General features: G+C 38.3%; 2 protein-coding genes across 2 annotated transcripts; one reads left to right on the top strand and one right to left on the bottom strand.

The window, feature by feature from the left end:
* Positions 1-25,431: 25,431 nt before the first annotated feature.
* On the top strand, positions 25,432-30,717 carry NKX2-4 (NK2 homeobox 4). Its single transcript, XM_077871984.1, has 2 exons — positions 25,432-25,926; positions 26,270-30,717. The coding sequence occupies exons 1-2, from the start codon at positions 25,476-25,478 to the stop codon at positions 26,896-26,898; spliced, it is 1,080 nt and encodes a 359-aa protein (XP_077728110.1). The 5' UTR covers positions 25,432-25,475; the 3' UTR covers positions 26,899-30,717.
* A 2,276-nt stretch (positions 30,718-32,993) lies between these two features.
* Positions 32,994-119,020, bottom strand: XRN2 (5'-3' exoribonuclease 2). Its single transcript, XM_077871976.1, has 30 exons — positions 118,830-119,020; positions 96,256-96,383; positions 96,062-96,173; positions 93,891-94,002; positions 91,690-91,748; positions 91,524-91,613; positions 90,582-90,654; positions 90,389-90,439; positions 89,740-89,897; positions 88,456-88,530; positions 88,235-88,368; positions 88,078-88,135; positions 87,887-87,994; positions 83,719-83,763; positions 81,942-82,073; positions 78,430-78,548; positions 76,185-76,320; positions 74,842-74,949; positions 74,663-74,752; positions 73,930-74,002; positions 68,257-68,340; positions 66,207-66,304; positions 65,540-65,619; positions 64,271-64,327; positions 55,523-55,591; positions 55,298-55,429; positions 54,332-54,459; positions 41,173-41,236; positions 35,918-36,056; positions 32,994-33,538 (listed from the first exon to the last, which is right to left on the bottom strand). Exons 1-30 carry the CDS (start codon positions 118,902-118,904, stop codon positions 33,473-33,475), a joined length of 2,853 nt encoding a protein of 950 aa, XP_077728102.1. The 5' UTR covers positions 118,905-119,020; the 3' UTR covers positions 32,994-33,472.
* Positions 119,021-121,896: the final 2,876 nt, after the last annotated feature.

The raw sequence follows: 121,896 nt of genomic DNA on the forward strand, positions 1-121,896 counted from the left end.
CCAAAGGCAGGCGCCAAACCGCTGCGCCACCCAGGGATCCCTAGTGTACAGTCTTGACAAATGTATACAGTCATACAGAGGAGGTCTATTATCCCCTCCCCCAAAATGCCCTATTTTACCTCTTTGTAGTAAAACCATTCTTCCAATATTACTACTGATCTGTTCTCTGTCACTGTAATGGAATTATACAGGAGGTAGCCTTTTGAGGCTAGCTTCTTTCACTTAGTACAGTGAATTTGAAATTCATTGTGTCACATGTGGCATGACTATGCTAGCCTTTTTCCATTGAATCACCTTTGTACTTTCATTGAAAATTAATTGACAATATACATGTGAATTTATATCTGGACTCTATTCTGTTCCATTGATCTATATGTTTGTTTTTTCACTTATGTCACACTGTCATGATTACTTGTAGCTTTACAATGTCTTGAAAACGGGTAGTGTTAATTCTTTCAACTGTGTTATTTTTTTTTTTTTTCAAAATCATCTTGGCAATTCTAGGTCTTTTACCTTTCCTTATAAAATTTTAGAATCAAGGGCAGCCCGGGTGGCTCAGTGGTTTACAGCTGCAGCCTTCAGCCCAGGGCCTGATCCTGAAGACCCGAGATCAAGTCCCATGTCAGGCTCCCTGCATGGAGCCTGCTTCTCCCTCTGCCTGTGTCTCTGCCTCTCTCTCTGTCTCTCTCTGTCTCTCATGGATAAATAAATAACATCTTTAAAAAAAAATTTAGAATCAGCTTCTCAATTTCTATAAAAATTTCTGCTGGAATTTTGATTGAAATTGTGTTGAATCAATTTGAGGAGAAGTGACATCCTATTAGTAGGAGTTTTCCAATGAATATGATATAGCTCTCCATCTATTTCGGTATTTTATTTCTTTCATCAATTTTTTGTAGTTTTAGGCATACAGATCCTGAACACATTTTGTTAGATTTATATTTAAATATTTCTTTTCTGGTACTATTATAAATGGTACTTTTAAAATTTTCAATTTCTAATTATTCATTGCTAATATATAGAAATATATTTAATATTTGTATATTGGCCTTGTATCTTATGATCTTCCTAAACTCACTTATTAGTTCTTGCAGATTTTTTTTTTTAAAGATTTTATTTATTCATGAGAGATGCAGAGAGAGAGGCAGAGACACAGGCAGAGGGAGAAGCAGGGCTCCATGCAGGGAGCCCGATGTGGGACTCGATCCCGGGTCTCCAAGATCAGGCCCTGGGCCGAAGGCAGGCGCCAAACTGCTGAGCCACCCAGGGATCCCAGTTTTTGTAGATTTTCTTAAATTGAAATGTAATTAACATATGCAATTATATTAGCTTTAAGTATACAACATAATGATATGTATAAATTGCAAAGTGGTTACCATAATAAATTTAGTTAATATTCAACACCACACATAGTTAGTTTTTTCCCTTGTGATAAGAACTTATAAGATCTACTCTCAGCATCTTTCAAGTATGCAATATAGTGTAAGTTAACTATAGTCATTATGTCATATATTACCTACCCAGGACTTATTTACCCTATAACTGGAAGTTTGTACCTTTAGTCCATCTTCACCCATTTCACTCACTCCCACACCCTGCTTCTGGCAACCACCAATTTGTTCTCTATGAGTTCAGGTCTTTTTTTAGATTCTACATATAAGTGAAATCATATAGTATTTCTCTTTGTCTGACTTATTTAACTTTGCATAATGCCCTCAAGGTCCATCCATATTGTCGTAACTGGCAAGATTTCCTTCTATTTATTCATTTAACAAAATATGTTAAGCTCTTTATACCTAAGCTATAAAACACCAAGATACCTAAACAAATGGAGAGACATATCATGTTTATGGATTGGAAACCAACATCAGATATAAGTCAATTCTTCCAAATTGATCCATTCTAAACATCCTAAAAACTTTTTAAATAAAAACTGACAAAGTGATTCTAATGTAATTATATACAGTGAGGGATGATAACTAGACTTATTGTGATGATCATTTCACAATGTATACAAATATCGAATCATTATATGGTACACCTGAAACTAATATAATGTCATATGTCAATTTTACCTTTATAAGGACCCCAATCCCAATATGTAGCATAATACCTTTACATTGGCTTTTCTCTAAACTCTGCTCAGCCTTTTATTTTAATCTGAAGGATATTTTTGAATTTTTTTTTTTTTTACCTTTAAATTCTATTTCTTCCTGAACAACTGTTTCTGTGTTTTGGAAACTATCAGGTATTGTGTTCACACTGAAATTGAAAGATGACTTTTGTGTGTGTGGAAATAAACCATAGAGAGAATTATGGTATTAATTTCTTGCGCGAAAAGACATACTTGACTCCAATGTAGGCTTTCCCCATGCTATGCAACACCTTGTTTTACATGTCTCTTGAGAAGCTACAAAATGAATGTTCCCATTAGGCTAGGGCCCTCTTTCTTTGCCCTTCCACTCCAGCATTTCTTTCTGAAGGTAAAATCAGTTTAACTTAGAAGCGAAAAGAAATCACAGAAGGTTTGTGAGTCTGAAGTTTGTGTGTAGAAGAGAGAAGAGGCAGTTGCATTCTCCTTCGTGGTAGCAGGGTGGTGGTGTTACAGGTCAAAGAGGCTCAGGAAGCACCAGTTGATGCAATCTATCATTGATTACCAATTAGTGAAACAGCATAGAAATCCCTGAAATATGTGGTTTCCAGTGATCTTTTCTTAGGGTTTTAGTCATTCATTTGTATATGCTCTCAACCGTTAGTGAATGATTCTAAAACTTATATGGAAATGTATACAGCCTAGAATAGCCAAGACAATTGAAAAAGAGCAAAGTAGGACTTACTCAGATATCAAGCCTTATTATAAAGTCAAAGCAAATAACACAGTGTGGTTTAGTGCTTGGAAAGACAAACAGACTAAAGGCAGAGAATACAATCCAGAAAAAGACCCAAACCTAGATTTGTGACAAAGGAGGCATAAACTAGAACTTTAAATAGTAATGTTGGGGGAGCATCATGTTGTATTAAAGTTTAACCTTTTCTTGGAAGCCATGTCTGAAAACAACATGATTATGCCTATATAGCATTAATTCATTATCATATTAGTAGTATGCTTATTTTTATAGGGAACAATACATAATTATCTTTCAATAATTAATGTATAGGTATGTTTAATGCAATTTTAATAGAAGATTATAATAATTACCTTGGTCATGTTGTGTAGGTTATATATCAAGATTGTACAGTACTTGCTGAAATTTTTCTAGGTTCAGAGCTTAGTGATTGAATTCCATTTGACTTAAGAAACAAATCTAATCCATGTTAATGCTGATAGTACAATCCTTTTGCATTTCACTAATGAGTTTCTAATTTCAAGAACAGGAAGCCAACATTATTCTTTTGATTGGAAAATTATTGCCCCTATTTTAGGTAAATTTTGTTCAACATTTTCCAAGAAAGCTGGACCAAAGACTATTACTTTCCTATTTTTAATTTTTGAGATTTCTATTTTTAGCAGTTTTTATATTTGTCAAATATGTCTGGTAAAGAAATCCCTCAACACCATGAATTTGATTTCAGTGTAAAATCCCTGTTGATCTCTCAGAAATCTCTGGCTTGCAATTTCAACAAGTAGAATAATGGGGGATCCCTGGGTGGCGCAGCGGTTTGGCACCTGCCTTTGGCCCAGGGCGCGATCCTGGAGACCCGGGATCGAATCCCACATCGGGCTCCCGGTGCATGGAGCCTGCTTCTCCCTCTGCCTGAGTCTCTGCCCCTCTCTCTCTCTCTCTCTCTCTCTCTCTGTGACTATCATAAATAAATAAAAATTAAAAAAAAAAAACCAAGTAGAATAATGGGTTAAAAGGGACTCACACAGTGAAAGTGCTTGAGTAATACCTTGAAAAAGAAAGTAAATTTTTGTACATACAATAAAAACCTATAGGAAGCATAGATCAAAGGATTAAAAACAGTAATATAAAAAAGGGACGGAATATTAACCCTTTAAAAACAAATAGCTACAAATGGGATTTATGACTCAAGAGCATAGTGTATGATGAGCTTTTATGGAATGCAAAAATTAACTACATAGCATAGCAATAAGTGGTGAAAAAATAAGTAAAGTTTGATTCTTCAGTTTTCCAAACCAATCATTCAAGCCTTGAAAATCAGTATTGAACATAAAACTATATTCATCTCAGAACTAAATAGATTCACAAAGACATATATAACTAATCTAAGTCAAAGAACACACTGAAATCAAATAGTCACACTTTCAACAAAAGCAAGAATATCTAAGAAGTAAATGTTCCACTATGCCTGTTTGTACTATTGGAAGCAGTGACGAAGAAAGATAGAAAATCTGAAAAGCAAGCAGTCAAGGGCAGTAATTGCTGCCTAAAGAGAGAGAATAAAATTACTGACAATGATGGAATGATTTCAGGAGGAAATGAGAAAATCATATATCAACGAAGAGAATTTTTACAAAGAAAAATAGCCACAGTGTTCAGATAGTCAACATTCTAGAAATAAATGCATTGCCAACATTTGATTCATAGGGCATTAGTAACTAAATCACCAAATAATGGAAAAACTTAGGACCGAGGCATTATTGTTAGAGGAATATAAGGTCATGTATATCCGTGTGGCTGAGGAAATCATTTAAAATCTGTTTCAGCATAAATGTCTGGGCTATCAAGAAGCCTCAAGTTAGGTGTGGTGAACACCCACATCACGATTATCTGGAGTTCCTGACACAAATATTTTTATTTTTTAAAATGTGTTTGGTTGGTTAGTTGGTAGTTTCTGGCTAATAGCTACTACATAAATACCTTTGGATATAAACCAGCATTTTGGGTGGGAGTGTAAATTCTTCAATATGCTGGTGCTCCCACCTTTCAGGATATGTAAATGATACTGTTCAGTGATTGGTGGTTATAATAAGGAATCTGACTGCTATCAGTCTGTAAGCCACACCCTGTAAGCTGCCCCTCTGCCACAGATCTGGGATGGCTGATAAGAAAGCCTGGGTATTCCCTGCCTTGACCCCAGAAGATTCAAACCAAGCAAGTTCCTGCCCACACACAGGAACGCTTTCCTCAGCTCCATCTCCAACAACAACAGCCATGCCAGTTTCCTTTCCTTACGCTCTCAAGTCATTTTGGATCTCCTCAGATGCCTGCCCTGAACTGCTGTCCCCAAAAACCTGTATTATATTAGATAGTTAACCTTTTCATGCCCTCTCGGTGTGTGTGTGTGATGTCACCAGTCTCAACGTCTGAAATTAATTTTGAGAGGGTGTCCATTTTGTTTCTCAGAGTGGCTATAACAGTAATTAATAACATATTGCTTCCCCAGGTTTCTTTCCCCATATACAGAAAAATCTAAGCCAATTGGTTAGTGGTATAAAAATTATAAAACTGGTACATATTTGGTCAAGGCTGGAAACAAAAGATTTGTTCAACTTAATAAAAGAGAATCATACATTCTACCTTTCATTTACTTATGAACATTTGGGGCAATTGTTTAATCAACTGTGCAGATATACCCAATGTCATGGAACATGCAGCTCTTGGCTGCACTCAACTTCTATGGTGCTCATAAGATTCTATTTCACCAGACCTGTGAAGAAGTGACTTCATATTACCCTTCTTCATTCAGGGTGGGAAGTCGTCCTATAATAATTCTTCCCTTAACAAAACAAATTCTCCATGCTAAGAAGATTTTAAAAAATCATTAGGAGCAATAAATACATGTAAACATTTTTATAATTGTTGAGTAGGAAAAGAATGAAAAACCAGAAGTCAAAGGAAAATACACATTCGACTGCATAAAAATTTTAAACTTCATTCAGTAAAAGACCCTAGAATCAAAATTAAAAGACAAACTGAGGGAAATATGTGCAATACATACACAAGACAAAGTCCATATATTTACTATATAAAGAAATCTTACAAATCAATACAGAAAAGATGAACACTACAGTAGAAAAAAATATGAACAGAGAATTCACAGAAAAAAAGCCCAAATGACTATTAAGTACCTGACATGATCCCCAACCCCACTGAAAATCAGAGAGATGCAAATTAAAATATTAAATTACTCTGTTTCCCATAGTACTGGTATAATGTGAGACAGATGAAAATAATAATAAAGCTCAAAGCTGGTAAGAATGTAGGGAAAAGGCAAAACTTATGTATTGCTGGTGGCAATATAAATGGTGCTGCTTTCCTAAAGGGTAGTATATAGTCTCTATATTCAGTTTCTCTTCTAAGTATACATCCTAAACAAATCAGTGTTCAGGTGCTCAACCCTGTACATACATGGATGTTCAGGGGATCACTAATTTGCAGTATCTGATAATTGGAGCAACATGAGTATTTGTCAGTAAAGATTTGGTGAAGTAAACCATGCTATAACTACACAATAGCATTTCATGATCATGGAAAATGCCATCAACATAGGAGTAAATAAAGACTACTGTCTGTGCAGTATTACCCCATATATGTCTTAAAAATGCATAAAGAAATGTAGAAGACAAGTGACTCTGGGAGTTGGGGAGTCATGCCCTGGCTTTAAATGGTTGACACTGGGAGTCACAGCCTGGAAAAGAGCAGGGGAAGGCATGACTAAAGACCCTGGGATCATTTGCACAGATGCCTCCCTAGAGACTGAAATTTGGGAAGCAAAACAGAGTAATGAAACCTACAGGTAAAATCAGCTTCTCCTCTGGCCCCGGCTGGTTGCTGCTCCAAGTGTTGGGTCCTTAAGGGTGTGGGGAGATGTCTTCCAATTACAGCAGTCCCTTCAAATAAGGCACCATGAACACAATGAGTTTTGGTGGCTGAATCAGGAGGCTTAGAATGCTTTTCCATTGAGCACCACTGACCTAGTTATTCCTAGCTGTAATGCCCTCAAAGGGAGAGGAAAGGGTCTGGAGTGGGGTGGGGGTTTGTGTGGGGGGGTGCTACAAAGTGCTGAGGAACTCTGCGAACTCACAAGACTGACTTGTGCCTTGGCCTAGAGAGAGGGGATGGTAAAAACAACTCACTTTATCGGGATGGGAAGGAGGGAAATGGCATCAAGTAAAGGGCAATGGCTTGCCTTCTGGGAGATGTCAAAGTATGTTGGGGCAGAATCCCTTCAGAGGCACACTCTGTGAGGTGTTAACTGAAAAAGAGTGAGCCAAACTTTGTTAAGCAGGAAACATCGCAGTATAGTGGAGACAACCTAGTGTGACCCTTAGTGTGCTGCAAAGAATGTCTTTATCTGTAAGCCCAGCTGCTGCTTTTTGGAATCTTGTGCTTGGCCATGTGCATGATACGAAGTGAGAGATAGCTATGGTCTGGGAGTGACCATGCTCATCCACTGTTATGGAAGAGGAGAACATTTCCAAGGCTATAGAAAGCCGACCCAATCAATGGTAGAGAATAAGAGTCACTGGGGAAGAGGATAGGACACATCAGGTTTCTCTGGCCAATGTAAGCAACAACTATTACAAAAACTCCTCTCATTCCTCTGTGTTCCACAGCCATGACTATTCCCAGGAATGAGTGACTGATTAAGAACCCCAGATCTGGAGGCGTAGGGAGCAAAGAGTTTAGCAGTTGATACTCCATCCCTTGCTCCCTGGACCCCACCACCTCCAACAACAGAGACAAAACCCATCTACAGCTAAATATGGGCTTGATGGGATCCCTGGGTGGTGCAGCGGTTTGGCGCCTGCCTTTGGCTCAGGGTGCTATCCTGGAGACCCAGGATCGAATCCCACGTCGGGCTCCCGGTGCATGGAGCCTGCTTCTCCCTCTGCCTATGTCTCTGCCTCTCTCTCTCTCTCTCTCTCTGTGTGACTATCATAGATAAAATAAAATAAAATAAAATATTTTAAAAAATAAATAAATATGGGCTTGAAGAGACAGTGCTTGAGAAACAAAATATGTGATGCAATATAGCTCTTGTTATAGAAACCAGAGAAGTCTTGCTTTGAATGTAGGCAAAGGAGAAGTTGGAATCGCACCAATTTTGATACACACTTTGCAACTCAAACTCAGGCCAGACAAGATGAAGTTAGACAAAAACAAAGAGACTTGTTTACTAAGAGTTCAGAGAAAGAAATATCTCTACTTTCTTTTTTTTTATATTTTATTTATTTATTCATTATTTATTCATGACAGATGCACAGAGAGAGAGAGGCAGAGACACAGGCAGAGGGAGAAGCAGGCCCCATGCAGGGAGCCTGATGTGGGACTCGATCCCGAGACTACAGGATCACACCCTGGGCTGAAGGCAGACGCTACTACTTTCTTAGTAATGTTTTACTCTTGAATACTTTTAATATTGAAACAGATTTTCTCAAAACCGGAAAGTAATTATGGGACCAGAGACAACCAGGATGACAAAATAGTTTCACTGTGATATCTGAGATAGTTTCACATGATAGATTTAAACATGTTAACTTTTTCATTTCATTATACTGGCAACATAATTAGTTTTAGGATAGAAGTATCAAAGGTGTTGATCCAAATGTAATCTCAGTATTTTAGCTTGAACATATAAATGTGGGGATCCCTGGGTGGCTCAGCGGTTTGGCGCCTGCCTTTGGCCCAGGGCGCGATCCTGGAGTCCCGGGATCAGGTCCCACGTCGGGCTCCCGGCATGGAGCCCGCTTCTCCCTCCTCCTGTGTCTCTGCCTCTCTCTCAATCTGTGTCTATCATGAATAAATAAATAAATAAATAAATCTTAAAAATATATATATATATAAATGTCAATGAGTTAAAATAAAACATTTTTAAAAGTCAAAAAAAATTATATATATATATATATATGTGTATATATATGTATATATATATATACACATATATATGTAAATCTTTGTTTCAGGGGGCCCTGGGTGACTCAGTGGTTGAGTGTTTGCCTTTGGGTCAGGTCACGATCCCGGGGTCCCGGGATCAAGTCCCACATCAGGTTCCCTGCAGGGAGCCTGCTTCTCCCTCTGCCTATGTCTCTGCCTCTGTCTCTGTGTCTCTCATGAGTAAATCAGTAAAATCTTTAAAAAAAAATTTTTTTTTTTGCATGTCACAGCTCAAGTAGTGAGATTAGTGATGGCCATGTGAGGTCTTATCTACACTAATACATTTAAAACTCCATGAGATTTATAGACATATAGATTAATGAAATAAAAGTGAGAGCTCAGATATTTTACATTTACAGATATATGGTGAATTGATTTTAAACAAAAACAAAAAGGCAATTCAACAAATGGGTCTTTGAATAATTGGATATCCACTTTAAAAAAAAAAAAGGAAAAAAGAAAGGAGAGGAAGGAGGAAGAGAGAGAAGAAATGATAGAAGGAAGAAAAACTAAATAACTACATCAGTACTTTCTCACATCCTAACAAAAATGGACTGAAAATGGATCACAGACCTAAAAGTAAAATCTAAAACTTTAAAAGAGCACAACTGAATTTTTTTTGGTTAATGGAAATATTCTATATTTTGATAATGGTGGTGGTTACATAACTGTACGTAACTGTATGCCTTACATAACTCAAAGCTCACAGACCTAAACACTGAAAAAGAGTAATTTTAACATTTGTAAATAACAACCTAATTTAAAATTTTTAAAATTATGAGTGTTAGAAAAGAATCACTTTACATAGAATCTATCAACTCTGCTACTAACATCAAATAGGACTTGGGCAAAAACCTACATTTTTGGGCTCAGCTCTTTAATAAGTATATTGAAGTCAATATAAGCGGTTCCTGGAAAATAAAATGAGAAAATATTTCATTAATATATCTTGGGTGGATTAGTGAGGGGGGAAAAAACCAATGAATTGTATAGAGTTCAGAAACCATGAATTGTATACAATTCAGAAACATTATTATTTCAAAATGATTTTTCTTAGCCCTTGAAAACAACTTTTTAAAGACCTAACTTATTTTTTAACCTTCGGAAACATGAATGTTTCTTCAAAATAAAGCACTAAGAGGTAAAACAATTGACCAAGGTCCTCCACTCTTTTTCATTAACAATAAAGCTTTTAGTACAAAAGCAATACAAAATAGCCATGCCACATACAAGCTTTGTATTTGCAACAAGCATGCTACATACAGCAGTTTCCCAGCAATGGAGAAACATTTTTAAGACATTTTGAGCCTATCTTTTCCCTGGATATAAGTTCCTGTATAAGGGGAAAGTCACTTCACAGGAGCTTGTGCAAAGGGATTTTCTTTCTCCACTACTTCATAGGCATCCTCGTGAGCAATGTCATGACAGCTCAGCACTACATATACATGCAAGTTTGCCCACTGGGGTCTCCTTTAGAGGCATGGCTACCGACAAGGTTGGTACCTAATACACAGCATCCTGCTGCAGATGGGTTCCATGCCTAGCCCTTAGTTGCAAGCCTTACACTGACTATATACATCAGTTTCCTGAAAGGCCATCACCGTTTACAAGTGTGTAAATGGATTTAAACTCTGTTTAGACAAAATTTTGAAAAAGAAGTTCACTTTTTCTCCTTTGGGAGGCTTAAAAGATACACTGAGAATCAAAGATCTCCACATTAGAAGCTATAAAGAGCCACCTCTCACCCAAGATAGTTTTTCCTTTACTGCAAATATCTGAGGATTGTCACTGAGCTTCTGCTTCCACATACTCACCCAAGAAAGTAGGAAAGACTGGCATTCCCAAATCAATTCACAATTAGAAATGGATTTTCAAATCATAAACCTGTATGCCCAACATCACTGAATAATTTTGCTGAAAGTTCCTTGTATTTAATTAAGATGTGCCTACATGTATAAAACTTCCACTAACAGATCTTTTAATGACATTGAGAACAAATCTAATCTCTCTTTCATATTGTAACTGTCTAAATATTTGCAGATGGCTTTTTTTCATTTAAAAATTTTTATGTAAGCTGGCAATTTGCAGAACAAAAAGTAAGTTGTTAAATATACACAATTCTATCGTCTAATATAATTTATTTAGTTACTACCAAGTGTTTAGCACATTTCCCCTCTAGCATGCAAAAAATTTGGAAGTCATCACTCTCCTCCTTACAACAAGCAAAAAGCTGAACAAACTGAAAACTAATGGTTTTTCTCACACTCATTAGAAAACTGAGGATGCAAGGCCATCTGCCACCTTAAAATCTGGTAAGATGGAAATCCTAGAGCATCACAGCTATCTGCTTACTTGGAGCAGAAATGCTAGAGTCAAACTGGTGGGGACTCTTCAATGGTAAATTTGATTAACTTCTGGAGGCCAAGGGTAAACTAGCATAACAAGAGTCTCTTGGGAGCTTAGCCTTAGGGGGTACACTTCTTGTGGCAGGGGCGAGGTGCAGCTTCTCACCCACTCTTATGGTAAAAAGCCAAGAAAGATTACCTCAAGACTGTGGCAGAGGGAGGGAAAAAGTGACATTGTTAAATATACACAGGGAATTCGCCTACAAATGCCCTTTCTCCAGGAAGAAGGACTTTACCAAAGATTTATCTAATCTGAGTGAAGAGCACTTCTCCAACTCCTGCCTTCTCTAGCTTTCCTGCCTCACCAAAGATTGTGGGGAGCTAAGAGACACTTCTGAAGTTCACACTCAGGGATACAGGCCCATTAAAAGACTGAGATTTAATAATAAGATTATAGGGATGTCTGGGTGGCTCAGTGATTGAGCATCTGCCTTTGGCTCAGGGCATAATCCTGGAGTCCAGGGGGTCAAGTCCCCACTTTGGGCTCCGTGCATGGAGCCTGCTTCTCCCTCTGCCTATGTCTTTGCCTCTCTCTCTGTATCTCTTGTGAATAAATAAATAAAATCTTTAAATAATAATAATAAGAAGAAGATTATAGAACTCTTCCTTTCCCCTACACTTTACTACCACACCATCAGGGCTCCATTATAATAACAGACAATTACAGCTGAAAGAGCTTTAAGATTCTACTTAAGAAAGAATCATTAGTTAAGCCATATAATAGAAGAGCCAAAAGCAAGGACACTAGAGAAATTTGAAGCCTCCAGCACCTACAGTTATAGAAAACATTAAACACAGCCTAAATCCTAGCCACATTAACATTACAATCTTACACTAAAAGCCTATTTAACAATTACTATTACACATTTGACTTTCAACAACAACAAAATTAAAAGCCATGTTAAAAGGCAAGAAAAAGCAAGAGACAAAGCAAGCATCAGAACCACACTTAGGTATGGCACAGATTTTTTTATCTGACAAGGATTTAAAAATAATTGTAATTAATATGTTATGAGATCTAATGGGAAAAAACAGACAATAAGCAAGAATACAGGAGTAAGATAAGCATAGAGATGGAAACTCTAAGAAAGAATCAAAAGGCCAAACTAGAAATCAAAACCACTCAGTGAGCTTGAAAACATGTCAACAGAAACTTCCCAAACTGAAATGCAAAAAGAAAAAAAAGAATGAAAATGACAAGAGTATCTAAGAACTGTGGGACAATTTCAAAATATATAATATACATACAACTGGAATACAAGCAGAAAAAATAGAGAACAGAGCAGGAGAAATATTTGAAATAATAATGGCCAAGAATGCTCCAAAATTAATGACAGACAGCAAACTAAAGATCCAGGAAGGGGAAAGAACACCAAGTAAGAAAAATACTAAAACATCTATACCTAGGCTTATAATACTCAAACAGTATTTCTACTTTAGTCCTAACATTGGCCTAGCCTGTCCACTTTGTTTTTTTTTAAGATTTTATTTATTTATTCGTGAGAGACACAGAGAGAGAGAGAGGCAGAGACACAGGCAGAGGGAGAAGCAGGCTCCATGCACCGGGAGCCCGACGTGGGACTCGATCCCGGGTCTCCAGGATCACGCCCTGGACCAAAGGCAGGCGCCAAACCACTGCGCCACCCAGGGATCCCAAGCCTGTCCACTTTGGCCACAATTCTGTGATAGGCAACTACCATTAGGACTATTGGGTTCAAGATAAGTGTGTGTTTGAGAGGAAGAGGATAGAGAACAGCTCCCAACTGGAGGGAGGAGCATTATATGCAAAACAGCCACCAGAACTTTCTTAAATCCAAATGATTTCATCTAGTAACTTTTCTTTGACTTCTGTGCTACAACTGATGCTACTGATCATCTTCACTTTCTGGAAAACTTCCTTAGTTTCTGTTATTGCTTCCCCTTTGTCTTCATGCTCATTCTGCTTCATGCCTCTCAGAATTTAAAAAAAAAAAAATTGTATTCAAAACTCAGTCCTTGATATGCTGATCAGCAGATCTCAGATTTTGGTTGGTGGATCTCAAGCTGGTTGCTTCCACCTCATTTCCTTATTTTCACTTTTTCTGAATATCCAACAGGGGGAGATGAGTGCAATTGGCTGTACCACTTCTCTTCCAGTTTATCAGACATTTTATCACCAGCTCAAACGGTAATTGACTTCAGCTCAGGGCATGATCCCAGAGTCCCGGGACTGAGTCCCACATTGGGCTCCCTGCATGGAGCCTGCTTCTCCTCCCTCTGCCTATGTCTCCCCCTCTCTCTATATATCTCTCTCCTGAATAAGTAAAAATAAAACCTCTATTAAAAAAAAAAACAAACAGGAAACCTCCCAAGAAACAAAAGTCCAGGGTGAGATGGCTTTCCAGGGGAATCCTACCAAAAATTTAAAGAAGAAATAATATCTATTCTACTACAGCTGTTTCAAAGGATAGAAATGGAATACTTCCAAACTACTTCTATGAGGCCAACATTACCTTGATCCAAAACCAGACATGGACCTCATCAAAAAGGGGAATTATAGACCAATATCCTGGATGTACATGGATGCAAAAATTCTCACCAAGATACTAGCCAATAGGATCCAACAATACATTAAGAGGATTTTTCACCACGACCAAGTGGGATTTATTCCTGGGATGCAAGGATGGTTCAACATTTGTAAAACAATCAACATGATAGAGCACATTAATAAAAGAAAAGACAAGAACCGTATGATCTTCTCAATAGATGCAAAGAAAGCATTTGACAAAATACAGCATCCATTCCTTTTTTTTTTTTTTACAGCATCCATTCCTGATTAAAACTCTTCAAAGTGCATAGATAGAGGGAACATATCTCAATACCATAAAATCCATCTATGAAAAGCCCACAGTGGATATCATTCTCAATGGGGAAAAACTGAGAACTTTTCCTTTAAGGTCAGGAACACAAAAAGGTTGCCCACTCTCACCACTTTTGTTCAACATAGTACTAGAAGTCCTAGCTTCAGCAATCAGACAACAAAAAGAAATAAAAGGCATTCAAATTGGCAAAGATAAAAGTCAAACTCTCCCTCTTTGCAGATGACATGATCTTGTACATAGAAAACCCAAAAGACTTCACCTCAAGATTGCTAGAACTCATACAGCAATTCAGAAATCTGGCAGGATACAAAATCAATGCCCAGAAATCAGTGGCATTTCTATACACTAACAATGAGACTGAAGAAAAAGAAATTAAGGAATCAATCCCACTTACAATTGCACCCAAAACCATAAGATAACTAGGAATAAACCTAACCAAAGAGGCAAAGGATCTATACCCTAAAAACTACAGAACACTTCTGAAAGAAATTGAGGAAGACACAATGAAAAATATTCCATGCTCATGGATTGGAAGAATTAATATTGTGAAAATGTCTATGCTACCTAGGGAAATTTACATGTCAATGCAATCCCTATAAAATGCCATGGACTTTCTTTACAGAGTTGGAACAAATCATCCTAAGATGTTTATGGAACCAGAAAAGACCTCAAATAGCCAGAGGAATGTTGAAAAAGAAAACTATAGCTGGGGGCATCATAATGCCTGACTTCAAGCTGCATTACAAAGTTGTGATCATCAAGACTGTATGGTACTGGCACAAAAACAGACATACAGGGATGCCTGGGTGGCTCAGCAGTTGAGCGTCTGCCTTTGGCTCAGGGTGTGATCCCTGGATCAAGTCCCACATGGGGCTTCCTGCATGAAGCCTGCTTCTCCCTTTACCTGTGTCTCTGCCTCACTCTGTGTGTGTCTCTCATGAATAAATAAACTAGATCTTAAAACACACATACACAGGGATCCCTGGGTGGCGCAGCGGTTTAGCGCCTGTCTTTGGCCCAGGGCGCGATCCTGGAGACCCGGGATCGAATCCCACATCAGGCTCCCGGTGCATGGAGCCTGCTTCTCCCTCTGCCTGTGTCTCTGCCTCTCTCTCTCTCTCTCTCTGTGACTATCATAAATAAATAAAAATTAAAAAAAAATTAAAAAAAAAACACACATACACACACACACACACACACACACACAGATCATTGGAGAAGAATAGAGAATTCAGAAATGTACCCTCAATTCTATGGTCAGTTCATCTTTGACAAAGCTGGCAAGAACATCCACTGGAAAAAAGACAGCCTCTTCAATAAATGATGTTGGGAAAATTGCACAGCCATGTGCAGAAGAATGAAACTGGACCATTTTCTTATCCCAGACACAAAGATAAACTCAAAATGTTTTGAAAGATCTAAATGTGAGACAAAAATCCAACAAAATCCTAAAGGAGAACACAGGCAACACCCTTTTTGAACTTGGCCACAGCCACTTCTTTCAAGACATATCTATGAAGGCAAGGGAAACAAAAGCAAAAACGAACTATTGGGACTTAATCAAGATAAAAAAGCTTCTGCACAGTAAAACAAACAGTCCACAAAACTAAAAGACAACCTACAGAATGGGAGAAAACATTTGCAAATGACCTATCAGATAAAGGGCTAGTATCCAATATCTATAAAGAACTTATCAAACTCAACATCCAAGAAACAAACAATCCAGTCATGAAATGGGCAGAAGATATAAACAGACATTTCTCCAAAGAAAATCTACACATGGCCTAAAAACAAGCAAATGAAAAAAATGTTCCGCATCACTTGCCATCAGGGTAATACAAATCAAAATCACAATGAGACACCACCTAACACCAGTGAGAATGGCTAAAATTAACAAGACAGGAAACAATAGTTGTTGGTGAGGATGTGGAGAAAGGGGCACCCTCTTGCACTGTTGGTGGGAATGTGAACTGGTGCAGCCAGTCTGGAAAATAGTGTGGAGGTTTCTCAAGAAGTTAAAAATAGAACTACCCTATGACCCAGCAACTGCACTGGGTCATACACACACACACACACACACACACACACACACTCACCCACACAGTGGAATATTACTCAGCCATCAGAAAGGATGAATATCTACTATTTACATCCACATGGATGGAACTGCAGGGTATTATCCTGAGTGAAGTAAGGCACTCATATGTAGAATATAAGAAATAGTGAAAGGGTCTATAAGGGAAAGGAGGGAAACTGAGTGGGGAAAAATTAGAGAGGGAGACAAACCATGAGAGACTCGTAATTCTGGGAAACAAAGGGTTGCAGAAGGGGAGGAGGCTTGGGGGATAGGGTTGACTGGGTCATGGGCATTAAGGAGGGCACACATTGAGATGAGCACTGGGTGTTATATGTTGGCAAATTGAATTTAAATATTAAAAAATAGTTGTGAATAATACAATATGGGTGTAAATGGAAATCAGTGGCATGAATTCCTACCTGGGGCTGTGTATTTTTAACTTACTAAGTTGACAGGTCTAAAACTACTAATGGGGAATAAGAGAAATGGCGTCACGTGTGATGACTCTTTAAGATTTCTAGATTTATTCCACCACTTGAATATCTTTAAAATCTGTCCTTCTCCATTTCCATGGCTACTGCTTTATTATTTTTAAGATTTTATTTATTGGGGACATCTGGGTGGCTCACTGGTTGGGCATCTGCCTTTGGCTTGAGTCATGATCCCAGGGTCCTGGGATCGAGTCTCGCATTGGGCTCCCTGACAGGAGCCTGCTTCTCCTTCTGCCTGTGTCTCTACCTCTCTGTCTCTCATAAATAAAATCTTAAAAAAAAAGATTTGAGGTGGAGAGAGAGCGCGTGCACACATATAGGGGGAGGGTACAGAAGGAGAGGGAGAAGCAGGCTCCCCGCTGAGCAGGGAGCCAGACTCTCAGGGCTCAATCCCAGGACTGTGGGATCATGACCTGAGCCAAAGGCAGACACTTAACCAACTGAGTCACCCAGGCACCCTATGACTGCTGTTTTGGTTTAAGCCTTTATATGTTTTTAGTATAGCCTCCTACTTGGATGCTCTACTACCAGCATTAGTATTCCTGAATTCATTCTACTAATGCTAGTATGGCTTTCCAAAACATAAATCCAGTCTTGTTGTTCTCTATGGATAAAGTCCAATCTAGTCGGCATGGTATAATGCTCTTCATGGGCTGGCTCCTGCTGAACTTTCCAGTCTATCTCCCATTAATTCCCAATTTGTATTTTTTAAAATTTTATTTATTTATTCATGAGAGACACAGGCAGAGGGAGAAGCAGGCTCTCTGCAAGGAGCCCGATGTGGGACTCAATCCTGGGATTCCAGGATCACATCCTGAGCCGAAGGCAGACGCTTTAACCGGTGAGCCATCCAGGTGTCCCACCCAATTTGTATCTTATACTCCAGTCACATGCAGCCGCTTGCCATTCCCTGAATACTCCATGCTTCCTTGGGCTTGGCACATGGTAGGCATTCACTAAATGTTCATTGACTTAAAACACCTTTTTGAAGATGCTCTTCTGTCTAAAATACCATTTCCACCTTCTATTATTCCTTGACCTATAAAGTTCATTCCACATATTACTTTGGCCAGGTCATCTTCCTTGATCTTCCACAAGCCATCCTCTCCTCAGACTGAGTTAGGAGTTCCTCCTTTGGGGATCCCTGGGTGGTGCAGCGGTTTGGCGCCTGCCTTTGGCGCAATCCTGGAGACCCGGGATCGAGTCCCGCGTCGGGCTCCCTGCATGGAGCCTGCTTCTCCCTCTGCCTGTGTCTCTGCCTCTCTCTCTCTCACTGTGTACCTATCATAAATAAATTAAAAAAATTTTTTTTAAAAAGGAGTTCCTCCTTTGAACTTCCACAGCTCTTTATGCAGGACTATAATGTACTTTTAAAAATAAAAAATTAACGTTGGCTCACTTAATCCCTCTCTTTCCTTCCCCCTCCCTGTCCCTACCAGAGGGCTTCACTGAGGACAGAGCCTATTCTGTGTATCTATAGCTTGGCATGTGGTGGGCAATTCACAAATGCTTACTGGATAAAGGATTGAGTAGATAAGACACATATTCATGTGTTTGTGGGAAAAGGCTAAAAGCCATTCCATCTCTAGACAAAGATTCAATAGTTGTAAATTTAGCACCCAAACAATTCTGGAATAAATTCACATGAAAAACACTGTTCTAGTTATAGAGATGTCCTTCAGTAGCATACCATATATTGTACTGTAAAGCCTCCATCTAGTTTTTTAAAGACATAACCTTCAAGGCATTTCAACACTTGGGCTGTAGAATGTTATGAGACAAAAGATTAAGTGAAGGTGAGGTGCCAGAGGATAGTGAGAAAGACTAAATCCTCAAAGGAATAAATCTTTCTCTTCACAAGTCCAGATTCATTACTTTATAGAAAAAGGCTAGGCTTACAATTTGGCATGAAAGGACTGAATTAGGTACAATTCATATAAATCACAGTAACTTAGCCTCAGTATAAGAACCTTCTAATACCAAACTGCTGAACACTGTTGTAGTTTTTAGGAAGTCTTCTTTGAAAAGTATGGAATTCCTTTCTGGAATATCAGAAAGCTACAAAGCCAGTTTCCACTTAAAAAAAAAAAAAAAAAAAAGGAAGAAAAAGCCCTGATTCCTCAGGAAAGGAAGCATTACCTAAACACCTCACTTAGAAATTCCTCATGGGGAGCACTGAATATAAAATACTTAATAGTTCTATAGCAGATGGAGTTATTCCCTAAGGTTGGCTTGCTATAGTGGCCACTGGCTGTTTCAACTGACCACTGGGAAGCTTAGAGCCAAATGTGAGGTTCAGCATAGAATTTAGTAGGCTTCATAGCCTGTATATTGTCTTTTCACTTATATCTTAACTTCCTACTCACAGGATCTTTATTTTTGAGGTTCAGATTCTCAGCAAACGTTAAAAGTACACAAATACATTTATAAATTGCCTCATATCTTTTATGAATCAATGTAGAGGAAGAATAAATATATAATGAAGCTTTTCTCTTGCATCACATTTCTCTTGAGTCTATTTTAAAATATCTATGTAAAAGAGATACAGCTTCTTGCTTGAACACACAGAAATATGCCAATCTATATGTAGAAGCTAAGAACTATTCATGATTAGACTCTTAGGTTTGATTTTTGTATATATATTTATTCACTTATTGCCAAGAAGTTAAAGCCAACCCCATATGGAATATTGAATATACAGAACATTCTCCAGTTCTCCTCTTCAAACAGGTATAGAATAGATACCCCAATCTGTTCATTTAAGATCCATGACGAGCACCTGGGTGGCTCACTTAAGCATCTGCCTTTGTCTCAGGCCATGATCTTGGGGTCCTGGGATTGAGCCCCATGTCAGGCTCTCTGCTCAGTGGGGATTCTACTTCTCTCTCCCTCTGCCCCTCCACCCCACTTGTGCTGTCTCTAATAAATAAAATCTTTTCCTAAAAAAGATCTATGACCAAATAATCTTTTTTTTAATAAATTTATTTTTTATTGGTGTTCAATTTGCCAACATATAGAATAACACCCAGTGCTCATCCTGTCAAGTGCCCCCCTCAGTGCCCATCACCCAGTCACCCCCCACCCCCCGCCGCCCTCCCCTTCCACCACCCCTCGTTCGTTTCCCAGATATTTCCCACTCATTTTTTCTTTCTTTATTCCCTTTCACTACCAAATAATATTTTTTGCCACATAAATATTATTTTTCATGAGCAGAGCATTTACATAACACTTGTACCTATTAAATCAGAGTTTTATGTGAAAATGATCTGAGGGTACTGGAAACCCCAGATTTGTTTTCCATCCTCCAGTATCTTTAGAAAGCAATTCCTAAACTACCATTTCTACCACTATCCTTTTAATCTCAGCAAATTATTCATAAGAGCTGCATCTAGGTAGTCTGCCATTAATTATGTTCATAGTGGTAGTTCAATCATATATACACTATCACTGATTATTCTAAAGAAATACTACATTTAAGAGAATTCTAGAAGAAATCATAACACATACCAGACAATTTATAGAAAAATAAAACTTCATGTGTGAAAGTTTTCATTCAGATCTTTCAGAATATAACAGTAAGGATGAAAAGCACAAATTAAAACAATTATAAAGTATTTCATTATCTAATTCCTAGAACAACGTATGTACAACATGCAGACTTAACACACTCTTCACAATTCAAATTTATTTATTCCATTAAAAAGTGAACTTCAGGGATGCCGGGGTGGCTCAGCAGTTGAGCAAATGCCTTTGACTCAGGGCCTGATCCCAGGGGTCTAGGATTGAGTTCTACATTGGGCTCCTGCAGAGAACCTGGTTCTCCCTCTGCCTGTGTCTCTGCCTCTCTCTCTGTCTCTCATGAATAAAATCTTTAAAAAATATATATATATATATTTCAAAATTGCCATGGTTTCCCCTATCATGTACTTTCTTGTTCTAAAAAAAATTTCCTACAACACACAAAAATTTAAATTTCTAGCTCAAGCTCATAATCCTAGGGTGAGAGAATTATGACATATTAATTTTCATATATTTACATTCCTAGTGTAGCTTGTTATTCTCTATCATGACTGTAAAAACTAGTTGTACAGCTTGACCTTAAAAAGTGAGGCTTCTAGCTTTTTTTTCAGGAATCAATTGGACCTCAATTCAACAACAATAACATCTTTAATATCTACCATTCATTTTCACATGGTATTAATAATTTCCAATTTAAAATATATTCATTGGTCCTAAAACTATTTTCAGTCTAAAGTATCTGAGTCTGAAAAGGGAGTAATTCAAGATTTTTTAATAGGAATTAAATTGCAAAAACCTTGCATTTTGAGAAGAAAACATGAAAGGATGACTGCAGGGACGAGGTGAGGGATATCAAGTTCTCTAACCTCTCCCTCTTGTTCTCCCAAGGAGAGAGATTACCATTCCTCCTTAGCCTGAGACCCTAGTACATTTCAGTGTACTGTGGAGAGACGGACTGAAGATTCAGAGAGGGGCGTATGGCAGGGAGGCATGCAGGTACTGCAAAAATCCTACCTCTGCTGTACGTCATTGGAAGAGGGAGAGAGAAATAAGAGTCACATTAATCCAACTGTAAAATTATCATAAAAGATTCAAAATAACGGAAATGAATATTTAAAAGGCCTTTATGACTAAAACGAAATAAGAATCAAATTTCAGAAATTGATGAAAACAGCAAAAACATTAAGATTTTATTTTATTCATGAGAGACACAGAGAGAGAGGTAGAAACATAGGTAGAGGGAGAAGCAGACCCTATGCAGGGATCCTGATGTGGGACTTGATTCCAGGACTCCAGGATCATGCCCTGAGCTGGAGGCAGATGCTCAACCGCTAAGCCACCAAGGAGTCCCCATTTTAAGTTTTATTTTTAAGTAATCTCTATACCCAACATGAGAATTGAACTTACAACCCTGAAATCAAGAGTCCCACACCCCAGCACACCAGGCATCCCAGCAATTTTTTTTAAAATAAAAACTTTTGTGTTTTATCTCTATAGCAGTTTTGTTTCTTCTTTAAAACCTCAAGTTTTGCTTCAAAGCACTATCCTAACATGTTTCTTTATTCCTTCCCTACTGTATTTTAAAGTTACTTCCATAATATAGGAATTTTATCATTATTTTGCAACTATTTTAAACTAATCACAAATGTCTCATTTCTAAAAGTCACTTATCTTCTTGAATATCAAGCAGAAAGTTATATTTTCCAACACTGTCTTTATTAGAAAATCTGGGATACATTAGAATCTATTTGCTAGGTAGAAAAGCAACAACCTAGAAAAACATTTCTCTTTAAGTACTGGCTAGATATGTTAGGTTTCTAAACATCTTTTAGGCTCCTTTCTCTGAGCTTCTGACAACAGCAAATCCCAAATCTGGAAAAAGCTTCTACTTCAGATTTTTTTTTTTTTGCCAAATATCTTTGGACATAAAGTTAACTAACACATTAGAGATTTTCAATAAATATCACACTTTTCACATTTTTGTCAAGAAACCAAGAGATCCTACTGAAACTTTTTTCTAGGAAAATTTTCTTTCTCTGCCAGAACCATTTATTAACTTTCCAGTGTTAAACGTAATCTGTAAAATTACAAAAACCTAACCATGAAAAAGGCAAGGTACCAAACCACATAGAACACATTACCCATAGTGTGTAAAATGGTCGTATGCTTCAAACTGTACAGACTATCCCAAGAAAAATGGGTAGTGTAGTGTCTCTGAAAAGGGAAACTGAGAGGCTGGAGGAGAGGAGTAGGAAGGCCATCTCTTTTCACTGTATTCCCTTTAGAGGTATTTGCTTCCCCCCCTCCCCACCCCGTGCCAGCATTATTTTTAAGGAAAGAAAACCCAACAAAAAAATTCCTTAAAAATACATTTCCTGTGAAGTCCAATTTAGTCAATAGTATTTAAGAATCTACAGAGTATAAATTTCCATACATAATTTAAGCAGACAGTAATCTGATGAAGTGAATTTGATGAAAAGCTTTAATGGAATTTCAAGTGGACTGTTTTAATTTGTGTCTGTATATAAATGTACATATACATCCTCTAGACATCTATTTTCAGAATCATCTGCACATATCCAAATAGTGTTTCCAGCATGAAAATATGTAATTTCTAGAATGAGAAACATAATTGACAAAGGGAAATATTAAAGATTGTGGATTTTTTTCACAACTACTGACCTCCAGTGAAAAGAGTAATATTCAGGGTATCAAGCTCCCCAGCAGCCAGAAAGTGACTCTCTGCAGAGAGCCTCCAGATATAATAAAGTGCTTTTTTATTTAAAAACGGGAAGCTTCCATATGTAAATGAACCTGTAGCAGGATTCAATACAGCTGAAAACCAAAATAAGCAGCAACTTGGAATACAAACACTTGATGTTAACTGCTATCCTGCAGTTCTATAAAACTAATTACATGAGATGAAATGTATAGCCTGAAAATAGACAAAATAGTAACTGTCTGGAAAAAAGTGTAATTATAAACATTTTTTCAATTTGGGTAATCAATATGAACATTATGACAGTGGGCTTCATTTCTGAGACATGTTTGAACTTGAAAAATAAAACATAACGGTTCATACCGACTTTTTTATCCATAGATGCCATAACACAAGTATTTTTACTTACCTTGTTGTCTCTGATAAAAGTTTGAAATGTTTTTCTACCATTTTTTATTTAAGTGAATACAAGTAAACAATGCAATTCCAATTAAACCAAAATTTAAAATCTGAACCGCAGGTTTCAGGATCCCAGCAATCACTTAAGTACACACATAAATGCTTCTTTGTGTGCCATCAATTTTTAAAAATTAGGCAATTCCAGTTGCAGGTGAGGATGAAGACCTAACTCAAGTGTTTCAAGTTCAGGAAAGACCTGTAAAAATAGCATGATGTTAAAATTGTAGCAATACTGATCTTGCTAAGTCAATCAATTGACAACAGCTAGCGATTCGTGCAACTTTGCCTTTCGTTCTTTTAATATTTTAAAATACTACTCTACACACTTGCCTGGTTGACAGTTCTCAATGATGACCATACTGGTCCCTTACGACCCCCTCACTCCCAGAGAGGGCAGATTCTTTGTAAAACTCACTGAGATGAATACGACAATGATTAAAACAATAAGAGAGCAAAACTCTGGAAGACATTCCAACCAAAGGACTGGAACCAAACAGGAAAAGGAATGCGTAACATTGTTCTTGCCTTCAAGATATGTACTGTTAGGTTAACCTGGAATGATTTTCACAAATCCTTTTCTTCTTTTTAAACAATAAAATCTGGCTTAACAAAGCATTCTCCTTGTTTTTTTTTTTTTTCCTCCTACCCCACTAGCACATAGAAAAACTTAAATATTGTACCTTCGTTTCCCCATTTGCATTTTTTTGTAACTGCAAGATTGTTTTCAAAATTTAGTCACTATGTTTTGCACACTTTTTTTGTCTTATTCTTTGTCGTGTTCAGCATTTGATCAAGAGTTCACAGTGTCAAAATTCTTTGCTCTGCAGGCAAATTTGCAAATTGAAGAATGATAAAGTTTTTAAAAATCAGTTTACCTATGGTTTTGTATTTTGCAAGAGAAATCATCTTTTTTTTTACCTGATTCCTGCATCCATTTCATATTCCTTGAACAGATTACGTATTTCCTGACAACAACAAAAATGTCCATTTCAAACAGAAATATTTACGTTTTCAGTGTGTTTTCTTTCTTTTCTTTTTGATCATGGTAGTGATAAGAGAATAAAGCCAAAGTTGAATATTTACTTGAGAGAGAGACTGGGGGGAGAGGGGGAGGTAGGGAGAGAAGCCGGGAAGAAGGGAGGGAGGCAAAAAGCAGCAGCAAAGGAAAAGAAATCTAGGAAGAACTCTACAGGTGCAAGATGAACGTGAAATACTCTAACGACTAAAAACGTACCCTCTTTCCCTTATCCAACCTCCATGCCCACAGATAAAAATACAATACTTACAAGTTAGTACCTGTGTGTTTGTGGGTGTCTGTCTCTGTGTGCGTGTTTTCTCTCTTCTTTGGATTTGGATACTTTGAGCTAATGTGAAAATGCCCGTTTGGTTGCCCACAAAATGACGCGTGAGGGTCTAAAGACGCATAAATTAGAAATCCTACAATGGCAGAGGACGGTCACTGTACCTCTGTACCTCTTCTCTTTATGCGCTCTTCTGCTGGGACCCAAGAGCCTTTTTTTTTTTTAAACACTTTAGATGATGGAGCGCACGCGGGGCTGGTCGCTGCTGAGGACCAGGAGAGAGAGCCCCGTACTCCCCCCTCCAGCTCAGCACCGCGTCCCGCTCCCCGAGCGTGCGGGACTCTGCGGCGAAGTCCCTTTAGGGAAACTGGGGGAAGCAGCACAGAGTCCTGGCGGTCAAGCCCCGACGCCGACCTCCGAGTTTCTGTTCCTGGTGCTTGAGGGTTGGGGGAACAGCCGCGGATGGAGGCGGGAAGGACGGAGAAAGCAAAGGGAGGCGATCTTCTCAAAAAGCGCCCGACTGCCCGCGTTACCTTTCCTGCCTCCATTGCGGGGGTGGGGGGTAGAGAAAAAGATGTCAATGACCATTGTTTGCTCGTTTGGGATGTTGCTCCGCCCCCCGAGTCTGTCGTAAACCTGGCGGCGGACTAAAATAAACCCCAGATCCCGCGGCTGGGGCTCGCCGCGCCGCACTCCTCGGCACAGGCACAGGCACAGGCACAGGCACAGGCGCCGCCGCCGCCGCCGCCGCGTCCCGCCCGCGTCCGCCCGGGCCCCCCTACCTGGCCGCCCGCCGAGCCATGTCGTTGAGCCCCAAGCACACGACACCCTTCTCCGTGTCCGACATCCTGAGCCCCATCGAGGAGACCTACAAGAAGTTCGGCGGCGCCATGGACGGCGCGCCGCCCGGCCTGGGGGCGCCCCTGGGGGCCGCGGCCGCCGCCGCCGCCGCCTACCGCGCGCCCCCGCTCGGCCCCTCCTCGCAGGCGGCGGCGGTGGCCGGCATGCAGCCGCCCCACGCCATGGCGGGCCACAACGCGGCGGCGGCGGCGGCGGCGGCGGCGGCGGCGGCCGCGTCCTACCACATGCCGCCGGGCGTCTCGCAGTTTCCTCACGGCGCCATGGGCGGCTACTGCAACGGCGGCCTGGGCGGCGTGGGCGAGCTGCCCGCCTACACGGACGGCATGCGGGGCGGCGCCGCCGCGACTCCCGGCTGGTACGGCGCCAACCCGGACCCGCGCTACTCGTCAAGTGAGCTGGGCGGGCAGCGCGGGACCGAGGGCAGGCAGACGGCGCGGGCAGGGCCCGTCACCGCCCGGGGCGCGCGGGGGGCCCTGGGACCCGGCAGGGGGCGCGCAGGGGGGGGCCGGGCCCCCGGGAGCGCGCGCGGGGCCGGGACGGGGCCGGGGCCGGGGCCGGGGGCGCGCAGGGGGGCCTGGGGCCCGGCCGGGGGCGCGCGCGGGGGGTGCTGGGACCCGGCCGGGGCCCCGCGGGCGTCGCGGCGGCCGCGGTGTGAAGAGCGCGGGGCGGCGGCGGGAGCAAGCTCGCGGCAGGCCTGGCGTTCACCGGCTCCCCCCCTTGGGCCCCTCCCCAGTCTCCAGGTTCATGGGGCCGTCGGCGGGCGTGAACGTGGCCGGCATGGGGTCGCTGCCGGGAATCGCGGACGCCGCCAAGACGCTGGCGCCGTTGCACGCGGCGGCGGCGGCGGCGGCGGCGCCGCGAAGGAAGCGGCGCGTGCTCTTCTCGCAGGCGCAGGTGTACGAGCTGGAGCGGCGCTTCAAGCAGCAGAAGTACCTGTCGGCGCCCGAGCGCGAGCACCTGGCCAGCATGATCCATCTGACGCCCACGCAGGTCAAGATCTGGTTCCAGAACCACCGCTACAAGATGAAGCGGCAGGCCAAGGACAAGGCGGCGCAGCAGCTGCAGCAGGACGGCGGCCTGGGCCCGCCGCCGCCGCCGCCGCCGCCCTCCCCGCGCCGCGTGGCGGTGCCCGTGTTGGTCAAGGACGGCAAGCCGTGCCAGAACGGGGCCAGCACGCCCACGCCCGGCCAGGCCGGCCCGCAGCCGCCCGCCCCGACGCCCGCGCCGGAGCTCGAGGAGCTCTCGCCCAGCCCGCCCGCGCTGCACGCCCCGGGGGCCGGCCTGGCGTCCCTGGACGCTGCGGCGGGGGACTTCGGCGGCGGCGTGCTGGGCGCCAACCTGCTCTACGGCAGGACGTGGTGACTGCCGGCGCCCCGGCGCGGGGTCCTGCCCGCGGGCGGCGGCCGTGCGGAGCCTCGAGGGCGGACGGGGACACGCGCCGGGCCGCGGCCCTACGGAGGACGCGATCAAACCCTGACGAACGGGTCTCGGAGAGTCGGAGAGGGGCAGTCTTTGAACCGCTTTGCCGAGGGTGGGAACAGCGGCAGCCCCGGAGTTGAATAACGCGGCGCCAGGAGGCTGTGAGGTGGGGATTTCCTCCTTCCAAAAGTTTCTTAATTATTCGAAAGCGGGCCGAGTCCACGTCCACCGCGTTCCTTTCCTAACGGAAGCTCTCGCAGTTTTAAAAGCTGGAAACTGGGGGTGTTCATAGCTCCAAAAATCAACCCAGCTTTAACAATGAATCCTTTTTTGGAGTGGAACCTGAGAGATTAATTTTCAGAGGCCTCCCCCTTAAGTGCAATTTCATTAATGATTGATTGAAAGTAAATTGTAGCTCAAGGTGGCTCATGCACGTAGCAACATTATTGCAGAGGAATTATTGCCGTTTAGGTAATAGAGAAATGGAATAAAAATAATCAAAATACTGCTTGTATGGATTGATACAGCTTTTTAAATTGAATGCCGATTTTAAAATATTTTGATCGTTATTTGGGAAATAAGTGTTTCTATATTACCCTGAAAGAGGATATTTCCCATTGTAAGGTGCAGCTCATAAGAAGGAAGGGTTGTAAACTACTTTTATGTGGAATCTGGTCTCCCAAAATCAGCTGATAAAAGCACACTGTCCTTCCGTAGACCTGTTATTTGCTCTAAGTTATTTGCTTGTCTGAATTTGAGTACATTGATAAAATACTAGAGCAAGGAAGCAAATTTGCCAGAATTGACATCAATCTGTATTTCAAAGCATGTCAAGGCAGAGAATAAGATGATTTATTGAATTGTAATCAGAATGTAAAGAGTAAGAATTATTTATGATTTTCCCATATTTACAACTTAACGGGGCCGCACACCGATTTTGTTGGTGTTTTATTGTATGAATAATGTATTTACTCTTTAATATGCCAATTTATATTTCCTATGTTTCAAATGGATATTTAAATATAACTTAAAAGAATCTTTTAAGTACTTTTTTGGTAAAAGTCAAGTGGTCATTTTTCACTAAGTTGTATAGGTTTTATGTTGGTTGGTTGGTTGGTTGGTTTTACACCAGTTGGCATGACAGGACAACCACAGGTCAGTTTACTCATGATTTAAATAACTGATAGTGGAGTAAAAAAATGCCAAAAGCAAGCTGAAGAACCTTAGTTTATGAAATGAATGAAAATTTAAAACCTAACATGGATAAAGCGTGATTTATAATCACAAATAGTTACCAGAGACCCTAACCCCTTACACATTTGAAGTTTTAGAATTAGTTTGAGGCGGAAACATTTCATTTCACTTCATTGTTCGGTGTTTTTCTGAACGTACAAAGCGAATCCTTCAGAAGGTGTTTTAGACATTAACCTTGCACTTTCTGTAAACTGTATTTTACATAGTAATAATAATAACGACAAAACTCCAGTCTCTTTCACCAAGGGGAGAAATCACTGAACAAGCAAGAGGATCAGCCTTTATCAAGGGTCTGTGAATGCATTTTTGGAAAATGAGAACTAATTTTTTAAAAACCTTTTACGTAAAAGGAAACAATTTGAGCAGAAAAAAAATAGTTTGAAAATGATGCAGTACACCTACAGAAAACTCCCAATTTGGGTTTTTGCATATTGATAGACTTGTAAAATACTTGCCAAGCTAGCATAACTATTATTGAGTGCTACATTTCAAAATGCTTGTTTATATTGATTTGATTTCCCTCATAGCAGTATCAGGATTCTGAAATTTTACTTCTAGAAAATGTGTTCCAAAAGTCCACATGGTTTACAACTTATATATTTTATAACCCGGTACCTAATAATAGCTAATGGACTAAGGTCTCCAAGAAACATATTTAAAGAAAATAAGTCTTCACGGACAGTTTTTCCCTTGATAATTTATTTCTGGAGCAAAGAGTCTATTAGACTAAGTGAACTTGGTATCAAAAAGATCATAAAAAACAGCTTTATGCAATATCTTCTGAAAGCATATTTGCTTGTGGGCATATCTTTTTCCTTCCAGCATTCCTTTAAGTAGTAAAGGAACCCCTGCTAGAAGTGTTCGCTGCAGACAACTTAACATTCTACACCCAGAAATGCACGGAGTTTACGTGTGCACATCCCAAAGTTAGGATAAAGTTTGTTTCTTGAAACATTGAAATAGGAAATGATTTTACTGTTGAATTCCACATTCTGATTAATGCAAAGTAAGGGCTTTTTTTTTTTTTTTTTCTTCTCTTGCAATTAGTGCTTTGCAGATCTTTTATAAAAACACAAATGGCCAGACTAGGTGAAACTCATTAACTGAAGAGGAGGACAAGTGTCTTCACAACCAAGAGGGAGGGCTGAGGCAGAGTCTGAGTGGAACAAAGCCCTCTCAAAGTTTAGCAGAGACCACAGCAAAATGGAGTTCCAGAAATGCTAACTGCAGATGTGGTATTTTCCCAAATGTTTTGGGGTTGTATGACAAAGTTATCTCTTCCAGTTGAGGCACAGAAACAACCCAGGATCAAAGTTGCAGAGAGGAACAGCAGAGATTGCAGGTACTTCTCTGTAGTCTGTGTTGGGATATAAATTGAAGTGTGTGGCAGTGTGCAATGTTGAGGACACAGGAATGGTGTTATGTATATGGAACCATGGAGGGTGTAACCTGGTTTTCTATTTAAGACTGCTTAGAATTAAAACCTAATGGTCCAAACAAGTTGTCAATCAGACTTTTATCAATACAGATGTTGTGTCCAAACTCCATTCTGCTATTGATTGTTTCCTTTCAATTTAAAGCAAATCAGAGACTCAATCCTGTTCACTAAATGCCTGCACCTTCAAAAGAGTGGCTTTGTTAGCTGCATTGAATACTGATGATTTAGAAAGACTTTTGGAATAAATCTGTGAACCATAATCACATAAAGACACATTGACTACGTTTCTAGATATGAATTTGTGCATAAAATAATGCATTATGTTGTGGCAATACAAATTTTCAGATATTCAAAGCATGAATGATATTGCCCAACTAGTCAACATAATACTGACATGTGGATAAACCCCTGTATTTTAACCATTTCAGTCCATTTTTTTTTTAATGATGCTATTTGCCATGCCGAAACCCAATGAGATAGGGAACTAGGACACAATTTACTTAAAAAGAGAAAAAAAGAAAAACCACAACTATTAAATAACCTCTTACTGCTGGTACTGAGAATTGGTGAGCATCTGGAGAAGATTCAGAGGAAATGGCAGACAGGCACTGCATCCACATCTCATCAGGAATTCGCTCTCCCTAGTAAGTATTGAGATAACTCTGATTTCAAGATCACTTTTATTATTTTTAAGTTGGGAGGTGTAGTGGAAGCTTCTGGGAGAGGTTTTTTGGTTCCATTGTTTTTTGTTTTAGTTGTTTACCTGCAATTGAATGAAATGTGTACCCGAAATGGAATGAAATGCCTTTCATTTTATTTTTTTAATTTCTTGTAACCTTTATTTCAGGCATTGTTTAGGTGACTTCTAATAAAGGTTTAACCACTATTACTGCCTAGCTCTAAGTTGTGCTATTTTGCAGTAGTGAATGGCTCTATTCCCATTTCATATAAGAAAATTAAAGCATGTTCCATAAAAACGAAATTCCGAAATAAGCAACACAAGCGGTTAACCTTGTCACGAGTAGAGGAAAAATCCGCCGAGAATGGTGGTTTGTTACTTTCTTGTTCGTGGACCTTTGTGCTGGTGACACAGGAACAGTGTGGCGGGGGCTCGGTCTACGGCGCTGCGGGCGGACCGAGCCCGACGGCTCTCTGCGGCCCGGGATGCCGAGTCCCGGCCGACTCTTGGTGTCTACGCTTTAGGATTCTGAGCTTAGCTAAATTCGGTCAGGTTCGGACTGAGACCCGAACGCCGCCACCTCGGAAGCCCCTTACCGGCGCGGGGTTTGTACGGGAAGGCGAGCAGGTGGGGAAGCCCGGCGCCACTTCCAGGAACCCAGGCTGCTGCTGCGGCAGCCGCGTTGGGCCCGGCGGCGGCGGTGACACACAGAGCACACCGCGGGGGTCGGGGCTTGACCTTTCCTGCGGCCCCCCCGCTCCACACCGGCCGCTCCGGGGCTGCCGGGCGGGAGGACGGCGGCGCGCGGGCGGCGAGCGCCCAGAGAAGCCGGGGGCAGGGGGCGCCGGGCGTGCGCTCTGCCCGGGGGCCTGGGACCTTGCCCCCGAGAAGCGATCCGTCGGTCCCCGCCGCGTCCCGCCCGCAGTCCCCGGGCGCCGCGCTGTCCGGTCCGGCTGCGCCGTCGCCTCGCCTCGGGGCCCCTCGACTCGGTCGGACGTGAGCCCGACCTCCAGTGCCCCGCGGAAAACCGGAGGTCGGAGCCCTCAGCCCCATTCCGGCCAGCCCAGGCGTCCCGCGCCCTCGCACGAAAATTAACATCGCTCATTACACCCAATTTGCTTTTGCAACGCCAAATGGCAGTCTAATAGCTTGTAGATGGCTTTGTATTTTAACGTGCATTACCTCATTTGATCTTTAAAGACAACTGCTCATTAAGAGCCCTTAGAGTCACAATAAAGTCACTGTTTCATGTGCTGAGATTTTTAAGCATCTTTAATGAGACACTGAAAACCTGTGTCCTACTTAATGTAATTCTTTAAATTTCGCTCGTTTTTACACCCGAAATCGGAGAGAATGTTCAGTTTTAAATACACCATTTGAAGTTCTAAAAAGCGTTTATTTGAAATAGGTCATTTTTTCTGGCAGACTCAGAGATGGGAACAAGTTAGGAGAGGGAGAAAGAGTAAGGAGCGAGAGGAGGCAGCAAAGAATGGAGCAGGCCCGGAAGTGAGGGTTCAGCTAACTGGCAGGTGTCCTGCAGGGCACCCCACCAGGTAAGGGGGTGGCTAGCCCACACAGCTTTTCCATCGGGCTTCTAGCTTAGATGTCTTAAAAACAACAAACATTCATTTTCAAATTAAACCGTTACATGTAACCGTGAAAGGGCAAAGCAAAAACCATTATTTTATAGGCATACTCATGATACACACACTTAAATGAAAACTAAAAATCTTTAGTTTCACAGGTTTTGTGAAAGCATGGGCTTGGGGTACCTATGAGGCTATAGATGGTAAGATTTATATAGACTCCTTTGGAATATGCAATCCTTGATTTAGATGGTTATTCATTTGTAATATTTGGAAGATAAGAGAAGTTTAACAGAAGGTGTTATCACTTTAATGTATTGTGAAGGTTATAATGGTGGTGGTGTTAATTCCCAGAGGAGAGACGCTTTGTCTCAACAATAAAGGACCCTACTCTATTCACCCATCACCAGCAAAGAACTCAATAGCTTCCAAATACCTTCCTATTCAAGGTTAAGGTGGCCTTTTTCCTGCATAGGCTAAGATTAACAAGTGTGCCTTAGTTGAAATATTAAAGCAAAAATGTCCGAAGTCAGAAGGTCAAAGAGAAACCTTATTTTACCATTTTAGGCTAAGCTAGACAAATGGAAACAAAGCAAGTCTTTACCCATGTGTAAATTTGTTGTGGTAAACAAATGAAAATGCATATGGAAGTGCCATGTGTGAACTGCAAGCATAAATTTAAGGAGTGCTGAGTAGCAAGAAGAAAAATGAGTACAAACTGAAATTATTATGAAATAATGCAAAAAATATGCTAAGGAGCACTGGTTAATTACAAATTAAACTTGTCACCATTTCTTCAAGGTTTAAAACAAGTCCTTAAAACTGTAGCACAAGTCTATATGAAATTTATAAAATGTAAATAACTTATTCTTACAGAATTGATTATATAGTTAGCCAAATCAGCAGCTGACATACTAATTAATAGAGTTCGTTGGGCTGTCTTGCTTCTTTCATTGATCTCCTTCTGACACCTAATTGTGGAAATGAACTGTTTTCTGAAAAAGTGACTTAAAAAAACCCTCATATGACTAAGATTTTCAATGTTAAAATGTTATAAGAGAATAAGGACACAAGAGACCAGTTTCAGTTTTTTTTTTTTTTTACTAAAGTCCAGAAATTTCCATAAGACAAGTACATTAATGAAATGTTTCCAAGAAATACTGAATAATATATACTCTAGTTGGCTGAGGGTTCCAGCTCAAGAGTTCACACTTAATTCTTGTGCGTTAAAAATCAGCATGGATCTTAGATGATCTAGAATACACTGTGTTTTAAAATCCACAGCTGGTTTGATTTTAACCATAATGAAAAACCAGTATTCCTATTCCATCAAATGTGTTTTTACAAACAATAATAAATTCAGATCCACTGTATTATGCAACACACATCTTTGGAAAGCAACATGAACAGTGAGATCAGGTCAGTAGAAATATACACAGTTAAAAGAAATACACAAAGTATTGTAGTTTTATTAAAAACTACTACTTGAGAAAGAAATCTTTCCACAAATAGCATAAAATTGTAGAACGATGAAAGGATTTGGGAAAGCTTTACAAAAGCCTAATTCCAACTGTATCTTCCTGAGGGTGGTGGCAATGGGTATTTCCTTCCTTCTCTGGGATATCCCTGAAAATAAGCACAAGCAAGAGTTTATTTTCTGGATTAACACAGCCTGAAGAAATAAATTAATTTTACATCTCTCTGGAAAAACACACCATATAGAAGCTAAATATGTCTTAAAAGTACATCACATGGAAGGTCTCTCACAAGTAGGTGCTGTAGGCCCTCACTTTTTATACACAGCTCGCTGCCCAAAGCAGCCATAACCGGCCCTTAAGAAACTCCTTAAAATGCACAAAAATGAATTATATAGTTAAGTGTTCTGTGTGAAAGACTAGTGTTCTCAATCTTCTCTGCCATCCCTGGCAGTAATACAAATCACACTGTGGTAAGATGCCCACATCATCTTTAGACATATTACACTTAGAAAAGTCATTTTTGCTTCACCTAGGCAAGAGCTTGCTGAAGTCAGTTGAGGCCTAATGAACTATTAATTTTAGAGATTTTTTTTTTTTTTTTGGTTTGCTTAGGTATAAATAGAAGAGCATTGAGTACAGATTATTATTACATAACATTCATAATAGGCTTACAAATAAGATAACCTTTCCAGGCCTCTAGGATTCTGAAATAGGCTCCCACTCCACAGCCCACCCCCATAGTGTCATTCAGTAGTTCAAATTATAACGAGTAGATATAGAACCTCAAAGCCTTTTTTTAGTCACAGAAACTTCACTAAATATAGTGAAGTCATAATTACATTGTTTTTTAACAATGAACTTTTGCAACAGTGCTTCAAAACCTGTGATTTAATAATAAGCATCTCTGTGAAAAAGACTGAGAAAAAGAAATGTGTTTCCTAAAGATCATAAAAGAATGACAAATTTGCCAATTGGTTTCTGTCTTCTAAGTGAATAATGATTTTATTGCTATAACAGCAGAGAGTTCCTTACAGGGAAGACCTTCTCTGAAGGAGATGAAAAACAGGATGCACTGGGCTCAGAAAGGCTGGACAGCCAGGCCCCAGCTCTGCTGCCCAAGTGCAGGAGCCTCAGGGTTCCGGGTTTATGACTTAGTAAATGAGGTGATTGGACTAAAGATTCTCCAGGGTTTCTTCTAATTTTAAGTATGTCCCTCTTTCAAAAATATTCATTATGTTGACTGCCTACTATCATCCATTGACTCCACAGCATAAAGTCTCAAACTATTGATAAGATTTTAGGACATCTGGCACTGCCAGTAATTTAAAGTAAAATGCTATGAGCAGATTTTAAAGAATTGTAACAAAATTCTCAAAAGACAATTAAAATGATTATTTTCTTGTGAAGAGTCTTATAAGAATATACATAAAGAAGTGTAAAAAACCCCCAGATCTTCCTAAGCTATCAAAAGAGAGGTCTTGTACAAAGGGACACATGGCAAGAACCTGCATAAGAAAACTAATATTCAAAGCACTACAAAAGGCAACCAGGTAAGCAATTTTAAAACCACTTCACAGCACCGCAGGTGCTAAACTCCATGAACACCACACATAATACATCACAGCATTCTGCCCCTGTTCTGTGGCAGGGATTTGATTGCACAGCATGTAAATACTGGCCAGGGTGTCAAATGGCTGGGGGACAAACACACCAAGGCAAGTAGAACTCTGGCTTAAATTCTGCTAAAACTGGATACTTTATAGAGAAAGAAATGAAGCTTACACATACCAAATAAATTTGTCTAGGAATTATTATAGTCAATGTACAGCTATTTAAATTTAGCTAAAAAGGATTTTTTTTTCCGTGAAAAGGAGTATCACAGACGAATCAAGACAGGAGACTTCTAATTCTTCTTCTTCTTTTTTTTTTTTTTTAAGATTTCATTTATTTATTCATGAGAGACACAGAGAGAGATGCAGAGACATAGGCAGAGGGAAAAGCAGGCTCCATGCAGGGAGCCCAATGTGAGATGCGATCCCAGGACTCCAGAATCACGCCCCGAGCCTAAGGCAGACGCCTAACCGCCAAGCTACTCAAATATACCCAAGCCATTCATCCTAGACTTCTAAGATGAATAAAGGTAACAGCTGAAAGGGTAGGTTCTTACTTTCAGCTTACAGAAAATTATCATCTATTATGAAATCTAGTTTCTACTAAAACAAAGAACACCATTCTTAAAGGATAAAAATGTGTTTTCTGGCAAATGACTCTGTGCTAAATATCACTGATTGCTGCTACTCATTGGGCTGTGGGGCTGGAAAATCTTAAGCATCTTCAGGGTATAAAAGATGTAGTAAGGCAGATACTTACTCTATATACATTTTTAAATGAGGGGCCCAAGTTTAGCTGAGCTACTCTATCAGTATCTTATCCAGAAATGTTTTTAAGAAAATATGGTGTCCCAAGAGGCATGGCTAAGTATCAAGTGAGTAGCATGCTTTTCATCCCATAGCCCACACTGTATCACCTGTCTCCCTCCACGATCATCACGTCTGGGTGGATACCCGCCGGGTCCAGCTAGCATCTGGTATTGGTTTGGCTGGAAGGCTGCATTCTGGGTTTGGAGCATCCGGTTCCACGGCAGCAGAGGTTCAGCCCCAACGCCTCTGTGGAGAAGTATTATATCTGCGTTATATATCAAACTTGTTACATAGCTCAGTCTCAAACTGGCTGGCATCACCTCCAACTCTTAGGACCATCCAATTTGCCTGCATTTGTCAAATGGGACAGATAGCATCAGAGTGACCTTTATGCTCATATTTGATGTTATCTCACATGTTTCATAAAATATCAGCAATTTTACAAGAGGGATCTACACTCAATTGAGTCAGAAAGGTAGGACTTAAAATATTTTATTCACTTTGAACTGTGAAATTTCCTTTTTGGTCACTTAAAAGATTTGGACCCAAGATCATCATGTTGGTTACATTTAAGATGCTATCCAAAGAGTAAACATATATAAGACAGGAAAATGGGCTTTATTTTTAAAAATGTCTAGACTCGTTCTTGGAATCCATTCTTTCTAGTTAATTGCAGGTTGCAAATGAATTCTTACTGCTCAGAATTTTGAATCTAGGGTAGGGGACTTGGCTGTTTTTTCCCATCCATTATTCTGCTCAATATGTCAGAAGGTCTGATCGGGAGGAAACCTTTTCAAGTTCTATTGATGCAGCTTTCAATTGACCACGGTGACCTAGCAACATGAGCACTAATTGGCATGGGCTGACTGGCATTTGGTATACAGTTTACATGGGAACACAGATTCAACAGCTATTATAACCCAGTTTGCCAGCCTGGATTACTAGTCAAAAGAAATGTTTTAATTGTCTTCAAGTGCCTATTTTAACTTTGCAGATACAAAGCAACAGGTATGATGTATTAAATCATAATGTAAAACTGTCACATAAACAATGTAGCCAAGATATACCTTCTAAAGGCAATCACCATTCAATACACAATTTTCTCAAGGCATTTTCCTCATCTTCTATTTTATAGAATAGTCACTATAAAGAATAAATACAAGCAAACTTTTCTGATATATTTTAATACTAGATGCTTTGGGGCCATTACAGATTTTAGGAGAAATTATAGAACTTTAAAATTGCTAAAGCACTGAATAGTATTAACTATAACAACACAGGTGTATGAATTTCATTTCCCAGGTATTGTGGGGAACAGCTTGATGTTGGGCTCATTGGGTAATGCATTCTTCTCATAGCTATTCAAACCTGAATCCATCCTCTCTACCCTCCCACTCCCCTAGCCTTCATTTGGAGCTTGCCCCTTTATTTTAGCAAGAGTGTCTCATCTCTTTAACAAAACCAGTTACACAGAGAAATAGGAATGTTCTCTTCCGGTCTCTGCACAAGTGAGGGGTTAATGTTTTGTACTGTAACCAAAGAGGCTCATCAAAACTGGGCCGTTAATGGAAAACTCATATGCCAAAAATGCAATTCACATTGTGTTAACTGTAATCAGTTTTTATTTTCAATTCTGCGATGATCAAACTCACTCAACTGAGCTTATGGAAAATCTGCTGGTATGGATGATATATATTATAAATGCAATTTTACATTATTTTATATTCTAAAAATAGGTTAGAAACAAAGCCACAATTTAAAAACACAAAGTCCTCTTTTTGTTAGAAATAATTACTTAAAAATGTTTTTAACTAAGATAATTTTTATAAAAACAATTTAATTGGAATTAAATAGAAAAAATGCTAATAGGGACAAGTACTATCCCCTTTTGCTTTTTACTGGCAGAGTACCATCTTTTCCACAAGTTCACCATATTTCTATACTATTAATTTGCAAATAGTTACAATTTGTCTTCAAAAATATACTTTAAACCAGGTATGAAGTACTGAGGTTGACACATTTTAACTTCTTGAAATTAGTAGCTTACCTATTGAGGCAACTATACACACACATGTTTTTTTACACTATTGTCAACATTGTTGTTTTTTTTTTTAATTTTAATTCCAGTATAGTTAACACACAGTGTTATATTAGTTTTAGGTGTACAATATAGTGAGATTCAACAATTCCATATATCACCTGGTGCTCATCATGACAAGTGAGTGCCTTAATCCCCATCACTTCTTTCACCCATCCTCCACCTGCCTCCCTTCTGGTAATCAGCAGTTTGTCCTCTATACTTATGTATGTTTTTTGTTTTTTGTCTACGGCAACAATATTCTTAAGTTTCTAAAGTTCTGTTTTAGAAAGTAGTGGGCATTGTGAAGTAACTACTACCAATTTGGATATTTTAACTTTATTTTTTTTTTTAATTTTTTATTTATTTATTTATGATAGTCATACAGAGAGAAAGAGAGAGAGGCAGAGACACAGGCAGAGGGAGAAGCAGGCTCCATGCACCGGGAGCCTGATGTGGGATTCGATCCCGGGTTTCCAGGATCGCGCCCTGGGCCAAAGGCAGGCGCCAAACCGCTGCGCCACCCAGGGATCCCTGGATATTTTAACTTTATATATATGGCAGTTCTTAAAGATGTTCCATGACTAACTAAGCTTTATGGCACTAAGTTAAAAACTAAATGGCCACCTTGGATAAGGCCAGAAAGAGAAGCAAGCCCCCACTGGCAAGAATTATATGGAAAACAGGGCAGTACTCAAATGCTGTTTACCATTTACTCAGTTCACAGTGGCTTGTCTCTGTGTGGGAAGGTGAGGACAGGTGTGTCTGCTTTATGATTTTTTTAAAAAATATTTTTTTAAAAGAGAAAAATAGAGCATGGGGGGTGGTGGATAGGGGTAGAGAGAAAGGGAGAGAGAAATCCCAAGCAGACTCTCTGCTGAGCTCGGAGTCCTACCCAGGCTCAGTGCCAACTAAGATCATGACCTGAGCCGAAATCGAGTCAGATGCTTAAACTACTGAGCCACCCAGGAGCCCTGTTGTATTTTTAAGTGAAATGAACATATGGATTACAGATAATATCTCAAAGTAGGAAACAGTGTATTTCAGGGAAAAAAAAAAAAGTACACTCAACATTTTCTTTTCTAGTAGGGTTCTCAACCAAACACAGCAGCAGACCAAGTACTGAACTAATAATAAGGATCAGTAAACTGGCCCCAGTAAGAATTCTACTACTTACTAGTGACATCTTAGCAAAGTCAAAGTGACTACCAGTTTGTATTTTCTCCTCTACACCTTGTGCAGTCAGAATGGTTAGGTGCACTTCTCAGTCTGTGTATCTGTTAAGAGGCTAATGAACAAGTTTAGGATGGCTGGATTCAAACTTTGTTTTATTTATGAATAAATGGTATGTTTCTTAAATGACCACAGTCTAAGAATTCTCTTAGGCTCACATTTAACTTTGGTTTTAAGGTATGATTTCAACTTTCTGACTAAAATTAAACCAAAAATGAATGCCTCACAACCTTGTCCCTAACCTGCTGAGTTCACAGAGGCAGTCAGGAATAGTACAAGTACTTGGCAAGGGCAGAAGAACAAAAATCCGATGGAAATCAAGATAACGGTGATGATCATAGGAAATATCTTAGTATGTAGAGGGAAGGAAAGCCGCTGGGAATGTAGAAAGTGCCTCCGAAGTGGAAGGAGAACCTTTACTTCCTCTAATTCCCTACAGCTTTGCTCTAATATTATGCTCAGGTAAGTGTTCTGATGAGTGAAGTTTGTTCAAGGGAAAGCTTAATAAGAAATGGTACAAAAGATTAATGTATGCAAACTGCCAGACTGCTGTGTGCCTAAGTTTCCTCATCAGTAAAAACAACATCTACCTCTGAGGGTTGCTAGGAGGATAAATGAAGTCATGTTTCTAAAGGCATGTTTGCCCACAGGGCTGACACTTTGTAGGCAGACTGGAATGTGAGTGATTATTAACAATACAGGAAAGAAGCAAGCAACAAAGTAGGGAAACTGAAAATCAAACTCAACAAATTTGATGCAGAAAGACAGTTATTGAAAATGAGATTAGTTCCAATGTGATAATTTGTAATTTAAGAAAAATTTACCCCTTACTCCTTTCTTAATTTGTTTGAAAATGTTCCTATCCTAAGGATGTGGAAGCAGTGCATGCATGTGGTGTGCTCAGAGCACTTATACTGAGTACAAAACAAATACAGGCATTGTATCAGTCATCTTAAATTTAAAAAGCAGTCTGCACTAAGCAGTTGATACTATTAATAAACAATTGAGTAACATGATTTCTTTTATCTTCTTGAAGAAAATCATGAAATTAAGTTTGGGATCTCACATAAAGTATTCTTAAAAGGGGAGCAACGTTTATAACTCCGTTCATAACACTTTTATTCACTTCAGATGTGAAAAGATCAGATTGCTGAAACGGTAAAGGCAAGGGGAACAAAACAGATTAGAATCGCGAAGGCAAAGAGGGAAGCCTTACTATGAGTTAATTGGGTTTCAGCATTTACTGATGCTGGCAAACCAGCATAAAATGAAAGATCTGAAAGTTGCCCTGTAAAAAATTATTCTATAGATGTTAATATAATTATTCATAACATGCCTAGCTGTCTTGTCATGTAGAGACCACCTGACTTAGGAGCATACAACTTATCAATGGAAGAACACAAGTCAAACATCCCTCGTTATTAAACCATGTCACACTCTTCCTAGTCCCCAGTACTTATTAGACTGCAGATCCCATAATCCTCTTCTGAGTCCCTTCTGCGTTTAATTCAGCTCAGTCTTAAGTAGTTAAAGAAACTGTTTTCAGTGGCAACTAATAACTACTGACCTACAGTGACACTGCCCTACAATAGGCTTGTCAGCCCTGAAAAAGTTGTACCAAAGAAGCTGATTAGGACTTCAAGAGGTTTGTAGCAAGAATCAATGGTTGGTCTGTACTAACGCTGTGGTGTTCGCACAGAAATGATAAAAGTGGAACACCATTAGTTATGCCTCATTAAGCTGCACAAGTCTTCTAAAAAGAAATTTGTTTAGCCTGACCAAAACCTAATACAATTTTAAGCTCTCTCTGCTGCATTTTTCAGGGTACCTTAAAACATTCAATAAAATAAAGGCCAAGGACCAAGGAAAGTGGGAAAGTATATAAATAGGAGTCTTTTAATTCAGTGTGTTAGGCATCTATTTTCCTAAAGGACAAGCACAACAGAAACTGCTTAGAGGGAAGAAAGTACATTTCAAACCATGGAGAGAAAGCTCAAACCTCAAATGTAAATGTGCAAAAATATTTAGAAATCATGTTTGCTTTAATATTACCTGTCAAACCTTTGCTGCTGGAAAAGGGGAGGAGGACCCCGCCAGGAATCCTGGGGCCTCATATCTGGAAAATAAAGAGAAACGGTAACAGATTTTAAGAAGCAATCCTAACTATAAAAATCCTAGAAGAGGCGTGGGCAGTAATTTGACATAGGAAGTAACTTTTTTCTAGATAGTTCTCCCGAGGAAAGGGAAACAAAAGCAAAAATAAATTAGGACCACATCAAAATAAAAAGTTTCAGAAAAAAAAACAAAAAACAAAAAAAACAAAATAAAAAGTTTCTGCAGAGTGAAGGAAACAATCAAAACTAAAAGAAAACCTACAGAATGGGACAAGATCTTTGCAAATGACTTACCTGATAGAGGGTTAGTATCCAAAATACATAAAGAACTGATACAACTCAACACCAAAAACACTCCACAATCCAATTAAGAGGTAATCAGGATTCGGCTTACCCATATATTTTTATAATTATAAATTTTTGGGGGAAAAAAAGTCTGAGACAGAATACAAACCAAGTAACTGGTTAGCATAATTACAGAAACTGCAAATGTAAAAAGACACAAAATCAAAAGGGTCAGTAAATTTATTATTATTTTTTCTTTGATAATGAAACATAGTTTTAGGAGTCTTAGTCATTAAACTTGCACATTTCTCTCACTGCCTATGTGTGCATAAGTATGTAAAGGTATCTATTTTTCACATTTTTATAAACACAGTGCAGAAGAAAGGGATTTCAGGTTTTTTTCCATAAATACAAACAGAGTGAATAGTATCTTTAACAGAAATCCTGAGAATGTCCTCCTAAGCACAAAAACTGGAAGGAACCCTGGCTTACCTAGCTATATAACAAAATGGGGTGTACACATATCTCCAACACATGCCACAAAGATGCAAATAAAGGGACTACCCACTTTTCTACTGTTTTCTGAGAGTCAGACCTCCTCCCCAACACAAAGCTGAACTGGCAACATCTGACTCCAAGAAACAATTAAATGGCTGCTACTCCCGCACGTGAATGAGTTGAAAGGAGCAGCCCCAAACACCGGTCAGGCGGGCGTTCAGCAGCTCAGCAGGTCGTGTTAACCAACTGCCACTCCGCTAGTCTCCAGGCTTGCAGTCACCTTGGCCACCCTTCAGCAGGGTCCATGTGTGACCTAATTAAAACAGTTGGTTCCAGGAGTTGTCTAATGAGTTCACTGTGTGAGGACAGTAACCTCCTCCAGACTCCCGAGACCCAAGGACAACAAGGCTTACCATAATGTATTCAGGCTCACATTTTAATGGAAACACAAACTAGAAACATGCTTTTCAAAATTACTTTCTTAAAGGAAGAAGAAATGAAAGCTTATCTCTGGCTAGGAACCAAAAAAATGCAATCTGGGCTCACTTAAAATAAATAAATAAAAGGGGGGGTGGGGAAGAAAAGTGGAATTGTGTTTATTTTTTTTAAGATTATTTATTTATTTATTCATAGAGACACACACACAGAGAGAGAAAGAGAGAGAGGGGCAGAGACACAGGCAGAGGGAGAGTAGGCACCATGCAGAGAGCCTGACATGGGACTGGATCCAGGGTCTCCAGGATCACACCCTAGGCTGCAGGCGGCACTAAACCGCTGCGCCACCAGGGCTGCCCTGGAATTGTGTTTAAAAGAAAACCCCACAAAGGAGAATATGGAACAAGCAGAGGATCCAGCTGTTCACATGATTCCAGTGTCAACAACTCACTACTACTGTTCTGGGTTCCTCCCACCTTGACAAGGCTGACAAATGCCACCTAAAGACAGTTTCATAAAAAGACAATGACCCTTGGCCAGGGCAGGAGTGGGGGAACAACCATAGCCCACTGTCCCTCAGCCAGCATGAAGTGTCCAGCAGCCAAACCCACGATAGATGCTTCTCTTGGAAAAGAGCAGGAAGCCTTCACCACCATTACTTTCATGTAGAAATGCATTCTGAATGGAAAGGTGGCACCTCTTCTTAAAAGCCAGACTAGTAGTAGTCAAACTGAGGAACACTGCTGAGGAGTTTTCATGGTGGTCATTAAATATTCCAAACCTGAATGGGAATGCACAAGGCTTATGACCACACAACCCACAGTAAACAGGCCCAGAATAGCTTCTTAATCCTTATTACGGACCTCGGAGGTCTGTAGGAAATCATGAGAGGTAAAACTAGAAATTCCTACAAAAACAGTAATCATCATCTGTGTGGTTTATTTCTAGGGAAAAACATGAGACACACTTGCCTCAACACATGATTTTCAACATACCACCATTTATGAGAAAGCAATCTGCTGAAAGTAAAATCAAGCTCCTGGCCACTTTTTCTGATCATTACTTTGTTAATTAAACTCGGAAGTCCACTGGTCTATTAAGATATTGTACACAAGTTAGTTCTGTGAGAACTGGTTAAAATGTTAGCAGAAGTGTATTTTATTTTAGTGTCTTACATACTCAAAATTAGCTAATATAACAAAAGTCCATGGATTTCGCTTGGAACCCTGTCTAGCTCTGTATTTCACATGTCCCAGAATCACTGTAGTCACCCTTTTTACCATGAAGACTCAATTACATGATTCTGGTTTCATGGTGGCTCTTTTTATATGATATTATCACAGAATTCAAACTCTTCATGGTACTTAGAGAAGCTTCCATACAGGTCCCTGATAAATTTAAAACTGAATGAAGTATTAGGCACCTGGATGGCTCATATGGTTAAGTGGCTGCTTCCAGCTCAGGTCATAATCCCAGGGTCCTGGGATGGAGCCCTACATCGGGCTCCCTGCTCAGTGAGGAGTCTGCTTCTTCCTTTGCCACCCACACTTGCTCATGCTCACTCTCAAATAAATAAAATCCTTAAAATCGAGCAAAGATTAATAACAAGGTACACTGACATCAAAAAAACCTTCAGAAATGCTCATCCTAATGGTTAATAAAACATAAAGACAGAAAAAAATCTTGTATATTTTCTCCTAGAAACAGTACAAATGGAGGAAAGTTACCATCATCAGGAATACATATTCGATAGAGTAAATATGCTACATGTTAGATTAAGCACAACAATATTTCTAAGTGGAACTGGAATGTAGAGTTCTTTAAGTACAAATACTTTCTTTGGAGAGAAGGAATCCTTCTCAATAGTCTAACTATATACCTGTTAAGTGCCTAGATGAATGGCAAAGTTCCTATTTCCATCATTTTTAGTATGCCATATACTTCCTATTCTATTTCACTTTTACTATTTCTCACTTCCAGAACAACTGCTTTCACATAAACTTAGCACATGCAAAAAACTATAGTTTTTTGTTAAAACTTAAGCAGATTTCCTATGACGTAAGAACTCTGTCATACAATTACAAGTATCTCCTGCTTTCAACCCATAAAGGAAAAATTAAAAGGATCAAATAAAACCTTCAAGGCTACTTTTAAACAAATCTCTTCATGTGGCTCTGAGAAATATATATAACCCTTAAGTATTCATAAAGCAGAAATATTTCCTGGCTGATAAGTAATGAAGTAGAAGGTAAAACAAACTTATTATCATTCATTTGTATGGCTCTAACAGAAGATCCATTGAGAGGGAGAAAAAAACTCTGAGGTAGTGAATTGCACTTCAGAAAGGTACCAGTGAGAGAGAAAAAAAATGACAGTTAATTTTTTCCTTTGGTCTTTAAAAACTTACCGGTTTTCTAAAGCTCTAAGGCCATATAAACCAAGGCTTCACCAACAGCTCTTCAAGTGACAATTTATCTAATCAGCATGGCAATCACAGGAAAGATTCCATGTTTACTGATTGCACTAATCAAAAATCACTTTTCAAATGTGGCTAATTGACAAGTTTACTAAATGAAATGAAGAGAAGTGACATATTGGGTTCTCTGGGTTGCAGAAATGAAATGCTTTATTCACACGGAGTACTCAAGGCTGCACTTGACTCCAACAAGTTATCAGTACCTGGACAAATATTCATCAGGCAAAAACTGACAAAGAGAAATCAAAAACCAACAGTGAGAAACACCTACAGTAGACAGTTTGACCAAATAGCCCGTCTTGAGTGTTATTTTGTACCACATGAAGAAAATAGCTATGAAGAAAATAGCTATTTTTCTAAAACATTTTCTGATTTTTCTGAAACATTCAGAAAAATTAAATGGCTTAGATCTCAATTTCACTATAACTATTTCTGACCAAATTTCACAGTTCAAGATTCCATAAAAAAGAAAGCTGATCTTTTAACATTTATTTAATGCTTTCCTACTGTGCTAGGCACCATTTCCAGGGCTTAATAACTTAAACTCCTTTATTATGGATATTCTGTGAGCCGGTATGAAATTAGAAAGCTGACAAAAACCTGCCTGAGGTTACAGGGCACTTAAGCAGCAGAGTGAAATCCAGGAGCTATGTTCTCTTAACTACTCTATGCTATACTACTCCAAGGTTTACATGACCTTGTGAACTGTTGGGAGTAGTAGCTGTTGGTGGAGGTGACTCTCCAGGTTATTTCCAGATGATCAGAAGAGAACCCTACCGTAACCAGGAGGCTCAGAAACTTAAGGTTTCAAGAAGGCAGGATTGGGGATTTAAAAACTACTTTCAATATTCCAAAAGTATAGAATTAACATTATTCCATGCATCTAATTTAGACAGGAAGGAAAAACAAATGTACTTGTTATTAACACATGCATTTTGGTTACCATCTTGACACACACAGATTCATGAGGAGAAAATAAAAAATCTTGGTTAAAACATCTGAAATCAGTGTTTTTGTCTGTTTGTTCATTTGTTTTAAAGTAATCTGTATATCCAATGGGGGACTTGAATTCACAATCCCGAGATCAAGAGCTGCATGCTTTCCCGACTGAGCCAGCCAGGTGCCCCAAAATTGCCGTTCTTTTTATTTTATTTATTTTTTAAAAGCTTTTATTTATTCATGAAAGACACAGAGAGGCAGAGACATAGGCAGAGGGAAAAGAAGCTCCCCTCGGGGAGCCTGATGCAGCACTCAATCCCAGGACCCCAGGATCCCGACCTGAGCCAAAGGAAGACACTCAACCACTGAGTCACCCAGGTGCCCCTAACTGTTCTTTTTAAAAAGATGGGATGTCTGGGTAGCTCAGGTCATGATCTCAGCTCCTGGGATCGAGCCCCTCATAGGGCTCTCTGCTCAGTAGGGAGTCTACTTCTCCCTCTAACTATTCCTCTATGTGTGCTCTCGCTCTCTCAAATAAATGTATAAAATCTTTTTTTTTTAAAGACTTTATTTATTCATTCATGAGAGACACACACAGAGAGAGGCAGAGACACAGGCAGAGGGAGAAGCAGGCCCCATGCAGGGAGCCCGACGTGGGACTCGATCCCAGGTCCCCAGGATCAGGCCCTGCGCTGAAGGTGGCACTAAACTGCTGAGCCACCTGGGCTGCCCCAAATGTATAAAATCTTAAAAAAAAAAAAAACAAAAAACCCTACCCTAAAAGATTTAGTATTCAAAAGAAAACATAAAGGATCAAATAAAAATTAGGATGGAGAGAGAAAGAGATGGACAGCTGAATAAACTAGTTGACAGGTCAGCAGCAATTAGTTCTGTCTGCATAAATATGAAATCTAGAGGTTATAACAGACCATGAAATAAATATGCTAGAAAAGTGATAATGGTAAATTAAAGAAAACAAAAACAAATCATATGATGAACTATGTATAAAGACTACTGAAGCAAACATCACAGAATATGGGATTTCCTTTCCTGATAGTAGGCAGCATTTGTCTGGGCTTATCATATCCTACAGTGATCATTCTAGATTAGACCAATTATTTATTCAACACACCTACAAAGGTATTCAGGAATAACTTGGCTTCCTTTGAGGAAATGACATGGCTGCCTTTGAGGAAGTCTACCTTGACAACCCCAAGCTTTTCTAGGTTCTCTTATAACCAAGGGCAAGTAAAAGTGATTAACTTATCCAAATCCTTCTTGAACTTTTACAGTTCTGGCTTGTGCTCAGAGGATTACCAATTTTCACTCTCTAACCCTCTCTTCTCTGTTGAGCAAGAATCAGACCCATACTAATAACTGCCGGCAGATGACTGCAAGGTCTTCAGGCACAAAATCAGTCTCAGCATATTCTTCCAGATTCCTTTGCCATTCTGGGTTTCCAAATTCTCATTAGTCACCCAGGTGTCCACAGTGCACACCTGAGCCTCATCTTCTCTCCTTCACATAACATATTCAATTATCCAGTCCTTCAGATGCCCCTCTCCAATCTTCTCCATTTTGAATCCACTTTGCCACAGATCAGTTCAGACCTTTATTATCCCTAATGAGAACCACCACCAAGTCTTTTGTAACCAATAGAGTTGTGGTTTTAGAAAGGAGATGTAACTGTGCACTTTTCTATTTAGAAAGTTTTACTAATTTTTAAAAAAGATTTTATTAGTAAGATACACACAGAGAGGCAGAGAGACACAGGCAGAGGGAGAAGCAGGCTCCATGCAGGGAGCCTGATGTGGGACTCAATCCCAGGCCCCCAGGATCACACCCCGGGCTGAAGACAGCGGCGCTAAACCGCTGAGCCACCCAGGCTGCCCAGAACAGGGAATTTATTAAGGAAAAAGAGGTCAGTAAAAAATATGATTGAAGCAGCAGTTTTAAAAATTATACCTTAAAACAAAGATATGTTATTCACTGGTTAGCAAATCAGCAAGAACTTCAAAAGTGTAAATTCCTATATTTTATATGGTGATATTCACCAAAAGTATACAATTTGTAGGAATTTAGCCTCAGTTAAATTAAGAAAGAAATCTATTTTAAAGGATTAAGAAAAGCATATATGCTTAAAAAATTAAGCAATATACTTCTAAAACAAAATGGAATTCAAAAATATTACAAAGTGAATGATAATATATGATGTAAAATGAAATATAAATAAAACTAAAATGATCAGAGAGAAATTGTTAGCACTCAAGTGCATGTATTAGATAAGACTGAAAATAAATTACCTAAGTCTCCACCTCAAAAAAATTATAAAAAGGATGGCAATTTAATCCCAAAGAAACTAGAAGGGAATAATGAAGACAAAAGGAGAAATCAAAAACCAAAAAATGTAAGGTGACAAAACAAACAATAAAGCTGTTAGTTCAGTGAAAAAAAGGAAAAACAAAAAAAAACAAAAAAAACCCCAAACACCTCAAGTAATAAAGTTAACAGATGCCTAGCTGGCTCAGTCAGTATAGCTTGATTCTTGATCTCGGGGCTATGGGCTTTGAGCCCTCTAAATTAGGGGTAGAGATTACTTTTAAAAAATATGTATGAAAAAATGGTAATAAAATAAAATCAAATGGGCCCTGGCTACAATAATCGAGAAAAAGCAGCAATACTATATACATTACCAATACAACAAATTAGTTTTTAAAGTTTTACAGTTATTAAAAAGACACTAAGAATATATCACAATATTAAGAGAATTCTGGCAATGAATTTGAAATTTTAGAATGGACAAATTCCTACAAAAATAAGGGGAAATTACCAAAGCCAAAACAAGAAGTAACAAAAACACCAGAATAACCTATATCTACTTAATTTGAATCTATAATTTAAAATCTTCTCATGAAGAAACTGCAAGGCCCATATGGCTTTATGGCTTTACCACTGAATTCTATGGGATTAAGACATGACAATGAACTTATTGTAACCCCTAGGAACAAAAGAAATGTAGGAAACACTTTCTAACTTTCCAGAATGTACAAAAGTTATAAGCTAATCTCTCATAGTATACAGATGAAAAATACCCAATATACTGACACACAGAAAGTAGTTACATATAAAAAGGAATGCTATTATCACACTGAATGAGGCTTATTCCAGTAATGCCAGGTTGGTTTAACCACATAACAGTAGGAAAGAAAAACAAAACATTACCACCATCTAAACAGAGGAAAAGCATTTGATAAAATTCAATACCCACTAGAAACAAAAAACAGAAGGAAAGTTCCTCAGTACTTCTTATCTAAAAGAAAAAAAATAAAAAACTACATTTCCCCCTTAAGACTAGAAATGAAACAAGGATGTCCACCATCACCCTTTCTATCCAATTATACTAGAGGTCCTGATCAGTGCAATAAGGCAAAAAAATTTTTTTAAATTTAAAAAAAAAAAGACGAAAGGCATTAGGCTTAGAAAGTCAATAAACAAAACTGTCACCATTTGCAGAGGACATGATTCTGTAGGCAAAAAATCCAGAAGAACACACAAACTTGCAGAATAAATGAATTTAGTAAGGTTGTTAGATAAAAACCAATATGTGAAAATCTATTTCTAATACAAGCAACAGGAAAATGACATTTAAAAGATTACTTAAAAACATCAACACCTATCAAATATCAATATTTTTTACCTCAATTTTTTATTGTGATGGTTTCAAAACTTACAGAAAAGCTCTAAAAGAATCATAAAGAATTCCCACATGCTCTTCACCCAGTCCCCAAATGTCGGCATAAACCTCGTTCCTTACATGCCAATTAAAGTGAAAATATAAACCATCAAGTGGAAAAAGGAAAGGAAAAAGGTAATTTCAATAATAATAATATAATAATAATAAAAATCTCATAGCCAAAATATAAAAGAACCCCTAATAAAGCAAAAGAAGAAAGACAACCCAGTAGGAAAATGGACACAAGGTTTCAGGCACATCACAAAAAAATGCTCAAGGGCCAATAAACATGAAAAAACCTCAATTAAAGCATCAAGAAGATGCTAATTAAATGTCACTGGGAGCCGCTCCTCATCCAGTAGAATGGCTAAAAGTGAAAAGACTGACAATACCAAGGGTTGGTGACAATGTGGAACAACTGGACCTTCTCTGCACTGCTAAAGGCATGTATATTGGTATAAACTGAATGTAATTTGAGAAACGCGTCTGGCACTTCTATTCATGAAAAATGAACATGCACATGACCCTAGCCTTGCAATTCTACTACTGGTACATACCCATCAGAGATGTTTACTTATGTGCACCGAAAGACACATGAATTTCACCGCCGTACTACTCCAGAAGCCCCAAACTGGGAACCAATCCAAATAGTACACCAGAGAGAGAAATGATGACAGTCACCGATGAAGCAGCAGAAGTGTGCGAATGAACAAACTACTGCTTCAGCAATGATATGGATAAATCTCAGAAACAGAATATCAAACAAAAGAGGGCAAATTTTCAAAAGGGTCAACTGTGTAAGAATCCATTAAACAAACATGAAACAAATCCATGACACTGAAGTCAGGAAAGTAATTACCTTTAATGGGTTGGAATGGCACCTGGGAAAGGACATAATGGGGGCGGGGGGGGGGGGGGATTCTGGGAACTTGTTACTTTCTTCCTAATCAGAGTAGTGGTTACATGTGTGTGTTCATTTCATAAAAATTAATCAAATTGTATACTCATGACTCAAAATTTATTGTGTGTTACATTTTAATAAAAAGTATATGTAAAAATACATGTATAATAATCTAATTTTCAAAAATTACGTACAAGAATATAAAGAAAGAGACTACTGCTTTGTTGCAGGACCATGGGATTACACATATTTAGGCTTTATTATCTGCCACATTTTATTTAATTAACATGTATTACGGTTAAAATCCATTTAAAATGTCACTAAAAATATGGAGGAAAAAGTCAGTCTTCCCACCCTTGTAATCAGTTTCCACTTATGCTCTCAGAATTTTGTACCAGTTATTCTAGGCTCAAAACCAAGTAACTTTTTGTGATGTACTTCAAACTCATTTTTTTCTCAGCCCCAAATTCCCCTCTGTAGGCTCAATTTAAACAGCACACTTTTGCTGATTTTTTTCCCCATTTTTTCATTTCTACCATCCCCATCCCCTTTGAAAAGATGTTAAATATAGTGTCCTAGCAAGAGTCCTCAGGTGGCTCAATGTTTTTACCCATCACCATGCAGAGGGCCATTTATTTCTTGCTCTACGTCAATCCCTACTTTACAAAACATATTTCCTATTATTTATTTTTTTAAATTTCATTTATTTACTTGAGAGAGAGAGAAAGAGAGAGAGAGCACATGCACATACACACACCAGGAGGTACAGTAGGCAGAGGGAGAAGCAGGCTCCCTGCCAAGCAAGGAGCCTGATATGGGGATCCATCCCAGGACCCCAGGATCACGACCTGAGCCCAAGGTAGACGCTCAACAACTGAGCCACCTAGGTGCCCCAATTTCCTGTTTTTTAATGACATAATTAAAATAGAGACTCTACCTGGAAAAGATTCTAATTAAAGTTCCTCGTAAGAGTTGTAACAATGGCAAATGAGTAGTTATTCAAGATTTAATAAAAAGGAGAGGTGACACCACAATTTGAAATAAAATGCACAGATGCTGATAAGAGTTGACTATTATAATGAAGACAAACTAAGAACTATAAAATTGCAGGCCTGGAAAGAGGAAATTTTTTTACCACTGGCATGACCTTGATAAATAAAAGAACTTCCTGACTTCCTTCTTACTTAGTGCTGGAAATGGATCCTGCAGGATGGAAAGGGCCTGAGAATGAAGCACTCAGATTTATATGAATGCCACACCGAGTGATTTTCTGTGAAGGCAGTCCATGGTTTTTACAGATCGTCACATGGGTCTATGATTTCACACAAGATCTAAGCAACATTTCCCAAAGTGTGGTATGCATACCATGGGTAATACATAAGATCGGTTTCTGGGGACTGTGACCAAGCCTTTTATCTTCAGTTATGTATTTACGTATATTTGAAAAAAATACAATAAGCACATCAAACTCATGTCATATATTTTTGATATAATTTTATATTTAAAATAAATCAATTTAAGTGGGGGAAAAGAAGATGATTTGTTTTTTTAAGATTTTACTTATTTATTCATGAGAGACACACAGAGAGAAAGAGGCAGAGACATAGGCAGAGGGAGAAGCAGGCTCCATGCAGGGTGCCCGTTATGGGACTCCACCGCAGGTCTCCAGGATCACTCCCTGGGCTGAAGGCAGCGCTAAACTGCTGAGCCACCCGGGCTGTCCCGGAGGGGGCGGGGTAAAACGTTTTAAGTAAAGTAGCTATCTGGGGTGATAAATCCAGTGATTGGACCTTAACAAACATGAAATGGAAGGAAACTACATAATGGAGAACACATGTTTTCACCCTTACTACTCAAACCTCTTTCCAAATTTCTCAAACTTTAGGCAATCCGACAATCTCTTAAATGCCTCATAACCATCATCTTGAGAAATACTAGCTAAGGGACGCCTGGGTGGCTCAGTGGTTGAATGTCTGCCCAGGGTGTGATTCCAGGTCTGGGGATGAGTCCCACATAGGGCTCCCTGTAGGGAGCCTGCTTCTCCCTCTGCCTGTCTCTGCCTCTCACTGTGCCTACCGTGAATAAATAAATAAAATCTTAAAAAAAAAAAAAAGAAAGAAATACTAGCTAAGCTAACCCACAGGGATTAAACGTGGCTCTAGCATTCTGCATCTCATTTTTTTTTTCCTATTTGGAAGCTGTGATACCATTATGGATAGAACTACATGGTAAAGAGCCCATAAAAAAGGAACTGCTAAGGAATGTACCAATAAACAGACGGCTTTATAAATAAGCTATGGATATGCTTTTACATATACTAGTAAAATGTTAGGGCACAGAGAGTGCTTTCAAAGTGATTAGACTCTTCTGTTGCATGTGGCATGGATTGATATGAAATATATTATGATACATATGGAAATACTCAGAAATGTTATTTTCTAAATCTTGGGGGCAGGGGAAGAGCAGTTAAGTAAACTACTGTACCAAGCAGATCCTCATAAGGTCCATTCTGTACCCCTTCTGTGTTTCACTAAACAAGATAAAATAGCTGAACTCCATAGTTTTCATGGAGTCTTAACAATGTTCCACTCAATGTCATTAAGCCACACAGCAAAGCCACAGAGAGAGACAGAGACAGAGACATGGAGAGAGTACACTGAAAACAGAGGGCTCTGAGAGAGAACGAGACCTTCAGAACCCATTTCTTCCTGGGTATTTTTTTTTTTTAAAGATTTTTTTTATTTATTCATGAGAAACACAGAAAGAGAGAGAGAGGCAGAGACACAGGCAGAGGGAGAAGCAGGCTCCTTGCAGGGAGCCCAATGTGGGACTCAATCCTGGGTCTCCAGGATCACGCCCTGGCCCAAGGCGGCACTAAACCGCTGAGCCACCCAGGCTGCCCTCTTCCTGGGTATTATACCAGGAAAATCTGGGTGGGCTTCAGGTTAAAAAATGGGTTTGTCCCCTTTTATGAAGATAGTGCCGAAGGTGAAGAAAGAAGCCCCTGCCCCTCCCAAAGCCAAAGCCAAAGCAGGCTTTGAAAGCTAAGAAAGCAGTGCTGAAAGGCGTGCAGTCCCCCCAAAAAAGAAGATCCCTACATCACCTACATTCCGACAACCTAACATGCCGCGTCTCCAAAGGCAGCCCAAATATCCTCGAAAGAGTGCCCCAGGAGAAACAAGCTTGATCACTTGATGATCACATCATCAAGTTCCCCCTGACTACTGAGTCAGCCATGAAGAAAATAGAAGACAACACACTTGTGTTCATTGTGGATGTCAAGGCCAATAAGCACCAGATCAAACAGGCTGTGAAGCAGCTCTATGACACTGATGTGGTCAAGGTCAACATCTTGATCAGATTAGATCATCTAAACTGAGTCCAGCTGGCTATAAATCTAATATAAATTTTTTTACCATAAAAGAAAAATGGGTTTGTAACTTAATTAGTATGAATACAGTAGTAGGTGCATAGCATAAATACCTCCCAACAATCTTCACATTAATCTGGTATTTCTCTGACAACTTCAACCTTGGTTTAAAAAGATTTCTCAGAGTGGCCTCTTCTGTTTTGTTAATTTAATTTACATGAAATATTTCAAACAATTAGAAAGAAACTTAGTAAAATAACCCTTAGATTTAACAAATGTTTAGCATCTTGCCATAGTCGCATCTCCTCTGCCATGCTGTCATGGTTTGGTGGGGTAGTAATAGACAACCAGGAATGGAGAAGTAAAGGCTTATAGTATTTCTAAATTATTATGTTTTTAAGTCCATTTAATATTTAATATTTAATTCAGCATGTTAAATAATCAACTTGTGATAACTTACTTGACATAAGTTTTGGAATCTGGGCTTGTCCTCTCAACAGCGGCCTGTATAAGTTTCCTTGATAAGTTGCAGGTGGTGGTGCAGCATTGCCATAAACGCCAGCCCCTGTGCCTCTTGGCATAACATGGCTGTAAAAGGACCCCACCAACCAGAAAAAAATTTATAGATAAATCCATCACATCCAAACTGATATAAATTAATGCTAGTTGTCTCTTTACTAGTAAATATGATTAAGATAATAACTTACAAGATTTATAATTAACAAAGTTCAAAACAGTACCAATGGTAATGGTGATAGCATGTTAGTTTGTCATACCAAAATTCTTAACTGATAATTATTTAAGTATTAATTACTTCATATAAAGAGTGAACCTACCTTTTTTTTTTTTGTATATTTCAAGTTTTGCCCTCAAGGACCCATGCTGTGGCTACCACTATACATACTGCTCTATATCTTGCATTACTCTATATTTTTCATAGTCTTCATAATTATAGTATGTATCCCTATAGAGTACTTTACCATGGTGACATCTCATATTTCACTAAACCATTCTTCTCATTTAATTTGACTATTACTAATGTAATGCACTCTAGATTTGGGCATGTAACTTTATGCTTCTCTAAAATTATTTTTTCAAGATAAATTCCAAGAAGTAGGAATTTGGATCAGAGTTATCTGCATGTACTGATCGTATATTGTATATATGTTTTATTCCTTTGAAATATCTGTCAGTAAGATAGGAAAACCTTTTAGGAGAAAATAACAGAATTCTTAAGCAACACACAAACCAAAGAAACAGAAGTGAATTTTTAAAATGAAGAGCGTAAGAGTATCAAAGTCATTAAAATATTTGCCAAAGAATTGCATTTAGTGGTCTCTTAAGTATTTGTAGCATAAATACTGACAATGCTGATGAATGATTCAGAAAAAGCATAATATACAAAAGATAGCAACCTACCACTCACCCTAAAGTCCTGAATGCAGCCTGATCCAAGTGGACAGGCCGCCGATCCCGATTAAAGCCAAGTTGGGGCTTCCACTGCCGTCCATTGCTGGACTTTTCCCAGTCACTAGGTTTCAGTACTGGTGTTGGTTTTCTGACCATTTGAAAATACAATTAGTGTATTGGGATATGCATTGTTCATACAAAATAAAACTAGATAGTTCATATATTATAGCTGTATTGTTACCTTGCTCCTGGAAGCATTACAGCTTTAAAAATGTAGTCTTCAGCAAACTGTGGGTCCTTAAAATTAATACTAGAAGAGAGCAACATATAATTTTATGACTTTATTATATGACCATGGCTTAACTATTATGTAAACTGAGGTACTTTTCATGTTTAAAAAGAATAACCAAAATTCAGAAGTCTTCTCCAGAAATTATTTTAATCAATAGTTTTGCCAAATGACAAATCTTTTTTGTCAAACAGCTGCTAATCCGTAGTACACAGCCTTCATGTAACTTTCTCTGTGGGAAAAGTCATGCTCTAGCTAACTGTGGGTGATTAGAGAGAAGGAACAGACACTGCCTCAAATCTTGAGAAATTACAACAGAATACTGGTGACAGGTGGAAGGGGTTTATAATAACAAAAAGAAGAAAAAAAACACCTTTCATTTTATTTAGTGCAGGGCAAAGACTTACCCTAAGCATCTTAGGAAAAATTAGTTCTTGTTTCAAGAAAGAAAAGATGAAAACACCACTAGAAACAAAATCATAAAGTATACACAAATAATCCGGAGAAAAAACATTAAATTTCCCAGTTGGAACCCTGTACTATACTCTCTTAATGTTTCTCTTTTTCAGGAACAGTCACAATTTGAAAACTACACAAAGGCTTATTTTATAAGTCTTTACACTTAGACTATATTAGCTGGGTCAAGCTTCCTTTCTGGTGGGATTTGTGTGTCCCGAAGGCTGGTAAGTATGTAAGTTTTCCTTTCAACCTAGCAATGTCTCTTCTAGAACTTCACATCTATACTAGGTTATACCTAAGGATGCTCACAACAGTTGTTATTTTTGCTGAAAAAAACTTAAGTGTATGAATAATAGTAGACTGGTTAAAGAAACTATGGTTTCCCTAAAAATGGAATCCTCAAGTGACATTTCAAAAAAATTTAGTAACTGAATACCTACTGACATGGGGAAAATACATATATACAACAGACTAGACATATATTCATCAAAAAGTTATCAGTGATACTGTTTCACTTCCTTTCCTTCTTTGTGTTTTTTAAATATTTTCTAAAATTCCTCCATGATTACAGTTGAAAACGGTTTCATATAAAATATATTTGACATTTTAGATAGCTTTTTTCCCTTCAAAAACTGCCACTTTAAATTATTAGGGCTTATTTTCATTGTGCTGGGATTTAACTGTATATTTTAAGTACATAAAAATAACTTCATTTATAATAAAAATGCTGAGCTCAAGAGCAGCTGAACAATACTTCATTTACTGAATTTATTCCTCTTACAACTCACTCTTCACTGGCAACCATCTTTATCTCAAATGTTCTCTGCTGGGCAAAGTGGCTAGGGCAGTGTTACAGGTTTAAGAGGGTGACAGAGAAAATGGTATTTAAGTATAGGGGATTGTTTGGGCCTTCCGGATACATAGTAAAGAGAAAAATCAGTAATAAAGCAAGACTTGCAACTTAGAACCTCTCAAAGCAGTTATTTTTTTGTCAGCAGGGCTTTTCAGCAGTTTATCAAACTTTAAGAGTTCTCACAGCATACATGGTCTCAGGGTGGGCAATGGGGTACAAATGCTGGCCAGGCATCAAGCCTGCCTCCCCTTCTGATAAAGGAAATAGGAAATACTTAATAACATTTTCATAAGTAGAAGAGGCAACAACAGACGCAGAAAGATGCTGAGTAAGTATGTGTGTGCACGTGCCTTCCACACAAGTCTTTGTGAATGTAGGATAAAAGCATGTGTGTATGGGGGAGAGGGAAGAGGATTCTCTCACTGGGACCAAGGAAAACATCATTCCAAGAGGCCATGATATGAAGTGGGACAGGAATGGTTACAGAATGGGAGAGGAAATAAATGTAACCAAGTCAGAGAAAGGGGTTCCAGGACCAAGAAATAGCTCGGTTTAATTGGAGCAGCCTTCTCGATGGGGATCTGGGAGAGAAGTAAGCCATATACAAATGATCTGAGTGATTGCATCCTCAAATTCTCCCAAGAAGATCTATAATTAGTTCCATTCTTAAGGACACAGGAGCCAAACTCATGACCCTCAGGATCAAGATCTGAGCTGAGATCAAGAGTTCGTTGCTCAATCAAGTCACCCAGGTACCTCAAGTTCTCAAGCCTTAACTCCCAAGTGGGACCTTAGTTGAGAAGAGCTAGACTGGAGTGAGCAAGTCCGTGAACAGAAGCAGGCAGTAAGACAGGCTGGTTGCACTAGGTTAATGTTGTAGAGGTCCTGTTCTGACCACAACGTGAAGTTGCTTCAGGTAGTCAGTCAGTGAGGGAGTAAACTCGATCAAGGAAGCAATTCAAAAAGAACCTTCTGGCAGCAGTGTATAAGAGAGCAGAGGGAGAGAACCAAAAAAAGATGATCAACACAGTCTAGGCAAGAGCCTTTTTTTTTTTTTTTAAAGATTTTATTTATTTATTCATGAGAGACGCAGAGATAGAGGCAGAGACATAGGCAATGGATGGAGAAGCAAGCTCCATGCAGGGTGCCCAATGTGGGACTCAATCCTGGGACTCTGGGACCATGCCCTGAGCCGAAGGCAGACACTCAACCACTGAGCCACCCAGGGATCCCAAGAGCCTTCAATACATGCTGGAGGTGGGAATGCTGGGCAGGCAAAAGAAATGGCAGGGCTAGAACTGGAATGAAGATCATATTCAGGTGAGGGCTTGGGATGAAGAAGTCATGTACAGAAAGACTGAAACTAAATGAAGGAAGTGGCCAAGCTAACAACTTCCCAGGCAAAAGAGCTTCACAGGGATAATCTCTCCTGAAGGACAATGGTTATAGTAAGAGATTTAATAAGACAGCTGAACCAATGTTTGAGAAAACAAACCCATGTATTTATGAAATATGTGCAGTTTACTGTATGTCAATTGTTCCTCTATAATACCACTCTAAAAATTCCATCATTCAAGGCACCTGGGTGGTTTAGTGGTTGAGCATCTGCCTTTGGCTCAGGTAGTTATCCCGGAGTCGTGGGACTGAGTCCTACATCGGGCTCCCCATAGGGAGCCTGCTTCTCCCTCTGCCTGCGTTCTCTGCCTCTGTGTGCCTGTCATGAATAAATAAATAAAATCTTAAAAAAAAATTCCATCATCCATGCTCATATTCTAAAAGGAAGAAATTTCCAAGATAATAGGAAAAAAAATCTTCAAAATCTTCCCTATTTACCCTCCAAACCAAACTTAACAGAATGATCTATATACTTCATTCACTAGGAGATGGAAAAAAGAGCATCTAAAAATAAGTTTGGAGATCACTACTGAAGGGATAAACAATACTATTTTTGATCTCAAAGATTAAAGCATTCTTTTCCCTTGGATCTTTAAGAACAATTTGAAGACTTATTCTCTTCTAAAATGAGTTAAGCTTTCACTGATTTTTTTTTAAAGTAATTTGTTCCCACAAATATATAAGAACTCTTTTATTTTTAGAAATTAAAGAACAAGGGACACCTAGGTGGCTCAGTGGTTGAGTGTCTGCCTTCAGCTCAGGGAGTGATCCCAGGGTCCGGGACTGAGTCCCTCATCGGGCTCCTTGCGGGGAGCCTGCTTCTCCCTCTGCCTGTGTCTCTGCGTCTCTCATGAATAAACAAATAAAATCTTAAAAAAAAAAAAAAAAAGAAATTAAAGAACAAAAGAAGCTAAAGCACAACTCAACTGTACTTTTCCATTGTGAAACACCAGCCACAACCTAAACAAACTTCTCCAAAAACTGAAACACATAAACCAGAGGGGAACCTATTAGTCAAAGTACCAAAGTAAAACTTTACTGAGATCCAAGCTTTTAAAGTTCCCTCATTTTTTCGTTTATGTAAGTAATTAAAATTCTTATAGACAGAGGAACTAAAATAACAGAAATGATGTTATTATAATAAAATACATAAATAAAAATAATAGAAATAGTAAAGGAGAAAAATGGATTTCTCTTTGACAAATTTCCATCAAAAGTGTTTAACTGTAGAGAGTGGCAAGGGGAGGGGAAAGTGGTACCATGAAGACAGAAGCACCTTCAAGGAGGAAATGAGCTAAAGAACAGCTTATACATTCAACTGGTGGCCCCATGGGGTGGGGTGGGGTGTGTGTGTGTGTGTGTGTGTGTGTGTGTGTGTGAGAGAGAGAGAGAACTGTGTTCAGATGTATACTGCTTTACCTAGCTTCACCGAACTCTATAAACACAAGTATTTTTCACCACTTCTTCTAGGTGGCACAGGGCTGACTCACCCAGCACAAGCTTCTATCCACCACACCAGCCTGCCCAGGAGTGGCATAATATGATCCTTCCCTTGGTAGGGAACCTCTCCATGATTTTATTTTTTTTTATTTTTTATTTTTTTTTTAAAGATTTTTTTTTTAATTTTTATTTATTTATGATAGTCACACAGAGAGAGAGAGAGAGGCAGAGACAAAGGCAGAGGGAGAAGCAGGCTCCATGCACCGGGAGCCCGACGTGGGATTCGATCCCGGGTCTCCAGGATCGTGCCCTGGGCCAAAGGCAGGCGCTAAACCGCTGCGCCACTCAGGGATCCCCTTCTCCATGATTTTAATCACCTAATTGTCATCACAAACACATCAAGGACAAAATATAAAAATTGTAAACCTAAGCATGGTTGAAAATATAACAAAACTGAGCAGTGCTTTTATCTGTAACACAAGTAGCACTTTAGACACCAATAGTAAGAAGAAAATACTACAGCAAAGTCTCAACTGAAAAGGAATGGAATGTACAACACCCCTTTCCAACTCAATTCACTTTAAGAATTATCCTTAGAAACACTATTTTAAGTACTAATACTATTTAAGAGTGTTAGTACACTTCACAAAGACAGCAGAAAACTCCAAATATCAAGTTACATATTTTTACCCTACCTTTTCCTGATATATTCCATAATTAATGCTAAATCGGCATACCAAATGCAAACTGTCCTTGTAGGAAAAACTTCATGATTCATATACCTGACATTTTAAAGCACTCAAAGAGTTTATAGGACTTAAGATGTCTTTGCTGACATTCTATCAGAAGAGGTTAACCAGACAGTGGATATTAAGCCCTCCCAAGAGATTTCACCATCAAGTCTGTGACTGTTCATATTACACTTCCTCTAGGCTTCTGATTTCAGGTTATCTGCTTGGCAACCAAAAGTCTTACAAACACTGCAATAATGGTTACATTAAAAATTCACATTAAAAAAAAAAAAAACCCTCCTTACAGGGATAAAACATTCTACCCCTTGCCTGATTCATCCAAAGGTGAATATAAATAGAAAGTCTGACAAACACTTCTCTGAAGGAGTAAGGTCTCCTGGAAGACTTTGGCAAACACTGGGCTTAGACACTATGAACACCTGGGCTTTTACACAGGTTTAGAACTGTGCCAGGTGCTATGAGGGGGGAAAAGAACTTAACAATGCTACTAATGAAAATAACATATAAGAGTACATAAATTCTAGATTATCTTTCTAAAGAGAAGAAAAGCTATGAAAGATAGTCTACACAGGAAGGAGCATTTGAAACAATGGAAGGAAGGTAGAGAGGTCAATAGGATACTGATGAGAAAAGCTGGGTTGAATGAGGAGGTAGGTGTCCTTGAGGAACTGTGGGGATTTGGGCACAGAGCTATGGCTCTGTCAAACCATGGTAGGCCTTGAAAAAGCAAGGAAGTGTTATTATAATTCCACTGACACTCTAGAGCAAAAATTTCTGAGAAATGGTAGTTTAACAAAGATAAGCCCCATAGCATATGCCAGTAGACTGGTGGGAAGGTGAAATCAAATAAATTACCTGGGAGATCATTATAGTAATTCAGGAGAAGAAACTACAAAATGAAGAAAAAGAAAAAAAAACTACTAATAGGTACACTGGGAAGAGCCGGACACAAAAAACAATTGGGAAAAAGAAAATCCAGAAGAGTCGTGTAGATCTAGGGATTAATGCAGAATGAGAAGCCAAAGTATATAATATGAAAGCAGAACGTAAGTTTGAGCAACTGGGAAAACAGGAGGGTCAGAGACAGAGAGGGGAGATGAACAAGAACTGGTAAGAGCCACTGGACAGAGAAGTCTGGAACACTGAGTCCAAGGTAAAACAAAGGGGTGTGGGGGTCTACTCCTCTAGATGAATAGAAAATTGTGCCACTGCAGTGGGAAGACAACATCTCTTTAATTTTAAAATCATATGGGGTTTTATATATTTAAAGCCTTAAAAAAATTATCTATCTATCTATCTATCTATCTATCTATCTATCTATCTCACAAACAGGGGGAAGGGAAGAGGGGGAGAAAGCAGCAGACTCCCTGCTGAACAGGGAGCCTGACACAGGGCTTGATCCCAGGACCCTAAGATCATGACCTAAGCTGAAGGCAGACACTTAACCAACTGAGCCATCCAGGTGCTCCTATATTTAAAGTCAACAAAAAGTCAGTCTACTGATATTATATCTAAGCAAATTACAATAGTAAAGAGCAGGATGAGGAAAATTAAGGAAGATAGTTCTGTTCTATTCAAAATTAAGTTACTAATATGTTGACTTATGGAATCAGAATTTAAAAAAAAGATCTCCTGGGTCACAGCTGACCAAACTTCGCTAAGAGTCCTTCTAGGAACTTAAACACTTCAATAACCTCAATCATATGCTTTTTTTAACACTACAGGTTAAAGATTTCTGTGATGGGAAAAACCCACCTAAACCCAAGCTGAAGAAACAACTTCTCAAATATGGGATGGAATACCAGATGCATCCAAACAGACAAGGGAAAAAATGCCAGTAGTCAAAATAGTAGTAACAAGCAATTGGCACCAGGGCCTGCATTCTCAAATTTTCATTTATAAAACAAACACAACACTGGGATGAACAATAAGCCCCCGAACAAACATAAACACACAAAAATTGCACTAAACTGGATCAACCTGATAAAGTTGATCCCTCAGAACAAAATTAGCTCATAAGGTAAAAGTTAAAATGGTCTTTCACAAATCTCTAAAGAATTAAGGCAAATCAATTTTATTGTGAGGTTATTTTCAACACATACTATGTACCTAGATCTGGGATTTGTCTTATAAACTTAATAATTTTATGAACACAGTGGATATCAAATCATACCAAAGGCCTCTTCAGGATCAGAAGCAGCCAACCAACAGTAACACCACCATACAAACAGAAAGAAGCTAGAGAATTTGTCAATTTTGTAATTCCTCCCTTGGATAAGTCTCTCTATCCTAATCAGGAAGTTAAGTAGAATTAACTACTTCTAGAGGGCTGGGCAGAAAGGCCTCTGAAAACATGCAGAAAAACTGCATGTGACAAGCACAAACAAGCATATGACAATCCAAAGACAGAATCAGTGGGATTAACTAGCCTAAAGCACCACTGCAAGGCAGAGACCACAAGGGTCAATAGTGTCCCCATTGGATCTGCCCAAACCAGAATGTGATGAGCCCAAGAGCTTGGCTCACCATTCTTACCCACCCTTAACAGAAGAGCTCAAAGACAAAGAACCAGAACAAATTATGTGTAAAGATGATTTACGGGATGCCTGGGTGGCTCAGCAGTTGAGTGCCTGCCTTCAGCCCAGGGCGTGATCCCAGTTCCATGATCAAGTCCCATATCGGGCTCCCTGCAAGGAGCCTGCCTCTCCCTCTGCCCATGTCTATGCCTCTCTTTCTCTCTGTCTCTCATGAATAAATAAAAATAAAATCTTTTAAAAAAAAAGATGATTTAAAAATGTGTGTTAAGATAAATAAAAGTAATCTAGAAAGATTCTTCCTAATTCACCACAGTTTTCTTTCAATAAAAGCCTTTCTTTTTTTTTTTTTTTTTTTTTTTAATAAAAGCCTTTCTAAAGTGGCAGCTGCTATCTGAATCTATTAAGGAGAAAACTAACATGCTTACACTTTACACAAAAGATCTAAATAAAATCTAAAACACTTCCCAAGAGAAGAGAAATAGTAAGTATGACTGGGAAAGGAGGATTTAGGAACAGTCTAAAAGGCAAGCAGGCTTTTACAAAATCCTTGAATTACTAGGATCTGTTGTCTTAGTCCTGCCTAAAACTTCGTCTTGTCTAAGAAAACGGTAACATAAACCTTGTCGTTGAGATTAGTGATTACATGCAAGAATTAGGCAAATGAGTACTGTGTTCTAAACAGTCAATTATATTTACATATAGAAAATGCTGTCAACAGGCAAGAAATGAAATATAAGTACATCGTCCAGGTAGCAGAAATTAGCCCTGTATATAGTTTATAATAATTGTTGGTAAACATTTCTACAAATTCCTTCTATCTCAACCAAAATTACAATATGTAACAGTTTTGTTTTTAAACTCTGCAGGGCCACACCTGTAAGTATAATTACAATAATCTGTTATAACACAGATTATTATAAGCTGTGTGGGCCTCTGGAGTAAAGAGGTCTGTTTGCTCCTACACAGTAAACTACTCCTAGGAACTCCTACTTTCTACCTCCCACTCTCCTAATCCGGGAAGAATCAGATGTTGTCAGGGGAAACCAGAAAGCAGAGAAGCAAGCTTGTTAAATCAGTAACCTTAACAATATACATAATTTAAAGTCAAGAGGCTCTGTTCTGAGGTCTGCAACACAGGGACTCTCCAATCTCAAAGCCCTGGTGGAATAATGGCTGCCATTTCCTTGTGATTCAGAGATCTTAAACTTATTTGCAAGTTCAGAGCTGTGTTTTGGTCCAACGGCATGAATTTTGAAAGATTTACCTGATTGCAGCGTTTTGTGTCAGATCTCGTAACATGGGGACAGGAGAACATACTATTCTAAAGAGAAAGAAGAGAGTAAGTTGTAACCTTTTGGATAAGTGGAATTAAAATGTTGCTTTAGGAAAGAGAAATCATTAAAATGTACCAACAAAAATCACATAACCAATTATATCTTTAAAAAAAGATCCTGTCTTAAAAAAAAAAAAATCCTGTTCCTTGTTAACAAGGAATAACAGAAAACTATTATTGGCAAATAGCTCATGTCAGAATTTGTAAAGGATACAAACAAACCAAAAAGGTGCCCAGGGGGAACAAATAACAGAAGAATAAAACAGGTACTTTTTATAAATGAGGAAAATCAAATGGTCAATAAATATACCATATGGCATTCAATTTCACTAGTAATCAGAGAAATGCAACTGAAAGCCACGAGGTGCCAATAAACACCCATAAAATTGACAAAAATTAAGGTCATGACAATTCCAAGGGGTTGCAAGAATGTAGAGCAACAAGATCTCTCACAAACTGCCAGAGAAATTACAAAATAGCGTCACTGCTTTGGAAAACCACCCAATATGATCTAGAAAAGAGAAGATACAATTGACTAGCAATTCCCAAACTCTGATCTCAGAACCCATTTAAAATAGTCCTAAAAAGCAAGGACCTCAAAGAGCTCCTGGTTACACCGGTTATGTCTATCAATATTTACTTACTAAAAATTAAAACTAAGAAATTTCTGAAATACTAATTTAAAGATAACAATAATAAACCTATGACATGTTAACATTAAATAACATTTTTAATGAAAAGCTTTTACAAAGCAAAAAAAGAGAGAAGTGTCATTGTCTTACATTTTTGAAAATTTCTTTAATATCTGGCTTAATATCTATCTTAATAGCTGGATTCTCTTATCTGCTTCTGATTCAATCTCTTGAGATAGCTATCACACTACATTCAGCTTCTGGATAACTCCACTGTACACTCAAGAGAGAAAGAGAATGAGAAAAGCAAATAATATAATAGCATCTTAGTATTATTATGAAAATAGTTTTGACCTCATGGATCTCCTGTAAGGGCTTTAGGGACCCCCAGGGCCCCCTGTATATACAGGGGCTGAAGAGCTAGGCTCTGACCCCAAGTCTTTTTTATAGTCCAGCAGGTTGTTTTGTTTTCTCACTATTACCAGAAAATAAAACATTTAGGCAACCAGGAAAAAATGCTAGCTAAACTTCCTCCCAACCACCCCAATGTGCATAAATGAATGCTTACTGATCTGGAAGAACAGCTTCTTCATCCAACGAAAACTTCCCTTGAATCCCATGACATAGTTCAGGTGGTACATCCACTGGCTGCAGAAAAATGCATTCCTTATCGTATACCCAAAAGAATGGAAAGCAGGAACTCACATATATACCTATACACCAATGCTCAAAGTAGCATAATTCTTAAAAGCCAGGAGGAGGAAACAACCCAGGTTTCCATCAAGAGATGAATGGATAAAGAAAAGGCCATAAAAGGAATGACGTCCTGATGCATGCTAAAACATGGATAAACCTTGAAAACCTTATGCTAAGTAAAATACATCAGACGTAAGAGGACAAATACTATAGGATTTCACTTACAAAGAACAAGTAATTCATACAGACAGAAAGTGGAAGACAGATTACCAGAAGTAAGGGGAAAGAAGAATGGAGATGTGTTAAGGGATATCCAGTTTCTGTTTGAGAAGTAGTAAGTTCTGAAAGTGGATAGCAGTGATGGCTACACAACCCTGTACATAGACCTAATGACACAAAATTTTATACTTTTTAAATGATTTTTAAAGATTAAAACAGTGTATCTGTTTCTATTTTATCAAAACTTAACCAATGTATTTCTGATGAATTAACCAAGTAATCACACTAAAAGCACTTCATTATGGAAAAAGAGATCATACCTCTGTGGAACCTGTCTGGTAGAGTTCTAAAATGAAGTCGTGAAGTGGGTGATGTTTCCCCACAAATAAGACGTCACCTCCAAGACTGTTTCTTTTAGCTGGGGGGAAATAAGGAAAGAATAAAGATCAAACAATTATATCTCCAAGAGCAACTTTTATGAGAATAAAATAAGAAACATCTAAATTTTAAAAACTTAAATATAAGGTTTATAAAAATAATTTAAAAGTAACAGACCTAAATGTGAGGCCTCCATAGAAGAAAATCAAGTTTGACAATAAGGTCTCAAAGATCAATATCTATCAGAAAAAACTGTCACTAAAAAGATATCTGAATATATATAGTATTATAAGATAAGGGAAAAAGTAATTTATAGAACTATATAACCATTTCCTGAGAAAACCCAAACTAATTATACGATCTGATAATAAAGACTATTCAAGGATGGCTGACAGAGAAATTACTTCTATACAGGCTTATTATACTGGTGTTTATATATATGTCCAATGTTTATAATATGAAGGATGGGCTTTCTCTCCAACTCAAGTTTATAAATTTTCAATTGGCTTGTGAGGCCAATAGGGATACTTCTTCTTGTCTAATTAGGTTTCTGGGAAGACTTCATTCAAGTCCTCAACAGTCATCTGATCAAATGGAATTATGTTCTTCATCTTCTCCAGCTGTTTTTCATATTCTTTAATCCTGGCCTTTGAGAGAGACAAAAACTCAGCACAGCTTTTCACATCTTCTTTTTCTTCAGCATCCACCTAGACAGTGTATTTATCCTCTGCCACAGGAACCTTCAGGGCATTAAACTTCTTCTCAAAGTCAAGCCAGCCTTTGCCAGATTGGCTTACTGTAGTAAGCTCAGTCAATAGCAGGTGGTTTCTCAGGAAGAGTAGCCAACCTGGAGGTAAGCATCTCATTCCAGGATTTCAGGGAGTTGGCAATGGCCTTCTGGCTTCGGGGTATGATCTCCCCAAAAGCTACCCAGTCAATGGTTTTTAGAGCAAGTTTTCGTCCAGCCATCTTGAGATCCTTCACCAGCCCCGGTGGCCCACCTTTACTGTATTTTAAATGCCACTTTTTGTACAAAATAACATTCAGGTTAGCAATCTATGAGTGAATGCCTTTGTTTCAACATAACTTTTTAAACAAAGTTATTGTTATTTAGAAGAGATGAAGGGAAGAAGGGAGATGAAGGAAAATAATACACTCCCAGCATGGAAAAATATTTCCGTGTGTGCAGGTCATATAAGAATCAAAAAGTTAAGGGGCACCTGAGTGGCTCAGTTAGTTAAATGGCTGACTCTAGATTTTGGCGCAGGTCTCAAGGGTTCTGGGACTGAGCCCCATGTCAGGCTCTGGCGCAGGTCTCAGGGTTCTGGGACTGAGCCCCATGTCAGGCTCTGTGCTCAGGGTGGAGTCTGGTTGAGGATTCTCTTTCTCCCTCCTCCCCTTGCTCCCCTCATATATGCTTGCGCTTTCTCTCGAAAAGAAGTAAATCTTTAAAAAATAATAAAATAAAATAAAAAAGAATCAAAGTCAAAGGACATTCTTGAAGTCTTTTTTTTTTTTTTTTTTTAAAGTAGGCCCCATGCCCAACATGGAGCCCAATAAGGGACTTGAACTCATGATGATGAGACCAAGAGTCAGATACTTAACAGACTGAGCCATCCAGGCACCCCTTGAAGTGTTTTTTTTGTTTGTTTGTTTGTTTTTTATGATTTTATGTATATATTTGAGAAAGAGAAAGACTGAGAGAGGGAGAAGCAGGCTGTCTTCTCAGCAAGGAGCCCGGTGCAGGACTCGATCCCAGGACACCAGGATCATGCCCCAAGCCAAAGGCAGACGCTCAACCACTGAGCCACCCAGGTGTTCCGTATGGATAATACATTTTAGATGCAAATTTGACTTGGTTTTTAAAGAAGTAATAACCTATGGTTTATGCCCCTTGTGTGAAATTTAACAAACGGAAAGTGTCTAATTCCATAGGGAAGTGTAAAGTCGTATAATACAGACTCAACGTTGAGACCAAGTGGTAGTTCTTACTCTCTTCTGGAGTGAGGTCTGGGTACACCTCTTCTAGAGCAGCTCGCAGCCTTCGCTCATCCACAAAAGGCAACAGAGCAACACCTGGGAAAGAAATGCACACCAACACTCAACTATTAGGATAACCCAAATTCCACTTATTATTGGTCCAAATAAACATTTCCAGTAGAATATCCCTGTTGATGTAAAAACACTTTGGAATTGAACCTATTTATTCAAATCTCAGATGCAAATACTTTCTGTATGGTCAGAAAAAAGTTTTATATATCTTCCATCCTTAAAATGGCACATATGAAAAAAACTATGTTTTGCATGATGATAAAATTTTTAAATTAAATGAACAAGTGGCCCCCTGGACACCAGTCTATGTTCTCATGCCTTACTTAAGAGGATACCCTTAGGCAAGCCAGTTAATGTGGCAAGAGCTTGAGTTTGTCCTTTCATCTTTCTAGGACTTCAACTAAAATATTCAGAAAGTCCTTTCATTGTGAATAAACACATGAAATGTCTTCCAACTCTAAAACCGCATAGTATTGTTAACATTTTAAAACCTAATAACTGATTTAGATACAAAACGTTTTTTATAGACTGACTTATAAAACTTTGGGGCAGTGGGCAGAATTGCAGTTGTTCGTATTCAGGCTGAAAACCGTCCTGTAGAATGTGCTGGAATTAATAAGGTAATTGTTTTATTTCAACCTCCATCCATAATTTTCAAAGCAGCACACCAGTAATATAGTATCTATTATCAGAAAAATATACAAAGTTATTGAACCATATGTATATGTTATGCCACATATAGTCTTTAAAACAAAATAAAAAATGTAAAATAGCAAAGAGAAATGCTAAATAGAGCTAAATAATTTTGAAACTATTGTCAGTCAAAACTGCCATACTTGTGAGTGTTCTCTTTAAAATCCTGAGAAATTAAAGGTTCCCAAAGTTGTCATTAATTATTTAGCTACCATATTTTCAAAGTTTAGCAACACAATTTCATTACCTAGAAGGCAAGTATGTACTTTTTAAAGTTAAAAAGAAACTAAGTTCTAGTGTGAATTTTGAAGGGCCTGAAAAGTGATTTCAGGAATATTAACATCTATAACCTGAGCTGATAGGTGAAATAGCTATTTCATCTACTGGTAAACATTTACATGGGAAAAATGTAGGGAGTTGTTCAAGTTTTGTTTAGTCACACACTTAAGAGCTACACAAATTATCAGAAAAACTCTTCTACAATATCAACTCCAAAAGCCAGCTCCAACTGGTAAGCAATTTGCAGTGCTAATGACAGCAATAAGGTTACTAAACAACAAATCAGCCCTACCGGCCAGGAAAGAAATGCCTTATACTCATATGTGATACAGTTAGCGCATGAGTGAGCTGATAGTAAAGACATTAGCAGCCAATTTCTCCTGAGTACTTATTTATTATGTTACATTCATTCACTCATTTAATCCTGTGTCATTTGCAACACAAGTAACCCAAGTAGTGGTAACACTTAGGTAAACATAGTGGTCACACTCTCTGGGTTCAGATCTTAGTTCTGCCACCGTGTCAAATGACTTAAAATTCTCTGTTCATATATAAAATACATACCATTTGAAATGAGTATGCTATATTCCTCTTATGCATGTTATATAAATATTATAAAAACACAACAATGCAAGTGTTCAATAAATATTGAAAAAATACCCAGATATATTTTATCTTCTATCATTTTAAGATACATTCAACTTAGGTAAGAACTTAAGCATTACATTACTTTCAATAAGTTTAAAAAAAAAAAAACATATAGAGGAGTAACTCTAACCCCTCAGACTACTAAATTTTACCTCAAAAAAGTTGTGTTCTTGCTACAGTCTAATAAATAAAAATACTTACATAAAATATAAAAACATTAAAGGTCTGAGCTTCAATTCATCCTAAACTTCATTTGGAATCTCAAGGGACCCCAACTAGCCAAAACAACCCGCAAGAAAAAAAATAAATTTGGAGGACTCTTATCACTTGACTGTAAAACTTACTAAAGCTACAGTTAAAACAGTTTGGTACTGACATAAAGACAGGCATATTGGGCAATGGAATATAGAGTCCATAAATAAGCCCTCAGATACACAGTCAAATGACTCTTAATAAGGGTGCCAAGAACAATTCAATGGGGAAAGAACAGTCTTTTCAATAAATGGTGCTGGGAAAATGGATATTCATACCAAAAGAATGAAGCTGGAACCTAACCTCATATGCCCTATACAAAAATTTAATTAAATTAAAATGGACCAAAGACCTAAATGTTAAGAGCTAAAACTATAAAACTCTTAAAAGAAAACAGAGAGGAAGCTTCATAACACTGGATTTGGCAATGACTTCCTGCATATGACACCAAAAACACATGCAATGACAGAATAGTCCAACAAAAATTGAACTTCCATCATAATTAAAAATTTATGTGCATCAAAGGACACTATCATACAAAATAGAAAGACAATCACAAAATGGAAGAAAATAAACCCAACTCAAAAATAGGCAAAAAATTTGAATAGACATTTCGCCAAAATTAGAAATAGCCAATAAGCACATGAAAAAATGCTTAACATCACCAATCATTGAGGAAATACAAATCAAAAGCACAGTGAGATATTGCTTCATACCCATTAGGATGGCTACTATCAAAAAGCAGGAAATAGGCACATATAAATGAAAAAAATATTACACGCTTATGAATTGGAAGACTACTGTTAAAATGTCCATACTATCCTAAGCAATCTATAGATAGATTCAATGCAATCCCTATCAAAATACCTTACTGGCATTTTCCACACAACTAGAACAAGGAATTCTAAAATTGGAATTTTTGTGGTATGGAACCACAAAAGACACCAAATACCCACGGCAATCTTGAGAAAGAACAAAGTGGAAGGTATCCCACTCCCTGATTTCAAACCATACTATAAATAACTATGGTACAAACAAAAGAGTATGGTACTGACATGAAAACAGACATATAGATCAATGAATAAAACAACCCAGAAAAAACTCACATAGGGTCAGTTAATCTATGACAAAGGAGGAAAGAAAATGCAAAGGGAAAAGACAGTCTTTTCAATAAATGGTGTGGAGAAAACCAGAAAGCTACATTTAGGAGAGTAAAACCAGACCCTAGACCATCTTCTTGCACCATATAAACAAACTCAAAATGAATTAAAGACTTGAATGTAAGACCTGAAACTATAAAACTACTAGAAGAAGCTACAGGCAGTAAGCTCTTTGACATCAGCCTCAGCAGTATCTTTTTGGATTAGTCTCTTCAGGCAAGGGCAACAAAAGCTAAAATAAACAAAAGGGACTATATCAGACTAAAAAACTTTTGTTTAGCAAAAGAAACATCAACAAAATGAAAAGGCAACCTACTGAGTGGGAGATATTAGCATATCATACATTCAATAAGGGGTTGATATTCCAAATATGTAAAGAATTTACATAACTTAATATAAAAAAATCCAATTAAAAAACAGGCAGAGGATTTGTACAAACATTTTTCAAAAGAAGACATATATATAGCCAAGAGACACATGAAAAGGTGCTCAACATCAATAATTATCAGGGAAATGCAAATCAAAATCACAATGAGTTATCACCTCACATCTTTAAGATTGGCTATTATCAAAAAGACAAAAACAAACAAGTGTTTGTGAGGATGTGGTGCAAGGGGAACCTTCATACCCAATGGTGCAGCCACGATGGGATACAGTATGGAGGTTCTCAAAATGTTAAAAATAGCAATACCATACAATACAGCAATTCCACTTCTGGGTATTTATCCAAAGAAACAGAAACACCAATCTGAAGAGATAAATAAATACACCCTTATGTTCCCTGCAGCATTACTTACAATAGCCAAGATACAGAACCAATCCAAGTGTCCATCGACAAATGGATAAAGATATGGTGTACATCTACAATGAAATACTATTCAGCCATAATAAAAGAACAAAGCTTACCATTTCCAATATCAATGAATTTACAGGGTATTATACTAAGCAAAACAAGTCCTGACAGACAAAGACAAATACCATGATTTCACTTATATCTGGAATCTAAAAAAACAAATGAACAAACAAAATAAAACAGGAACAGATTCACAGATTCAGGAAACAAACTGTTGGTTACCAGATGGGGGGAAGAGGTTGAGGAGACAGGTAAACTAGGTGAAGGAGATTGAGAGATACAAACTTCTAGTTATATAATAAGTCCATCAGGAGGATGTAATATACAGTGTAGGCAATATAGCCAAAAATATTATATAGTAACTTTGTATGGTAATAGATGGTAATTAAGACTTATCACAGGGATCATTTCATAACCTATAAAAATATCAAATCACCATGATGTACACCTGAAATAGGATATTGTATGTCAATTATACTTCAACTAAAAATACATAAAAGCCATTTACTGAATAAAAAAAGAAAATAACATGTTGGCAAGGATGTGAAGAAACTAATGAATGTGCATTGATTGCCTCACTTTTCCTCTGGATGATTTATACTACAATGATATTTACAGAAAGCAAGACATCTGCATGTTTATATATTTACTCATTTATTTAATACTTACAAAAATATACTTGATTATGTACTTCTATTTTTACTTTACTGCTTCTTAGCCTCCTCTCCCTCTAATCAAAATATCCTCCACAAAGCACCTTAAAAACAATCTAAGACTTTAATCCATTCACATATAACAAACTATGACCACAGAGCACAACACCTGCTAACCTCAATCGGGACTGCATTTCCCATTATTATTCCATTAAGTAATATGAAATTTCTTTTACTACATAAACCAAAAGTCAACCCTAAATTTCATAAAGTGATTTTCAATTTGCAGATTATTATTTATCCCTCCCTGCCTCACAATTCTCTGAGTCATGTTACTGGTCATTTGCACCACAAGAACTAACCAAGGAAAAGGTAAAAACATGGTTTTATCAAATGTGATTATCTTAGAAAAATATACAGTGGAAGAAAAGGTTAAAGTGATTTGCTGAAAGGAGCTTTAGCATGAAACAACAGTTGACATACTGTGTGCGAGATTTCTTTATTGTGTTTTATATTCAGTCATCATCACACATTTGCTGAGTGGTAAACAGCACATTAAAATTAGTACTGATTTAAAATTGACATTCTTACAAAAGCGGTAAACAGAAGGAATGAGAAAATAACAGCTGAATAAATAAATAAGAAATAAGCTTTAATGATTCCTGTCAAGTATTTAAAACTAAATTTCTAATACATTTTTCATTTTCAAATTCCCATGGAGTATAAGTGAACCTCCACATTATGCAATCATGTTTCTGTATTTCTCAGCAACCATACAAGGTGTCAATGAGTTACTAACTGGAAGGAGCAAGCCCAAGACTCATTAATTAATCACAAAAGAGACAAAAGACAGAATAATCAATCTATTTCAACCCAATTTACTATTCATCAGAATGTTACTATAAAATTATTAATTAATGTCAGGATGGATAGAAAAAAAATCAAATTTTGACATGTAATTCCTAAAATATTTATCTTTTACAGAAATTCTTTCATTCCATAAATCATGTTTGCTTACAGTTTACCAAAAAGAGGAAATTATTTTAAACAAAAAGTAATAATGTCTAAATTTTACCTTGCCATGCATATTTCTTCCCATTCAAATCAATAGCAAAATCTTCAGGGTAGAAGTCAATTATACTAGAATCCTGTATCAGGGAGAAAAGTAAACATTCAAAACAAAAGTCACACATGTCTGAGTTTTAAAGAATTTGATGTATCTTTCATTCATGTCATCAGGCCTGATGAGAAAATAAGGTTTTATTCCTTTAAAAAAATGTTGTTATCAGGTCATTAATCCCAGTAGTAAAACAAAATTAATTTTATTTTTTAAAAAATGGGGGAGGGGAGGCATTATTAGAAGGAATTTTAGAACTGACAACTGTGTACCCTAGACAATCAATGCAGAATTTACAGATTCTAATAATTCTTACTTCCTGCCTGGATCTCCCCCCTTTCTTTGTGGCACACAAAACAACCAGAGAGATGATTTTAGGTAGGTCAGTCTGAACTCAGGTAGCCACCACACATGGCTAGAACAAATAAAAATAATGATTTACAGACAGGCTGAGAACAAAGTAACTGTTCTAAGAATTCTCCCAAACATAAATTAATTTTATTTACTGGATAGGATTCTGACAGCCAAGTGAAAGGTGGGGTGGGGGGAATATACAGAAGAATTCAATACTTTTACTCTGGTTTTGGACTTCACTAGTTTAACTATGAGATGCAAAAGCAACTGACTAATCTTAGTGAAATGTATGACCAAAACCCAGTTACCACTACACTCAAAATACTAAGACACTAACGGGATCACTCATGAGCTTCCGCCATGATGGAGGTAGAAAGTTACCACTCGCAGCTGGAAAAACTCCCATAAGTTGTTCCAATGGTTTAAACTGCAAGAAAGAAAAAAAAAAAAGCTTAAGATGCAATTTTTATCTAAGTCAAAATTCTATGAATTTTATGACTACATAATTAAGCTTACTGGTTTGGTGCCCTTCTCAAAATCAGATGGCATATCTGCAATACCTTCAAAGTCTGAAGCAAATGGTGCATAATGGAATGGGTAATACCACTTCCAGGAAGCACAGCCCTACAATCATTAGAAACAAACAAACAACAAAAATAAAAATCTATGTTCAAGATGGACACTAAGGCAAACAAAAATTAGAATTTTAGTCTACAATATTCCACTTATAAAACACATGATTTTCAGTGTATATTCCAGATTATTTTTCCCATGAGTCTTAACAGTTGTTTTAACTGAACTTTTACTTTATATAAGATTTAAAGTATTTAAAAACTATTGCAAAGAGTCTTTAATAATCAGTAATTAATACCAAACTCTATTTACAAACACAATTTGGTGAAGTTTTTTACCCTTAAAATGTGCTTGGTTAACATTTCTTTCCTGCCATCATCAAAATAAGAGCAGTGGTAGCTGGTACTTAATTAGCATACAGATGGGTAAGGGACATCACTGAACAGTGACTAAATAAAACTGCCGAAGTTTCATTTTACAATTCCCTATTTTCACTGTGACAACTTTCTCTTTATAATAAAAATATTTAAGTAAACCCATAAAAAGAAAACAGTAAGTTTTACTGATAGGAAAGAGAAGTCCTCCTGATATGTGTTTTGATTCTATGCCTAGTGAATTAAAATCCTGACAAAAGTAAAACATGAATTTATAATTACATAGTTGATAATGATTAAATTACACTTTCCACTTAATGACAAACATCATCCTTCCCCAGATCACAACAGATTTAACTTGCCTTGTTATGAGAAGGAAACCAGATATTAATTACTAGTGTTACAATCCCCTATATGTCTACCTATCTCTCACAATCTTACATCTCGATGATCAAAAGCTTTAAATCAGATATGGATTACACCAATTAGAATGCACTTCATGTAATATCACTACATTACATGGAGGAAATAGTATCATTTAAATGCTTTTCAAATTCTTACTAGTATTTTCTAGGCTTTGTCCTTTCTTTGTTCAGTCATTTAGTGATATTACTTATTTTTTACTTCCAATTCAAAAACCACTATACTTTTAATTATGTTAAAGACCAAGTATACTCAACTACACTACTTGATGCTGAATGCACAACAAAAATTATCTTTGTTTATCTATTAACACTTGAGAAGCTTCAAAGGCTTTACAAACAAATATTATTTAAGGTAATGAATTTCTACGCAGGAAGCTTTAAAAATATGAGTCTGGATTTAATTTCATAATATAATTCAATAATACACACAGAAATTATGATCTTCCTAGAATGATTAGCTTGGTTTAGAGGAAAATATTCTTTGTACCTGGTAATAGTATCGAAGGACCCAGCAGAGCCCCTCAACATAAGACTGTACAACCTTACGACGGAATTTCTCATCAGCTGCATCAACATCAAATTTGTTCTTGTAGTACCGCTGCTTCCAACCAGCTTCCCATAGCCTAAAACCCAGGCAAAGCCAGTTAACATTGAATTAATACTTTCCATAACTGTCCACTGGCTTATCACCCAAATCATTTTATGTTTAATATCCAGGTGAAATGTGAATGAGTCAAACAGTAATGCTAACACAGCTTCATTTAATTATTTCTAAAAAGCCCACTTTCACAGGATTATCAACTTAAAAGACAGTTAAACATCAAAAACCTAAACACTGATTCTATTAAGACCACTAGAAAAGTACATTTCAGAAAAAGAGAAAATAACTGTTTATTAAAAAGTAGATACATTTGTGTGCTTTTTTTTTTTTGGCTCATTATTTTAATACTGTTTTACACAGTTTTTGATTGTGGACCAATTCTGAAACTGTAAGATTCAAATACTGAAGATATTTTATGTAAGTTCCCCTCAGTTTGTTAAAATACATTTAAGCTAAACAAAGGAGTCAATTACTTTTCAAAAAGATTTGCACGGGTAATTTTTTAAAAGGTAAAAAATGGTTTGTAAAAGAATAATCTAGGAACCAGGCAGAAAATTATGTTTATACCTACTCTCCCCATCCTTGGGCCTTATCGCTCTTTTAGCTAAGAGTTGCTGGCTGGTTTAAGGGAAGAAAATATACACACATGTGTGTTCTGGTAGAATTTAAAAACGGGTTAATTCACTAAATTATCATTAATCATTGAAAATACATGTGAAGAACCACTTTCTTAAAAAAATTTTTTTAAGTACTCATTTTTCATTCTCCTAAGATTTAAACATTTTATTTAAAGAACACAAAGAAGCCAAAGAACACTAAAAACAAACAAACAAAACAAAACAACAACAAAAAAAACACCTCAGGACAGATCAAGAACATCAAGATGATTCTCATTAAGGACTGTTTTCTACCATGTGCCACATTTTACAAATTAATCGCACTCATGTTCCAGAATACACCACACTAATTTTAATTCTCTCCCCCCTGCCCCAAGGATTCATAGAACATCAATTAGGAGAAATATCCTCTGTGATGTGGATTTTAAGTGCTTTACAGAAAATAAGGAAATACATATCAAGAGTCCCAAGCATTTCTTGACAGAAGCATTTCCACCTTGACTATTCTCAGCACTGAGATTAACAATAAAGTACTAAAAAATCAAGTTAACTATTAAACTGCTATTGATCAAGATGGTTATACAATAAAACAACATACTCTAAAAGGAAAATCCAGAGTTGCAGAAACAGAGGATCAGGTAAATGTTCAATCACAAGTCACCATAGATCTCAGAATCTGACATTAAAGGACGTTAGGAAAATACAGAACCATACATGACACTTGAGAAGTTTCTCATCATAAATGTAAACATACCATCCATGTCCTATAAAAGAAGCAGTTGTGGACCACTATTGTTTAACTTTGTAATATATCATTTTGCTAAATTCTTAATGAGTTACAATTATTAAGATTTGTTGGCCTTTTGCACTCAGGACCCAGGGTTCAAATCTGGATTTAATTAGATGAGAGGCTATTAATCTTACATAACGATCTCAAATTTCTGGATAAAGAATCAAAGTTTCCTACCACAAATTTTAAGTATACGGCTAAAGGGAAACTTCTCAGTCTTAAAATATAATTGTACTTAAGCAAGTTTATGGCTTACAAAAATATACATATTTATCTCTTAACTGAATGACTTCTGCATATTTCATTTGAGGAAGAACCTCTCCAATTGAGAAGATTAAAGCAAACTACATTAAGTATCCAAGTGTAACTGAACTTTCTGTGTTAAGCAGCTTAAAAATTTAATCTCAAAACAGTAACATTCAGATCACATAGTCAGAGCTAAACACCTCATGTCTAGCCGATCTAGTGCGTGGTCTCAGAGGGAAAAGTGGCTTGGAGGACAAAAACCTGTACGCATACTAATCTAGATGCTTAGATTTAACAGCTATAGCTTACACATCTCACTGGAATTTACTGACTATTCTAACTCTCCACATTAATTACTGGTGGATAAAAAGATCACAGGCAAGCATCTGAAGGCACCGCTGCTCTAAGCTAAATAGCATTAATTAGGCAGCATGTATTCCAGCAATTTGATAACAGTGTTACCAAAAAATGGTTTCACCTGACGTTATCCTCTGGCTCAGGTTCACTGTCACTGTCTTCTGCTTTTCGCTTAATTCCTCCTATTGGAGATGGGGAGCCATCAGAAGTGAAACTTGTATTAGGAGATATTGAAGGACTCTGCAAACAATTATGACATTATAGAGGAAGGATTTAATTATTCATTTCATATAAGAAGTTACATCCAACTGCTATTACAATCATGCTTCATGATAATACAACTTTTACAGCTATTAAATAGATATGGCAAATATATTTAGAAAATACAAAGACTGAAAAAAAATACAAAGACTGATCTTGGCCTACTCTACTTCCTCAAAAAAAAAAGAATATAAAAAAAGATTCCTATGCTTAAACTCAAAAAAGAATCTGAACATTAGAATAAAAATTACTTCAGAAGAAAAAAAATTTAATTTTATATATTTTTAAAAATTAAAGGACTTGAATTATTTTTTTCCTTTGGTGGTTTCCTCATGTTATGAATTCATGATCACTTCCTACCAATCAAGTAGCAAAGTTCTAAGGGGGAAAATATAAATACATCAAGTAGCAATACACAAAATAGTCAATGCAGGGGAGAATGAAGTTAAATGGTGAAGGCTCAACCTCACACAACTATCAGAAAAATAATATTTTAATAAGACTCTGCCAGATAACTAAATTATTTTATAATGTTTTAAAATTCAAGGTACAAGTAAAAATCCATTTGTAACAAATGCAGACTTCTTAAAGACTTGGATATCACTTAAAATTCACTATTATCTTCCCTTTGTACCTAATTCAATGAACACAGTGACCATCCTAAAGAATTTTAATATTTAATTAAAAAATTGAAATCCTCTGCAACTTTAGTTTTATGTTAAATGACCAAAAACACAGTGGCAAAAAGGTTTTCATGGTAAAGTTTTCTTCTGTTATTCACAGTATATGATCTATTGCAAGTAAACTGAATTATTTTTAAATTGAGAGCTTAGGAGGCTATTTTAATGATACTGTAACTAAAACCTTAATATGCATGTAGTTTTTACCACAGGCCAAAAAAAGTTATAACAAAGTAAAATTGTATTTCTCATAGAGTTTATAACTTTCTTTAAAAAAAAGTCTAATTATAAAAAAAAAAAGTCTAATTTCCATTTTATTCATGATACCATATGGCCAATACTGTTTAAAAAAACCAAAATGTTAACAATAATTCAGGAAGGCATTGTTGTACTTGAAAATGAGATGGATATTTTTTAGTTAGAGTTTGAAATTCCAACTTCAACCATTACTGGTTGATGGCCTTGGGTAATTAATGTAACTTCTGTCAGCCTCAACTTGAGATGGGATAACATTCTCTTTGTCAGTTACTGTGAGGATTAAATGAAACGACATGTATGAAGGATCAACAGCAAGCTGCCGGTGTGGCATATGGTAGCTCACCTTTCAGTAAGTCATCACTGTTATTTTTTAAACCCAACATTAAATTCATTTGAATTAAATTATGAGAATGATACTCCTATCAATCATCTAAGTACAGAGAAGTTGGGTAAAAAGCAAACTTTTCCAAATTGACAAAAAAGATACAAACTACATCTGATAAAAATAATATACCTGCAAGGAAAAACAAAAAGTGGTTTGTTTTTCTGATACTATATATCTCTGCCACTCTTCTCTGCTCTCTACCAACAATAAGTCTTTCCTGAACATACCAGATTCATACCAATTGATTCAAATTCCTTTTTAAAAAGCTCTTTTTACAATCACATTTTATGCAATGGCCACAGATACAGTCAGATATTTCAGAACGCAAAAGTTAAAAACACATATTTATAAAGAACAGAAGCCAGTTAGTAAAACACTAACAATGTGGACCATCAGGCAGACACTACTCAACACTAATATGCCCAACAGCTCAAACAAACAAACCAAACAGCAAAAAAAAATCTTAACTTTAAAGGCTCCCTCTAAATGAACAGGTAATTAGGCTTTGTGATTTTCCTTAAATTCACAACATTCCAGATGAAAATCCCTCTATGCAGAGTCCAACAGAAACAACTGTGTGATGGGGAATTAAGATAGGATTGAGAAAGCAACCTAATCATCAATCTCCCTACTCCTACTCCCATGGCAGACATTATTACTGAACAGTGGGACTAGTCTAGTCCTGTGGAGCCTCAATATAATATTGGAATCTTTGTCACTGCAATTATAGCTGGCAAAGTTTAAACCTCCCTGCCTTCCTAGGATTAAGAAATAGCATTCTTTCACAGACATGGTGTTTGACAATACAAGTTACTCTGTTCCATCCACTCTGTGGGGAAGGCAGTCCCTTCAATCTTAAATGAGGGACATCAGCCTTTTCTGTTCTATTCAAGCATCTCACTGCAATCCCTTGACTGACCCTCCATATCCCACTGTTAATGGTGTAAGGCATAAGATAAGAACACAAAAATTGAACAGAACAAAAACAAAACCCAGACTGCTTCTCCTAGGAGATGCAAATTCTTATGAGTTCTCAAATTCCATATCTAAGGTCCTAAAACTTCAAGATGGGAATTTGCAGGAATATAAATCAGTCTCCTGATATGGCAAAAATTCCACATACAGCGTTGCCTTGTAATAAAGGATTTGAGCATCAATAGGGTAACTTTTAGAATAATGAAATATTAAAACTTATACAATTTCCTTGAATATATCAAAACAAAAATTTACACGATATCAAACTTACAAAATATATGTCCTCTCTACAACACACACTCTCTAATGCCTACCAGCCTGAAATAAGCAATAGCTTTGATTATTTGCTGTATATCAATTCATGGTCTGTTCCCTCACGCCTGCTGCTGCCCTGCCATGTGCTCTGTGCTCATGGTGTGTTGCGACTACAATAAGAAGCTACTGGACAGAGTACAGCCTAGCTGGCAGAGATGACCTGCTTCTTTAGACTGAATCACCAAGTTCAAACAAGGAGGGACACTAGGTGGTAAATCTATTCAGTTCCTGAGTTTCTAAATACAGAGCAACCAGAATTTGCATAGCAAGAGTGACCTTAAAATATGTACTCAGATCTATTCCATGCCTGATGTGGAGAGCAAGAGTTCAGGCAGTGAGAAGTAACCTGCTTTGACAGACTGAGGAACATAAATAATAAAATGTCCAAGGCAGATCCCTGGATAAAGGGGAAAACCCACCTTCCACTCTTACCTCCAGCTATGAGACACTCCCATGTCCCCATCATGCTGCTAGCACCCAGTTCCTTTAGGGAAAGGAGGTAGTACTGAGGCTCATTTGCATTACAGAAACACTGCAGCCACTTAGCTATCTATATTTACATGCATTTTCTTTTCTTTCATATCATTTAGATATTTACATAATGATAATCATGGATTCAACAGAGTTAAAGATATCTCAAAGGAAAAGAAATTGAGAGAAACTACAAAACAACTCAAGGCTAAGTAACAAAATTCACACCCAACTGCAAGAGACCTCTGATAGTCACTTTTCAATGGTACATAAAAGTCAGTCACTTACAGAGTTATTCTGCATCCTCATTTCATAGGCTGCTTGTCTCGGATTACTGGCTACTTGAGAACCTGGAGAATTTCTTGAACCCAAGGCATGAGGAGTTAATATTCCACCAGGAGAGAAAGCTGGTTGATCTCTCTAACATAAATGGAAAGAAATGTAGAAATTAAAATTAAATCACAATACAGTTAGAGGACAGGAGGAAAAGAAAGCAATGGAAGAGAGTCCCCACTGTAAGCATTTAAGGGAGGAACTGAATTTCTGTTGGCATTTACAGGACTGTCCACAATTTGAATTGATGGTAACACCCTGTAAACAATATTCTGTAGTATTTAATAATAATAGTTTTTTTGAATAGTTCTAAACATACATATAACATACTATTCTGATACAAAGAATCTATGCAAGCCTGAGTAAACTGTTCCATTATATTTACTGACAATTTCAGAACATATTCAATAAACAGTTTCAGGTGCATAAAAATAATATTAACTATTAAGGTTAAAGAACTAGTCAGGAGTTTGATTTATACTTAGGAAAGTCCACTTTTATTTACCCTTCACCTTGCTAGAATTTAACTTTTTATTTCCAATTAATTAGAGTTCTATTGTAGCTGTAATAGCTATAATAGTTGTAGTTGTGGCTGACTGACAGAACACACTTTTTTACACAGATACTGACTGAAGGAAAATAGGAATACATTAAGGCAGAAAGCAGATACGCCCCTCTCAATCTAAGTGGTTCTGAACCTACCCGTAACAATAAATAACTCTACTTTTCTCTCTTCTACATTTCCCCAACTTGCTCACTTCTAATAAAATATAACAATAAAAAGCGCTCCCTAAATTCTATGAGTTTAAAATCCAGTAAAGAAGACAAGGAAAACAAGGACTAAAGAAGTAACTATAGAGCATTATGCAATGAGGTAAGAAAACAAATATCACAAGTAAGAAGCAGCAGGGTTCAAAGAAAGGACTGCTTATCCTGCACTAGGGCCAAGGCCACAAGGGAGGCCCTGGTGGAAAAGCTAAGTAAGATGTGAGGGAATCATGAGGTCTGAAATCCACTCAGAACTAGCAAATGCAGGCAACACTGTGACTCAGGAGGGACATGGTGCATTTAGAAGACAGCACATAAAAGCTGGGCAGATAGAACTGGACCAGATCAGAGTACACTCCGCATGCCAGGCTGAAACAGAAATGGGCTCTGAGGGGTCTGCAAAGTTGCTGGTCATTTCTGAACAAAGAAAGGAGTTTCAGGAAGATTAATCTGACAAAGATTTAGACAGAATGCAGTAACTTTTAAGAAGACATAAAGGGTAGACTTTTTTTTATTATAAAAACAATATCTGATTATCAGAAAAAAATTCAAATAGCTAACTAAGCACCCCACGCCCATCAAGCACATCCTTTTAGACTCTAGAGTTTAAAAAAAGACTTGAGGGACGCCTAGGTGGCTCAGCGGTTTAGCACCTGCCTTTGTCCCAGGATTGAGTCCAACATCAGGCTCCCTGCATGGAGCCTGCTTCTCCCTCTGCCTGTGTCTCTGCCCCCCCACCCCACCCCCCGCACCATGAATAAATAAATAAAATCTTAAAAAAAAAAAAAAAAAAAAAAAAGACCTGACACTAGCATTCTTTCTCCAGGCAAGAAGGCAGCTGGGTAGACATTATATCCCTAACCAACTCCTAGTGGATAAGGAATAAAGCTACTGAAATTAACATCTTTCTTCCAAATCATAAACTTATGCTATTGCCAATCTTATGAAATTAATTAAAACTCACCTTCATTCTCTTTCTTTTTTCTTTCTGTCGTCTTCTAAAACTGTCCTAAAAGTATAAAATCCACATATTCTGTCAAATAATTACACAAAAATGTCAGAGTTAAACATTACCAGGAATGATTTGAGAAACAATTTAAGTTTTAAAGGAAGACCCCAAAAACCTAGGTCCATAATTAAACTAGGCAATGGACCATGTGTTTAAAGTGCTGTTTATCAGAACTTAAGGTGGATAGAAAGCATTCTAAATATGGAGTTTAGATATAATTGTTCCTCTTAATGTTTTTCAGATCATTTTTGACATCATTTCAGGAAAGAATGCAAGAGTTATGACAAAGACTCTTGGTTTTACCCGGGAGTGAATAGGCTGTCAGTATGGAGAAGATACAAATAAGAAAGAAAATAATTCTTAAGTTTTAGCTGAATACAGTTTAATAACCAAAGTGTCCATTTAAAAAAAATTAACAATTTAAAAATAAGCTTCTGTTACCTAAAAAGAGCTTGTTTGACAGTTTCTAATTCTGTAGCATGCACGGCACAAAGTGGGTAAAGAAAGAAGTGGGGCTCTACGCAAACACTACTAACCCCCAGGTTCCAAAAAGTCAATCTCATGAAAGAAAGGAAGGAAATTCAGATGTCTGCATTGCTCATTCTGAGCCAATTTAATTCACAGGAAAGGGTCAAGTCTGCATTGATTATTCCCCTCCACTCATTTTCAAAATGTAGTCACGGTTTCAATTAAATAGGATTTGGGATTGATCTTGTTTCCCACTGTTTGGCCGTTGAAAGGCCTCCCTGGCCCTAGAAAGCATTCCTTCCATGCCCACGATTCTGTGAGCATCAAGACACTGGAACAACAACTAAGCCCTACAACAGCCCCAAACAGGGGCCAGCAGGTACTGTGACTGCCACCTTACAGCTGTCACTTCTATCCCTTCTAAGTCGGTAATGCCAAATACAAAATAACACCCTTAATAAGATCTAAAATTTATACTTCCTGCCAGAAGAGAAGCTGAATGTTGGATATATGGTAAATGGCTACCTTAAAACCTCCTAAGATATGAAATCCACCACTCTTTAATCAAGCTTTCCTCTCCATCTTTAAGAAATGTTTCTTATCTAGGGTACCAATGAGTTATAGACTGTGAAAGCCATTAGTCAGTTTTCAATCCTTCTCTAGGACTCTTCAGTCTTGAATCATGCTCTTCACTTGGCTTTCAAGCCACTACACTCACCTGGTTCTCTTTTTCCACTGTTGCCGTATGCCTTTGCTCCATGACTCCCCCAACTTCTCAATGATGGTGTTCCTCTGTGCTTAATACTTGGACTTCTCTACTCTCATGAGAGTAATCATCTAGTCTCATGGCTTTAAACACCATCTATATGGTGATGAGTCTCCAGCCAGGACCTCTCTCCATTCAGCATCTCCAATTGGATGTCTCAAACTTAACATGCCCACAATGGAGTCCCCACCCCCAACTTTGCATCTCCAGTCTTATTCATCAGTTGTTCAGACCATTTTTCAACTTCTTAGACAAAAAGCCTTTGAGTCATTCTTGGTATCTTTCCTTCTCTCAACCTAGCATTGAATCCATTATCCAAGTGGTTCAACCATCAAAACATATTCAAAATCCAACTACCTCTTGTCATCCCCACTGTCACCATGCCGGCTTCCTTGGACTGCTGCAAAAGAGCTTCCTAACTGGGATCTCAGCTTCTATCTTTGCCTTCAAACAGTCAACATCCTGGGTACATGCCCTAGAGCCTCTACACTGGCCATTCTCTCTGCCTGAAATGCTCTTCTTGCAAACACCTGCATGGTTTATTTCTCCACATTCTCTAGGTCTTTATCTATTGTCATCTGTTGGTAAGGCCTTCTCTAATCACCTTTTCTAGAACTGCAATGACCCCATCTTCACCTTCCCAGATATTTCCTCACATGCTTTAAATTTCTAACACAGTACACGGTTTACTTTGTTTTTGTGCTTATTGTCCAGTTCTGGAAAAATGTAAGCTCCACAAGGTCAGGAATTTTGTCTGCTTTTTATGGTAAATATCAGTGACACTCAGAATACTATCTGACACATGACAAACAATAAATGTGCGCTAAATAAATGAATATTTGCAAGGTAAAAGGCAAACATCAAAGCTTATAAATTGAAAGCATCACCTTCAACTGCTCAGTTTTAGTAACAAATACCGATGTATTCCTTTTCTAAAAACCGTCTATTTTGTGCTGGTCAAAATTGGTCAAAAGCCAATTTCCAGGAAATTGGACATACATACTTTCCAGGAAAATACACACACTTGGATACTTTTATATTGAATTTCTGAGAGTTCATAAATTTCCACCGATGCCCAACCTTGCTGATGGACATCATACGCCAAGAACACCAAAAAAGATTCAAGAAGAGCTTTATAATGAATGCCCTCTCTGCTAGTCCAGTTAGAAACCATATTACTTAAATCTGAAGCACTTTGGTACCTACCAAATCCAATACATCCTGCTCTAATGCCAAATATCACCAATATTTATTAGTACAGAGTGTCTGCTAAAGCCACATAAAAAAGTTGTTCTAATATAAGGTTTTTGTAACAAGTACATAGTACATACATATAGTTTTTTTCTTAAGCATAACTGGAAGCATGTCAAGTGTAGCCAACTCCACTTCACCTAGAATTGTTGAAGACTTAGTTCAAAATGACTATCCTGGTAGACATTTGATATCCCAAAGTTAGTTCTGTTATTTGAACCTTACACATGAAAAATTCTTGCCACCACTGTGGATTACCAAGTACCAAAGGCTTTGGAAAGAATGCTTATAGGTCATTCACTCTGTTATATAAAATTGTACCAAAACTTCTAAGAAAGAGAGCACACTAGCTATAGTACACAAAGCTGAAGAAAATATAAAAACTTGTCAGATACGATGACTTATTTTATTCTATAAGGAGGTCATGAAGCATTGTAGCGACATTATATATTGCTATTTGCTCAAAATAGGCATATGAATTGTTGTAAGATTAGTTTCTGAAAGGATCTCCTTCAATCTCTAAGAAGCCACTATCTGTAATTTTACTCACTGCTTGCCTCCCTTGACACTCCCCCAAAATCACTCTTCAACCTGCTTTGCCTCCAAGCTGCTGCCCTTCTGCCCTACTGACTCCCCAGAGCCTCTGAACCTCTGGTCACAGACTAGGAGCCTGTCCATCTGGCTCTGACCCCTCAGACAGCACCAATGGCTTCTCCTCTCTTTAGGGATTTCCTCCCATCTCTCTACAACTAGCTCTTTTCTCTCTCCTTAAGTGTCCATGTGTCTCAAGGTTTGTGTTGGAGGCACTTTCGCTCCATACAGCCTCCCAGGGACATTCACAACTTGAAGTACCTCCCTTCTACTAACGGTTCTCAAATCTCCTTTCAAAAGACTTTGCCCTGAGCTTTTACACAAATCCATCTAACTGCTTCATGGACTTTCTCCTCTCCAGTCCTATATGGCCCCTCAAACTTAGTGTCTCCAAAATGAAACTCAGTTTCCACCTTCTCCCCACCCCAACATGCCCTACCTCAAGTGCTTGTTATCTCAGTGAATGGCACTGCCCAAGCCAGAAACCTGGACTTCTCACCTAAGCACTCATCCTATCATATGTAATCAATTTCCAAGTGCTTTTTATTTTTTATTTCTTTCTCTCATATATAAATTTCTTACTCAAAGTTGTAATCCTTTACACCTTGGCTGATGCAATTCAACACTTACCCCCTATACTCTACTACCAGAGTAGGGAGTTCCTAAGTCTTAAACTGTCCTCCAGGACATAAATATTTCCTGTAAAATAGGGCAGCAATGAGTTCAATCCCAACATTCATCTAGCCTTGGCACCCTCATTTCATAGCCTACTGATTAGACAGGTATTTGGATTTTTATCTTAATTAAGATTATGAAGAGAGAAAAAAATTACAATGCAACTCACACAATGTGCAATATACACAGTTCCACACAGCAAGCATCACCTTTAAAAAATAATCAAAGCACTGACCACTCATGATTACATTGGTGTTTGATATACTATAATGATATAACAATGCACTCAGAGAGGTTAAAAGTACAATCAAGGGATCATCACAGCCTATTAGAGACAGGAGCAATTTAGCTACTGCAATAGAAACACTTTACCTCATCATCCTTTCTCTTTTTAAAAATGCTATCCTCAACTTCACCAACTGCTAACATGATCATCTGTACTCTTTGCAGATTGACATAACCACTTTCTGTAAGGTAACCCTGTAAGTGATAAAATACATGTAAAATGATCTTCTTATAAAAGCAAATACTTCTGTTTTGAAATTATTCAAGAGTGAACTTACCCCAGTTTTGTGTACCACATTTTTGTATATGTTAACCAAACGGTCAATTGCACCTTCCCTGCCACCAGGAGACAAACATTACGCATTAGGACCAGTATGCACTGTAAAGGCAAGAAGGCTAAAACACAGGTCTGAAAACCCATACAAACACACATACCTAATTTCTAATGATGGCAGGTGAGGAAGGAAGTCATTTCCCACAAAGAAGCACATGAAGACCCAGTCATCAATACTCCTCTCAACATCGAACGTGAACGGTAGACTGGCCATAGTGAGCTCTCTTTCCAAATACTATAAACCAAAAAGGAATGCTTCCATTAGAGCTATCAAAACCCACCTTGCTTTAGAGCACTGATTCCGATGTTTATTGCTACATACCTCCCGAAGAACATTAAGACGAAGGAAGATAAATTCTCCTTCTGCACAGGGAAGACTATCTGCAAGTTCATCATGCTGCAGGAAAGGGCAGTCAAGATTAAACAAGTCTACTCTAAATCCTGTAACTTTTTCCAACTAAATAAATATCATGGCTTCATCTAAAGCAAGATCCATTTTAATATTACAAGTATTAAAAAAAAAGAACTCATCAAACCATTTTAAAAATAAAAAATTATCCATAATCTCAATCACACCTAGACCAGGTTTCAGCAAATGTTTTTGCAAAAGGCCAGAGAATAAACATTTTAGCCTGTTGGAGACACATACGGTATCTACTGCATATTCTTTCATGTCTCACTTTGTTTTTACAATTCTTTAAAAATATAAATACCATTCTTAGTCATTGGCCAAATCTGGAGGGCTGTAGTTTGCCAACCCCTGACCTACATCCAGTCAATATTAAATTTCATGATACAGACTTCTAGACTCTTCCAACAGTATATTTTTTTTACCTTTTTTTTCCCCCACTCAGCATGTTTTTTAAAGAGGCACCATATTCTTATATCAGATGAAAACCTGTTCAGAGGGGGCTGGATATAATCAAGTGAACCCCAAATATGTAGGAACTAGGAGTAACTTAAAAATATCAAGCAGATTAATATATTTGATTTGCAGTTAAGAAAAATAACCATTTGAAAAAAAATACTTCTACAAACAAAGCATGTGCAAGAGGTATTATTAACTAGGAGACCTAATCCTCATGTAGACATAAGCTATTAGAAAAAGTGGAGAGTAGGAAGACTGAGTGCATGCATGTTTCTGAGTATGTGTTCACTTTAAAGAGCTTTGAATGATACATTCCTATGAGGGGTAACAAAGTAGGTTCTTAAGAATCTAATAAAATACAGTCTTCTCTTTATCCATTCTAAAAATGAAGTAACCTGAATATACTTAATGTCATTGAACTATAACTTAAAAATGATTAAAACAGTATACTGTGTGGTATATATATTTGATTATAACAAGAAATAAAATTTTAAATTTTTATTTTATTTTTTTAAGATTTTATTTATTAGAGAAAGAGAGAGAGAGAGAGAGAGAGAGAGAGGCAGAGACATAGGCAGAGAGAGAAGCAGGCTCCATGCAGGGAGCCTGACATGGGATTTGATCCTGGGTCTCCAGGATCACACCCTAGGCTGAAGGCGGCTCTAAACCACTAAGCCACTGGGGCTGCTCAAAATAGAAAAACTTTAAATGAGGGAACTACCATTTCAAAGTTCTTACCTTTCCCTTCTTTTCTCTTGGCAAACCTTCACAGTCCTTGACCTCATGTCCAAATTGATTACAAAGACCACATGGTTTGGGTTTGTTTGGTTTGAATTCTTCTCTAATGATGGTAAAGTTGGGTTCATGTGTAGCAAGGCCGAGCATAATGAGATCAGCTATCAACCAACAACAATAAAACGATGAACAGTGAGTACTTAGAGAAGACCCTACCACAACCAACAATAAAGTTGGTGTCCACTGTAACACAAGACACCAAAACAAAACAAAACAAAACAAAAGCCCAAACAAGCACAAAACAGAGGGGGTAAAACCAAAAAGCCTAAACTTCTTAGTTCTTAGGCAACAAGTTGTCCTCCAGACACATAGGCACAAATTATAGACTACCATTCAAGAGTCAACACCCTGGGGAAATCGTCCATTTTAAAGGTATGTGCAGCAATATCAAAAGGTGGAAAAGTATTTTAAAAATGTAAGATAAATGAATATTAATTACAGATTAAACTTAATATCACTTCCTCCTCAAACATAAAATGAGCAAGGCATATTAGAATTTCCAGGCAACCAGGGATAATCCATTACAACACACCAACCCATCTACTTGCTATGGTTTAACCCAAGAGAATCAAATCCCAAAAAATAAACTTACCATCTGCTCCACATAAGCAATGATGAGTGTTTGGGTCATGGTTAGGCTGGGCTAAAGAGGGGGAAAAGATACATCATATGTATATAAATGTATTTTATACCACAGGAGTATCACATTTTACCAAATATTTTCTATACAATAGCTTATCTTTTTTAATAGAACATATAATAAAATATTTATAAGGAAGTTTTACCTCTTTGCCTTCTAATATAATCCATGATTTTATGTTCTCCTTCACCAGGAGCACTAGCATCAGATAAAATAACCTAGAAAAGAGTTTTTAATACTTTCAACTTATCCCCAATTTTCTAGCACAAAAACCAAAACTGAATAGCTTAAAATAAGTTGGGATAATTCAATTAAGACAGTGTTATTAATTGGAAATCTTTCATAATGTATATATGTGTTAAACACCAAAATTATTTCCCTTGTTAGCTTACTACAGGAATAGAAAAAATGTTTCAGTCAAATTTAGCCAACATAAGAACTAATCAGTTCACAAGTTTCTATAATCTCATTGTTACCCAAGGATACAGCCCCAAACCACACTAAGTCCTGGGAGTAATCAATAAAAGATACCCATTAAATATAATTTATATTTATATTGTAAATACAGTATAACATAGTATTATAAATATAGTATAAATATAATATCTAGTTTGTAACAAAATAAGCTTCGAATTTAAAATTAGATAAAGGTTCCCTTAAATTTTACTTGAATACTTAGAACACAGCTATTCTTTAAAGGCAGCCCCAGGACTTTAATCTTGGTCTATTTTGATTTCTAACAACAAAAATTTTTATTTAAAAACTGCTTTCCTCTACACACATTATTACATATATATAAGTATATTTTAAAAATAATATATATATATATATTTTTTTTAAATCATGGGTCCCATTTTATAGCTTCATTGTGATGATAAGAGGACAAAATTGGCCTTGAAAGAAAACTCAGCAGTCTAGGGACCGTGCAGGGCATCCCATCTCTAATAACCCTGGAAGCTTCCCTTTCCTCTGACAGTCAACTAGCATTTTATGGGGGGGAATAAAAGGACAAAGAATATCAGCCATATCAAAGTACAGCCTAAAATGATCACCCTTAATCTCTGAAGTACCAAAATGTGAAACTTACTGTCAAGTTTTTCCACCCAGGGTCATTATTTAAACGATCAGCTATGTAATAGCGAAGGCATTTAGCAAGATTGTCCATGAACTCAGTTCCCTAAAATGATACGAAGAAATAAATTAACCTACCATTTAAGAGTTAGCAATAGCTGGCAAAGTATGAGACTACTTACTGGTGTAATACAGTTGCTATCAAATCTTTCTTTTATTTCTTCTGGAGGAAGAAAGCCACCTAGAGGAAAGAGAGTCAATGTTTTGTTCTTCCCATAAAAAATTACCTAGTATTAAGCCAGAATAATAAAAAAAAAAGTTCAAATACAAAAGAAAGGGAAACACTGTCACCTGAGGAACAAATGTTCCCTCTTTGGGGAAGAAAATAAGATTTGTTCTTTCCAATTTAATATAAGCTTTAGCATGACCATCAAATAATACATGGTATATTAAAAATTTTATAGTTTTTATATATTTCATAGAAATATGAAAATTATGACATTCTTTATAATGCCCTCAGAACACACACACACACACACACACACACACACACACACCTTAGGAGTTCTCATCTTGTAATTCCTGAGATAAAGGTACCTTAGAAAAACAAAACTAAAGTGCAGAGTTGTTTTTTTAAAGATTTTTATTTGAGAGAGTGTGCACATGTGCATACTGGAGAATGAGAAGGGGGAGGGGAAAGGGAGGAGCAGAGGGAGAAGGAGAAGCAGCCTCCCCACCAAGCAGGGAGCCTGATGCAGAGCTCGATCCCTGGACCCTGAGATCATGACCTGAGCCAAAGGCAGACACTTAACTGATTGAGCCTCCCAGGTGTCCCTAAACTGTTGAGTTTATTACAGTTTTATATGATAAGAAAATTATCAGCTGGTATATAAAAGTCCTATTTGTCTTCTACTTCACTGATTAGCTTTTTTTTTTTTATTATTCATGACAGACACCCACACACACACACACAGAGAGAGAGAGAGAGAGAGAGAGGCAGAGAGACAGGAAGAGGGAGAAGCAGGCTCCACGCAGGGAGCCCGACACGGGACTCGATCCCGGGTCTCCAGGATCACACCCCGGGCTGAAGGCGGCACTAAACCGCTGTGCCACCGGGGCTGCCCTGATTAGCTTTTTAAAAGACAAATATATCTCAAACATCTTTAAGAAAGAAGACATCTTTAAAATCAAAGACAATCTTTTATAAGTACAAATAGGATTAAGCATTTTAATTACAAGCTACAGCTTAAGTAACTATATAGTTGCACACTTCTGGCAAATTAAAACAACAGAAAATGTATTGTAATTGCAGGGCTGAGCTATCCTCTTTTACATGCAAAGTACAGCATCTTGAGCCCATAAATTACTGCTTTCCTGGTCTATCATGCTGACTTATATAACAAAACACCAAACACATTACCCTGCTACAACTACACTCTATCTCACAGACAGGTGTCTTGGGAGAAAACCAGTCCCACTAAGTATCTGGACTCCCTGACCTTCCTCCCTTTTGAGACTTCATCAACTTCCACCTAAGTGACCATCAGGAATTTTAACCTCTAAGGAACTGCAAAGATGATCAGACCCCACCTCTCCCCCACATCAAGGGTACCCTGAGTACTTCACTGCCTCAGTGCCTGTTGCATCCACCTCTACTGTAGTGTGTCTGACTTGGTGATAGCCTATAAATATGGATCACATCATCCTGTGTCTCCTCTTACAGATCTCTGAATTCTAAGGGGAAGCAATAAACATGCTAAGCTAAACAAGCTACCAAGACTGATGTAAGGAAAATGTTTACAGAACTGTAGCATTCTAATAGCCCTCATCTCATAGAAAAGAACACTAAGAGCCCCACAGAAAAGAGAAACAATGTTATTTCTCCTTTACAGATACATGGAAGTTAGCTTAAGAGCTGTGCTTCCCTTGAAAGGGGAAGGAAGGAAGGAAGGAAGGAAGGAAGGAAGGAAGGAAGGAAGGGAGGGAAAAGAAAAGAAAAGAAAGAAAAGAAAAGAAAAGAAAAGAAAAGAAAAGAAAAGAAAAGAAAAGAAAAGAAAAGAAAAGAAAAGAAAAGAAAGAAAAGAAAAGAAAAGAAAAGAAAAGAAAAGAAAAGAAAAAAGAAAAGAGGTTGAGAATCTGCTCTCCCTATCAGAATTCCTCCTTTTATTCCCATTTCCCTTTTCCTATAGAGTTGGGAAAAGAAACAAGCTTGTTAGTGGGAATGAAGGATACCACTTTCTGACAGTGAACATAAATTTTCCTTGGATATTCTGGATCCTAATTAAATTAAAACCACACCTACTGCAAAAGATAGTTGACACCTCTCCCCGCCATTCTGTTTACATCTCATAAGAAGTCCAACCTCAAGATGCACATTCTTTACCTTTTGCCAGTATTTCTTCCCTGACTCGCTGCTTCTCCACTGCTGCTTCCATTCCTTCTTTTGATGCTCTGAACCTCCTGGAACGCTGCTGGTTCATTTTGGCACGCGGTGCCTGAAAACATTTCATAGTCACATAATACTATTCAAAATATGTGTAACAAAATCTGTACATTATTTTCAATCAGTTGTTCTTATAAAAACAGTACACTAAAATGGAAAAGCAATATACCTAAATAATCCTTTCATGACAGACAGTAAATCCTGAGAACTTAAATTTGGATCAAGAACTTAAAGCTGACCTCAAGCAAGTAATGAGTGACATGTCAAATCGACAAAGATCCTAAAAAGCCATTTAATACTGCAGTGCCCACAACCCAATGTCATTTCTACTGGGCTACGGTGCCAGCACGCAATGAATAGTTACTACTACAGAACTAGGATCAGGAAGACCTGATGTCCATGCCTAAAAGTAAGGATGGTCTCCAAATGGGATCTACCAGGCCCCATAAAACTAGCAAAAGAAAATGACTTCTTAATCTGTAGGACTTCAAGGCACTTCTATTTTGTACTTTCCACAATAACCACTCTGTCTCTACAATAAGGCAAAGCAGGTAGAAAGGGAACAAGGTTTTAAATGAAAATACTTTTGAATCACTTTGACCAAATAGAACTTAAAATCACTGGATAAGCATGAATGAAGTAAACTGGATTCTAAGGTTTTGAAATTCCTCAACTGAGTTTTGGGGCTGAAAGGGACTCTTAAGTATCCTGTCTACATAAAACAATCTGTTTTAAATTATCTTTAAATAATTCCCTTTCCTATAAAATGAGGCCACCAAACCTAACTCTTTCAAATACCAAGTTCTCTGATCTACATTTATATTTCAACAAAAAAATGTTACAGACCTGAGCATACAAAAATACATTCTTACAGGTATGCTTACAGTTTATATACTTGATTTAGGAGTAAGGGCACACCGGACAAAAAGTGACAGATTTTCTTCAAGAACCTTCACTAATGTGAATTGGAATATGCCCCAAGTAAGATATTTCTGTTCCCTCTATTCTTCACTGCACTTTACCAAGCTATCAAGTAGCTAAGTAATTTTTCTTTTTTTTTTTAAAGGGTATGAATTTTATTTTATTTTTTAAAGATTTTACTTATTCATGAGAGACAGAGAATGAGGCAGAGACACAGGCAGAGGGAGAAGCAGGCTCCTCACAGGGAGCCCGTTGTGGGATTCGATCCCGGGACTCCAAGATCACGCCCTGGGTGGAAGGCATGCGCTCAACCGCTGAGCCACCCGGGCATCCCCTAAGTAATTTTTCATTGCATAAAGAGAACCTCAGAAAAAAGTAATCTTCTTGGACCCAAAATTTCTAGATTTTCAAATCATTTCATTAGCCACTAGGAATGACTTAATCTAAAAAGAAAGTAAATCTATTTGTACATAGCTAAATAAATTTTACGGTTATGATTTACCTTAATTTTCCTTGAATACTAATATATAGTTTGCTGGTCATTTATAAGCTAAGCTCATCGATAGCTAACATACCATCCTATCCTAGGTCAGTAAGCTATTGCCCTCTTAAAGCATTCTGAGGACTACTTACTGCCTACAGGAGAAAATCCAAACTCCTGAAGATGGTAATAAAGCCTTCTCAAGCCATTGCTCTACCTTCCCTTTCCAATCTAAAACACCTGTAATTGCCCAAATGTGTCAGTATGGTCAAAGGCATGGGCCCATTTGAGAAACCTGGAACATCTTTCCTATTCCTAACTATTCCATCATCCCCCTCCACTGCTCACCAATCTCCTGTTGTTCTTTATAGCACTTTATAGCACTTTGTAGTGCGGATTCTCTTCCCTCAGCACCCTGCATGTGTTATCTAGTACCTATAAAGCCCACAAATAACTAACCTTGCTCATTTATCTCTGTCCCATTAGTGGTAAGCCTTCAAAAGAAAGGGCCGTCACCATTATCCTCAGTAGCTCACAGTATCCGGCACAAAAAAGGTACAAGAAATGAATGAATGAATGATCAGTCTGCCTCTCTCAAGGTCACCAAAGTCAACATTTTTTGTTATTTAGCTGACTTGCACTCAAGACACTCAGAACACAGCAAAAACAAAAACAGAGGATTCTAAGTTAACTTTTTTTTAGCACTTACCACTCCATCAATTGCCATGTAGAGAAGTCGTCTTGGTCTTACAATATTGAAAAGTCTGTCAATGTACTCAAAAATTGCAACCATCATTTCATCCTCATTTTTTGGTGCTGGTCTACAAGGACAAACAAACAACATAACAGGATACAGTACTCCTCTGTAACTTCTGCTATCAGTAACAAAAATGGGTTACGTACTTGTCTTCAGGATGAGTACAGGGATGGATGATTCCATTCATATCCAAATATAGATTATCAAACTCCACATCATTTGGATTTGGTTTACTGGCATCAACAGGAATCTTTACACCATTGCATTCTTTTGGCTATGAGGAAGTAGATGATAATAGTTTGTTCAAGTCTAAAATTAACATCTTCTAGGCTCAGTATGAACCTGTTTCACTACTGAATTGGAAATGAAACACTTTAAGTCATCTTTAAATGACAGGAAGCTACTTTACTCCTTAAAGCAAACTGACACAGATATTTTACCTGTGGAAAGTGGAGAGCTTCTGACACAAGTTAATCTCAACTATGTGAGGGTTATTTTTTTTTTTTTTTTTTTTTTTTATTTTTTTATTTTTTATTTTTTTTTTTTTTATGTGAGGGTTATTTATCAAATTCTCAAAGCATTCAGCTGTCCAAGTGAGAAACCCTGGGAGTCATCTTAGAATTCTTCCCTGTGCCCCCACCCATTATCGGTTAAGTCAGCTAATCTGAAAAAGGTCTCTCCATTTCCTCTCAGCCCATTGCCATGACCATCACTGTATCACCACTCACCTCAAGGATGGGGACAGCCCTCATGTGGACTGCCCCACCCCTAGACTCTCCTGTCTCCAGCCAACCCCACATGCGGTCAAGAGTTTTCTTTCTAAAATACAAATGTGGGGGCACCTGAGTGGCTCAGTGGCTGAGCATCTGTCTTTGGCTCAAGTCGTGATTTCAGGGTTCTGGAATCGAGTCCTACATCAGGGATGGGGAGCCTCCTTCTCCCTCCGCCTATGTTTCTGCCTCTCTGTCTCTCTCATGAATAAAATATTTAAAAAAATAAAATACAAACGTGGCTACATCTTAATCTTTCTAATTTTTTCAATGCTTCCCAGGTACAGACCAATCAGCCCGAACCCTTATTAGCCTTCTGTCCTGCCACCATACATCATCCCATCTCTTCCAAGTTCCTGGAAAACTCTCTTCTGCCTCCCAATGCCCCTACAGACTGTTTCTCCTTCTGCTTTCCTGCCAACACCCACTTCCTGAAACCTTATGAATTTTCTATAGTCTAGAGACTGAGATCAAATGTCATTCATTTTATAACTCTTTGTACACATCTCTCAGAAAACTGCTCCTTTTCCTGCATTTCTTCAGAATTGTGCTTATTCACTTGTAGCACTTCCATGACTTTATAATTTGTCGTTTTAGCCCAACTACATTTCAAGTTCTTAAAAAGATAAGGACTATGCCTTACTCAATACTGGAGGCACTCAACTGTATTTTCAGTTGCATTTTTAAACAATGATTTTATTTATCTACTGGGGGGGGGGGGTAGACTGCAGAGGTGCACGCATAAGCCAGGAGGAGAGGCAGAGGGAGAAGGAGAGGCAGGCTCCCTGCTAAGCAGGAAGCTGGATGTGGGTCTTGATCCTAGGACCCTCAGATCATGACCTGAATGGAAGGCAGACACAACTGACTGAGCCACCCAGGTATCCCTAGGTTGTTTTTCCTTTTTTTTAAGATTTTATTTCTTTAAGAGAGAGAGAAAGAGCATATATGTGCTTGTGCACACACACAAAGTTGATATAGGGGCAGAGGGAGAGGCAGAAATGGACTGCACGATGAACAGGGTGCTGGACATGGGGCTCCATCCCAGGACCCTGGGATCATGACCCCAGCCAAAGGTACAAACATTAATGGACTGAGCCATCCAGGTGCCCCTCGATTTTATTTTTGTAATGAATATTACCTTGCAGAACTTCAGTGAATGGTTAGAAGATCAAATTTTTACTGTTTGTAAGTCATAAAAAAAAAGTTCCCTAACACACATAAAGCATATAAAGCATCATTTGTAACAGCAAAAAATTGTGAACCCAAAAGCTATCATATACACCATGGATGAGCCTCAAAAACATTCTAAATGAAAGCCAGTCACAAAAAACCCACAGAAGAGCCCATTTATATGAAAAATCCAGAATAGATAAATCCATACAGATAAATAGAGGAGTTTCAATCTGGGGGCAGTAGTAAGGGAGATAGGATATGAATACAAATAGGTACAACATTTCTTTTGGGAGTGATAAAAATGTTCTAAAATTAGGTAATGGTGACTACTGTACAACTGTATACAAGCCACTGAATTGTACACTTTAAACAGGTGAACTTTTTTTTTTAGATTTTATTTATTCATTCATGAGAGACACAGAGCAAGAGAGGCAAACACACAGGCAGAGAGAGAAGTAGGCTCCATGCAGGGAGCCCAAGGTGGGACTCGATCCTGGGACTCCAGGATCATGCCCTGGGCTGAAGGCAGACACTCAACCACTGACTGGGTGACTACCCAGGCGTCGCAACAGGTGAACTTTATGGCATATCAATTACATCTCAGTAAGACTATTAAAATAAATAAAAATGAAAGGTCAATTTAATTAGGGGGAAAAAAGGAGCCCACAGAATGGATTAATAAACTGTGCATGTCCATATACCAGAATGCCAGACACAAGTGAGTCAAAGAACTAGAGTAGGACGGTCACAAATATATTGCTGAGCCAAAACCAGACAAACAACAAACAAAACCAAACAACACCAGCTTCAGAAGAACACATACCACTTACAGTAAGTTATAAAACAGACAAAATAATAACAGTATCATTCAGGGCTGAGAATATACACAGTGAAAGCACAGAGAAAAAGCTAAGGAATGATTTCATGACCATGGTTATCATCTCTGAGAGAGGGAAAGAAATGAGACAGCATTTCAATGTACATTTATGATTGGGAGAAAAGAGGTATTTAAGGTATTTAAAGGCAGAACAGGGAAGCAGCTTTCAGAGAATGCTCTGTACAAATATGCTTGTGTTACCAGGGAAAGGGGGCTTGATCAGAAGCAGTGAATAGGATAAAAAGCATATGGAAAGCAAGAGGTCAATTTTGGTGGTATCTACTGAAAAAGAAGACAACCTGAAAAGCTCTCCCCCCAAGAATCAAAAACAAATTCTAAGAAGGCAAGAGGCTCTCTGCCTCTCCATCTAACCTCTATACTCCAAAGTCCACACTTTCCTTTCTCTGTACCAAGCAAGACACCACACTCAGAAGAACCAAGACTCATGTCTTTATGCTGCCCAGGAAGTCGGGTAAAAAATATTTTAATTTGTTGCCTGCCATATGATATCAGTTCCAACAACTCATACCTGCTTTTATAGCAGCCATAAACAATATGGCTATGAATGGGTATGACTGTGTTCTGATATAACTTATGGACAAAAACAGGAGGTCATTAGCTTGCTAACCTCTGCCCTTAGTCCGTTGTACACCACTAGGCATACTGCAGCTCCTCAATGAATGCTGAGTGTACCTGCACGAGAATTTCTATTTACACTACCTAGAAAGTGTAGCATGGAGCAGGGAGGCATGAGGGGTCAGGATGCGTGGGGGGGGGGGGGGGGGGGGGGAGCATTCCAGGCATTTCCAAACCGATTGTGAATATATTTTCCTCTCAGAATTACTGTAGATATATTCAACATACAAATTATATAAATTCAGAGTTTCTTTCTTCAAGAGTAGATTTTGATGTTCAATAAAGAGTAGATTTTGATACTCAGTCCCTTCAAGAGCCTTGCCAAAGAGAATGCCCAGATGTCTCTCACTGGCTTAAAGAGAGTTCTTTATCAATCAAAGGGAAGATAAAAGGAGAGCTATTCTGAACCCCAAAACCAATTCATTTCAAATATCTTTGGATTATCTTCTGAATTTTCCAAATGATAGACTGAGCATACAATGCAGCTGTTTCTTTCTAACCCAAACCACAATAACAAACAAATATCCACAACTGTGAATATGTGATAGAAAACCAGAATCCGCTGTGGTTGAGAAATCATAAGGGGTACCGGGAAATGTGGAAAACTAGTACATCTGTCAGCCTAAAACACGCAGAGGAGCTCTCCTGCCAAGAAGTGGGAAAACATAAGAGGGCTCCAGGCCCAGAAAGGGACTCAGGGACAGCCTCTGGATGATCCAGCAGCACCAGCAGCACTAACCCAGGAGGGTCAGCCCTCTGCATCCTCCCTCCCTTACCACTCAGGCCCCCCAGGGATGAAGCAAGACAGGAGGCTTGAGGAGGAAAGGTAGCATAGTACCCCAGCTGCTTGGCAGTTTCCCAGAGGAACAAGGAGCACACCTACCCAGAAGGCTGGCAGTAAAGGTAGCTCTGCCCAGCAGGAAGCCCACTCCTCCTCTACTTCATGGAAAAGCAGGCATATATATCCCAAATAGGCAGTCTGAGAAATTATCCTATTTGTGATAAAAGTGCCAAGGAATCAAGTAAGATAAAGAAGATATTTTAAAAAGCAAAGACAGCACAAACAGATAGTGAGCCTGTATAAAAATATACTCCACGGGTTTTAACGTAAACTCCCTCAAAATGAATTTCACAACAACCTACTGTTCTAGTCAATGTTAGAAGGCTCTCTGTCTCCTCAAACATGAGGCAGAAACCACTACTGTTAGTAATGGCCAAGTAGACACATTTCCGTTTAAGCCTGCCTAGTATTTAACAGCAGCACTAGAAAAATCGTGAATCCTACCTGAGGTTCCTCTACAAACAAAGTTCCCACTGTTGAAGTCAAATAGCAAACTCAGAACTCAGTTTTGGATTCCCCTAGTTAGATTTCCTTGAGCCAACTAGTTTGTAGGAGAGAATCAGGGAGGTTAGACAGCTTGGAGGAACCCCCCCTTTAAAAGTTGGAACAAATACCCAATATTAATCTCAGAAACTAATCCCTGGAAGGAACCAGTTTGACTGGATTAGCCTGTAGAGAAATTTATACCCCAGGGCACTGTTAAAAACAACAGAGCAATGGGCCATAATTAGTGGAGTTTAACTGCTAGGTGTGATCAAAGAAAGTGGGAAAGAGCCCTACCTGTACCATAGTCATCTCAGGGTGGCTATAGGCATACCCCAAACTGCACCTCCCTAAAGACAAGATCAAGGCTTAACACAGTGGTAAAGAAACACAGTTCACTATAATAATCTAGCCAGTAACTAAACTAGGAACATATAACAAGCCCTGGAATGAGGAGAGAGAGAGTCGCACACCAGTACTGGGAAGTGCTACAGTGTATTACCTAAAATGCTCTGTTTGCAGCAAAAAAAAAAAAAAAAAAAAAAACCTACTAGGTATACAGAAAAGCAGAAAAGGATAAGCCATACAACAGGAAAAAAACAGGCAACAAAGACTGCCTGTGACCAAATGTCATATTGAACAGACTTTAAAGTAGCTATTACATGTTCATAGAACTAAAAAGAAGTATGTCTAAGGAAATAAAGGAAAGTAAGAGGACAATCTGTTTCAAATAGAGAATGTCAACAAAGATAAAAAGAAAAAATCAGAAAACTCAGATAGATGAATAGACATTACAAAAGCCCCAAAGGGGGGAAAAATAAGAAAACCCGAGAGGAATATGGGACACAATGAAATGCATGCACACACACATAAATGGAATATCTACTGGAAGGAGAGGGAAGAAAGAAAACAAACAAAAAATTCAAGGAAAGAATAGCCAAAAGGCTTCCCAAATGTATTGAAAAACAATAGCCTAAACATGCAGGAAGCTCCAAGAACTCCATGTAAGATAAACATAAAGAGAACCACAGGTGGACACATCAGAGTAAAACTGATGAATGTAAAAGACAATGAGAAACCTTTAAAAGAATCAAGAGGAACGAGTCACTTACAAGGGGATCTCCATGAGATTAGTAGCTGGCTCCTAGCAGAAATAATAGAAGCAAGAGGGTAGCGGGATAACACATATAAAGTGCTGAATGAAAAAATGGTTAGCCAAAAATCTTATACTGAGGAAAGTTACTGATCAAAAATGAAGGTGAAGGGGCACTGGCTGTCTCAGTTGGTAGAGCATGACTCTTGATCTCAGCGTTATGAATTCAAGCCCCATGTTCGATGCAGAGCCTACTTAAAATTTAAAAAAAAAAAAAAAAAAAAAGGAAGGTGAAAAAAGACTGCCAGATAACCAAAAATTGAGAGATTTTGTTGACAGCAAACCCAACTTAAAAAAATACTAACAAAAGTTCTTTAGGCTGAAAGTAAATAAACACAATAAAGGTAAATATGCATTTTTTAATTCTTTATTTTCTTAATTGATTTTAAAAACAATTGGATCAAATGATGCTATATAATGTATTACAGTTTATGACACAATGTAATATAAGTGCAATATGTTTCTCAGTAATGGCACAGAGACAGTGGGAGCAAAGTTGTCATGGGCTAAGAAAATTACTATGGATGCTAAAGTAGTAATTATAACACACAGTTGGGTTTGTAATATTAATAAATCCAATATGCATAACAGCAATACCACTGAAAGGTGAAAATGGGAATCAAGTTATATGGCAGCGTAGATTCTATATTTTATTGGAACTAAGCAGGTATGAATCTAAAGGTGGTAAGATGTAGAGCTGATTCTTGAACAACATGGGTTTGAACTACCCAAGTCCACTTATACGTGGATCTTTAAGAGCTGACAGCAAAAGCCTTAAGATATTTATTTACAACTGCCCACCCCAGTCTTCATGGGACCAAACTGAAGGTGTCTGAAGCAAAGGTCCCACCTGCTGCCCTCTGAGTAGCAGAAGAGGCCAGCTAAGGCTGTCAGCAGCCCTCAGGGAGCCCCAGGACTACTTAGGGCTGCAGGTCATCACATGAGCTTATGATTATGAGGTGGCTGGACTGCGTGTCCAGGGCTGGCAGGCGAGAGGCCAGGCCCAAGCCAAGAAATCCACCCAAAAGGTAGGAACGGTGCTGTACAGGGAGCAGCCTTGGGCCTCAATGCCTCTCCTGGGCCAGGCATAAACTCTTCCCCACAACTGTACCCCAGGCCTCTGGCGTCCCAGATGCCAATGCACTCACATGTGGCCACTGTTGTGGATGGCCACAGGCTAGTGGTACATCTGCAGGTAGCTGGTGCAGCTTCTCTGGGATTCTAGGCTACTGCTGCTACCCAAAGGCCTGCCTAGTGGATGCTGCTCCTGAGTTGTAGACTTATCACCGTCCATGGGCCAGGTCCACATATATGCAGATTTTTTTTTTTTTTTTTTAAGCAAATACAGGTATCCTACTGTAAATGTGTTTCTCTTCCTTATGTTTTTTATTAACATTTTTTCCTCTAGCTTACTTTACTGTAAGAATACGGTATATAATATATAGACAAAGTAGTTAAGTGTTGGGGAATCAAAAGTTTATAGGCAGATTTTAAACTGTGTGGGGGTCAGTAACTCTAACCCCCATGCTGCTCAAGAGTCAACAGTATTTGGTAAACCCTAGAGCAACCACTCAAAAAAACACTCAAAGACATATAGTGAAAAAAAAGGTCAGCAATGAAATTAAAGTTCTACATTATAAAATACATACAGAGAACAGAAAATTAACAGCAGATATAAATCACCAACATTAAATGTGGGGATGCCTGGGTGGCTCAGCAGTTAAGCCACCTTCATCTATCTGCCTTTGGCTCATGGTGTGATCCCTGGATCTGGGATAGAGTTCCGCATCGGGCTCCCTGCAGAGAGCCTCCTCCTCCCTCTGCCTATGTCTCTGCCTCTCCTTCTCTGTGTCTCTAATGAATAAATAAATCTTTTAAAAGATATATCAAATATAAATGGATTAAAAATCCAATAAAAAATCAAAGGTTGAAAAAAAAGATTAAACTAAGATTTAAAAAAAAGATCCAACTATTCGTTGTATACAGGGGACATGTTTGTGACACAAATATAGAAAGTAAAAGTAAATTGACAGGAATACAATGCAACAGCAACCACAAAAAAGCTAGAATTATTATACCAATATCAGACAAAATATACTTTAAAACAAAGAAGTACCAGAAATGGTATTTTTTTAATAAGATGACCAACCCATTAAATAAGTCTAATGATTAAAAACATACATGCACCTGATAGCAGAGTATCAAGATATATGAAGCTCTTCAGAGTCAGCGCAAGAAAGGAAATGATAAAGATTAAAGCAGGAAGAAATGAAATGAACTAAAAAGAACCAATAGAACAGATCAATAAATCCAGGAGCAGGTTCTTTGAAAAGATAAATAAAAGTGATAAACGGTAAGCCAGACTCACCAAGAAAAAAAGAGAGGACCAAATAAATAAAAACAGAAATGAGGAAGGAAAAATAAAAACCAACATCACACACACAGGATTATAGAGAATAGTGAAAATTTTTATCCTGACAAATTGCACAACCCAGAAGAAATTGGTAAATTTGTAGAAACACATAAACTGCCAGAACTGAATCTGGAAGAAATAGAAAATTTGAGCAGACTGATTTTTTTTTTTAAGATTTCATTAATTTATTCATGAAAGACACAGAGAGGCAGAGGCATAGGCAGAGGAAAAGCAGCCTCCCTGTAGGGGATCCCTGGACCCTGGGATCACGACCCAAGCCAAAGGCAGATATCAAAGGCAGATGCTCAACCACTGAGCTACCCAGGTGTTCCCTAAACAGACTGATTACTAGCAATGAAACTGAATCACTGGGTGGCTCAGTTGGTCAAGTGTCCAACTCTTGATTTAGGCTTAGGTCATGATCTCAGGGTTTTGAGATCTATGCTGGGCATGGAGTTTGCTTAAGATTCTCTCTCCTCTCCCTGTGCCCCTCCCTTCCCCCCATACTTATACCCCCCCGCCATATATTTTTTTAAATTTTTATTTATGATAGTCACACACAGAGAAAGAGAGAGGCAGAGAGACACAGGCAGAGGGAGAAGCAGGCTCCATGCACCGGCAGCCCGACGTGGGACTCGATCTCGGGTCCCCAGGATCGCGCCCTAGGCCAAAGGCAGGCGCCAAACCGCTGCACCACCCAGGGATTCCCCGCCCCCCCATATTTAAAGGAGAGTTAACACCTATATTTCTCAAAATATTCCAAAACATAGAAGAGGAGGGAAAGCTCCCAAATTTATTCCAGGAGGCCAGCATAACCCTGATACCAAAAGCAGATAAAAGCACTACCAAAAATAAAACTACAGGCCAGTATCTCTGATGAACATAGATGCAAATATCCTCAACAAAATATTAGCACACTGAACCCAAGAATACATCTAAAAACTCATTCACCATGATCAAATGGGATTTATTCATAATTCATGAATTCATAATTCAAATTCATACTCCTATTCATCAATCAATATATCACATTAACAAGAGAAAGGATATAAATCATACGATCATTTCAACAGATGCAGAAAAAGAACCTAATAAAGCATAACACCTATTCATGATAAAAAAAAAAAAAAAACCACCCAACAGTATAGATTTAAAGAGAATACATCCCCACACAACATATGAGGGTGCCTGGGTTGCTCAGGGGGTTAAGCGTCCAATTCTTAATTTTGGCTCATCATGATCTCCGGGTCTTGAGACCAAGCTCTGCATTGGTCTCAGAGCTCAATGGGGAGGCTGCTTGGGATTCTCTCTCACTCTCTCTGCCCTTCCCGCCTCAAATAAATAAATCTTTAAAAAATAAAAAATGTCACAACATAGTCAACAATGAAAACCTGAAAGCTTTTCTTCTAAGATCAGGAACAAGACAAGATGTCCACTCATAACACTTTTATTCAACATGACACTGGAAGTCCTAGCCAGAGCAATCAGACAAGAAAAATAAAAGACATCCACATTGGTAAAACTATTACTATTTGCAGATGATATTATACTATACATATAAAACCCTACATACTCCACCAAAAAAAAAAAAACAAACCTACTAGAACTGATAAATGAATTCAGTAGAGCCACAGGATACAAAATTAATATACCGAAATCCATTGCATTTCTTTTTTTTTTTCCCCACTGCATTTCTATACACAAATAATGAAGTAGCTGAAAGAGGAATTAAAAAAAAAAAACAAAAACAAAAAACCTCGTTTACAGGTGCACCCAAAAAAGTAAATTCCCTAGGAATAAACTTAACCAAGAAGGTGAAAGAACTGTGCTCTAAAAACTATAAGAGGGATGCCTGAGTGGCTTAGTGGTTGAGTGTCTGCCTTCAGCTCAGGACGTGATCCTGGGGTCCTGGGATCAAGTCCCACATTGGGCTCCCTGCATGGAGCCTGCTTCTTCCTCTGTGTCTCTGCCTCTCTGTGTCTCTTATGAATAAATAAATAAAATCTTTAAAAAATAAAATTAAATCTACAAAACACTTAAGAAACTGAAGATGACACAAATATTCTATGCTCATGGACTGAGAAAACCAATATTGTTAAAATGCCCATAAGTATCCAAAGCAATCTACAAGATTTAATGCAATCCCTATCAAAATACCAACACCACTTCAGAACAAGTAATGCTAAAGTGTGTATGCAATCACAAAAGACTCCAAATAGCCAACGCAATTTTGATATAGAACAAGACTTCAAGTATCACAATCACAGGTTTCAAGATGTACTACAAAGCTGCAGTGATCAAAAAAGTATGGTATTGGCTCACAAAAAAAGACAGATCAGTGGAACAAGATAGAGTCCAGAAGTAAACCCATGCATATATGGTCAATTAATCTATGACAAAGAAGGCAAGAATAAACAATGGGGAAAAGACAGTCTCTTCAACAAATGGTGTTGGGAAAACTGGACAGCTGCATATAAAAAATGAAACTGGAACCACTTTGTTACACTATGCACAAAAATAAACTCAAAATGGATTAACAAAGGACCTAAATGTGAGATCTGAAACCATAAAACTCCTAAAAGAAAACACTGCAATAATTCTTTGACACTGGCTATAGAAATAGTTTTCTAGATAGGCCCGGTAGGCAAGGTAAACAAAATTAAATTACTGGGATTATATCAAAATAAATGTTTGCACTTGCACAGTGAAGGAAAACATCAACAAAAACAAAAGGACAACCTACTATAGAAGATATTTTCAAATGATTTGTCCTATAAGGGGTTAATATCCAAAACATATAAAGAACTTAGACAACTTAACACAAAAAAACCCAAATAATCCATTTTTTTTTTTTTTTATGATAGTCACAGAGACAGAGAGAGAGAGAGAGAGAGAGGCAGAGACACAGGCAGAGGAAGAAGCAGGCTCCATGCACCGGGAGCCCGACTTGGGATTAGATCCCGGGTCTCCAGGATCGCACCCTGGGCCAAAGGCAGGCGCTAAACCGCTGCGCCACCCAGGGATCCCAATAATCCAATTTTTAAATGGGCAAAGGACCTGAATAGATACTTTTCCAAAGAAGACATACAAATGGCAAACAGACACAGGAAAAGATGCTCGACACTACGAATTACCAGAAAAATGCAAATTAAAACCACAATGAGATATTCCATAGCTGTAAGAATGTCTAAAATCAACAACACAAGAAATAACAAATTTTGGTCATGATGTGAAGTAAAAGCAATCCTTGTGTACTGCTGGTGAATGCAAATTGGTGCAGCCACTGTGGAAAACTGTATGGAGGTTTCTCAAAAAATTTAAAACAGAAACCATATAATCTAGTTAATTCCACTACAAGGTACTGACACAAAGAAAGCAGAAACACTAACTCAAAAAGATGCGTATCCCTATGTTTACTGCAGCATTACTTACAATAGCCAAGATATGGAAGTGACCCAAATGTCCATCCAGAGATGAATGGATAAGGTGTGGTACATACACACTCACACCACACACACACACACACACACACACACACACACACACACCCTGGGATATTACTCAGCCATTAAAAGGAATGAGATCTTGCCATTTTCAACATGATGGACCTATAGGATATAATGTCAAGTGAAACAGACACTGAAAGGTAAGTACCATATGATTTCACTCATACGAGGAGTTTTAGAAACAGAACAAAAGACAAAAAGACAAAAAACAGACTCTTACATACAGAGAACAAACTGGTAATGGCCAGAGGGGAGAGGAGTGAGGGGATGGCTCAAATGTATAAAGGAGATTTAGAATGCATTTATCCTGATGCGCACTAATGTATAGAATTGTTGAATCATACTGTACACCTGAAACTAATACTGTGTGTACACCTAAATAGCAATAGTTGCTAATTATACTTGAACAAAAAAAAAGCTGTTGTAAAATAATTTTTAAATACACAATGCTTTTAATAAATGACAGAAATGAAAAAAAAAAGACAATTCAACAGTAATAGGTAGAGGCTTCAATACTCCACCTCTATTAATGAGTAAAACTAGACTGAAGATTAGTAAGCAGATAGGAGACATAAAAAACACTGTCAACCAAGAGATCTAACAGACTTCTATAGAACAATCTCTCTAATAACAGAATATACATTCTCAATTGCATATGGAACATTTTCCAGGAGACCAAACATCGCATCCCACATCGGGCTCCCTGCATGGAACCTTCTTCTCCCTCTGCCTGTGTCCTTGCCCCTCTCTGTGTGTCTCTCATGAATAAATAAAGTCTTTACAAAAAATTTAAAAATTAAAAAAATAAGAACTGTGCATGCATGTATACACCTTAAGACAGTAGAAAAATAGCAAATTAAACCCAAAGCCAGCAGAAGAAAGAAATAACAGAGGAAAAAGTAATAAAATAGAAAATAATGAGAAAAAACATATGAGATCAAAAATTGATTCTTTCAAAAGATCAACAAACCTTTAGTCAGTTTGACCTAGAAAAGGGAAGATTCAAATTATTAGAATCAAAAACAAAAGAGAGGGCAATACTGTCAACTTTATAGAAACAAAAAGGATCATGAATACTACACCAACAAATTAAAGATAACTTAGATGAAATATACAAATTAACAGAAAGACAAACTAGAGAACTGACAAATAATAATCTGAATAATCCTATATGAGGCATAAACCAGTAACAAAAAAAGCTATCCACAAAGAAAACCCCAAGCCTAAAATAAAATGGTTTTACCCCACTAAATTCTACCAAACATGCAAAGAAGAATTAACATCAATTCTTTTTTTTTTTTAACATCAATTCTTTACAAATTTTTCCCAAAAAAGGGGGAACACTTTCCAACACATTTTATGAGACCAATATTAGCCTGATAATCAGAACCAGACAAAGATGTCAAAAGAAAACAAAACTACAGACTCTCTTATGCATAGGGATGTAAAAATCCTCAACAAAATACCAGCAGACTGAATCCGGCAATACATGAAAGGAATTATACAGCATGACCAAGTGGGATTTATCCTAGCAATGCAAAGTTGGTTTAACACATATAAAAAAAATAAATTAATGCAATACATCACATGAATAGAAAGACAAAAATCACATGACCATATCAATAGATGTAGAAAAAGCATTTGAAAAAATCCAACACCCTTTCATGATAAAAACAAAAACCAAATAACCACACAACCCCTCAACGAAAAAACCCAGTTAACATCATACTTAATGGTGCTGAAGTAGATGGTTTTCCTTTAAGGCCAAAATAAGACAAAGATGTCTATCTTTTGCCATTTCTGTTCTAAATTGTCATGGGGGTTCTACCCAGGGCAATTAAGCAAGAGAAGGAAATAAAAAGCATCTATATTGGAAAGGAGGAAGTAAAACTATATTTGCATGATGTGATCTTGTATACAGAAAATCCCAAGGAATCCACTAAAAGACTATTAGAATATATGAGTTTGACAAGGTTGTAGGATACAAGATCAATATTAAAAAAAAATTAATTTCTATACACTTGCAGTGAACAATTCAAAAATAAGAAAGCAATTCCACTCATGACAGTATCCAAAAACCAGAACTAAAATTAATCAAAGAAATGTAAAATCTATACACTGAAGTAGATTGTAAAATTCATATGGAATTGCAAGGAAATCAGAACATACAAAATAATCCTCAGAAAAGAATACACTGGAGGACTTATACTCCCTGATTTCAAAACTTACTGCAAAGCAATGGTAATCAAGACAGTATGGTACTGGTACAGGATAAATACATATATCTTTTTATCTTTTTTTTATTTTTATTTATTTATGATAGTCACAGAGAGAGAGAGAGAGAGAGAGAGAGAGAGAGAGGCAGAGACATAGGCAGAGGGAGAAGCAGGCTCCATGCACCGGGAGCCCGACTTGGGATTCTATCCCGGGTCTCCAGGATCGCACCCTGGGCCAAAGGCAGGCGCTAAACCACAGCGCCACCCAGGGATCCCAATACATATATCAAAAGAATAGAAATGAGATACCAGAAATAAACCCATACGCTTATAGTCAACTGATTTTTCATTAGGGTGTCAAGACCATTCAATTAGGAAAGAACAGTTTCCAACAAATAGTGCTGTAACAATTGAGAAGCCACACACCAAATGAAGTTGAACCCTAACCTCACATCATATGCAAAAGTTTACTCAAAATGAATCATGCACCCAAATTTAAGAGCTAACAATATACAACGCTCAGGAGAAAACACAGGCATAAATCTTCATGATGTTGGATTCTTAGCTGTGACACCAAAAGCACAAGCAACTAAAGAAAAAATATAAATTAGATTTTATCATAAAAATTAAGAACTTCATGCTTCACAGGACACTGCCAAGAAAGTGGAAAGATGGGGATTCCTGGGTGGCTCAGTGGTTTAGCACCTGCCTTTGGCCCAGGGCGCGATCCTTGAGTCCCGGAATCAGGTTCCGCGTAGGGCTCCCAGCATGAAGCCTGCTTCTCCCTCTGCCTGTGTCTTCTGCCCCCCTCCTTGTCTCTATCATGAATGAATAAATAAATAAATCTTTTAAAAAAAAAAAAAGTGGAAAGACATCAAAAATAGGGGAAAAAATTTACAATTCACGTATCTTTTAAAGGGCTTGTATTCAGAATATTTACATTATAAAAACTCTTACTGTTCAATAAAAGGACAACCCAATTTAAAAACAGGCAGGGGAGGGGAGATCCCTGGATGGCTCTGGGATCCCTGGATGGCTCAGCGGGTTACAGCCTGCCTTTGGCCCAGGGCGTGATCCTGGAGTCCCGGAATTGAGTGGAATTGAGTCCCACATCGGGCTCCCAGCATGGGAACCTGCTTCTGCGCTCGCTCTCTCTCTCTCTCTCTCTCTCTCTCTCTCCCTCTCTCTGTGTCTCTCATGAATGAATAAAGTCTTTAAAATAAAATATTAAAAAAAAAAAAAACAGGCAGGGGCACCTAAGTGGTTGAGCCTCTGTCTGCCTTTGGCTCAAGTCGTGATCCTGGAGTCCTTGGGAGTCCTGGGATGGAGTTTCACATCAGGCTAACCACCACAGGGAGCCTGCTTCTCCGTCTGCCTATGTCTCTGCCCCTCTCTCTATGTCTCTCATGAATAAATAAAATCTTTTAAAAAATAAATTAAAAAAAAAACAGGCAAAGAATATGAATAGACATTTCTTCAAAAAAGATAAACAAATTGGCAATAAGCACGTGAAAAAAGATGCTCAGTATAATTTAGTCCTAAGGGAAATGCAACTCAAAACTACAATGAGATACCATTTCACACTCACTAGGATGGTTAAAATTAAAAAGTCAGGTAACAAGTGTTAGCAAGAATATGGAGAAACTAGAACTCTGAAACACTGCTAGTGGGAATTTAAATGTTGCAGCCACTTTGGAAAACAGTCTGGCAGTTCTTCAAATAATCAAATACAGAGTTCCCACGTAATAGAGAAATTCCACTTCTAGGTATATACCCAGGAAGTGAAAACATGCCCACACAGAAACCTATATGAATGTAGCACCATTACTCATAACAGTCAAAAGGTGCAAACAACCCAAAAGTCTATCAACGCACAAATGGATAAACAAAATGTGGTATATCCACACAATGAAGCATTATTTAGCCATAAAAAGAATGAAGTACTGATGCCTGCTACAACATGAATGTACCTTGAAAACATAAAGAAGCCAGCCAGAGAAAATCACAGACTATATGATTCAATTCACAGAAAAGTCACAATAGAGAAATCTACAGAGACAGAAAGTAAATTAGTGGTTGCTTATGGACAGGGATAGCACGGGCAAGGGAGTGGGTTGGTAGCCACAGGGTATAGGTTTCTTTGTGCAGTGATGAAAATATTCTAAAGCTGACTGTGGTGATGGTTGCCCGCATCCATGAATATATAAAAAACCACCGAATTATAGACTTTAAATGAGTGAGCTGTATGGTACATGAATCATATATCTCAATAAAGCCACCTAAAAATATAGTAACCATCTCCCTCCAAAATATTACACTGATCAAAACTGAATGCAGAATCAGGGACCAAAAGCCTCCTTGTATGGTACTGTCCTTCCTGCCCTTAGAATAGTGCCTGGCATAAAAGAGTAATCAAACAGAAGAAAGGGAAAAATAGCAGGGTAGGAAACCTGGATTTCACTACATAAAAACAGAGCACTATCTAACACTACCACAATGTTACCAAGAGTTAGACACAAATATATCCCCACTTTTACTTGGATATACAAACTCCTGAAACTTAATTAAGTGATGAAGTTCTGAAATACCAAGTGTCTATGTAAAGTAAAGCAATGTTTGAAGCACTTAACTTGTATTAATTGATTTAATTCACACAACTACTCTGTGTGGCATATATGCCACTGATCTTCATTATTCATGAATTCCACAGTCAATAATTCACCTACTTACTAGAAATATTTTGGTAGCCCCCAAATCAGTATCTGTAGCACCCTCACAGTAATTCACAAACATGATCAGAGCAGTGAAAAATCTGAGTCCACCAACATTCACACTCCCAGCTGAGGTCAAAAAAGTCAACACTCTGCCTTGTTTTCAGCTCTCACACAGAAATAACCAGAGGACAGAGACTGTAGGGAGCAGTGCAGTGTAACACAAAAAGCACTAGTTCTTTAGAGTTTAAGGCATTTTTCTTAATAGAAAGTTAACAAAGAGAGGACTATATAAGCCAAGGATACAAAGCAAAGAAAGTAATCGATGAATGAACAAAAAGTAGCTTAAAAGGTCAAAAGAAGAGATAAAAGAAAATCATAATACTCCATGCAAAAGAATTGGAAAATGGAAACAGATGTGACTGAAAATAATATTACAGATTATATATAATGTAAATAAATTTAAATCTAACCATACCAATACTCACCTGAAAGGCAAATGTTCTAAATGTAAGCAGGGGCTTACAAGGCAGAGATTAGGAAAACAGTTTGGCAATTCCTCAGAAAGGTAAACAGAATTATCACAAAGTCCAGCAATTCCACTCATAAGAACATATTCCAAAGAACTGAAAGCAGGGGCCACTCATAGGTATATAACCTAAGCAATGATATAGATGCAAGTAATTGTACACCAAGGTTCACAGCAGCATTATTCACATAGTCAAAAGGTAAAAATAACCCAAGTGTCCAAACAAAATGTGATATATACATACAATGGGATAGTATTAGCCTTAAAAGGGGATGAAATTCTGATACATGCAAACATGGATAAGTCTTGAAAACATGCTAGGTGATAAACCAGCCAGAAAATGACACATGTATGATTCCACTATATTAGGTACCAAAAATAGGCAAATCCATAAGACAGAAAAAGTAGCAGATGAGGGAAGAGAGAGAATTATTGTTCAATGGGTAGAGCCTGGGATGAGGAAAAAGTTCTAGAAACAAATAACAGTAATGGTTTCACAGTACTATGAATGTACTTAACGTCACTGAATTCTACACTTAAAAATGGCAAACTTTTCGTTATGCATATTTTGCCACAAAAAAAGGCAAGAGATCATCAAACAGTATAAAAAAAACAAGACCCAATTGTATGCTACCTATGAAAACACTTTAAATATATAAACACGAAAATACTAAAAGAATGGAAATAGGCCATGATACCCTAGAGTCAGAAGATCTGACTATCTCAATATTGAACAAAGCAGATTTCAGAGCAAAGGGACAGGGAAGCCACTGATTAAAAAAATAATTCTTTAAAAAGATTTTATTTATTTGAGAGACAGTGAGTGAGGGAGAGACAGAATTCCAAGCAGACTCCATGCTGAGCACAGAGCCAACCGGATGCAAGGCTTGATCCCATGACTTAACATCACAACCCGAACCAAAACCAAGTCAGAGGCTCAACCTGGGTGACTCACGTGCCCCTTCAAAATGTTAATTTTATAATGACAAAGGAGCATACTCTTCAAGAAAACATAAAAATTCTAAGCATTTATGTAACTTATACAAGACCTACAAAATGCTAGGAAGCAAAAACCAAAAGAACTGAAACAACAGATGAATCCAAATAATAATATGTAACAAATCTCCACACCCTTATTAGTAAATAATACAAAGAAAGGACAAAGAAACAAAATCACTAAGTGTTGTTCAAGTCTTCCATGTTCTATCAACTAACATAGCGTTTATAGAACACTCCACTCAACAACAGAATTTATATCTCTTAATGCAATATTACATTTACCAACATCATATTCTGGGTCATAAAACAAATCAGGTAAACTTTAAAAAGATTCAAATTATCTGAAGTATGTCCTCTGAAAATGAACTATATTAGAAATCAGTAACAAAAGAATGTCTAAAATCCCCATATTTGAAAATTAAGTAAGTTATAAATAACCAATGGGCCAAAGAAGTCAGAGTCTACAAGAAAGTATTTCTTACTGAATGAAAACGAAAACATAGGGCAGCCCTGGTAGCTCAGCGGTTTAGCACTGCCTTCAGCCTGGGTTGTGATCTTGGAGACCCAGGATCGAGTCCCACATCGGGCTCACTGCATGGAGCCTGCTTCTCCCTCTGCCTGTGTCTCTGCCTCTCTCTCTGTCTCTGACTCTGTCTCTCTCTCTCTCGTGCTCTGTGTCTCTCATTAAGTAATTAATTAATAATTAATAATAATTAATTAATTAATCTTCTAAAAAAAAGAAAAGAAAACAAAAACATAATGGGACGGCTGGGTGGCTCAGCAGTTGAGCGTCTACCTTTGGCTCAGGGTGTGATCCCAGAGTCCCAGGAAAAAGTCCCGCATCAGACTCTGCATGGAACCTGCTTCTCCTCCCTCTTGCTACGTCTCTGCCTCTCTCTGTGTCTTTCTCATGAATAAATAAATAAAATCTTAAAAAGAAAAAAAAAAAAGGAAAACACAACGTCAAAATTTGTGGGATGTAATTGAGGCAGTAGTAGCAGGCATTCCAAACCTACATGAGAAGAAACAATATATCAAAGCAATGACCTCAGCCGCCAGTATAAGAAAAGCAGCTAAACCCAGAGTATAAGAAATAACAAAAATAAAAGTCAATAAAAAAAGATCCACAGAAAAAAAAGGAAAAAAAATTAATGAAATCAAAAGCTAATTCTTTTGAGATCAGTCTAGCTAGACTGATAATGAAACAAAAAAGAAAAATTAGTAGTAGGAATCAGAAAGATGACATCACTACATTTTCTATTGAGAGTAAAAGCATAATAAAGAATCCTATGAACAACTTTATATCAACAAATTTGACTACTCAGATGAAATGGACAAAATCATTGAAACACACACTCATTAAAAAAAGAAAAAAGAAAATAACCTAAATAGCTCCATGTCCACTTAAAGAAACTGAATTTACAGCTAAAAGAATCCTTCCAAAAAGACTCCAGTCCAGGCTCAGATAGCTTCTCTTGTGAATTCTACCAAATACTTAAGGAAGGCATAATATCTATTCAACACCAACTTTTCCACAACCCTGAAGAGGAGATAGATACTACAACTCAATCTGACATCAAGATTACTCTGATACCTAAAGTGGACAAAGACCTAAGAACATTGGAAGACAATTATCCCCTTTTGAGCATAAAGGTAAAAATTTTCAAGAAAACTTTAGCAAATTGAATCCAACAGTACATAAAAACAATACATCATGATCAAGTAGGATTTATCCAAGGTGGGTTTAACACTTAAAAAAAAAAAAAAAAAATCAACGTAAGGGCACCTGGGTGGCTCAGTCCATTAAGCAGCTGACTCTTGATTTTGATTCATGTCATGATCTCACAGTTGTGAGATCCAGTCCCAAGTTGGGCTCTGCACTAGGCATGGAGCCTGCTTAGGGATTCTCTCTCTCCCTGCCCTCCTTTAAACTTTTTCCTGTCTCAAAAAGGGGAGAGGGGACAGAAGATCTGAACAGACCTCTCACTCAAGAAGATATACGGAAGGCAAATAAGCACCTTAAAAGATGCCCCGTATCATTTGTCACTAGGGAAACGCAAATTAAAATGAGATAAAACTATATTAGAAGGACTAAAACTGAAAATATTAACCATACCAGGTGTTGACAAGGAAACAGAGCAACTAGAACTCTGGTAAACTACTAGTGGCAATGTAAAATTGTACAACCACTTGGGAAAACAGTCTGGCAAGCTTTCCTGCTGAAATAACCACACACCTACCATACAATTCAATCACTTCACTCCTAGGTATTTTCTCTAAAGAAATGAAAGCATAGAACAATACTTGGCACATGTTCAACACTAAATAAGCGTGTTGGTTAAATGTATTTTCAAACTCAAACTACGCTTACCTAATGATCATTCATGTTTACAAGGCTAGAACGGACCCAGAAAGCTCACATCCCACATAGCACTTCTTAAAAACTCCTCTGAAAGTAAAAACCAAGGATTAAGCCAAAAAAAAAAAAAAAAAAATGATCACAGTCCATCCAACTGAACGGAAAGAATTGTTAGAAACCTCAAGCAGCAGCTTTTCAGCAAGCCTAAATAACCAGGTTTGACAGCAACAGAAAAAAAAAAAAAAAACTTCAAGAAGCAGTCTCCAAGGTGAAAGTAGACTTGATAGAATACCTGAGACAACAGGGAGTTTGGATGGGGAACCATGTAAAGTGGAAGAGAACACCAACACTAAGAAAAAGACAAAAGTAGCACATAACATGAATCAGAATTGTAACGATAACTGAGAATATCATTTGATTTTTTTTCTGTTTTTTTTTTTTTTTTTTTAAGATTTTATTTATTAGGGAGCAAGAGAGACAGACATTACAAGTGGAGGAAAGGGCAGAGGGACAAGCAGACTCCTTGAACTGTATGGATCTTCACGCAGGGCTCGATCCCAGGCCCCCATGATCACGACCTGAGCCAAAATCAGACACTTAACTGACTGAGCCACCCAGATGCCCCTAAATTTTTTGGCTTTTAAAACGAACCAGTGTCACCAACACTGTGCCTGACAATTTAATTTTTGATGCCAACAAGGGAAAAGTGTAGCTGACAACTTGGGTGAAGAGTAACCGCAGCTGGAGTAGAAAAGCTAATACCTAAGCTTTGACAGTGAAAAGTCAGGGATTCTTTATATAGGAGATACAATAAAAAATAAAAGGCATATTATCAATTTTACCCTTCGAAGAAATAAAGATAGTGATGTACTATTATTAGGAGGATGGGGGGGAGGGTTGCATAAGTGACTAAATCCTCTTCTATCATAGCTGGAATTCCATAGCTAGATCCAAAACCAGTAAATCAGGTATAAACATGATATTCAGAGACAGAAACAAAATAGAAGTGGTTATCACTAGAAAGTAAAAATGGAAATGAGATATAAGATCTCATTATTATTACAAGATGTAATAAAGTCTGATATGTTTTCAAAAACAAAAGAAATGAGCATTCAGATAAATAGTTTCTCTTTATTAAAAGCACAAGGAATACTGGGAATGCCATCACAAGGCTTTCGATTCCTCCTTGTATAGCAAATAAGCAAAAATCAAAATCTCACCAGCTTTAACAAAAGAACCAAGTTTTCACAGTGACGGCTGGGTACTTCCTTCAAAAACGAAGGGGTGGGAGGCAGGATGTGCGCTCGAACCTTCACAATCCGAAAATTCTAATAACTAAGAGTACAAAGCCGAACTCGGATTGGAAACACGGAAGCGATAAATGCAAAACCGAAGAATGGGCAAAAGTCTACACGTGCATTAACAACAGAAAGTGTATTCTTAGAGTGCATCCAGGAATTCCGCACATTTTAGCAAGCAGGCTGTCCGACAGCAGGGCACCCCGACTTCTCTCGTCCTAGACGTTTCTGCGGGGCTGCTTTCGCCGTAAGATGTTAACTACAGCAAGAAACGGCCTCTCACACTGGGAGAAAACCCCTCCGGCACGGACAGGCAACAACGCGAAGCTCGCCGCCGGATACTGCTTTCAAGGCTGTTAAGGGCCAGGATCAGCCCCTGCAACCCTAATTCGGCCAAGTCAGCGGAGCGGCCGGGAGGAGCTCCGCAGACTTAAGTCTCCCGAAACCCGACCGCGCGGGGCCTGGAGGAAACAAAGCCGTGGGCGGGGCCTTCTGGTCCCGGAAAAAGCGGGCAAGGGAGGTACAGCCCTCAAGTGAGTTGGTACCGGGTAGGCCCTCGCCCCGCCCGCTCTTCCCGGCCCCGACTCCGTGTACCGCCGCCCAGCAGTGGGTCGGGCCACCCCAGCCCGCGGGGCCGAGCGGGCGGCGACGGACCCCGCGCGATGCCCTCCGGGCAGGCGGTGAGCGCCGAGGGCCGCGGCCTAGACGCGCCGGAGCGCCAGGCCGCGGCCGGGAGGCCGTCAGGCGCCTCCTCACCTTCTCTTCCACGCAGTTGACAATGATGGACGGGTACTTGCGGCTGAGCCACCGAAAGAAAGCCGGGACTCCCATTGCAGCTGCCCAGTTGGAGGCGGCGGCCCGGCCGGCGGACGAACGTAACCGGAGAGACAAGCGGGAGCGGCGGGCCGCGGGCACCGGCACTTCCTCCCACGTGCGCGCCGGCGACAGGAAGTGACGTCACGCCCACGCCGTCGCGGTCGGTGACCTCCCGGGGGCGGGGCTCGGCCGCGGGCGGGGTGGGCGGCCCGCGGCGTGCGGGGTCCGGCCCAGTCCGCGCCCCGGCGCGTCTGAGTGGGGCGGCCCCGCGCGGCTCCTCGCCGCGGCTCCCCTAGGTTGCGCAGTGCTGCGCCCAGCAGTTTTCCGCGGAGCCCTGGGCCGGGTGCATCACCTGTGTCTCGCCGGGCGCAGTTCCCAAAACCAGAGCGTCTAACCCCGCTCGTTGTTTCTGCTTCCTCGGTCCTCTCGGTTTTGTGACACTGTATGTACCTGGACTGTTAAAAGGAGCACATTAGATATTTTGCTCCCACGGTATTTGGTCGCACACGAGTTCACTCTCCATACTGAAGAAATAGAACCTAGCCGGCGTTTAGCATTTAATTCAGTTTTCCGGCTACATTTATAATTGCTGGTACCCAGCTGGCTGGGCGTTTACGGTGCGCGAAAGCACTGGGTAAGGGATTGTCTCATTTAATCGTCGCTCGAGCCTTAAGGTGCGATTACATCTTGATGTAACAGATGAGAAAGTCGGGTTCTAGGGGGATTTAGTCACTTGTTTATTCGCGCAGCTTGTGTTTCAGTCCAACTAAAGATCACTGAATCCTCTATCCTTGCACTAACAGGATACTTTTATCCTTTGTTTTGTGGTGGCTTCAAATAGATTTTTCCAGAGCGTAAAAAGAGAGGTCTGGAAGAGGAGGTACTTATGTCCATTTGCTCAAGCTTGGAAGCCTCTTTTCCTGGAATCCCCTCTGGGCTTGACAAATCACACTCAATCCTAAAGGCTCACCTCAAGAGGCCTCTGAAAGTATTTCTCCTTGCCACCTGGCATGCAATATGCATTGCCCCCCTCCTCTGTCATCTGATGCCATTTTGTTTAAACTTGGTGTCGAAATTAGAGAAACGGTTATCCCATAGTTAACCTAAGGACAGCTGAAACTATTAGTGTCTGGGGTAAAAACCCCTCATTTCTCCTGGAAACGGTTCCTCCTCAAGTATTTGGTCTCCTTGGGAGGTGTTATGTTCTTACAGGAAGCTGGGTGACTTGGGCCATTACTTAATGGCCTTCCCCATGGTGCAAGAAATGAGGAGAGCAAGAGCTCATGGAGCAGAAATGAGGAGAATTTAGAAGTATCGGAAATTAGCAGGAATATTGAACCAAGCTGTGAAATTCTAAAGGCTGGGAATCATTAGGATTTGAGATATTTTTGCCTACGCCTGAAGGGGGCAGAGAACGGCCCCCAGCTGACATCTGAATTACATTAATATGAAGAACAATATGAAATACAGAGAAACCACTGTTTTTAAACATTCATAAATTTATGTTAAAGCCTTATTAACATTATAATTATGTACAATTTTGCATCTCTCTATTGCCAGGTCAAGCCATGGACTATCAGTGCTCTACTACTGGAAACAGTCATTAGTGTCTTTAATCAGATTAGACAGCCAATTCCAGAAGCCCCAAAACCAATTCAGAAAATTTATCTTTAAGATTCTAGTCCTCTAGAACTACTCCTGGTACCAAAATCTGTATTAGATTAATGCAAAATCTCCAAATCTTGGAGAAATTTTTGCCTACCATTGCTCTCTGGATTACCAAGTGCTTCCTTTCCCTCATTGTCTTTATAGACTTCGTTGTGAAGAACATGATATGTTTGAAATAATACTCGGGATGGTTAATTTTATGTCAGTTTGGGCCACAGAGTGCTCAGATATTTAAGGGTGTTTGCATATAAAATTAATGTCTTAATTGGTAGAGTGAAGCAGATTGTCCTCTCTAACGAGAGTAGGGCATCATCCAATCAATTGAAGGCCTGAATAGAACAAAAAGACCAGTCTCCCTGAGCCAGAGGGATTTTACCAGTAGATCCCTTCACACTCCATCTGCACCATCCGTTTCCTGGATCTCTAGGCTGCCAGCCTTTGGACTGGAACTGCACCCGCGGTCCTGTATTATCCAGATCACACTACACACACTGCAGACTTGCACTCAACAGTCTACCTGACTGCATGAGCCAATTTCTTAATATATATATGTTCTATTTCTTTTTAAAAGATTATTTATTTATTCATGAGAGACACACACACACAGAGGCAGAGACACAGGCAGAGGGAGAAGCAGGCTCCATGCAGGGAGCCTGACGTGGGACTCAATCCCAGGTCTCCAGGATGACGCCTGGGTCAAAGGCAGCACTAAACCACTGGGCCACCCGAGCTGCCCTATATGTTCTATTTCTCTGGAGAACCTTGACTAATACAGATTTTGGTACCAGGAGTGGTTCTAGAGGACTAGAATCTTAAAGATAAATTTTCTGAATTGGTTTTGGGGCTTCTGGAATTAGCTGTCTAATCTGATTAGATTTAAAGACATTAATGACTATTTCCAGTAGTTGAGAGAGCACTGATAGTCCATGGCTTGACCTGGCAATAGAGAGATGCAAAATATCACCATTGAGTATCCTAACCAACCTAATCTACTTGTAAGAAGCAGGGATCCGGTTGGCCATGATGGGGTACTTCAAACACTTTTGTCAAACTAATAAATGTATAATGACATTGGCTGGTTGCTCCTAACATCACTGAGCAAAGTAGAGGAAGAAAAGGTTGAGTTTGGGGATTCAATTTACCAACTCAAGCAACACATAAATGACCTGATAGTATCTATGGTGCCCTGAAAGAGATATTTATCACCTACAGCAGGGCTGAGATTGCTGAGAGCCAAACTCAGAACCTCATAATGGGAGTGGCTGACCTACAACACTTGCTGAATTCCCAGCCTCACAGGGTGTCTCTTGTTGGAAGACTGATGGGAAGGAATGAGATC

The sequence above is a fragment of the Canis aureus genome, chromosome 26 (genome assembly GCF_053574225.1).
Source record: "Canis aureus isolate CA01 chromosome 26, VMU_Caureus_v.1.0, whole genome shotgun sequence".
NCBI classification, from domain to species: domain Eukaryota; kingdom Metazoa; phylum Chordata; class Mammalia; order Carnivora; family Canidae; genus Canis; species Canis aureus.

Coding starts and splice junctions, on each gene's coding strand:
- NKX2-4 (XM_077871984.1), top strand. CDS start 25,476: ATGTCGTTGAGCCCCAAGCACACGACACCCTTCTCCGTGTCCGACATC. Junction 25,927..26,269: donor GGACCCGCGCTACTCGTCAA/GTGAGCTGGGCG, acceptor GCCCCTCCCCAG/TCTCCAGGTTCATGGGGCCG.
- XRN2 (XM_077871976.1), bottom strand. CDS start 118,904: ATGGGAGTCCCGGCTTTCTTTCGGTGGCTCAGCCGCAAGTACCCGTCC. Junction 66,305..68,256: donor AGACCTCACTCCAGAAGAGA/GTAAGAACTACC, acceptor ATTTCCCCCCAG/CTAAAAGAAACAGTCTTGGA. Junction 36,057..41,172: donor CAGCAGCAAAGGTTTGACAG/GTAATATTAAAG, acceptor ACTTCTCCACAG/AGGCGTTGGGGCTGAACCTC.